Raw genomic sequence first — 134,808 nt, 5'->3', positions numbered from 1 at the left:
TAAATGTCCAAAATGTGTTTCCAAAACAGCAGGACCTATTAACAGAATATACATCTGTATGTCCTCCTTGTGTACATATGGTTTGTCTTTTCAATTTCTAAAGGAATCCAACATTTCTTCATCGTATTCCCCAATTTTTTTCCTTGTAACATATCTCTCAAAAGATTTTAAATTCATGGAAGTAATGGGAAATACGACGGGTCCAATTCTCGGGGAGCCGGAGGCGGATTTTAGGGGAGAGACATTTGCGCCGCCGCCAGGACAGGCAGGCACGGGTGATACTTTGGGGGGTGATGTAAATTGGATATATGATATGGCTTGGTATGGTGAAGCTGTAAGAAAAAGTGATGGATTTATATGCGAGGAGCATCCTGCCAAATTGTCTTCTGATGGTGTTTGGGAGAAAATCATTTATAAAGGTGAGGGTCTTCGCATTTGGCAATATCGTCTTCCGAATCTAGAGATTGTCATATTGTTTGTGTTCTTCCTTTGGCAATTCTTCAACATCTTGTTCAGGAAAATGGGTCTTAAGATTCCCAAGTTCACCTCTATGATGATTGTGAGTTCTACTTCTCCTCATTATTTTGTAAAATTTAATAATTATCTGCTCTTGAAAACATTCCTGACAATACAATTTATTCTGTTTGTGTTGAAGGCGGGGTTACTCTTGAACGTTATACTTACTGTTTCGGGCGATAAGTCGATTATTCAAGAGTTATTGTTCCCTAAAAATAAAATAGATGTTCCGGGATGCCTTGGATTATTTGGGTTCATGATATTTTGGTTCCTCAAGGGTGTTAAAATGAACTTCAAGAGAATCCTCAAGGCTGAATCAAAGGCAAGAGTAACTGGAGTGGCAGCGGTTACTTTCCCTATAATGGTTGGTCTCGTGATTTACATGTCAGTTGAGAAACGAACGCTCCTAGCCAAACCGTATGGTCCATTGTTGCTAATGGAGAGCCTCACGTCTTTTTCGGGAATCGCAAGGCTCTTGAGAGACCTTGACATGAACCACTCAGCTCTTGGTCGGGTGGCTTTATCCGCAGCCTTAATCTCAGATATGATCGGACTCTTCTACATGGTGATGCTGGTCCCTATTACTAATCCAACGTTTGTTAGCTTTGGTTTACTTATAGAAATTGGTTTCTATCTCGCCATTTGTTTCGCTGTTGTGAGGCCCATCATGTTTAAGATAATAAAAAGAAAACGTGAAGGGAGACCCATCGACGACAAGTACATCTACGGGATTATCATCATGGTTTGTCTAGCGTGTATGTATTGGTACGATCTTGACCAGTTTCCTGCACTTGGAGCCTTCTTGCTTGGTCTCGCCATCCCCAATGGACCTCCTATTGGTTCTGAACTGGTTGAACGTCTAGAGAGCTTCAACTTTGGTCTTATATTGCCTCTCTTCATTACATCCAGTATGCTCAGGACTGATATCAGCGCTTGGAAAGATTGTTTAACCGACCACACTAAATTCGCGGTTGCATCTCTCATCGTACTCATCTCCTTGTTGAAGTTCTCTATCTCAATGATCATACCTTACCTCTATAAAATGCCACTGAGAGACTCTGTCGTTCTTTCCCTTATCATGTCCCATAAGGGTATCATCGAACTGAGTTTCTACCTATTCTCTTACTCCGCCAAGGTTGGTCTCTCATCTTTTTAATTTCCATTTCTTGATCAACCTTTTCTTGTAAATGTTCTTCAAAACAAAATATTCATTTTCTTATAATTGGTTTGATACAGGTTTTCACTAGAGATACCTTCTCGATCCTAGTCTTGTCCATCGTCCTCAACTCGTTGATCATACCAATAGCGATCGGATTTATCTACGACCCCTCGAAGCAATTCTTGTGCTACCAAAAGAGAAACTTAGCAATTATGAAAAACTCTGGAGAGCTAAAGACTCTAGTATGCATCCATAGACCAGACCACATATCTTCCATGATCAACCTTCTAGAAGCTTCTTATCAATCCGAGGAGAGCCCTCTTACTTGCTACGTACTTCACCTCGTCGAGTTACAAGGTCAAGACGTTCCCACTTTGATCTCACACAAAGTCCAGAAACTTGGAGTCGGGTCGGGGAAAAAATATTCGGAAAACGTCATCCTCTCTTTCGAACATTTCCACCGTTACGTGTGCAGTTCCATTTCCATTGACACATTCACATGCATCGCGAACGCGAACCACATGCAAGATGATATTTGTTGGCTAGCTCTCGATAAAGCTGTCACGCTTATCATTCTCCCTTTCCACCGTACCTGGTCTCTCGACCGAACATCCATCGTCTCCGATAGTGAAATGATCCGGTTTCTCAATTTTAACGTCTTGAAACAAGCTCCTTGTTCTGTCGGCATCCTTATCGAACGACATCTCGTTAAGAAAAAACAAGAGTTCCAAGAAAACCTCAAGGTAAATACATTTTATCAAATTTTGTATTAAAACTAAATAGTAAATACAATAAAAGAAAAACAAAATTAATCTCATCCATTGTGATTTTTGTATGGGCAGGTTTGTGTTATATTCGTGGGAGGAAAAGACGACAGGGAAGCATTGGCCTTCGCGAAGAGAATGGCTCGTCAAGAGAACGTGACACTTACCGTTCTACGCCTTGTAGCATCTGGAAAGAGCAAAGAAACGACAGGATGGGACCAAATGCTCGACACCGTGGAACTAAGAGAGTGTATGCGAAGCAGTGAACCAAATGATCAACCAGGAACGCCGAAAGAGGAAGTTTCCACAATTTACTTGGAACAAGAGATAATAGATGGAGCAGATACGTCAATGCTTCTACGTTCCATGGCATTTGATTACGACCTTTTCATTGTTGGAAGGACATGCGGTGAGAACCACGAGGCGACAAGAGGGATAGAGAATTGGTGTGAGTTTGAGGAGCTTGGAGTCATTGGTGATTTCCTGGCCTCCCCGGATTTCCCGAGCAAAACATCCGTGTTAGTAGTTCAACAACAACGAACGGTCAGCCAATAACTAGAAAAAGCGCACTACTTTGTTCCATATCTCTCTTTTGTAACATTTACAATAAAGTTTGAAAATACGAAAAATCATATATGAGTACTTATCATTTGGTTTGTTCATTGTTACATGTCGATTATGATATTTTGCATTTTTTTTTAATTCGGTGAGACAGGAGCGGTCGTGGACACATGCACACCCTCTTTGTTTTAGATTGAATGTCCTAGGTAAACAAAATTTTAGATACGTCAGAATTTATGACTTAAACCAAAACAAGAATTGATCTATAAGCATATGAGGTAGCCAAGATGATCAAACCAGCTAGACAAATGTTTGATTGGAACTGAATGAAGGATTAGAAAGGGTTTCACTGCGTAAAAGTACAATGGATCTAAGTTAGAAAACTACTAAAGTAAAATCACTAGAAACGATCCAAAATAACTCTCGCCTCAAAGAGGAGAATTAAACTAATAAAAGTTTAAAGGTTCGACTACTAATTGACCTGAACGACAACGACCATAGTTTGGCCCCTGCAGTTTATTCCCTTTCGACTTTGACCCCAAGACTTTTATTTGTCACACATTTCTCTCCACTTTTGCCCCAAACTTTCTAATTTCACTCCATGGCTACCTGTATATGCAAATTGGGCAAATGCACTCCTAATAGAATCTAAATGCGAGCTTTGACCACCAAAAGAGACCATAATTTATGCCCAAAATCCGATAAAAACGCCATTAATCATAGTTTAGGAAGGAGGGTCAGAGTGTTTCAACATAAGTTAGTGTTGTGAATGCAAACAAAATCTCACGTGGGAAATCTAGACAAATAATGTCTAGTATATAAAAAGATGTTCAACTCTGGTTAATACGAGGCTTTTTGGAAAGGAGTCCAAAACCAAATCCATGCGGACTTTGCCTTCGGACCCAAAGTAAACAATATCGTACTAATCGGACAATGCAGAGTTGGACACAGACTTGAAATCAAGCCAACAGTTAGGTTCATAGAGTCGTCGAACTGCTTTATCTGTGTTAAGAAACCTTTATTCTTTATTAACCAAACAGAGAACATGATATTCACTCAAGATGTGACATCAGTGTTACGAATAGCCAATCTTCAAGAAATCACAAGGCAGTAATGCAGTGAACAAAAAACTTGAGTCTATACACAAAAGTGTAAAAAGTACTTCCATTTTAACTAAACATTTCTTCCCTGAATGAGATCTATAACAAGATGTCATCCCATATAGAATTAAATTTAGATCCCTGGTAGTTATAAAACATACAGAAAGCAAGACAACCAATGGATGCATAACGGAGGTTGAATTAGATTGGAACATCGCATTACACTCTGACAAAATCAAGTGAATGGTTCGAGGAATTCAAAGCCTTGGTTTAGAAGTGATCCAGTGATCCACAGCTTTAGGTTAGGCAAGTTCAAGCTCTGTTCGAAACATGTCCCCTGTAACCAGCAAACAAGCAAACTTGGTAATTAGTAAACGTATGTCTGGGACTTGCAGAAACCAGAAGAAAAAAAGAAGGTAGAAAGAGACAAGGCTGTTTTACATCTAAAGCATATGTTAAAAGGTATCTGTCAGGAGAAGGAGAACTTAGGTTGGAGTTTTGCACTTGGAAGCTTCTAAGAGACTCCAAAGACTTGTAGAGTGATGGTGCAACACCTACTCCTTTATTACACACCAACCTCACATAGAATCCTTTCTCTTCCACTTGAATAACATCCATCTAGCACACAAAATATAAATTTAACATAAAACTGGATCAGCAGAAAAGTCTCTTGGTAAATAATTTTCCTACTTTTGTTCTTGAAATTTATTGCTATGCCACTTTGTAAATAAGCTTTTGATATTTTTTTTAGAAAACTTGGGTTTAATACCTCAATGATATTCTTGGAAGGAGACTTAATACTCTGAAAAGTTTGAGTAGCGTCTGGTGCAGGTTCTTGGTACCCTCCAGTAGAGTTTAAAGAAGCTTCAAGGCCCGCGATATCGGCTTTCAGTTTCTTGGCTTGTGATTGCAATTCTTGAACATACAACACCGCATCTCCCACAATGGATGCTTTATCCATCTTATGCCAAAAACAAAATAAAATAAATACTAATCAGTTTCATAAGTCTAGGTCCGGCTCTGATATTTTTAGGAGTTTGAGGCGATTTAGTAAATATTTCAATTAAACAAAGGCAATGTTTCACTTGATTATGCATAAGACCGGCCATGTTCATAACTCATATTTGTGTTCTGAAAACAGATTCAGTCGATTCCATTTTACCTTAGTAATGTTGGGAACAAGAGATCTCAATGCGTAGAGCTTATCCTTCATACGACTTCTCCTCCTTCTCTCGGAGATCAAAGTCCTCGACCTATCCGTCTTCGTTTTACGGCTTCCATCATTATTCGTTGTGGTGGCCGAAGAATCATCTCCGTCGTTGTAGTCGTCGTCGTCACCGCAGGGTTTGACACTCTCGCCCTCGAAGCTATGGAACGACTCGGTGACATGGGAACCTAAGTCAGGCAGTTCGTTGAACAGGTCAACGACAGGTGTTGGGACAAACTGGTTCTGGTCGATGAAACATGAGTTGTTTTGTAAAGGACGACCACCAAGGTCGAAATCGAGAGGTGGGTTTTCGATGGCTTGATCATCTCCTCTGATGAAATTAATGAACTGATCGAAGTTTGGATCGACCAAGAAGTTGTATACTTCTAGGTCGTTTAGGTTTGAAAGAGCGTTGACTCTTCCGTCCATCGTCTTTTCGTCTGTTTCTTAGATTTTTTGTCAAACCGAAAAGGAAGGGAAAGACTTCGAAGTTTCTGACAACGAACTCGTTTATATATACACTAGCTAGTACAGCCTACAGTGACTTTTTTGTTTCCTTGTGCTTTTTAAATCACTGTACGACAATTATCTTGTATTAACAAGGAAATATACTTTAGCTAGGTTGGTACTTGATAATTGTTTTCTTTTAACAAACTTGTTAGTTTTATTTTAATTAAGTTTGGTTCGTTAGCGTGTTGATAATGTCATGCATGACGATCAAATTATATATAATCTTGCTAAATTGTCTCAAATGATTGGTTTGTCGTGTTGCATGACAGTTATATTTCTGACTATGAAATAGAAGCCAAATTCTGAAACGAAACAAAACAAAACAAGAAGAAAAGAACGTTGTTCAGTCAGTAGGTAGATATTTTTTTTCTCGTAATAAAGAGTGAGTAAGTAGTTCTAAAACTAAAACGAAAGTGGAGAGCAAAAAAAATATAAATTTAAATGAAATTCTCTTTTTTTTTGTTATGGACGTGTCTAAATATTATAAGTCTGTAAGCCAAGCTAGGCTGTATGCACTTGTTATGAAAAGAAGTTTTAAATGTTTGAGATATTCGATAACAAGTTTAAGTTATATATTCATTGACTTTTAAATTAAAACTTAATAGAATAGCCTTTCAATGTCAAAATAAAAAAATTAGAACTTATGATGGTGGACAATAATAGACAAGAGAAAATAATATATATTGAGCTTCTTTTCTTTTTGTCAACATATATTGAGCTTCTAATTGGAGCACAATCTAATTAAAACAGAAAACAAAATATTTAAACATATATAGGCGGTTTAGTTGGTAATCGGGGATCTAACCACATGAAAACAAATATTATACGTGACAAGTAGTAGTGTTTTAATATTTTCATATGGCTGTGGCCTGTGTGAAAGGAATCAGAAAGGAAGTTTATCCATTCGTTGTCATCAGTTACTTAATAAACTTATTGTATTGGTTTACCACATAATTATTATACGACACAGAAATAAAGTATTCGTAAGGATTTTTATATTAAAAGATCACCGTATTAAAGGAGGTGGTGCCAGTGTTAGTGTCTACTGACTTCAGATAAAACAAATTATACATACCATATAGTTTTCATTTTTTGGCTAAAAAAATTACAGATAAATTCTAATAAGACAATAAGTGGCTTGGGTATTTATAAAGATAGATTCACCTTGTCATTTTTGGGTTTACTCTATGAGGCTTTTGGGTTTTGGTATACGACCAGGGTGTTGGTCTGTTTATTAAGCAGCTTATTGTCCTGTATTAGGCTCACAGCAATCGTTGTCGTTCTCACTCTTTGATGCTAATATATATCATCCGGTTGACCAAAATAAATAGATTGTAATAGTATTTGGCAGATATCCACACAAGTTTTTCAAAAATTAAATTATTTTTTTATTTTTTTTTCTGTAATTTTCTTTCCAACCAATGAGAATATGACAAATTGTAGGTGATTCTCTCAAATTTTTTTTTGAAAACTGCCCTGGTTCTTTTAAAGTCTTTGAAAAATCTCTCATATCTATATTTCGTATGATAGATCTCTCTATTTCAACTTTATTTCATCTCTTTTTCATTTAAATTAAGCGATTTTTGTAGAGATTTGTATCATATATGCTAAAAGTTGTTTTCTCAAAATATAAAAAATATATTTAAAATTGAATCAGTTTCGAAATCAATGTAATTTTAATAGTATTTTCATATTTCAACTCATTTTCAGATAAGTTCCCCAACTAAATTTTAATTTATTTCATGAGGAAGCATGCTCAATACATTTTTTATTCATAATAATGAGACAGAGGAGACTAAAATAAGGTTAATATATATTTATGAACTTATTAAGGTGTATGATATTCATCACATATATACTATAAGAATAACGATAATGTTGGTCAACGAATATTCCAATGATTCATTTAGGTGTCAAAGTTATTTATTAACAAAAATAAAAGAGAAAATTGGCTTTTATGCCATAAACTAGGACGTATTAATGAGCTTATCATTTTCATTCAACCTTATAAACCGTTTCGATTTTAACCCTACTCCCCCCCTCCCCCACCCCACTCTATCTTAGATGTGTCATGTGGGTTGTGCCAGTAAGTCAGCCAGTCATGTGAGGCTCATTTTCCGAAACATGTAAGTTACTCTCTCTCCCTTTCTCCTCTCTCTCTCTCTCTCTCTCTCTCTCTCTCTCTCTCTCTCTCTCTCTCTCTCTCTCTCTCTCTCTCTCTCTCTCTCTCTCTCTCTCTCTCTCTCTCTCTCTCTCTCTCTCTCTTAGCCTTTGTATTTTTTTTCTTAGTTCTCTTTCATCTTCTTTTCTAAATATTTTCATTTCTCTCATGCTTTTGTTTCAACTCCTCTCACTTACGAACAATATTCTATGTCTCTTCTTACTAAAGGATTTAAATTAGGTTTTATTGTTTCCATTGAATTTATTCTCTGGATTTTGATTGATCTCTTTAAAAAAAATTTATCTTCTTGGGTTTGATTCTTTAGATTTGTGTGTGCAAATCGGAGTTGAGATGTGTTTTGCGGCGTAGGTGAAAGTTGTTTCGGATCTAGAGTTGGAGCAATTGATGAAGTCCTTTCCAAATTAAGAAGCTACTAAAGAGCGAAGCTTTTCAAGTTGGGTTATGATGAGTTCTTGAAGTTGTTGTTCAATGTGGATAACTTTTGTATTAGTTGCTATTATATCGATTATCTGATATTATTTAGATTTCAATGAATTTTATGTTTTATTTCAATTTTTTTATCAGTTGTTACAAACATGTACCAAAAATTGTAAATTATTAGTAAGTTGTCAAATGGTTATATACATAATTTGTTAGTTGATACATTGTTAGGGACATAATTTATTACTGGATATTTGATTTATTATTTGATACGTCTGTGTTAGAAGGTATACAACTTAGGACCAAAAAATGAGTATTCATGCACTAGTATGCATGTTATTGATTCTTTTAACATCTCAGATAAATAATTATAACATGTTAACAAAACATGTGGCTGTTACATGATTATTTAGATGTTTCATGGTTTGGATACATGACCTGTTAGATGATACATTGTTTTAGGTACATGGTTTGTTAGTTGATAAATTAGTTATTATCTAATACATGATTTTAAATCTGATATATGATTATTTCACCAAAAAGTGAACATTTACTATTATGTATATTATTGATTATTTTATCTCGGGCATTGTTGTGTTTCAGGTCGATTGTGAAGAGCATAAGAACGTTTGCACTATATATGATGTTAGTGGATATCCCACCTTTAAGTGGTTTCCAGGGCGTTTGGGCAATTCATAATTGTAAACCGAATGTTAGCTTTGAAGGTAATATATGATGTTAGCGGATATCCCACCCTTAAGTGGTTTTTAGGGCGTTTGGGCGTTATACGCTAATATTTTCTATAACAACTAACATTGTATATTAACTTTCACTACATCACCAACAATTCAAATATATTTTGTCATTTAACAACTGAAGTAGACATAAATATATTTAGATCACTTTACACAAACCATTAAAGTACATGATGTATATATCATATGATATCTAAAATTATGCTTTAACGGTTACGTATTACATTAGCTGAAACCACACATTATTTTCTTAGTGGGGATGTAAACATTATGTGGAGATGAGTTAACCGTATTCTTTATTATCATGGTGGAAAGAAATTTTCTATGGTTGTCTTGGAAAGAGGTAGTTTGTCCTAATAACTTTCATATTGTTAGTCTTGGAAAGAGGTAGTTTGTCCTAATAACTTTCATATTGTTAGCCATGTTGTTATTAATTTCTCTCATTTAGTTTTATTCCACAGCCTTTAATTTTTTTTAAATAATATGGCTGTAAATATCTGAAGAAATCGTGCGGCTATCAACATCCGTCTGAAGTATACAAAAAGCAACTGTCCTCTGCAGACCTACAATGTTACAACTAAGCTACAACTTATTTTTCAGCTTTCTACTGTCTGACGGCAATACACTAACTGTCTCTTGTACAATGGATTATGGGTAGTATCGTACTCTTACGCGACTAATGGTATTGTGTTCTTCAATTACGTCTTGCCGTATGTAGTTTCCCAATTTCCTTTCCTCATGAGGCTATTTTTCTTAATTGTCTCCAAATAAAACACTCGTGATTTTTTCAGATTTTTTTTTGGGATGTTTGAAAAAAAATATATGCAGTATATAAATGACCAAAAGCATATGAGTAAACAAGAACAATACATTTAAATCCTCGAAAGTGAGCATGGTATTAATATATGATGGTTTTTGGGCTCACGAAGGAAGCAGCCTCGAACCAAGGCATGACAGTGATGTGTTTCTACGCTGGTTCTTGGTTGGGAGCAATCTGTGTTTTCGTATGGTATGGTATATACTGATACTACTTTCTAACCTTCAATTTTTATGTTTTTCCAATTTTTTTTATATAGTTGATTTTTTGGTAGATTTTTCCGTGTATGGAAAACATCTTTCTCATTATGTAACTCTTTCATTTGATACACAAACCCAGTGTTAAAAACAAAAAGAGAACATGGTATTAATATTATGTTGCAGAAAACCACCAGCCATCAACATATTTATACTAATTCGTTCGAAATCACTCAGATTTCAACTAAGAGCTTTATACTGAATGGCACTTTCTTAGAAAATCTATCATAAAGAGACACTTCTAATTTGAGTGGCACTTTACCACTGAAAACATATGACAAAATGACATTATTACCCCTTATCTCTATTGTGCACATGAACCGCTGACAGGGACACGCACATGATCCACAATGTGGTAGACTCCGTCTCAATCCACAAACCTAACTCAAAACTGTACAATTTTCTCAAAAGAGTACACGAAAAGTATTGGCTTTTGACTCTCATCGCTTGGATGTCCAAATTAACACAAATACCTAAATTTGAATCGGCTCAAAAGATGTGAAAAGGTTTTCTAACTAAGCCCCGCACGCGTCACCCATAGTTGGTGAGAGTGAGACAGACGCGAAGTGCGAATATGACAGCTCCTACGATGTAACATTTACAACAACACGTGAACGTTCGTTTCGGTATGATTCCGGTTTTGCACTACCACATGATTACTATAACCTTTTGTAATATATTAAATGGACCATTAAAAAAAGGTAACCCTAATATGACAAAAAGGCTTCCACTATTTAAGCTTGACTATAGAATAACGACACAGCTCTCTACTAATAAAAATATATTCATCTATAATTCAACAGAATGATTAGAAAACAAATTAAACAAAGCTGTTGTGTTTCCTTATCAAGACTTTCTTGGATCAGAGACCAATACAGATTCAGATTCAGATCCAGGAGTCTCCCTAAACTTTTTGTAAATATCACCTTTGTAAAACTTTCTCGTCCTTATCGCTAGACCCAAAGACACAAGCGCTCCAAAGAAGGTCACTGAAGCCAAAATCACAAACGGCAATTTATAGCATTGACTTCCTAAGCAAGTCAAGTCTTTCACATCTTTTCTCGTTAGCCCTCGCGCTTTTAGCTGCTTCAAGGCCTCTCTATCGTAAAGCATGCCCGTCACGCGAACGTTCAAGATGTAAGACCCGAGCGGGCTAGCGAGCTGCCCGCAGTTAAACAATGTAGAGTAGTACTTGAGACCAAAAAGCTCCGAGATGATGGCAAAGAGGAGAGGGAGTTGCGCGCCGAAAGAGAATCCCATTAGAATGGACGCTACGTATACCGAGCCAGGCACCGGGAAGGCGATGAGAAGGTGTCCCGCGCAGCTCAATAAAAGGACGAACGTCATCATGAGCGGTCGGGGTAGTTTATACTTGGCGAGCAAGTATTCAGAGACGAACCCGGAGAAGACTCGGCCGAAGTAGTTCCATATGCTAACTAGAGACACAAATGAGCTAACCGTATGGTTCGGGTAGCCGAGGGACTCCCCTATCTGTCCTAGGTTGTCTACAGCCGTCAAGCTTGATCCTAAACCGCAGAAAGTCGCGACGAATAGGATGATCATGTCGAGGCTTAACAATGCTTGTAGTATTGTGTAATCTTCCCCTCTTGGTGGCGGATCAAAAACCGTCAAGAAACAAGATTTCATCTCCTTCTCTTCATGAACAAGATCAATTTCTTTCTTGGGGGCCTCAACTTTTTTTTCTAGGGGACTTCCCGGGAGGTCACTCATCCTAGAAAGGTTCTCAACCTTTACCTCACTGGGAGGCAACTTCTTCATGTTCCACACTTCGATCTCTTGCTTAACCGCAACCGTTAGAGGCACAAATAGCAAAACACAACAGATAGTAGCGCTCGCCGCGTAAGCGGCTTTGGTGAAATGAACTTGCTTCTCGGCGATGTTCATAGCCATTAGGAACAACGCCAAGAAGATGGAGAGATATAGAAAATTGTAAAACACATTCAGCTCGTTCCTCTGCCTCACGACCTTCTTCTCTCTAATGGAATACACAAACACAAGGGAGACCACAGCGGGTAGCCAAGCGATCAACAGAATCAAAGACTTGGAGTCGTTACCGTAAATAGCAAAGTAAAGCTGCGTCATGATCGCTCCACTTAACCCAACGTAGCCCTTGAGCAAACCGAGCATGACTCCTCTGCTCTCAGGGAAGTTCTTGACGCAAGTAACCAAAGCTCCCGTGTTTGCGAAGTTCTGAGAGTTGGCTCCGATGCAAATGTAGAGACACATCTGCCAGACTTTCGGTTTGGATACTTTCCCTGTAACGGTGAGCCAGATCATGAAGTAACCGACGAAGTTCATCGCGGAGCCGACGGTTAGAACGAACCAAGTGGGCGTGACTTCCGCTATGAGTCCGGACATGACTCCTACGTTTGCTCCGAGATCTTTAAAGAAACCTAACAGGTTCAACGTTGTCTGGTCGTAACCAAGTGTGGATTTGATGTCTTTGGAGTATGTCCCGAAGAGATAAGTGGCTCCAGCGCACGCCATGATGAGGAACGAAGCAAACACCATGAACCATCTTCCATTAAAGAGGTGAATCAAGAATCGTACGGTCTCTCCAGACTGATGCATCTTGGAAACAAGAGTTGAGTTTACAGAATCAAGATCTCTTGTGATTTGGATCTCTTTGAAGACTATTGAGAAAGGCTGAGCAAGAAAGAGAGATGTAATGATTAAAGTACAGAAAGAGAGTCTGGAAGGCTATAAAGTAAGAGCAAGATAATAGGGGATATTTTTTAGGTACATGTATGTATCAAAGAGAGAGCGGATTGTCTGAAAGATTTGAGGAAGATTTACCATTTTATTGATGTCAAGAAATAATAATAAACATTGACCATAGTATCTGTCTTTCCTAATGTTGTCGGTTAGACCATTCGTGTCTAAAAGGATAAGGATAAGAAGATGAAAATGTATAAATGTTACTCCATATCCTTGGATAGTAAAGAGAGGCCAAATTAGAAGAAAAAAAGAACAGATCAATTCTCATACAGTATATTGGTTTAAGCTGACCAGAATATCTTTTATACCTTTTGCTAGTTACATATGGATCATGGAGGCTGACAGAAACAGTAGTTATTATTAGTAAATAAACAGTAGTGTCAAAAAGTTGGTAGTGTCTATCTTAAAATAATTGAACAATAAGTGAAATCACATAAACAAACGAAAATTTTAATCTATCCAATAAATTTGTCTATTTTCGTTGTCTAAACGACTGTATACTTGCAACAACCACTTTACTTCTTTAAAACGATCCTATTTCTTTATTCTGTAAAACTTTTCGTTATCAATGTTTTCAAACTTTTCATATATATTTCATATCAAAAAACATTTCTCTAGTATGTCCAAATCATTTGGATCTGAAACACTAAATACATTTAATAATTCTATCTAGCACAGTTGGAAAAACACAAGGCTCTTGGACCCTGATGGCCGTTGTTAGGGTAAATTTAATTTATCCTAAACAGCCGTAGTTTTGAAGTCCACGGTGGGCGATTGTTCACGGAGAAGTGAGTATTAACAATAGAGAAAAAGACTAGGATAGCACCAAACCAAGTTTTTGTTCCCAAAGTAGCACTCAAGGTTTAAAGTCACAAAAATAGGTTTCATTAAAGAGGTAAATATACACTTATACCCCTTGGGTTAATTAATCCAAACCTTAGGGTTTAGAGTTAAGGGGTGGGGTTTTGGAATTAGGGTTTAAAATTTTATAAAAAATAAATACTAAAATAAAAAATAAAAATTTTAAAAACAGTTTCAAAACGTATTTTTAAATTATAAAAAAAAAATTTGAAAAAAAATATAAAAAAATTCGAAAAAAAAATTCAAAAAAAAAGTTATAAAAATTTCGAATCTGAAAACACATAATCTGAAACTATAAAAAAATTTATTTTTTTCATTTTTTTTATTTTTATTTTATTTATTTTTATTTATTTTTGTTTGTTTATTTAATTTTAAACCAAGGGTATTATTGATATTTTACTCTTTAATAAATGTCATTTTTGTGATTTTCTCCTTCTAGTGCTATTTTTGAGACATAAACTTCAAAAAGTGCTATTATTGACAATTGCCCTTAACAATATTTGACGTTTCTAGATAAACTTTTTTAATACAGGTCGAAAAACCAAACTTGGATTCTAGAAAAATACTAGAAAATTGAAAAGAAAAAATAAAAATAATAATATTATTGTGCCAAAAAAAATATTCAATTTGGATAGCCGTGTCCAGAATGTTGGTTATATTATATAATGGGCTCCGTTTACGTCTGCTAGTTTCAGGCTTTCAGGCCTATAACTATCTTAATCATGAGTCCGGTTGTCTCTTCCACATGCAAATTCTTCATAGTCGACCCTTTGGTCACTTGATTCACTTACTTGACTGAAACCGATACTAGTAAAGAGCAAAATCTGTCAAAAGTTTGAAAAATATTTCATTCAATATAACAGACAATACTGAAAAGTGCTATAGAGTAACCATGTAAATAACTTTATAGAATTAATGATCTCTCATTTAGTATACCGCCATTGCTTTGATATAGTTACATATTCATAATTTTATATTAAATAGGAGTATAATACATACCGCGAGCCTGATCATCTAGCCTACAATGAATTCTCATCTCCAATTCATTACTATTTTTGTTTCTGTAAAAGCATTTACAGTCAAAATTATTACAATTTAAATATCTATTTTTATTCTATATTCTGAAGAATGCTACTTTAGAAAAATACAATAGAACAAATTTTCCCTATTAGTGTTCATCTATTTTACAGAAAAAAGTAGCAAGAAAACATTGAAGGTGATCTTACAAGTTGGGGCTCTTCTTATGATACACAATAACCCAAAGAACGAGAGAATTAGAAAGAAAAAAAGTGATCATAAAAATGATAGAAAGTGAATGTGAACTTTTATGAATGTAATTCACACACAAGAATCTAGTCTACAGTTTTAGATTATTTGTTAGCTTCTGATGTACTTTTTTTTTTGTAACAAGCTTCTGATGTACTTACTATTTGAACACATATACAAGAAAACAATTCACAACTTGTAGTAGGACCAGTGAAGGAACATGGCTGAACGATAATGGTCGATTATTTTGTTTTTGTTGCTTAGTTGACACCCAATTATATATATACAAACAATGGATAGAACAGTTTCAGTTTATAAACAGGCTAATCGCTAACCAGTCATCAACTTCTACAAGACTACAACCTTTATGTTGGTATTTTGTTTCTGGATTATGTATTATATCATTCCCGCTTAACGAAGCAACCTACTGAAAGTGACTTCATACCTAATATTTGGTTTGTTATATAATATCTATCATACGATTGGACACTGATGCTAACATAAATCTATCTACATAATGTTCAATAAAAAAGAAAAACCATCTACACAAACAATATTTATATGCGGTCGGTTTGCAAAAACTGATAGTTTATGATAAGTTGATAACCGAACATTATATATTACTTCTTAATTTTTACTATAAACAAAAGGTGTAGAAAAGGCGTGGTTGGTAAACTTTTGCATTTCTTCTAACCTAGTGCTAAAGTTCAAGAAAACTCGTTACTTTACGTTGACGATTTCTAGCTCCAAATGCGTACTTTTATGGGTTAAGAATATATGCACAGTCAAAGTCGGCCCTGACCTTAAGTAGAGGAAATTATTTCAGGACTGATACAATAAGAATATGCAAATGAAAAAGTAAGGCACTAGTACTTTTTATAAAAAAAATATAGTGCTTTTTGAAAATTATCCTCAAATTAGTTAGAATTATTCTCCATCAAACTCGATCAGTATCAATAGTTATATTGATCCAAAATAAATTTTGTTTTAATAATTTCCATTAAACTCGATCTGTATGTCATAGAAAAAGCAGCATCATTACTTTTTATTTTATTGAAAAACTATTTTGTCAAACATTTCGAGTTTTGAACGGATTAATTCAGAATGGTTAATTTATGAGAGTTGTTTAGGTTAATATAGCCGCACTAGTTGTAGGAGGATCATGTGAAGTATAGTAACTTTACATAAACGCTCTAGCATCACCTGTATATTTCGTATAGTTATATTTTGTTGTGTTAAAAAACTTAATATTTTGTTATCGGAAAATCTTAACTCATTCTATATATGAACTCTGCCACTAGGATTTCTACACAATTTGGACAGACTCGTCGTAACCTCACCGCCTGGCAAATAAATAGTCAGCCCGTCAGCCCGTGATATGTTGTAACTTTTAAGAATAGCTCGGGAGCTGAAATAATTAATATTATCAAAATATTACATTAGTTGATTTTATTTTAGCAACTAAATTAGTTGATTTATAGAAGAGTATCTACGAAACACCAGCGTATAATTAACATGGAATCTAAGTGTGTTGTTCTAAGTAGCTTGTGCAATGTCTCAATATGTTTAATTTCCGTTCCTAATCTGATCGTAATTGAAATGGTTGTGCTATATGACATATGTTCATCTTATATGTAAAATATGTAAAAGCGGTCTCACTAAATTTATTAAGAAGATACATTCGTGTTAGTAAAAGAAAAATAATAAAGTTTGGTGGGTTCCCATTAGTTCCCTACTCGAATTGGGTCCATTATTCCTTGCCGTTTACGAAAATACTACATAACATAATCTTATCAAGAATAAATTTTAGGATTTAATTAAACAATACGAACCAAAATTTGCAGTAGTACATGAATCAATCTGCTTTAGTATAAGCTGATAAGATTCAATAGTTTGGGAAATCGTTTAAACTTTGTTGTCAGTTAATTGTCGTCCATTCTCTTTTTACAATATAGCCTTTTTGCAAAAGATATCTTAAAAACATTAATAGCCTACAAATATAAAAAGAGAAATCAAGAATTCAATAGGAAAATATGAATGTTTTTATTTCTGAAGAGTCAACAAATACATTAAAGATTTATTGAATTGTCTTGATAAAACTTCTCCACCTTTCACCATTCTTAATCTCTACTTTATCTCCCAAACCCAATTCCGAAAACCCCTCTTCACCAACTTAAACCCATATTAACTAATTCCAACAATCAGATGATTTCTATCAGGCAACCAGAGGCCTCAAAATCTATCCAAGAAAATCAAGAACCATGATTACACAGAAACAGAGAAGAACAGAGAAAGGTCTATGTTTCAAACGCTACTACAAATGGATCCTCTGTTTTTCACTTACTCTATATTTTGTTGCTTCCTTCTTTGTCGATCATGACCAAGAAGACCATCCTTCCTCTTCTTTGTCGCCATCAAACCCTCTCATAACTAACCCTAAACCCAAGCCTCTCCCTTCTCGTGCCATGTTTGAATCAAAAATCCATAATCAAAGACTTGGCTTCCCCCTTCAACGTCCCAACATCAGAACTGGTAACTATACATACATAATTTTATTTTTTAGTTCATGTTCTGGTTTCATGTTATAACAATATCTTGTTGTTGTTATTGTTTTAATTGTCTTCAGATGTATTCAACAATTTGAAGATCTACGTCTATGACTTGCCTTCCAAGTTCAACAAAGATTGGTTAGCCAACGAGAGATGCAGCAACCACCTCTTCGCTGCGGAGGTGGCTCTTCACAAAGCGTTGCTCAGCCTCCGCGGAGACGTGCGGACGGAAGATCCCTACGAGGCCGACTTTTTCTTCGTCCCTGTCTATGTTTCTTGCAATTTCAGCACAGTCAACGGCTTTCCAGCGATTGGTCACGCCCGATCACTCATCAATGAAGCGATAGACCTCGTCTCTGCTCAACACCCGTTCTGGAATCGTACTAGTGGCTCTGACCACGTCTTCGCTGCTACACACGACTTTGGCTCTTGCTTCCACACCATGGTTAGTTTCAAAAGAAACGTATTTTAAATTATTATGACAATTTTATTATTATTTTTATGAACTCATGATTTTTTTTTTTAATAATACTTATATATATATATATTTATTTATTTTTACTTGAAGGAGGATAGAGCAATCGCTGATGGGGTACCAAGGATGTTGAGAAACTCTATAGTTTTGCAAACTTTTGGTGTAACTTATAAGCATCCATGCCAAGAGGTAGAGAACGTTGTGATACCACCGTACATCTCGCCGGAGAGTTTGCATAAGACTCAAAAGAATATTCCGACAGCTAAAGAACGAGACATTAGAGTTTTCTTCCGCGGGAAGATGGAGATTCATCCCAAAAACATTAGTGGACGCTTCTACAGCAAGTAACAAACAAAATCTTTATACAAAACTGTTTTTTTTTTGTTAATTTTTTTTTATAATTTTTCTTGTCGAATTACACAACAACCATTTTAAATACTCAACTATAGTTAATTATAGTTTTTTCTGTTAAAATAAAAGTTAATTTATTTTGGTCTGTTTAAAAAGGAAGTTAATTATATTTGTTCTGTTGAGTTAACTTTCCTTTTTCTCTATTTAGGCGAATAAGGACGGAGATATGGAGGAGTTACGGGGGTGACCGGCGGTTTTATCTCCAACGACAAAGATTTGCCGGTTACCAGTCAGAAATAGCTCGTTCTGTTTTCTGTTTGTGTCCTCTAGGGTGGGCCCCATGGAGCCCGAGACTTGTTGAGTCGGTTGCACTTGGGTGCGTGCCGGTTATTATCGCCGACGGGATTCGTTTGCCGTTCCCATCCGCGGTGCGTTGGCCTGATATCTCGCTCACGGTGGCGGAGAGAGACGTCGGGAGACTCGGAGATATTTTAGACCACGTGGCGGCTACTAATTTGTCCGACATACAGCAGAACCTTGAGGATCCGTCTGTCAGGCGGGCCCTTCTGTTTAATGTTCCTCCGCGAGAGGGAGATGCCACGTGGCAAGTTCTGGAAGCTTTGTCAAAGAAAGTGAATAGGTCTGTTAGAAGAAAGTCAAATGATGTTCTGTAAACCAATAATATTTTGACACGTGTATATTACTGCTTTGAGAGTTTAAAACAAACACAGTGCAGGCTACCAGATTCGAACGGCGTCTGATAACAGTTCTCTTACGCTCTTACAAGTCCCTCTCTAAAACACTCCACAGAGGCTTCAAATCAAGTGTAAACAAGATATCAAACGACTTGCGGTTGTTGTAGCGTACATTACATATGTTCAACTCCAACATGAGAAAATGTGATTTCTAAAGTATAAACAAGATACCAAACGACTTGTGTTTTGCTGGTAGCATCTATATGTTTGACACCAAAACAAAAGAAACTGTGATTTGATGTACAATACCCCAAAGAAGCACTGTTTGTGCGTCAGAGATGTCTCAGTGTTACTATAGATGGCTGAAACCCTGATATTATTGGAACAACTTAAGTCACTCTAATGTGTTGAGCCTAAGGTTTCGAGGCTGAGTCAATTGCATCCGAAGTGTTTCTCCATTAAACACGTGATTAACCATAGATGCTGCAGATGGAAACAAACAACATTGAAAAACTTAAATCAGAGGTTTAAACAGCTTCTGCGTATATACAAAAAAAAAGCAAAGTGAGTGTGATTTTTTTAACAAGCTTTAGGATTGAGCTTAGTGAAGTGGAGGAACTCATCGGCTGAACAACCAAATATATAACCGTGGCAGCTCTATTAAAGCAAATCGACTGATGTATCTGTTGTCAACACATTAATCTGCTAGATTAATAAACAACACAAATTCATAAACACAAAACTGAAGTTTCAGTTTCTCAATTGCACAGCTCAGAGGAGGAGATTCAACACATTTACCAAAAGCCTATTTCTTGACCCAAATAAATACTCTCAAAGGTGAAACGGTGACTTACAAAAGAGAGACATTGATCATTTTATTTGCTTTAGATAGAAGCCACAATGGTAGTATACATTACATGATCACATAACACTTCCTCACAAAAATTATTTCTAGGAATCATTCAGTACAAGCTCCTCCTGAAGTGCCCTTGTGATTGTTATCTTTGACGAGTTCCTCCCCGAATCCGAAAACTTATCCATGTAGATTCCAATGTACGATATAAGCGGGTCGGCCCTCGCTTTCTCCACCACAAGCTTCAGAGACCGCGACTCGCATCTCGGAAACCTTAAAAGCCTCTTGAAACCAACCGTAGTGCCCCTCACAACTCTCTCCCACTTACCGCTCTCAACGTTCCGCATCTCCAGATGATACGACGCTACCCTCTGACCCATCTGGATCGGTTCTTGCACTTCCAACACGTTGAAACTAACCGGATCTCGAAACTCCAAGTACAGCTCCCATTCCTTCTGCTTCTCCTCCGGCGCCCAGTACTTATCCAACCCTTCTTCCAAAACATTCTCAGCACCAAACTGGCCGCCACGGACGCTGCTCGAGTTAATAAAACCTTTGAGGGCGAGGTTATTGGCGAAAATCGAATTTTTCAACTCACGGAACTCCTTAAGAACCTTGATGTCCTGCTCAGATATCAACCCTGAGGAGTTAGGAGGAACGTTGAGCAAGAACAGACAGTTCCTCCCCACCGAGTTATAGTATATATCCAGAAGCTTAGCCACCGGTTTAGGAGACTCCAACGCGTGCCAAAACCAACCCGGTCTGATCGATACATCACACTCCGCCGGCACCCAATCTTGTCCAAACCCATCACCTTGCTGAGAGTAGAGAGGATCAGTGTCCCCTATTTTCGCATTGGTTCGGTTAAAGAGCGACCAGCAAGTGGACCCAGCGACTCCAGCTTCGTCGCCGATCCACCGGACATCAGGCCCGGCGTCGGAAAATATAACGGCGCCGGGCTGAAGCTGGTGGATCAAACTAAACCAAGTGGTGAAGTAATACTCCATGTCTTTCTCTCCTTCCCCTTTGGCTCCATCTAACCACACTTCCTTAATCTCTCCATACCTAAAAAAACCAAAAAGATTCAATCTTTTTTTATTTTTTGGTAAAAAGATTCAATAAACGGAATCAAAACGTGGGTATGAGAGAGAAAGGACGTTACTTTGTCAGCAACTCGGTCATCTGACTCAGGTAAAACTCGTTGTACTCCAACGTCTTCCCGTAAGCTCCGTCGTGGCGGTCCCACGGAGAGAGGTAAAGGCCGAGTCCGATACCCGCCTCCGCCGCCGCCGAAGCTAGCTCCGCCACGACGTCGCCGGTGCCGTTTCTCCAGGGGGAGGATTTGACGGAGTAGTCGGTGTAGACGCTGGGCCAGAGGCAGAAGCCGTCGTGGTGCTTCGCCGTGAGGATGACGCGGGAGAAGCCGGAGTCTTTGGCGATTTGGACCCACTGGGTGGCGTTGAGGTGGGCCGGGTTGAAGACGGACGGGTCGGCTTTTCCGGTGCCCCATTCGGAGTCGGTGAAGGTGTTGGGGCCGAAGTGGAGGAACATGGACATGGATCCGAGCTGCCATTGGAGCTGTTGGGATGAAGGGAGGGGTAGGATCGGAAGAGGGTGTGGTTTCAGTGGGGTAGATTTGGATAGGGAGAGGAGTGAGGAGAAGAAGAGGAGAGTGAGTAGAGACATTTGATCTTCTTCAATTGTCAATGGAGAGGAGACTTGTTGTTGTCTCTTTAGTTTTATACTTGGCTGTGATTAGTTTAACTTGGTTATATTGAGTTTTGATTAATTGATTTTAGAAAGATGTCAACTTAATGCAAAAGCAATAATTATTACTCTGTTTTGTTATTACTATGAGACTTACTGTTTACATTTTAAATGAATGATGACCCTTTTTTGTTAAAATTTATAATGTTTAAAATTTAACTGTCATTAAACCCATAATGCTATTTATAAGAAATATTTTTTTTGTCTAATAATAATTAAATGGTTTGTGGAATCTTTGTTTAATCGTTTGATTTCATGAAATGTTGTTACTCTGGATTTTGGCGAAAAGTTGAAATCCAACATCTGTAATGTTCTTCTCCTATGTTTGACTTACGGTGCATGAGTTGAAACAGTGAGAGAGCAGATCTTGTTTCGAACAAGCTGACTTTAATTGGATTTATGGACCCAGTGAAGGCTGCAGAGAAACTGTATGAAGAAAATCAAATTGGATGAATGGTTACACTGTAGCTCTAAAAAATTTCATACAACAATTTTTTGTTTGTTTTAGAAACATAATTAAAAATAAAGACATTTGATATAGTCTAACCAATTATTCCCAATGATTCAAAGACTGATAACAAGAATTTTAGCATAATTGGAGCCGAATCCGAATCCAATCTTGATATTCGCAATGTTAGAAGCAATGAAAAGTTTTTAGCCTTACTAAAAGATAACATGTATGCGATTATTTGTGCTAAAAGATTTTTGTTCAAAGATTTGTCTATCGCTTCTCGTCTTTAAATTTTTTTTTTTGTTGTCTTTCTTTTTCTTTTCCGCCTCGTTTCTCTCATCCAATTCTTCCTCATTTTCCTTGATCATCTTACTACAATTTTTTCTACGATTTTTCCGATATGGCTAATCAAGTAAAAATTTTGAATCAGAAGTTTTAAACTTTTTCGGATTTGCAAGATTATGATTTTTCTTGTTTTTTTGTATGAGTTCTTGGTTTTTAAAAGTTAGTTACAAGTTATTTTTCGAATGTAACTCAACCTAAAGCATACCAATCTGAATCCAACCTAGTTATGAGAATTACCCGAGCCAGTAACAAAACCCTAAACTATAGTATCCGAAAATCTGAACCGATCCGTATTCGAACAATATCTAAGTATGATTATATTGTATATTCGTCACTCTGCATTTGCTCAATAAACCATTAAAATTTCTGTACTTTATAATATATAGAAACACAAAAATTGAGAGGAACCAATTTCTTAAGAGAGAGATTTCTATTGAATATTCTTCACTCTGATTCTATTGATTCTATAAAAAAAAATTGTATATATAATATTTTGAGAGAGACAAATTTCCATTTGTTAATAAAATTTACTCTTGGCTGCTTTCCATAAATTAATAAAAAAAATTATTTTTTTTTTTATCAATAGAAATTTATAAAATAATATTCAGTAAGTTTATAAATATAACATAACTAAAAGTATTTTAAATTAAGTTAGTTTTAAAAATTAACATATTTAAAAGAGGAGCACAATAGCTATACACACAAGGCCTTAGCACTATAACGACTAAGCCCAATAATAATGAAAACAAGGCCCAATTCCACTCATAGACTGATCAGATCTCTCGTCAGTTACTGTCAGATCTGAAATCACTCACAGTAGAGCTTTTAGCTTCCCATTACAAAAAAACAGATCAAAACTTCGTTCTTGTCGGAAAAACAAATCAATGGCAAACGCCTGGAAAAGAGACAAGAATCAGAAGCTATTAGCACCAAAGACCTTAATAATCACTCTTCTTGTTCTCTCCATCATCTTCCTCTCCTCACTCTTCTTCTTCTTCTCATCGTCCTCTTCCTCCTCATATCTCCAAAACTCAAATCCAAATCCGACCATCTCCACCAAGTTCCCAATCCCTCCCTTCGACTGCTTCAAATGCCCCCAATCCAAACCCGTGATCGCCAACGTCGTCGAGAATCTCAAATACCCTTTCCTCTACTCCCTCGCCGATCTCGGGAACCTCCCTGAGAAGCCGCACAAGAACATCGTCAGGCTGCTCAAAGGGAAGCCCTTTCGGAAACCGGACATCTCCGCGACGATCCAAGAAGTTCTTGAGAGGATGAGGGCTGATGGCAAAAGAGATGGGTTTGTCGTTGATGTGGGAGCTAATGTCGGTATGGCTAGCTTCGCCGCCGCGGCCATGGGGTTTAAAGTGCTGGCTTTTGAGCCTGTTTTCGAGAATTTGCAGAGGATCTGTGATGGGATTTGGTTCAATAGAGTTGCCTCTTTGGTCACTGTGTTTGAAGCTGTTGCTTCTGATAGAAATGGGGATATTACCTTCCATAAGGTAATCACATTTCTACTGTCTCAGATTAGTTTAGTTAGAAAAATAGCATTATTGTTTCTGTTTATTAGATTTATATTAGTTTAGTCAAATTTGGAGTGGAGAGGTTTAAAATAGTGTTTTAGAATTGGGTTGGAGATGAATTTATTTTTAATATTGAAATAGTTTTGACACTAAAATAGTGTTATGAGTTGGAGACGGTTCTTATTATGCATAAGAGGTGAAACTGAGTGCTAACTAGTTATCAATGTAACCATATAATTGGTTTATTCTGTGTTGTTGATACAGTTGGTTGGAAGGCTTGACAACAGCGCGGTTTCGGAGGTGGGGGCAAGACTTGCATTCAAGTCCAACAAAGAAATAGCGGTCCAAGTGAAATCCATACCTCTTGATGAACTCATCCCGCCTTCTCAACCGATCCTTTTAATCAAGATCGATGTTCAAGGCTGGGAGAAGCATGTTTTAAACGGTGCAAAGAAGCTGCTCTCCAGGAAACCGGCGGAAGCTCCTTATCTAATCTATGAGGAAGATGAAAGATTGCTCAAGGCAAGCAATAGTAGCTCCAAAGAGATACGCGATTTCCTTAAAAGCGTTGGATATAGCAAGTGTGTCCAGCATGGCACAGATGCGCATTGCACTAAGGAGTAATTGACATTGGAACTTTGCGAGAAGGGCTAATAAGTTGTTGCCATGCGAGTTGAGGAACATAAGAAAATTGAGGCCATGGGTATTTGCTGATAAAGAAAGTTGCTAATTGTGGTCAGTCATATTTGTTTCTCCTTGTAATATTTACTCATTTTTGTGATACCAGTTCTAACTAGTAAAGATAATGTTATTGTTGATGTACACTGATGTAGCCTATTTGAGCCATAAATGGCACAAGACTTGAGGGCCGATATATGTTTCAAACACAATTAAAAATTGTCTCGATGATTGGGTCTACGACGATCTTGACGTTGATTTTCAATGGTTGTAAATGTTGTTGGAATGTTTTAGTTATGGGTTCTCGAGTTTACAAAATGGTCTATATGATCTAATATAAAGAGTGTGGATTGCAGGTTTTTGAGTATGGTTTTATCCGACCAGAGTACTTTAAAAAAAAGCCGACCAGAGTATTTTACGACTTTTCATATTGGCAAAATATAAGAGAAAAAGACTAGGATAGCACCAAACCAAGTTTATGTTCCCAAAGTAGCTCTCAAGGTTCAAAGTCACAAAAATAGGTTTCATTAAAGAGGTAAATATACACTTATACCCCTTGGGTTAATTAATCCAAACCTTAGGGTTTAGAGTTAAGGGGTGGGGTTTTGGAATTAGGGTTTAAAATTTTATAAAAAAAAATATTAAAATAAAAAATAAAAATTTTAAAAACAGTTTTAAAAAGTATTTTTAAATTATAAAAAGAAAATTTGAAAAAAAAAATAAAAAAAAAAAAATTTTGAAAAAAAAAAATTATAAAAATTTCGAATCTGAAAACATATAATCTGAAACTATAAAAAAAAAAATCTTTTTTTCATTTTTTTAATTTTTATTTTATTTATTTTTATTTATTTTTGTTTGTTTATTTAATTTTAAACCAAGGGTATTAGGGATATTTTACCTTTTAATGAATGTCATTTTTGTGACTTTCTTCTTCTAGTGCTATTTTTGAGACATAAACTTCAAAAGATGCTATTATTGACAATTGCCCAAAATATAATTAGAAGATGCTATTATTTATTATTTTATTAATCGGAACCCTTATTTCACTAATGCTTTGATTATTGATATTGGTGTAATTCTGGACAGATAAGGATTTTACGTTGCAAAGATTATTGGTTACAAGCTAACATGATCTTACAAGATATTTTATCAGCTACACATTATAATATTTACTAGTCGGACAAAGAAAAGATGCTTCTGTCAAAAAGCTAAATTTGGTATAAGATATTAACATTTATGCCAAAAAAAAATAAAAGTTAAAAGATGCAATAGTAGCAAATTAAATGACTACTTCTCTAAGCGCATATATTTTTATATGCATTCAAGTTTGTAGATGGCACGTAAGTTTCAAGCCTTCAATAAAATTAAGATTATGTAGTGGCCGCCATTTTAGGAGATTCAAATTATATATTTTTATTTACTATATATTAACTTTTTATCAAAATAAAATATTTTTTAATTTTTAGTTGTGAATGTTAGGAGATTCAAATTTGAATCATATAGTTATTATATGTCCTATCATTTCGGTCTACTTATATCCCGTTTTCATTTGTTTATTATTTTGTAAGTTTTTTTTTTTGATAAAAGATTATTTTGTAAGTTTTTACATATAAACAACTCTTATAACAGATTTAAATTAAAGAGAAAATAAATTTTTTTATCTATTTTCTTCTACCTTAACTTTTTCTCTGGTTCAACCTTCATATTTTAGCTCCCAGACTTTACTGTTTCTCTCTGATACTTCACATTCTCTGTAAACTGATTACTATGTTCTTCATCAATTTCATTAGCTTTTCGTTCTACATTCTTATTGCTCCTAAATTCTAACATATGTGGCTCCATACATAACACTCATAAGTGGTTTAATATATCGATCCAAGAAAATGATTACCCGGTATTCAAACATACTAAAGATAAAAAAAATATCACACAAAGCAGACTTATAAACAACAAACCACATGTAAGATTATCCAATTGCAAGACGAAACTCGATGAACTCTATTCTAAATAGAATACTTTAGCACCATAATCCACTAAATCTTATAAACAACAAACCACATGTAAGATTATCCAATTGCTTTCATTTTTGCTCAAATCAACTCTTTCTTACTTAAACATCAAAGATTCATCAGAAAAAAATACACCTAAATTTACAATGACCACGAGCATCGTTCTATAATGCATATCCCCTCCACCACCACTTAAGGAAGCTTTCTCATAGATATTCGTTTTAATCTTCTTCGAACATAATAGATGCTGGCAAATAATACAAGGGAATTTGCATAAACTTTAGATGTATATAATGGGCCAAGCAAAAAAGAAACATATTTTCTTCTTATATATAAATGGTACATCAGCTCTTTTTTTTCCCTCGTTGCGAAAAGGAGAATATTTTTGACAAATAAACTACTTTGAATCGGCAACTTTAAAAACTTTTCAATCCTAATCTTATGGTCATTACCTTTACTAGGAACTAGATTTTAGCCATGGTATCTTACTTGATTTGCTTAACAATATCTTTTAAGAAAACAAGTCATTAATCCCAAAATTGTATTTATATATACTAAAAACCAAAGAGGAGAAAATGCATAGAAATGCCACTAACCATCCACTTCCATGGACGTTTCCGCGAATCAATGCAAAGTCATTCAATTATTCCCAACTTGCCCCATTTACTTTCTTTTTCTTAATCACAGATTCTTCCTTTTTATTTTATTTTAATTAACAAAAAAATATAACCTTTAAATTTCTCTCGTTCTTGGTTTCTCCTCATTATATCTAAAGCTCCCAAAGAAATAAGATCCCAATTTTAATGGCGGACGTTAAAAACCCTAACAAACACCATAAACATCATCGTCTTCATGCTCTCTTGATCCCATACCCATTCCAAGGACATGTAAACCCGTTCGTACACTTAGCCATCAAGCTCGCGTCGCAGGGGATCACCGTCACATTCGTCAACACTCATTACAACCACCACCAGATCAACTCGGGGGATATTTTCGCCGGAGTTAGATCGGAGTCTGGTCTTGACATACGTTACGCTACGGTTTCCGACGGACTTCCTCTCGGGTTTGACCGGTCTTTGAACCATGACCAGTACCAATCTGCGTTGCTGCACGTGTTCTCGGCTCACGTGGAGGAGCTTGTGGAGAGTCTTGTCGGAGAAGGTGTGAATGTGATGATCGCAGACACGTTTTTTGTTTGGCCGTCGGTGGTTGCGAGGAAGTTCGGTTTGGTTTGTGTCTCGTTTTGGACCGAAGCTGCTTTGGTTTTTTCTCTCTATTACCATATGGATCTGCTTCGGATTCATGGTCATTTTGGTGCTCAAGGTAAATTTAATTATCCTCTTAATCTTCTTCTTTAGTTTAGTTAATTATTTTAATTCAATTCTCAAATTTTATATTTAAAACTAATAATACCGCTAGATCATCCTAGTAAACTTTTGTCTTGGTCAACGTCTATATTATTTTGAAATGAAAGTAAAAGATTAAGAGGTCATGTTTACCGATCCAGGAGATCCGAATATTCTGTTATTTATATGTACACTTATATGATATGCTAGTTGTGAATCTTGTGATAGAAACATTAATACTGGTGAGCATTTTCAGGAAATATGCATTACACAGTCAAAATTTGCTTTTATATTTATAAAAACACAATGGATGACAAACTTCCAGGTTGTTTATAAATTGGGTTTTAATACATGTTGAAATCACGTAATAGGAAAATATCATTTAGTTATGGTTTCTCCGTTTTGCCATATTTTAAATAAGCCTGAAAGAGTGAAAGTGATACCTACCTAAGGGATAGAGATATTTTTGTATGGTTTATGTTTCTTACAGAAACATTATTTACTAGTTTTGTTTTTTCTTAAAAGTAAGCGTTACGAATTGCCGACCAAAAAGGAAGAAAAAAAAAAAGTAAAGGTAAAAGACATAAAATTGGGAAATAATGAAGGCAGCGCTTTAAGATAACTTTTGTCACTAATAATGGCGCATGTGAATAATGTCAGGTGTAGTTGGGTAACTTGGGTCCATAAATTCATTTTCTTGTAGGGTCTGTTAAAAAAATTGTTACTAATATCAACTCCATACATTTTATCAAACGCATCCTTACATTTTCTGATTTATCTAAACTCTGACACTTTCTCTTCAAATGCAATCAGAAACCCGAAGAGATCTAATCGATTACATCCCCGGGGTCGAAGCAATAAACCCGAAAGACACAGCATCATATCTCCAAGAAACCGACATCTCCTCCGTGGTCCACCAAATCATCTTCAAAGCATTCGAAGACGTGAAGAAAGTCGACTTCGTCCTCTGCAACACCATCCACCAATTCGAATCCAAAACCATCCACGCCCTAAACTCCAAAATCCCTTTCTACGCGATCGGACCGATAATCCCATTCAATCTCAAAACCGGTTCTTCGGTCACCACCAGCCTCTGGTCAGAATCCGATTGCACGCAATGGCTCAACACTAAACCGGCCGGTTCAGTTTTATACATTTCCTTCGGAAGCTACGCGCACGTGACCAAGAAAGACTTAGTCGAGATCGCTCACGGGATCTCGTTAAGCAGAGTGAACTTCGTGTGGGTGGTTCGTCCCGATATCGTCAGCTCCGACGAGACCAACCCCTTGCCGGCGGGGTTCGAATCGGAGGCCGGAGACCGCGGGATCGTGATTCCGTGGTGCTGTCAGATGACGGTGCTCTCGCATCCGAGCATCGGAGGGTTTTTGACGCACTGTGGGTGGAACTCGATCTTGGAGAGCATATGGTGTGAGGTTCCGTTGCTTTGCTTCCCGTTGTTGACGGATCAGGTTACGAATCGGAAGCTTGTGGTTGATGATTGGAAGATTGGGATGAATCTGTGTGAGGATCGGGGGTTTGTTGGGAGGGATGAGGTGAAGATGAGTATTGGCCGTTTGATGCGTGGGGAATCGAGAGAGGGAGTTAGGGGAGCGATCGGACGGGTGAAAATGAGTTTGGAAGGTGCGCTGAAATGCAGAGGATCGTCTGGGGAGAATTTGGGTTTGTTTGTTGATGGACTTGTGGCTAAGGTTGGGTTATCTAATGGGAAAGCTTAATTGCTCAAAAAATGGGAAATGTTATATTGTTATAGAAGATGACTGTATCGTTTTTGTTATCGGGAATAATATTGTTTTATTTTACCTTTTTAATTATAAAAGTTGGTGGTAAGATGGAACTATCGTTATAAGAAACTAGATGCAAGTATTTATGCGACAATGAGTTGGAGATGTGTGAGAATAAATACGAAAATTTATTGATTAATTATCTTTTCGATTTGTTAAACAATCAAACATTAGTATTGATTTTTGTTTTCTTTTAACATCTTCCGTCATAGATAATTAAATTAGACACAGAAGCATGAATTCATTTTGTTCACACATGAAAACATAGAAACCAAAATAGAATTACTGATGTTGAGGATAAGTTTTTTTTTTTATTTTGCATTGAGTTGAATATGTTATGTACTGCTGAAGACATGAATAAGAAACCTTTCTTTCATATTCCAAGTTTAATATCAAACATTATTTTGTCTAGTACAAATCAATGTAAAAAAATTCAAACCAAAACTTTTAACAGTTTCTTTTTAAACTACCAAAAAAGACTAAAATATTATCTAAAATCATCAACCATCTGCCTAGAACTAACTGTTATTCTTCCTATGAGAAAGCAGTAAACGACTAGACACATTCTTGTTTAGGCCAAAACGCAGTAAAACATAAACAATAAGACGGTAGCCAAAAGCCATAGCCAACAACACAAGCATGTTCCTCCATTTAGAGTTCGCGTCTGCAGCTATCTGGTAATATCCTCCTATCGCCTCGTAACCTGATATACTTCTCACTTCTCCAACAGCAAACACTTCCCCAATGTACTCGTTCTCCAAAAGACCCTGCAACACATTCAATCAAACAAACAAGAACGTTTTTAGAGTTTTCTTCAAAAAGAAGCAAAGATTAATGTTTTTCTTACCTGAATGGAGTAAGTGTGGAACGAGATGTAAGCCAACGGGTAAGTCCATAAGGGTTTCGGCAAAGCGTTACGGATTCTGAAGTGACCTGCAGCAAGCATCATGATCACGTGCACGGAGATGAGAGACAAAGTGGTCCAGTAAACATCTCGCCAAACGCAAGCGATGGAGAGCATCAATCCTTCGTTCACCAAAAGGCACATGAAGAAGTTGAGCACAAAGTACATCAACAAACCGATATCGTCTCTTAATCCGACCATGAAGTAGAAGACAAGACTTGAGGAGATGGAGATGAGAAACAAGAACGGTATGCTTCCCAGAAACTGTCCTAGTATGAAGACAAAAGCACCCGAATGCTGGTTCGATGCTTCACTTCTATATATCTATCAAACAAACAAACAAAAAAGTGTAAACTTACAAAGCTCAAAGGAAGATGTGATCAAATAGGTTACCTTGATTTCTTTTAAGAGCGATGGTATTCCAGCAATCCCTAATAGTGAGGCAAAGGAGACAAAAACAAACACAGCAGCAACTCTTGCTGCAACAGAAGACAAAGAGTGTCCCAAGCCAGAATACAATGTTCCAATAAAAAGTGTAAGAATCAGGTAGAGAATAAGACGGAGCCAATAGTATTTCCATTCTCTAGACATGACTAAAAGCGATCTCCAAGTGAGCACTGCAACACGTGTAGCAGCACCAGCTTTTCCCTTGGATTTAAGCTGTGATCCCTCCTGCAAAAGAAAAAGAAAAAGAAAAAAACTTAGATATTGACATTATATACTAACGATACAATTAACCAAATAAGCAATTGTTTTACCCTTTCGGTAAGTTTGAAGATCATAGTCTCAACAGAAGCAGCATCTGCAGATGATTTATATGTAGCCTCGAGGGTGCGAATAGCAACAGCAGTATCCATATTCACTGCTGAAAAGTCACCATTATCGTCCTGTTGTTTCACATTTTAAGCTCATATCAGTATAAACAATGTTACAATAAAGATACAGCCATCTTTTAGCATGTGCAAATGGAGCAGTCGAACTGAAGTATAATCTAAAAATGTGCAAACCTTTTTTTTAAATATATATAAATTAAGGTATAGAATTTTAAGTTTTTAAATTTAATGCTTATAACTTCAAAAGAAACGTTAAACATATAAAGACCGAACTGTTAGCTTTTAAAATTACATCATTACTTAATTAAATATACAGTTAAATTTTTTTTCCGAAAATGGTCTACAATTGTTTGAGACGACCCTGCACAATGCTATATTCTCTCTGTAGTTGGTGTACGTACCTGCCAGTTCTTGCACATTGCGATAATCCTATCGAAATCTGTGTTTATAGCCCTCAAGAAATGATCTGAAGGACTTTGCATAATCGGGCATGGGAATCCAGCATTTGAAAAGTGCTATAATGAAGACACATCACAAAGTCAACAATGGTCTTTTTGAGCTTTGATATGAAAAAAAAAAAAACATAATTATATTTCACCTGTAAGCAAGCTAGTGTCTCCCCAAAGAAGAGTGTGTTGCCATTTGATAAAAGGCAGATTCTATCAAACAAACCAAACACTTCTGTACTGCTCTGATAAATCGTGAACACAAGTGTGCATCCCATGCTCGCAAGCTTTTTGAGTGTCACCATCATAAGCAGAGTCGAAACACTAATTAAAAAAAAAGAGCAGAAAAGGACCAGCTTAATAAGAATGCAAAGATTCTACCACCTAGACATAAATCAAGAAATGGTTTTACCTGTCAAGATGATAAAGAGGCTCGTCAATAAACAAGATATGAGGTCGCATCACAAGCTCACGAGCAATAGAGACACGTCTTCTTTCACCGCTCCGGAGACCCTTCATGTAACAGTGACCACCACCAATCAGTTTGTTTGAGTAATCGCTGAGAGACATGGCCTGAATCGCATCTTCCACAACGCTCCTTTTCTGACAGAGGAAACCTGGAAGCTGAAGCAGCGCTGAGTAGTACAGAAACTCACGTACTGTTAGAGATCCAATCAGTTGTGTTTCTCTCTCAACATATCCCTGCAAAAGAAAATCACAGTTTCACAAACTTAAAGAAAAAGATCAAGAACACTAAAAACCAGTGTTCAAAAAATAGGTAGGCACTATGTAGGCGTCAACTAAAATTGATTTACTTTATATATATTTTACAATTACATAAGATATTTAAGTTTTTAGCTTTAATTATAAAAATACTTTTGATGAATTACCAAAATCAGATATACAAAACTGCGGATTTATACTAATATTGTTTTTTTTTAATTTACCATATTTTTAACTAATTTAGATCGATTTAAAATGATTTAAACCGATTTTGAATGTTTTAAACCAATGTAGAATGGTTTAAAGCGATTTAAAATAGTTTAAACCGATTTGAATCGTATAAATCAAATTTTATCATTTCGGCTATGACTGATTTGCCTCCTAGACGGGAGCCTACACGTTGCTTAGGCTGATTTGTAGAACCATGCTAAAAACAATAGGTGACTCACATAGGATCCGTAAGGCACATGTGATTTTGAACCATTCACAAACACTTCCCCATACATTTTTGCTGAAGGAGGCAATCCTACTATATAAAAGAGACTAAATTAAAGCTCCCTAAACACTGCCACATAGGCAAAAAAAATCATCACCAATCATTCAGCCATGTCATTTCGGATTGGGTTTGAAATTAAAAAAATTTAGTCACCTTTGCAGCCCATTTGACACATCTCGCAGCCCATTTAAACCATTCTCACCAGCCTACTAAAACATCTGGAGTTCTCTGATTCCTATCAGTTTTTATCTATTTGAAGCGTGGATTTAATAACGTTATCGATTGATTTTGATCAAAGGCCCTAAAGCCCCATTCTCAGCCCAAAATAGTAAAAATCAATTTTTGGTATTTTATATAAACGTGTATTCCGTGTAGTTGAATAAGAAAGCCTAACCAATAGTAGTTGACACATGGTATAGTTTTCCATCAGTACCCACAGTCAAAATAACAAAATATTTTTCTTTCTAATATCAGAGTCATCAAATGCGAACAAGGTGACACGAAAACGTGGACGGGCCGCTAGAGATACGGAATAAAGTGAAAGGTATACACAAAATTTAATAGAGACATGTCTCGCACTAATTGATCAAACAATTACAATTATTCATTTATTTAATCAACTTTTTTGCGGACAGCTCCATCTGCGGAAATTATGCAACAACATTTCGCCCCTCAATTCTTTGACTGTGAGTTATCCATCTATTATTCACAAGAAACTAATACTATATAAATATATTATATATATATAATTAATTGATAATTTCGTACATATATTTTACTAATAATGCTTTTATGGGAAAAAATGTTCCCTCCGTAAGTGGCTGTGAAGTATGTGCGTGTATTTATTGACTAGATGAATATTAACACACATTTAAAATTTAAATCCATGCAGTGTCAAGAAAAAATACACGTGGCATGCGAAGGACAATATTGCTATCTAAAAGTCAATGTTTTTAAATCCGACCCGGACACTGAACCGGACGATTTACCGGGTTGCTGGGTTACTGGGTCGACCGCGGGTGAACTGCGGGTTAATAAATAAATAAATTTTATTATATAATAATATATCAACTATGTACAATAAAAAAAATAGAAACTAAAGTTTTAATTTTCTAATTTTTTTTAAAAAACATAAAATAATAGTTTGGATATGTATATGTTTTATGTTTAAAAACTTTTAGAAAATACTTTACTTTTATTTTTATATTTTTATTTTCATTTGACATACAAAATATCAAAAAGTAGTTTAGACTATCTAAAATTTTCTCCAACAAAGTAAGATTTACGACATCTCAAAAATCAAGACATAAAATTTATAAATATTTAAATGTCTAATTGAATAATAAATTAAACTTCAAATACAAAATAAACCAAAAATAAAAAATTATTGTAATAAAATGTCGATAACGGAAATAAACTAACACCAAATCACATCAACTAATTTTAGTTATCTCTACAATCGTTCACTTCATTTTCTTCAGGTGGCATAGTGAAACTGAAATCTTCATCAAAATCTAAAAATCACAAATATAAAACTGAAAAAGAAAAACCTAACTTTTTTTGTCAGCATCTAACTTCTTAATTGTAAATTTAGAATATAAAATATAATCTAAAAACTTAATCAAAAACTTTAAAAAATGAAGTAAAAGTTATTTATTAGTTCGACCGGTGGTTCAACCGGTATCGGATTCCGGGTTTTACTGGATTTTTACGAGTTTTTACGGGTTTTTAAATATTGGGTTTTTCATAAAATCCAAGATTTTTTCTGAATCATCGGGTTTACCGATTCAACCGCGGGTCCGGGTCGGGTTTCAAGAAGGATGGAAGGCAAGCACCAAATAGTACAACTACAGCTTCACATTAAAATAAATTAATTATGTAGACTAACCAACAACCAGTTTGATTACAGGACCTAACACATCTACGTCCGCAAGAAATAGACAAATCGATAGAGCTCAAGGAAAAGGTACATACTTTCTTACTTTATATGCATTATATATATATTCACATTAAACCATTAATACAACTTGCATCATCATAAGTTCTTAGTGTTCAATATATTTAAATTAAAATTAGAGGAACTTAAAATCGTTAATATAATCAGTATATTAACATATTTCTTAAATTCAATTAGTTATCTATTTATAAAAAAATGTTGTACACGAAAAAAAATAAGTTTTTAGATCGGGTCAACTAACCATTTACCTGATAATGGAGTTACCACTGGTTCCAAATACCTATTAAATCATCATCTTATAGTCGTCTCTTGACTATTTAATGTTTTCAACCCCTTCAGATGTATCATCCTCCTCTAAAGCGAGAACAAACCCAATTTTATAATGTCCATCATGTGGTGCTTTGGTTTGAGAATCTGAGAGCACCGGAAGAGACCCTAAAACAAAAGAATTACACTTCAGCATTTGTTGCAACCAAGGACTGATAAAACTTCCGCCTCTGAGACAACCTCCCCCATTGTTAGAAAAGCTACTGCAATATATACAATTTTGCGAGACAATCCGAGTCTACAATGCCCTCCTAGCTTTTACATCTATTGGAGCGAAATTAGATTACAGTGTTGTTTTTGGCAGAGGGTCATTCACATTCCGTATTCAAGGGCAGACTTACCACCATATCGGATCCCTCATTCCTAAGCCAAGTTTACCACCCAAGTACTTACAAATCTATATTTTTGATACGGCAAACGAAATTAAAAATCGGCTGGAAGCTTTAGGTCAAATAACCTCTGAAGGAAAAGCAGACGAAGCCACATTAAAAGTCCTTATAGAAATGATGGATGCCAACAATTGCCTTGCAAAGGTTTTTAGACGGGTTCGAGAACGCTATGAGGCAAACTCTGAACAAGATTTTACAGTCTCATATCTGATAAAGGGAATGGCAAACAATATGACTTACCTCAATCAAATGAGGTAGCTGGACTTATTGTTGGCGACATGTCAGACACTATCTGTGAGAGAGATATAGTCGACCAGAAATCCAGTTCCCACTTTTGTTCTCTTATGGTGATTATGGTTTCAATACCGAAATCCTTTTGCATTTAGAGGAAGGAAGCTCGAGGACAAGAAAATTTCTCAGTATCCGGTAATTTTATGCTTCCCAAATACAAACGCGGTTAAAAGAAAGAATAACATTCATTAAATCTGGATAATTTTGTTACTTAATTAAACATGTTATCCGCGCGAAGCGCGGACACCGACTCTAGTCTTCCTATAAAAAGACTAGATTAGTAAAAAAAAATGAAAACATGATAAACAAGAATCCTTAGTGAAGTAATACTTATGGCATTATTACCAGCAAGTGCTCTCAATAGAGTAGACTTCCCGGACTTGGCAGGACCCATAATAACTGTCATAGTACCGGGAAGCACATAGCCGTTAGAGCTCTTTACCACTTTATCAGAATATCTTTTCTTCCCTTTCATAGTAACAGTCAAATTTTTCCAAGCAATGGAAGCACCTGCGATTTTCCTAACCGCATTCCCCCCTCCTCCTTCAGGCACTACTGGAGGAGAAGTCATCGAACCGCTGTTGATTTTCGACAAAGAAGGAGAAATGGGAGTAGCTGTGGCATCGTTAATAGAGTCCCCACCACCACCAATATTAGCTTCTTCATCCATTCTTACATCAGCGTCATCAGTGTCTTCCCACTCAGGAGAGTCTTCAAAGGATATAGGTTGTGTGAGAGAGCCAGGTTTTCTTACGTAGAAGAAGTGGCTAGATGGGACTCTACTAGTAGGACTACTTGCAGAAGATGAAGATGAACGGTAGAGATCTGACTGAGACTGTATGTCTTCCATTATTTTCTCTCAAGAACACAAAATTTTAAACAAAAGCTTCTAACTTTCCTTGGCACCCTACAATCAGAAAATGTTAAAGATTACATAATCAGTGACAACAAAACAGAATAAAGTGCTTACTTGATTTAGAGTGAATCAGTAAAGCATTAAAGTGAAAAATTACCGTTTAATTAAAGTCTAACGCTCATGTTCTGTTTTTTTTTCCCATAAGCTGACTAAGTTACAGTTTAATGTCTAAACAAAGAACCTAGTGACAAGTCATTCCTACTTTAGTAACTCCAGAAAAGATTACAGCGAAGGAATCACATAAACCCTATTCTCTTTTCGTTAGGTTAGAGAAGATATCTTCAAGCTCATAACTTTTGAGAGTTTATCAGGAAGGAGTTCAGGACCTAAGCGAAGAGTAGCAGAAGAAGGAGAAACCCTTTTTTGGAGGAACATAACTTATGATGATACTAAGGACGGGGAGAAGACAGACCTGGATCTGAAAGAAGTATATCCACCTGAGATTCTATTCTTGAGAAGAGAGAGAGTTGCGTTGTTGAAGAGAGAGCCAGGGAGTGAGTGAGCTCTCAGGTTCAACTCTTCGGTATTCTGCAAATATATTTAAAAAAACAACAACAAAACAGAAATACAATGGATTGGGAAATTTTTGTCTGAACCAAAAGTTTTTGAGTTTTTAAAATAATACTTTAATTAAATTACTCATTATTAGTCTTTTCGCTAAATTTTTAAAGAAAAATACAATCAATTATTATTTCTACTGACTAGAGATATATGGACAATATCAACGGATAGTACAGTTCTGAGTTTTCAAATAAAGCTTAAAGAATCACTACATATCGTCTGACCAAGTGACACTGTGACAACAGTTTTGTTCTTAACAGAAATCGAAATCAGGATCGAAAAGTTTACGTCAACTCCAAATCAAAATCCTTATCACTCAACTAGCATGCTAAACGTAATCAATTGTAACATATATATTTTATCATTCGGATTTGAATTTCTTTTGGTGTTTACAAAAATAAAAGTTCGGGTATAGTATTAACTTCAACTTTTTTTTTTTTTTTTTTTGGTAAAATGTTAAGATTTATACCATTTTTTAGAGTTTTACAATGTTGTGTAAACACAACTTATTCAAGAAGACAGAGGAGAAGGAACAAAAGAGAAGAGAGGGAACTAGCAAAAGGAAAGGAAACAGAAAATAGGAAAAAGGAGAGAAGCAAAAAACCTTAACTAAAAGGTGAAAGGAACCAAAAATACAACTCAAGAAGAGAAGGAACAGAAACAACAGCTGGAGGTCTCGAAAGGGAAAGCAGACGATCACGCATTGCACGGTCCACCACACGGAAGAAAGCTTCTGGAGTTGCTGATACGCTTGTGAAGATACGAGCATTCCTCTCACGCCAGAGAGAGTAAATGATGACTTGATTCAGTAGCTTGAGCACCACCGTCGCCCGGGAAGCATGAGGGCCTTGAAGATGCTGGCACAACTCGATCATAGACGATAAAGAGGATGGGGGAGACGCCATGTACCTGCCACAAAAACGAGACCAAGTAGCAACTGCAAAGGAACATTGAAAGAAAATATGACTTATAGTCTCATCAGCCGTGGAACAGAGAGCACAACCTGGCGGGACAGAGAGACCCCATGAGATCAACCGGTCTCTTGTCGGTAACCTTCCTAGAAAAGCAGTCCAAGCTATAAACGAACAACGAGGGATTTCCTCTTTGAACCATACAATCGAATGCCAATTTACCAAGGGGCTGCGAGTTCGACTCCTTTCCCATGTTACACGGGTCGAGAACGACGAACCAAAACCCCCAGAGTGATTTCTCCATAAGTAAGTATCTCCACCACTATCAGCAGACGGAATCGGCAAAGTCGAAAGAATGATCTGCAAGGTCACAGCATTTTCAGAGCGCGCTGGTGGGAGATTCCAATTTCCATCTCTAACTGCTTGAGAGACAGTCACTGCTATAGGAATTCTCAAAGACCCTGGTCCACCGGGACCAAACATTAGATGAAGAGGACCCAAATCTGTCCAATAGTCATACCAAAATGAGGCTGTGTTCCCATCTCCTATATTACATCTAAGGAAGAGCAGAAGATCCTGCTTCAGCTGAAGCATGCTTCTCACAGTCCAAGAAAATCTAGGCGAATCATTTGTTAGCCAAACGCTTGTTCCTCCAAAACGATTATTGCACAGCCAAGGAACCCATAAGGAACCTGATCCGTAGAAGAACAACCAGACCCGCTTTAACCTGAATACCATCTCGAAATCTTCAAGACGCCTTATTCCAAGCCCACCCGCAGCCTTAGGTTTGCAAATGTTTTCCCAAGAAACCCTAGCCCCTGCTGCAGATGTCGTGCTATTCTTCCAAAGAAAGCCAGAGCACAAAGAGTCTACTTTGGCATAGAACCATTTAGGCAACACAAACACTGAGCTCCAGAAGTTAACTTGATCCAAGGTTTGGTCTAGTTACTTGATCCAAGGTTTGGTCTAGTACGTACTTTGTTTATAAATTAGAATCCTTCCAGAATACTGAACTTCAGTTAAAATACTACATTTAATATTGAAAATCCTATTTTTCATACTAAGCAAGTATCCCGACCTATCTAAGGTCAGTAGTCTAATTAGTATTTTTAAGAAGAGAATGAAAAGTTCCAAGCCATTGACCAAAAGGCCTTTATAGTTCCAACATCGGCATAGTTGATTTGCTTTGTTTATCTTATCTTGAATTTTTTGATTTTGTCAATTTATTCAAATTTGGTGAAGTTCTTGATAATAAAAAAAACACACATACACTTGCATTACATACTCTCCATACAATATTGACACAAAGAATCAAAACATCGTATTATTATTATTTTCACAACTAAATATATTTTGGTAGAGAAAAAAACTAACTAAGGCGAAATTTTGGACCGGGAAGTAACTTTGGATGAGGAACACTTGACAGAAACAAGAGGCTGATAATTTACAAACCGGCTCGGAGCTGATCTCGGTCGGAACCCCTTAGGCTTACAACTCTTTACTTCTGCCCCACGGAAAATCTGTTTCTTCGGATTCAAGTTGATTGTATCATCGACTGATAAAGACTTCATCAAAGTGCTTGGAACGCTACCCGGTGGTATTAAACGTCCTCCGGCATATACGAGTACAAGGTTTAGAGTGATAATGACAACATGAAACTTTGTGTTGAACATTGGACTCAGTTTTTGCTTCTTGAGAGAGTTTTGGTATAATGACATGTGAGGTAATATATAAGTGGCGGGAGATATGTATGTATTTAGGATTATGGTTCATAAATGGACTCGTGATAGATGGCTGGGAAACGAAAGAGAAGAGAGTAAGTAGGAGATGACAGAGGCAAAATGGCTGGCACTTTGGAGATGTTTTTTTAGTTGGGAAGAAAAAAAAAGTGTGATGGGGTGGGCAAAATCAGAAGAAGTAGGGAAGTCCGTGAGTTTCTGAAATTGCAATCAAAGTCGAACGTTTGTCTTTGCATTTATGAGTTATGACACACTCACACATTCCTGTCTACATTTCAAACTATTTTTTAAATGATCTGGAGATCCACCATTTTTTTATACATATATATATATGTACACGGTTGCATGATTTATAACTGGTTACTGTTAGACTCACATTTTTGGATTTTTTTTTTTTTTTTTTGTTAAACCACATTTTTGGATCATAGAACCACAATAAATCTCTTTTTTGTACGTATATGAATCCTTTGTAGGATTTATTCCAAGAGTACGATCATATAGCATTAGATGTCTTACTAACTATGATCACATTCTATATATCCTCGAATTAATATTACAGTTTGAATTTCCCTGAAATACAAGTTCCACACTTATATCTTCCTGCAAATAAAGTTCGAAATCCCATAACCCAAAATAAAAGTTCATGTCTTCAGTTGTTGGCTTTGAACGAGCTACTCTTAGAAATCCTTTATACAAATATTGGGATAAATAGAACGTCGTCATAGCTTAGAAGACATTTGATACTATATTATAGGTCTTGTCGACAAATAACTCATCGACTCGGTTACATTCATGGTTAAAAGCGGCATCAAACGAAAATCTTGTTTTGACATAAAAGTGATAAAAGAAGAGTTAACCAAAATCTTGTTTTCACATAAAAGTGATAAAAAAAGAGTTAACCAAAATCTTGTTTTGACATAAAAGTGATAAAAGAAGAGTTAACCAAAATCTTGTTTTGACATAAACTGATAAAAGAAGAGTTAAACTTATCTATTGTCTCATTACCTGAAGACTTCTCTCCTTTGGATATGGTAATCTGGCTAACTAGTTGTGTATTCAGGTGTTAGACAGGAGAGAGTCCACACATTGATTACATACTAAAGATGCAGCAACTGTGCTATACGTTGTTGAGAAGATTAATGGCTTCGGATATAGAAGAAACATGATTACATGAAAAGAGGGTAGCGCACATCGGCACATGCATGGACACATTAGACTAAATACTATTAGCTGTCCAAGGGTGTGACATATGTCCATAACACATTAGAGTTGGATAACAAAACCTAAAAAAGATGATGATGGAGGGAATCATGCTAAACAAGGTTTACTAGATATTGAATATAAACTTTTATTCTGCAAATCATAAATCAAAAAGATGATTATTTCTCATGACCGTTAAACAAACTACTCATTTCCCCAGAGAAAAAAAATTGCAGATAATTGGGGACAACAAATATAGCCATATGATAAAGTGATTTCATTACACCATGAGACCTTGAGGAGCAGCAGCAGCAGGAGCCTTAGGTTTCGGTTTGTCAACAACAATAGCCTGAGTTGTCAGCACCATCCCCGCAACCGAAGCAGCGTTCTGAAGCGCACATCTCGTCACTTTAGCTGGATCAATCACTCCAGCTTCCAACAGATTCTCATATGTATCAGTCATGGCATTGTACCCTATCTCCCACTCACTGAACATAATCTTCTCCACAACAACTTCTCCTTCTATTCCAGCGTTCTGAGCAATAAGCGCAGCTGGTGCCACCAAAGCCTGTATTCAAAAACATAAGATTAATCCATATAAAAGCCGAATGTTAAAAACTGATGAATCTCTTTACCTTCTGTACTATGTCAGCTCCCAAACGCTCATCAGCATCCTCCAGCTTCTCCTTAATAGCAGGAATCACAGTTGAGAGATGCACCAGCGTGGCGCCGCCGCCAGGAACTATCCCTTCTTCGATAGCAGCAAATGTAGCGTTCTTCGCGTCCTCAATACGAAGCTTACGGTCCTCGAGCTCAGTCTCAGTCGCTGCTCCGACTTTAATAACAGCAACACCACCAGAGAGCTTGGCGATTCTCTCAGCGAGCTTCTCAGAGTCATACACAGAGTCGGTCTCGGAGAGTTCCTTCTTCAGCTGGGAGATACGCGCTTGCAACTCGTCCTTGGAAGCTGCATCAGCTATAAGCGTGGTCGAGTCTTTACTAATAGTGACTTTTCTAGCGATCCCCAACTGTTCTATGGTCGTGTTCTCCACCAGAAGACCCATGTCGAGGGCCTGGTACTCGGCCCCCGTCAAGATGGCAATGTCCTGAAGCATAGCTTTCCTTCTTTCACCAAACCCTGGAGCTTTGACTGCCACCACGTTGAGCACGCCGCGGAGTTTGTTCACGACGAGGGTCGCTAGGGCCTCGCCGGTGACATCCTCCGCGATGATGAGCAACGGAGCTCGAAGCTGAGTGGTTTTCTCTAAGATAGGGATGATGTCTTTGATGGCAGTGATCTTCTGATCGGTGATCAGCACCCTAGCGTTCTCGAACTCGACTAGGAGCTTCTCAGGGTTTGTAACAAACTGTGGTGAGATGTAACCTCTATCAATCTGTAATTCACAAACACATTGGCAAAGCAATGTTAGGCGGTGGTTACGCACTTTATAGAGGATAATTGTTTAGGCGGGAGATAAACCGATTTTTTTTAAAAAAAATCGGTTTCGTTTAGATTAAATTTGCCGACTAGACGGGCGCCTAGATGCTACCTAGGCCGATTTTTAGAACACTGATAAATGCTAAGCAAAATTAATACCTCCATTCCTTCTTCGACTTCGACGGTAGTCTCAAAGGAGGAAGAAGATTCAATGGACAAAACACCATCAGGTCCAACTTTATCAATGGCATCAGCAATCATTGTTCCCACAAGCTCATCATTTCCAGCAGAGATTGTAGCCACGGCTGAACAAAGAAAAACCATGGTTTTAGTATTAGCAATCAACATTGGAATTTAACAAGAAGGATAGAGTACAGTACCTTTGATGTCACTACCGCCTTTGACAGGTCTAGCTCTCTTCTCGAGCTCTTCGATCAAAGCTTGAACAGTCTTATCGATTCCTCTCTTGAGGGAGACTGGATTGGCACCGGAAGTGACGCTTAGTAAGCCGTGTTTGATTATCTCACGAGCGAGGACGGAGGCAGTGGTTGTGCCGTCACCAGCTGAGTCGTTAGTCTTACTAGCAACCTTTCATAGAAAAGGACCAAATCAATAACTATTGTCAGATGTAATAATTGATGTAAAGATAACTAACCTCACGGATGAGAGCTGCACCAGCATTCTCCATAGCGTCAGGTAACTCAATGGCCCTAGCAATGGTGACTCCATCATTCACGACCTTGGGACTTCCAAACTCATCCAACACGACATTTCTCCCTTGAGACCATCACATGAAAAATAAAATAATAATAAACAACATTAAGACAAAAAAGAGAGATACAATTTTGGAACAAACGGCATGGAGATTGTAATGATACCTCTAGGGCCAAGAGTGAGGCCAACGGCATCAGCAAGCTTGTCAATACCAGCTTGAAGAGCAGCTCTTGAGCTCTGGTCGAAAGAGATCTCTTTTACATTTGCTCTAACGCTGAAACGTCTATTTGCTTTTTTGTAGCTTACTCTTTCACCTTTCTGCTGAGTTCCACCACTGAGCTTTCTCTGCAACCACAAAAAGTAACCATTTTTCACCAACACAGAAACCAACTGAAGAAACAAGAATCCAAGTTGATTGAGATGGAATGAAGCTCGGCACCTGGCGTGAAGAGCAGAGGACGGAGGCGGAGGAGAGAGCGTTTGCGGAGGCCATTTTTTTTGTGAGACGAGGAGGTTCTGGATTTTGGTTGGTGGATAAGGGAAATGGTTTTTTGAAACGAGAGTGAGTGAGTGAGTGAGAGGGTTTAGATATAATAATTGGAGAAGAAAAGGGTCTAGAAGACTCTTTGCATTTCGTAAAGACAAAACCGTTGGTTTTTTAAAAAGGCTTCACCTGCTTCTTCTTTTTTCATGGGCTTGTTTTGTTTCTCTATGCGTGGCCCAAAACGGAAAGCACTCTTTTTTTCTGTTTATAAATTATTATTACATAAAGCATCTATATAGAGAGTATAACTATGTAATAACTACATGGGAAGTGTGTGACTTTTACACAAATTTTAACCAATTCGATATTTTTTTTTATAATATTGGTACTTATTTATAATATTTCATTTTAGTATTCCATCAAATGGTGCATGTAGTCCTTAATGGTATTCAACATTGCATAGCAAACCCGTGTACACCCCCAACAGAACGACTTAGCAGAATGAAAGTGTAACACCCCGAGTTATGATATTTAAAAAAGGTTTAAGAGAATTGATTTGGCTACCTATGTCATCAAAGTTGACTTAACTTTTCCGTTACACATCTGTTTAGAACTCCAGAGTTAAGCGTGCTTGGGCTGGAGTAGTGAAATGATGGATGACCTATCGGGAAGTAATTTACGATACCGTGCAAGTGAGGCCAAAGGACAGGAAAATGTCGGATGGTGATTGCAGGGTCAGTAAACAATGATTCCGAGCTTTGGAAAATTAATCGACCGACCGTCAGACGGGATGGAGTCACGGGTCGAAAGAGCGGACGTGGGTGGAGTATACGTCACTACGTGTTGGGTCTGGAAATGGCTCCAAGTTATAAGATCCAACTAGACTTTGACTCGCACGTCAGTACAGATAAATTTTTATTTTATAAATATATAATTTTGATATTACCACAAACATTAAATATATGATTTAAATTTTAATGTTATAAATTGTGTAAAATTATATTTGAATAAAATATCACTGAATATGTTCTGTTATTATTATGGTTTTCAAACTTGAAATGATAATATATTAGAATACAATGACCAACTTGATGATTAAAATATTAAAATAAGTATGTGATTTTTTAACTTATACAAATTTTGGTAAATTGCATCAAAAAGATAAATTTATTAAATACTATTTTGGCAATCTTTGAAGGTTTCTCTATGATAATAATTGTTTAAAAGTTGCAATTAACTGATATTCCTAAAATATAGGTGCAATTGTTTTTGAAACATATTTAATATAACCGATATTCTATTTAAATGTTATATTAAAATTTAAAATGATTAATGTAAATTAGAAAATATGACATGTTAAAAAAACTAATTAAATAGTCCTATAGTAACTTCTAAATAGTAGACAAAAATTAGAATTCTAAATTAATAGATTAGATGCGTTGTAGGAGAAGCGTTGACATCGGACTTTAGCTGTTAAACTTATGAGCGTTTGAAATTATTTTTTCACCAATTTAATTTGGATAGTTCTTAGTGTTACTTTAGCTGTTAGAGTTTGCATTGTATGTTTTTCTTGGTTGAATTTTGGTGTTGCTTTTCTGAATTTTTGTTTTCTTCTACCGATTTATATATTTTAATTTGATCAGTAATATTTTAGATAGAAAGACAAAACAATTGAATCTAAAGTCTTCAAGTAAAAGAAAAGTAAATCCCTAGAAATTTATGCCATGCTTATTTGATGATTTTGAGCGTTTGAGATTGATTTTTTAACAATTTAACTTGGATAGATCTTAGTGTTACTTTATCTATCAAAATTTATTATTGAATTTTTCTTGATTGAGTTTGCGTGTTCTTTTCTGAATTTCAGTTTTTGAAAATGCTATGTTTGCTACCGAGTTATATATTTTATCTTTATAGTTTAATTTGATCAGTAATACTTTAGATAAAAAAAGGAAATAAATTTTGAGCCTTTCAACATGTTAAAGAGAGGCAAATCCCTAGAAACACATGCCATGCTTATTTGATAACTTTGACCGTTTAAGATTAAATTTTTTATGTTTAGTTAAGTCAACATGGATAGTTCTTAATTAATGTTACGTAAACTATTAATGTTTCATTATAGTGTGCTTTTCTTGTTTGAGTTTGCGTGTTCAGTTTCTGAGTTTCTGTGTGTTTCAAAATGTCTCATGTTTTCTACAGATTTATATATAGATTATCTTTATATTTTAATTTTTATCAGTAATACTTGAGATAAAAAGGACAAAAAGTTTGAACCTGAAATCTACAGGCAAAAGAGAAGCGAATCCCTAGAAACATATGCCATGCTCATTCGATGATGATGTACCCGGCGGCATAGGTTAAATGATGAAAATGGAACTTTGTTATATAAATGCATTCCTTTTCGGTCGCATGTGATCAAACTATCATCATTAGCCCCACTTCCAACAACTCCTTAAACACCTCTCCAGGATCCACCCAAACCATCTCTCTGTAGATTTTTCATACGTAGCATATAACCAAAGTATATAACCTAGAGACAATAAGTGCATATTATTACTATTGGAAGCCTTGTGGTTATCAGACTCGCCACATTTTTCTTTCTAATTCGAGGAACCTATTCCGTATATGGTTTGCTACTTGACATAGCCAATCAATTCAAGCCGCCGTACTATAGGCTTTTCACTTCTGCATGATTTTTTCAAGAAATCAAGGTTTTATGCATCATATATCGACTATTATTACAAAAACAAGTTGACAAATAAATTTATTGAACACAATAAATAACTGACTACGTGTATTTTTCAACTTAACGTTTAAATTACGAAATCGGTTTGGTTTTCTGTTTTGGGGATAAGAGTATAAAAAACTAACCCACGACGACATACTTTATTAAGCACTCAAAGCTAAACACTTAGTCCAATAATTTAATCAGTGAAGAATTAAGAAATTAGGATTACATAATGATTCGTACGTGTTTACAGAACTAAGGGGGGTTATTGGAACATGAATTTCTGTGGAATTTGATGATTTTAATAGTTGAGAGAATTTTACAAGTTAACTAGATTTAACAAATTTTATTAAATACTTTTACATAGATTTTCATTACTTGTGTATAAAATTCTATTGATTGTTATTGACTTTTAAAGTAAAAAGTTAATGGTAATAGAAAAAAAAATCATTTCAATTAAGGCAATTCTTAAACAACTTTTAAAAAAAATTTGTCACAAAAAAGATTTCAAGAAAGAAAATGACCAAAAAAATTAATTTCTACTTCTTACTTTATAGATATATAAATAATAATAAAAAATATTTTTTATATAATTTCGAAATATATGTTTAAATTTGAATTTTTGTAAAAAAATTTTGAATTATTATTTTTGAAATGTTTTTTTAATTCAAAAGTGCTTTTAAAACTATTTTTACAATTTTTATTTTTATTTTTTAATATTTTTTCTATTTTTTTAAGTTGTGAATTGTATTATGTTAAAGTTTTGATTTGTATATTATTTCATTATTCAATTTGAGTTTTTGTATGTGAGTGTATTTTGTTACATTGATTTCAAAAAATTTATGGGTGTAGATGATATTCTCAAAGTTAAGTACTATGAGTAAAAACAAAGAAAATTTCCATCCCAATAACAATAGATTTTAATAGAAAGAACGTAATCAATGAAAAGATTGCAGAAGTTGGATTCAGAGTCGGATCTCATCGCTTCATTAACATGGTATGGTATTCAATTTCTGGAGAGTCTCCTCCACATATGGCTTTAACATTGATCTAATATTTTATATTGTTTGGACACAAAATTAAATATAGTGTTATTTGAAACATAGATATTTTTTTAACGCTGATTTATTATGATATAGATATTAATATATAAAAAGAAGTATATTGTTTGAAAACATGTATAGTGGTATAAAGGAATTAATATTAGTGATTTAATATAGGTTTAACAATAAAGTAGAAATATGTATTTAATTTAAAAACTTAAAAAAATAAAGGTTAGGTCCAATATTTTGGATCTATTGGACCTGGTTGGTAATGGCTATAGCTTTAAAAAATTTGCCGTAGAAAAATGTGGTTTAAATTTTATTCATGTAGAATTTTATGGAAAGTTCCCAAAATATTGTTGTGGATATTTGGATCTGCAGAGCACTTATACAGTTATAGGTTATTTTAAATTTTTTTATTAAAATTTAACTGTTGTGAATTTAGTACTCTATAAATAAATGGGACAATACCTACCGGTACTACCAATCACACCCGTTGATTTTGTTTTAATAAGATAGATAGATCGGCTACTATTGTCATTTGGTGGACTCAAATTAAGAGAACTATATAAGATAATGAATATCAGGGATGATGTATTCTTTTAGTAGATAACAGAAGTAGGTACACCGTACACATGACACATATGCAAGCCCACTCACAATATGTTATGTCACACGGTCGATGGGTTGGTGTTTGAAGAGGTTTTCAATTTCTGAAAGCTAAATATATACATATATCTCTTCGAAATTTTTATTTTTTTCCCCGATTTTTTAATTTTTTTTTTCTCTACCCGAAAGGGTGAATATCAATATGCAAAAATATAATAAAAACTATGTGGGCCAGGTCATAGTTATAGTGGATCATTCTTGCACATAGATATGCTAAATATGCAAAAGGAAAATTAGTTCACAGTTGAACTGAGTGGAAACTTAGCCAATAAATTTTCGCTATTGATACTAAAATGTCAGAACCCATATATTTGGATTATTTTCCAATTACCAATAAAAATAAAAACATTCATGATAAATCATTATGTAAAGATGACTGCTTCTAAAAATGTCATATTATGTGGGTAACATTTCAGCCGCCGCACAGAAGAAAAAAGAAGAGAACTCCATAGCCTCCGATCTCCTTTTGTGGTGGGCCGTGCTCCTTACCGCCGCTACATGAGGGAAGATCTTCTCTTCCTCTTTAGTTTAATTGTATGGTTTCATATCTTTTGGCGTTTCTTAGTATCCTTCGTGATTGAGATCTTTCGTTGATAAGCTTGCATGGCTGTGGAGTCTTTTGGGGTTGAATCAGTGCTTGGGTCCCTTGAGAATTGACGATTGGGTGAAGCGTTGTAGAGGAGACTTCTGTGGGGGTAGTTGGTGCTTAATCGTTCTGTTTTTTGTTGCTCCCCTTTGTGTTTTTTCTAGACTGTGTTCTGCACTTGGAGTGTGGTTCCAGCTTTTTTGTTTGGTTCAGGTGAAGTTTTGGTTCGGAGAGTTGGGTTCAGTGACGAGTCTGGCGCTATATGTCAGGTCGAGGACCTGTTGACGGTGCGGTGTAGCTGTTGGGAGCAGTGCAGGTGCTTTCGCTGACGTCGTCTTTGGACTTTCTTCAACTTTAGTCCTTTTGCTGCTCATCGTATCTGCATAGAATTTAGTTCTCGGTGAGTTGTTGTGTCGACTGGGTATTTCTGTGTGCACCTTAAAGTGCCTATATCCCGAGATTGGGTTCATGTCTCAAGTGTTGGTTAATCAGTTAGTGCATTCAAGATTGTGGTTTTTTCTAATTGGTTCTGGTTTGGTGAGAAGTTGTATGTTTCCTTGGACTTTTTTTTACAACGGTGAAGCGTCCCGAAGATCTTTGGTTTGCTATTGGCTTCTCTCTAGTGAAAAGGTCTGATTTGAGGTTTGTTGTTCCTCGCTCTGCTGTATGGTCCGGCGGATTGGCCTTTTTTTGTTCTTCGGTTTGGCTGTCAAGCATTTCAAGTGTTGGGGGTCTGTTCTCATTAGAGGCCCATTCTCGGTTCGTCTGGTTGTCTCCTTGTAAATTTCTGGTGGTTCTAAGTTTTATGGATCCTATCTCATTCTTCCTCTCTCATGAACTTTCAGTAACTTGGAGTTTTCAGTTTTGAATTTCAACTTGTTTCGGTTGCTTATGTGCCATGTGGATGAGCTTTAGTTTTCCTTCTTATGAGATTTAATTTCTCTTCTTATGGGATTTAGTTGCTGAGGATATTTTTCTTTTCCTCTAGTTTATGTATTAGATTTTGTATTCGGCCTTGTTTGTTCTAATATAATCCAATTTGACGGGAAAAAAAGATGACTGCTTCTCTATGGGAATAAAATGGTGAAATGTAAAAAGCAGAAGTAAGAGAAAAAATTAAGGTAGAAAAAAAGAGAAAAAGAAATATTGTTGCTTGTTTGACCAAAAAAAGAAAAGAAATATTGGTGCTCTAGTTAATTGTGGAGTAGAACTGAGTCTATACTTTAGAGTAACAAGAGTAGAGTAGATGAGAATACATATATTACTTGATTTCGCAATCTTTACAGTAACTTAAGAGTAATATTTTTTTCCACCACTATAATTTATGTTAGATGTGCAAACTAGTGAATGCCTTTATACGCGAGATAGTTACTGCACTGTTATAGCGAATCCGTAGACAAAACTTTGTCGTCTTTGTACTGAAGTGTTCGTTTGCAAGTACTCTTGTGAATTCTCTTTATCTGTTGGATGATATTTAATCCACAATAATTATATTAAATACTTTGACATAAAAGTTGATTTCTTGAATATATATATATTGTTTGAAAAGAAACAAAAGGGAAATGGATAGTTTCTCTGAAAGTTGATGCTTAGAAACTATTACAAAATTTAAATTTTAAAATTTTAATACCTAGACTTTAAAATTTTATTATTTTCAAGGGCAAAATATAGTTTATCTGTTTAATACGCTGTAAATTGAACCAAAATCGATTCAAATTTCACAAATACAAGTTTTTTACTAATCAATTTTTTCTTACTGCTAAATATTTTGTTTACCAATCAAACATTAATAAATACCATTTTTCTATAAAAACGCAGTTAGCTAGAATTACGTACGAATCACTGTTGATGTACTGGATTTTAGTTCCGTTCTATCAATTAAATAAGGTGTCATTATTCGGACCTTTAATGATGGAAATGGTTTTAACTTTAAAAAAAAAAAAATCTGAAATGCTTGCTTTAATTTGATAAGTTTGTAAGCCGAAACGAGTTCGAAAAGCAAATAGGACTTGACCCCGACAGACGGAATTTTGTTCATTTAAATTTTGTTATTTAAGTGCATTCCTTTTCGGTTTCCATGTGATCACACTCTCTCATCATTATCCCCACTCTCGACAAAAGAAAAAACAAGTTATATTCTGTGAGCTAGTGAGATATAAATATTTTCATATAGAATTATGATTCTATTTATTCATGTTGACTGATTTTTCCTGCAATATTGTAAACTAAAAAAAAAACTTAAATATATTTTCAATGGTTTAATTTTTTTTTTTTGGATTTTAAAATTGGTGAGCAGAGAAGAGCCGATAATGTTATTTTATAATATTTTTTCTGTAATAAAAATGCCAACCAACAAAATGAGGGACGGAGCAAAGACATTTCTTGGCCAGAACCGGAGCGTCGGTTTGAATCCAATATTATGCACTTTTTTTTTCTCAAAAATACGGACTTCACGACTAATAATATTTTCTGCATTATAAATTAATTACATTTTTTTGCATTCAGCATGCACCTCCATTTAATGCATACATTGTGTTTCTAAACTAAAATAGTATATTATTTTAGTTGTTGAAGAAAAATATATATAAAAAATATGAGAGAAGTTATATTTGTTTTTTTTTATTAAAGGGTTCAAGAGAAATTGTATATGTACTAGAGCTAGAGTGTTGATCATGCAACTATAGATGAATACGTACAAACAAAAATATGTGAATATGCATGTGTACCAAAGAAGATGATAAGAAAAACCATAGAATACCCTACTACAATTATAAACTAGATACGAACCCGCCCTGTACACAAATATTATTTTTGTTATATCTTCATAATTTTTTAATATATAATATTATATGATGAAATATTTGGTTTATACTTTTAAAAATATATTTATTTGGAATATAATTTACTTTCTACTTGTATAATCTTGGTGTGTCTTTTAATTTTATAGATAGATTATTCATCGTGTTAATTTGAATGTGTAATGTTCATATATGTAGTAATTTAGTGGTTTGACTTGGTTTTTAATTGTGAAATGATCTTACTTAAACTAAGGAATTGTTTTTTTAATATATATCTTTTAATTTAATTTATTTAAAATAATTTATTTTAATTTTTTTGTATATTTAATAATACTAACCAATTTTTTATCTAATTTGTTAATAATTCGGTTATACATAGGTTTTTTTAAATATTTTAATTATTTAGGTACGTTTTAAAAATACAAAAAAATATTTGATAAATTGGTAAGATCCATAAATATTCAATCTAAATTAAATTTATGTGTTTATGGTTCAGTCCAATATAATCATATTTTGATTTGTCCAAAAAGACTTTAAAGCCCAGTAGTATAAAATATTAATTATAAGAAGATTTGTGTATTATATTGTTCTTCTAATAATAAATACATAACAGAAGTAGAAGTATTGATGGGAGATAGAGAATATGCTTCAACATTCGACATACCAGATCTTTGGAACAGGCTATAAGGAGCTGATTGCAAATATGCTTCCTAAATTTCAAGATCATTTATGTTCCACGAGTACAAAATTAGATTTATGATTCTTTAGCTAGGACCACAAAGTCTTTCTATAGAGAGCTTTGTTTTATAGATTGTTTTATTTCGGTCTAGTTACTTAGACCACCTCAAATTTAAATAATATAATATTCGTTCGTTTAAAAAAATACTAACCGAATGTTTAGTATAAATCTTCATAAAAATATATTATATGCGTTGTATAAATCTTCATAAAACAACATACCGGTTAAATTTAATTATATGGGTTGTCATCAATTATTATATAAAAAGAGTGTGTATATTAAAGGGACCGTATATTAAGTGATAACATGTTGAATAAGTCTAAAATTAATATCACATGGTCTATTTCAATTAAGATTCTATTTTAATAGAGTAGATAGACAAAAAATAGTATAATGTAAAAGAAATATGATGTGTTTCAAAAAAAAATGTTTCAAACAAAAAGCAAAAGAAATATGGTGAAAATTCTTTAGAAATATAAGTCTGGAAATACAATTAGATACGTCCAAGACTATACACAAAGAAAAAGCAATACTGTTCTACAACGCAATTGGTATAGGATGCACAAACACAATATTTTTCCCCAACACAACCTTGATATTCTATTTTTGCAGACTTTAGACTGATCTTGAATAATTATCCGTTTTTTTTTACTTTATCGCGCTGCCGACCTCCGGTTACAACATCGAAGCCCTGATTCTCAGAAACATTTGATCAAATCTTCCTCACAAATACTAGATTTAATCTCGCAAGTATCTTTGTATACAACTATCTTTTTACACATCGATTAATTCTTCTTATTTTTTATGCATGAATGTTGGTTTTCGTTTTTTGAAAGAGGCCTGTGTATGGAGTATGGAGTATTTAGTTTATTACAATGACGAAATGATCTCTTTATCATAGCATTTACATGATATGGTTAGTTTGTGAAATATAATTTTGTATAGTTATAGGAGCTAATTTTCCTACAAATAAATAGGACATGATAGGTTTTTTAAAGTAAAATTGTATCAGATATACACAACTTTTTCCTTAATTAAATCAATATCCCGAATTTCACACCATGATATCTTTGTCTATAGATACAAAACTTTTCATATCATAGATATTTATCTAATTTTCAATTTTTGGTGATTTTTTTAGCTAATTGACTCGTTTTAAAAAAAGAAAATGACAGCTTTCAAAACATACACAGTATATCTATATATAAATAACATAAAAACACGCTTCACATAGTTGTTCTAAAGCACCTCCAACAATGGTTTTAGGAAAACTCCTAAAATTTTAAGGAAAAAAAATTAAGAGAGAAAGTGTGTAAAAATCTTAAATTTATAGGTTTTAAAAAACTATTAGTATATTCAAAGAACATTTGTTAATCTATTAAAAAGGATAAGTGATTTAATTGATTTTAAGAAAATAAATAAATTAATATTTATAGTATTAATATTTTTTTTTATTTTAGAAACTTACATTGTTTTTTTACTGATGGAGGTGTTCTAAACAACTATAAAAACCTCTTCATCGTTCTCCTTTCTTTCTCTCTCTCCATTTAAATCCGGAAACAGATCATTTTGCACATCCTTTCTCTTCCACGCTCGCTCTCATGAGTTCCTGAGAATTATCATAACAACTTCTCCTCTTCGCTTTCTCTGTGAAAAACGAAATCAATACCGGCCAAGAAAACATGAAGATTCCTTCGTATCTTCTTCTTCTCCTGGAAAGTCCTCTCTCTCTCTCCAATTTTTCTATTTTTCGGAAAATACAAATTGTTTTCATTTTCTTTTGAGTTTCTCTGAAATTCTTTTCTTTTGTTGAATTTTCCTATGCAGATTCTGTTTGTTCTTTGTAGAGTGGAAGGAAGACAGTCAGCAGGATACTGTGCAATGTATGATATCTGTGGAGCACGGAGCGATGGGAAACTACTGAATTGCCCCTTTAACATCCCTGCCGTCAAGGTGACCTGAGTCTAGTCTATTTTTATTTTCTTTGGAGAAAATGGTAATGATTTATTGTATTTTATGTTTGTAGCCGGATGATTTATTATCTTCAAAGATACAAAGCTTGTGCCCAACCATCACTGGCGACGTTTGTTGCACTGAAACTCAGTTCGACACGTTACGTTCCCAAGTTCAACAGGTAACACACAACACAACTAACTAACCCTTTTTGTCTTTTTATGAATTGTAATAATATTTTAACGATCACCGTGAAGGCATTTACATCCCCACTCTATTATCCCCTCTAAAATAGAGTCTAAAGTAAAAATGATCCAATGTACTCTATTTCCTATTCTATAATAGTGTAAACCTATTTTTTATTCTATATATATAATAATTTTTTTTATTTTTTGTTTATCACTTTATTTTTTACTCTATTTTAGAGAAAAAAATAAAGTAAACTATTAGAGATAGTCTAAGCGTATAATTAGTGACCCACTTAAAACGTTTTAATAGCTTGGGTATTTGACTATTCTGATAGTGATAACTAAACCTCCTCTTTGATCTTATTAGTGATAGTCATTACTACTAACCCTTTTTTTTGGATGGTAATGTTTAACTGTCAAAAAGAAAAGTTAAATTGTCACAATCTTTTAGTGACCCACTAAAACGTTTCAGTAGCTTGGTTTTGACTATATTGATAGTGACAGTGATAGCTATGGTTAAAAAACAGAACCTTAAACCTCTTTTGATCTTGGTGATAGTGAGTACAGCTAACCATTTTTATTTTTTTTGGATGGTAATGTTTAACTATCCCAATCTTTTAGCGAGCCACTAAAACGTTTCAAGCGTTTGATTGTGACTATATTGACCGTGATAGCTATGGCTGAATATAACTTTTTCATCTTATTGATTGTGATTACAAATATTATTAGGAATGTGATTATGTGAAAAAAAGAGTTTCTATTTTTTTTTCTTGTCAGGCTATTCCCTTTATTGTAGGCTGTCCAGCATGCTTGAGGAACTTTCTGAATCTTTTCTGTGAACTTACTTGCTCTCCTGATCAAAGTCTATTTATCAACGTTACTTCTACTACAAAGGTATATAAAAATAATATTCTTTACAGAGACTCTGATTTGCCTCGAACAACATCATCAACTAGCTTATGTCCAAGTGCAGATCAAGAATAATTCGACCGTTGATGGGATTGAGTACTACATAACCGATTCTTTTGGAGAAGGGTTGTATGAGTCTTGCAAGAATGTGAAGTTCGGTAGCTCCAACAGCCGAGCTTTAGATTTTCTCGGAGCTGGTGCAAAGAATTTTAAAGGTAGGCTTTTATTGTGTCAGCTTGCATTATTTACTTTTCTTATGATAAGTTCGATTTATGGGATTCAAATCTGTTTAAACTGATCTAAATTGGTTACAGTCTGTTTAAATAGATCTAAATTAGTCTAAAACCGTTAAATTAAGCACTAATGTTAGTACATCCACAAATTTATCTAATTTCTTCTGTTTTGTATATCTAATTTTGATAAATCATCAAAATAATTTTTTAATTAAATTCAAAAACTTAAATATCTAATATAAATGTGAAATTAACTACCTAGCTATTTCTTGAACACCCTTATCTTAGGATATAACTTAGATTGCTCTGTTCTGCCATGCAGAGTGGTTTGCATTTATCGGCCAGAAAGCTGGTGTCAATTTGCCAGGCTCACCTTATGGGATCAAGTTTTCACCGTCACCACCAGTGTCATCTGGAATGAAGCCTATGAATGTGTCTACTTATTCATGCAGTGACGATACTCTTGGATGTTCTTGTGGTGATTGTCCTTCTGCAGCTGCTTGCTCTAGTACAGCAGCACCTCCTACTCAGAAAAGGCATGCTTGCTCAATCAAGATTGGATCACTTGAGGTGAATATGGATTTTGTATTATTTGCTAATGCGTTGTAATGATAACAAAGTGTTGCTTAACATGTTTCCTGGCTGGGTTGGTTTAATAATGCAGGCCAAGCGTGTTGATTTTGTGCTAGCCATTCTGTATATTGTCTTGGTTTCATTGTTTCTTGGAGGTGGTTTATTTCACAGAATAAAGGGTAAGAAAAATAGCTCACCATTGTCCGAAGCTAGCAGAGATAGAAGTTCTGTTAATCCGCAAAAAGCAGACACTATTCATGCGCAGGTACTTTGTGTTTTAGTCTTTTAAGTATTATAACAGTTGAACTGTTGAAGTTTGACCTGCTGATTAGTAATACGGATGCTCGTTGCTTTTATTATATTCTCTTAGATGCTACAAAACACTCCACAGAGAAACTGGGCTCAGCTGTCAGCAGTACAAGGATTCTTGGCCAATTTTTACAGGTTTTGTCACATTCCTACCTTTAGCTCTAGAATAGGGTTGTTGACATTTGTAGTGTTATCTATTTCTCCAGGAAGTATGGGATCTGGGTAGCAAGAAACCCAACTCTAGTTTTGTGTTTGTCAGTCTCTGCAGTTCTTCTACTTTGTGTGGGTCTGGTCCAGTTCAAAGTTGAGACAAAGCCTGATAAGGTAGAGATTTCAAACTTTTCTTTTTTTTCACAAGCTATGTTTTATCTTCAACTTGTGTTCATAAAAAGTGTTATCTTACTACATGTTTCAGCTATGGGTAGGTAAAGGGAGTAGAGCTGCTGAAGAAAAACAATTCTTTGACACCCATCTTGCTCCTTTCTACAGAATTGAACAGGTTTCACATTTCTATCAATTTTCTCTCTGTTACAAATAGTTTTAAGGGCCTTAAATTACCAAGTATTTTTTTCACATTTAAAACATGTAAAATTTTCTGTTTATCAGTTGTCTTTTCCACTTTGCTATGGAAATTTATGCAGTTAATTATAGCAACAGTTCCTAAATCTCCTCACGGTAAGGCGCCAGAAATTTTGACAGATGACAATATTAAGTTACTTTTTGACATACAAAAGAAGGTATCTGCTTTCTCGTTTTCACTGCTTTCTGATTCCATCTGATCCACCCACATAATGTTTTTCATGTAATAAGTTCCTTTGATTATGGTAGGTTGATGGACTGAGAGCAAACCACTCAGGTTCAATGGTTTCTCTAACAGACATTTGCTTGAAACCACTTGGAGAGGATTGTGCCACACAGAGTGTTCTGCAGGTTGCACTCCTTCCTTTTCTTTCTATAGTACTTGAGTTTAGCTTTACTAGTCTTTAACATATCTGGTTGATTCTCTTGCTTCTGGAGGCAGTATTTCAAGATGAAACCAGGAAATTATGATGACTTTGGAGGCGTCGATCATGTTAAATATTGCTTTGAGGTACCTCGTGAATTTTTGAATTATTTTCATTTTTTTTCTCCATGGTTAACAGAATCACACTTGCATTGAATATGTTTGGTAACATTTCAATAACTCTGTCTTATGTGCACACCACTTTTCTTCCAGCATTTCACCTCGACAGAGTCATGTTTGAGTGCATTTAAGGGTCCCCTTGATCCAACAACAGCACTGGGAGGTTTCTCAGGGAACAGTTATAGTGAGGTCAGCTTGTTAAGAGTAACCACATAGAGACTATGTATCAATTTATATAAGTATCTAATTAAATGACATGCTTAAGACAGGCTTCTGCTTTTATTGTGACTTATCCTGTGGACAATGCTGTTGACAACGAAGGTAACAAAACTGAGAAAGCAGTGGCTTGGGAGAAAACCTTTATCCAACTTGCCAAGGTTGGGAGTTTTTCAATACGCCAACAAATGATATCTTAATGCTATTTTATTTTATAGTTTTTGTGACGTACTTGTTCAATGTTATTGTACTTGTTCATCTATTAAACGTCAGCACTTTTATATGGCAGGATGAATTGTTGCCAATGGTTAAATCAAAAGGTTTAACTCTTTCTTTCTCTTCGGAAAGCTCTATTGAAGAAGAGCTGAAAAGAGAAAGCACAGCAGATGTTATAACTATTGCCGTTAGTTTCCTTATATTATTTTATCTTCTTTTTATTTTGTTTATTTTCATCTTCTAATGGCTTGTACTTGTTCTGTTTCTTTTGTTCAGATAAGTTATCTTGTCATGTTTGCATATATATCACTGGCACTTGGGGATGCACCTCGCTTGAGTTCCTTTTACATTACATCCAAGGTATGATAATGACTCATGGTCAGAAAATTCAAATGACTTATTTGGTTATACCTTATTCTGAAACGTAACCTTCTTGTTTTCAGGTTCTGCTTGGTCTATCTGGTGTTCTTCTCGTCATGCTTTCTGTCCTCGGCTCCGTAGGATTTTTCAGTGCCGTTGGGATGAAATCCACTCTGATCATAATGGAAGTTATACCTTTTCTTGTTTTGGCTGTAAGTTGTCCATTGTTCTAATACTGCTTGCAACTACAACAATATGTACCTGATGTTGTGGCCAGCGTTCTTAATATGTGCATGACAATATCAGGTCGGTGTTGATAATATGTGCATACTGGTTCATGCTGTCAAGAGGCAAGAGCAGGATCTACTTCTGGAAAGACGAATAAGCAATGCTCTTATGGAAGTTGGACCATCGATCACACTTGCAAGTCTAGCAGAGATTTTAGCTTTTGCTGTTGGTGCTTACATCAAAATGCCAGCTGTTCGAGTGTTCTCCATGTTTGCTGGTCAGTAAAACTTTTCAGCCTATTCAGTTTTAATGTTTTCATTTCTTCCTTCCGAGTTCTGACTGGTCTAGCTTGCAGCATTGGCCGTCCTTTTGGACTTCATTCTCCAGGTTACTGCTTTTGTTGCCTTGATAGTATTTGACTTCAAAAGGACGGAGGATAAGCGGGTTGATTGCTTCCCATGTATTAAAAAACCTCAACCATCAGATAGTTCTGACAAATGTAATATGATTTTTGGGGTTGATATATCAGTGCAGACTATTGTGAAATCAAATTTTGATTGGAGTTGTATTGTATCACTTCAGGTGTTAGTCAGGAGAAAGCTGGCCTTTTGACTAGATATATGAAGGTATTCTATTAATCAACTTATAAACAGTAGTAATATCTTATAACTAACTCATTTTCATGTATCGTTAGTCTAAGGAATTTTTCAATCTATTATAAGTATTTTGAATTTGGTGCTTCATTTCTACACTTTTCAGGACGTCCATGCACCCATTCTCAGCCATTGGGTAGTCAAAATATTGGTTATTGCTTTCTTCTTTGGCTTAGCAATGGCTGGAATTGTGAGTTGATACATTTTCCTACCTATAAGAGTAAAGTTTAAAGTTTTCACTAGAGGTTAAAATTATATCATCTCTAACCATTATTGTGTGTTGTGGACCATGTAGGCATTGTCCACCCGGATCGAGCCTGGTTTGGAGCAACAGATTGTTCTTCCTCAGGACTCGTATCTTCAGGGTTACTTCAACAATATATCGACATATCTTCGAATTGGTCCACCTCTATACTTTGTTGTGAAGAATTATAACTATAGGTAAATCACCTTCTGATGTTTTTTAGATGTGATAGTTTGGTTGAACTGGTTATCATCTGTTTGCCTCATGTCTCAGCTCAGAATCAAGACAGACAAATCAACTGTGTTCCATTAACAAGTGTGATTCTAATTCTCTTTTGAATGAGGTAAACACTGCTATCACTCTATATATGCTTTTCAGTATTTGGAGGTTCTTCTTCTTGAGGATCTAAAATTCATTTTTGATCCATAGATTGCAAAGGCTTCTTTGAGTCCAGAAGTAAGCTACATAGCGAAGCCAGCTGCTTCATGGCTCGATGACTTTCTTGTGTGGTTATCTCCCGAGGCATTTGGATGTTGTCGAAAGTTTACGAATGGTACATTTTGTCCCCCTGATGACCAGGTATATATTACACGTGTGCTTTAGAGTTCATATAATACTCTAGAGCATAAAGTTTTAAAATAGCATATGTTTAGAGCAGTTAATGACTTACTGATGGCTAATTCCCGTGTACTTGCGTTGCATGTTTAGCCTCCTTGTTGCCCTTCTGATCAAGGAAGCTGTGGTCTAAGTGAAGTATGCAAAGATTGCACCACGGTAATGTTACTCATGATGATCTAATAAAAATGTGTTTGTTACCCTACACAATATCTGTAATGATGACTGATTATTTTTTTCTTGGGGTTTGCAGTGCTTTCGGCATGCAGATTTAAGTAGTGACCGCCCATCAACAATACAATTCAAAGAGAAACTTCCTTGGTTCCTCAACGCACTTCCTTCAGCTGATTGTGCTAAAGGTGGCCATGGTGCTTATTCTACTAGTGTTGATTTGCAAGGTTGGTTTTTCCACACTGTCCCCTCTTTCTTTCTTATTTCACTTTTTTCAGTCATCGTTTCTGTCCAATACCCAAATCTGTGATATATGCCCCAGGCTATGAAAATGGTATTATTCAAGCTTCTTCATTCCGGACTTATCACACACCTCTTAACAAGCAGGTACTTTATTATCTCATAATTATGTAGAGAAACTTTGCACGTTTGTTAGAATCTCTGTTATCCTGTAATTTTATTTTTCAGGCTGACTTTGTTAATTCAATGAGAGCAGCTCAAGAGTTTAGCTCAAAAGTTTCTCGTTCTTTAAAGGTAAAGAAAATTACCGAACTATATTTTGGTATCTTCTTGATCAATAGAAGCTCAAAAAGTATTATATCATCTTCCTTCATTTTTCCTAATACTTCTTCTTAGTGACTTCAGTGACTAACTTGTGATTTATTCTCTTTCAGATGGAGATATATCCATATTCAGTGTTTTATATGTTCTTTGAGCAATACCTTGACATATGGAAAACGGCGTTAATCAACCTCTCAATAGCCATTGGTTTGTTAAATCTTCCAATCCTACATCTTATTCTTGATTTTACATTTTTCAAACTAAACATATGAATTGACTTCGAATGTTTCATTCATTTTGCAGCTGCAGTCTTTGCCGTGTGTTTAATCATTACATGCAGGTATCACTTTAAGCTCATTTCCAATGAAATTTACTACAAGTCTAGATATGGTTAAAACTTAATTCTCCAACTATTTTTCCTCTGTCTGCTTTCTAACTCAGCTTTTGGAGCTCTGCAATTATTTTGCTGGTGATTGCAATGATCATTATTGATCTCCTGGTAAATTAACACTCAAAGAAACTGATTACTGAATTTTCATACACTCAGGTTACTGATGTTATATACTCTCTGAACTCTTGATTTGAAACATGCTAGGGAGTAATGGCAGTCTTTCATATTCAGCTAAACGCACTATCGGTTGTAAACCTAATCATGTCGGTGGGAATAGCCGTTGAGTTTTGTGTACACATAACACACGCTTTCTCGGTCAGCTCCCTCCTCTGGCTTTATAGCAGTATTCATTACATGCTATTTTTTTATGCTGACAAGACTTTCTCAAATTGCTCAGATAAGCTCTGGGGACAGAAACCAACGGATGAAAGAGTCTCTCGGTGGAATGGGAGCTTCAGTTTTCAGGTATTAATTAGTCTCTCTTCAGCTCGACTCATGAACTTGAAAGTATATGCCAAAAGATATAACGAACCAAGTCTCAAGTAACACATGTTTTATTAATGTTTGCAGTGGAATTACATTGACGAAGCTAGTTGGGGTGATTGTACTCGGCTTCGCAAGATCGGAAGTATTTGTGGTATGTTCTTGTCATCTCTTGAAACATCAAGATGTATACATAACATTTATATATATTTGGTCTATGAATTTTCTTTTCTTTTGGCCAGGTCTACTACTTCAAGATGTATTTGGCACTAGTCCTCCTCGGTTTCTTGCATGGCCTTGTATTCTTACCGGTAAGTGATGATCGTTTAAACATTTCCATCAATGTTAATTTGTTGTTGTTGTGACAATGAGAGAATATTGGTTTGATTGGAATATGAAGGTGTTCTTGAGCATGTTTGGTCCAGCTCCAAGACATGTAGAAGGTGATAGGCAAGATCATCGACCTTCGGTTTCATCTCTGCCGTAGCTCAGTTAGGTTTTATTCTTTCATTTAAATTATATTACATCCATTTGTAAGTGGTTAAAAAAATTGTTCCACCCATAGCCACAGAGAAAAGCTAAGTTCAGACTTAAGCAGAAAAAAGAGAATCACGTACGTCGAGAGTGGAAAATTTGCAAATATCAGAATGCTAAAAAGTTGATGAATGAAAAATGTGTATAAAAGTACATACATAAACGAAGCAACACAAAAACTTAGACCCGGAAATGAATTGGAGAAGAAGAAGAAACCCTAGTCTTAACGAGAAGTAACTAAAGGAATTTCAAAACAAAATCCTCTTATCTTTGGCGAAATATTGAGTAACATTTTTTTGCCACAAAATCTCAAAGTGTAAACTGGATTACATTTTGAGCGGATGCATTTTGGGTGCAACTCGAATAATTTTTTTTTTTGAAATGGAATGATTTTTTTTTTAAAAAAGGTTTTCAAATTAAAATGCAAGAAAATACATGTATGAGTTTTCACTCATAAGTTTGATAAAGTTTGCAACAAATAAAAGGATTTGAAGCTCTAGATAAAGATTCACATTTGAATCTTAGAAAGCAAGACAAAAGAAGACATTAACTAGTAATTGTAGTTCTCTCGGGCTCGACGACTTTGTTTACCTCTTCCACTAACTCTTGTCCATCCCATATCTTGAACCTTTTGTGTTGGTTTTATTATACAACCTTCATAGAAATTATAGAAACACATTTTTACACATATGCTGGAATGACTTGGAATGACTTGGAATGGTTGATTCCATTAATTCCATATTGTTTTTGTTACCATTTACTATAAAGGGAATGAAATGATCATTTAGATAAATAGAATGAATTACATTCTATCTTTTTGCTTTATTTCATTCCTATTATATTAGTTTACTAGTTGGAGACATTTTTAGATGTTCAATAATACTTTCTGACTTTATGTACATTGTGCTTTTTTTTTTCTAGCATTTTTCAAATTGTTGTGCTCGACAAGTTGTTGGACACAACACTTCACGCCACTTCATTTTTTTTTTCATTTCATGTCTATTGGCATTCCAGTACAAGTATTCAAGGAAATGAATGTAATCAGTATTTGGATCTTTGTTTTTGTTTGACCTGTGCGAGACGAAATTTTCATATGCAGTCTAACAGCAAACCAGATCTTATTAGTCTTATTTCCAAACATTCTTTACCAATTGAATTATACAATCTTCATAGAAATTACAGAAACAAATTTTTACACATATATGCTGGAGAGAAAAGTAAACGAATTGTCGATGTTTTTATTAGTCTCATTTGCAAACGACTTATTAGTATGTTGCAAACTTTGCTAGTAATTGATCTTTTATGCGAAGATTGTGGTTGATTATTTTCTATGTGGAGACTTCTAGAGAAACTCTGTGGAATATAGACAAAATGATATCAATCATTACGTATCAGTGTCAATTGAATAAAGTAAACTATGACTTTGAGTATCGTTCACTTTTTTAGGGTGAGAACACCTCGCTGAATAGTTCATACAAGTGGAAGCTCCGTAGCCTATTGGTTAAGGTTTAAAGGCTTTTACACCCAGGTCTGGAGTTCGAATCCCAGACTATGCAATTTATTTCAGATTACAGGAAATCTAGGTTTCAAGTCCCGGAGAGAGCGGTTTATTAAACAATTATGCAGACTACAGAGGAAAAGCTTGCAAGGGATCTTCAACATGGTGCAAGTAAATCTGGCCAGGCGTGGATCTTCATAGGACGGCTCAGGTGATGCAGTTAGGCGTAGGTCTTCATAAGGCAGGTAGTATTGTCGGTTGTCGAATCGTCTATGTAATATTTCCTATATCATAATTGTAAGATCGTAATAAATCAGCGTTAAAAAAAAAGAATAGTTCATACAATTGCCTCCATGTTTGACTTTCCACAAGGTTATTCCCAAATTTAACTCATGTAACTCCGTTACGAAGAAAAAAAACTTTTAACTTAATTTTTTTTAAACACTATTTTCTAATGTGATTAAATTAAAGGAAGTAAATATTGGGAGGACTTGAAAACCAATCTGTCCAAAGACATCTCACCTAAGTGAAAAAGACCAACAACACAGATGAAAGGTTTTATTGGATTTTGCTCAACGTGTATTTACTCTTGTTTAAAAGATCTTGTACAAAACGATAAGATCTGAACCAACTAAAACTCTCAAAATCGCCAATAAATCCACCTCTTGATCTCCTCATACTAAACTACAGATCCAATAACTACTCTTGTTCTTTCTTAAAAAAAACTTCTCTTGTTTAAAAGATCTTTACAAAATCTTATAAAGAAATTTTACTTATTAAAAAAAAAGGATCTGTACAAAACGATTAGATCGTCTCTTCTTGTGCCTGGAACGTCACTTGAATAGGTCACTAAACAAGACCAAAATGGAAGTGTCACTCGTGTGGACATTCCAAGCTTCTCAAAAGTGGTGTTGTTTGAAACTAACTAAAAGAAGAAAAAAAAGTTTCAGTTACATTGCCGTCTAAATTTTTTTGGGCTTATTTGTTAAATAACCAAACAAAAAAAGGAAATTAGTTTTGTAGAAAGAAGTTAGAGAGAGATAGGAAGAAAAAATAGGAGAGAAGGTGTTATTTTGGTTAGTTTGTCTTTAAGTTACTGAGTGCAATTTTCCAATTTTTTTTGGGTCTAAAGCAAATCGTAGTTGAGGTTGAAAAAAAAAAGCAAACCGTAGTTGATAGTGAAGACAAAAAAAAAGACATCCAAAGATTTTTCAAAAAGAAAAAAAAACACACAATTGAACAATGTTACCGCAGAAAGGGTTGCAAGTTACAGAATATACTATCCATGGAACTGAATCTCGAAAACAACTGGAAACGATGATAAATAAATAAAGAATAATCAAATAAAATACATTGGATTTCGACAAAAAACATAAAAATAGAAACAAAACAAGTCTTTAATCTCGAGGCTCCTTTGCCAGAACGAAAACCACTCAATCAATACACACACAGCTTCCCACCTTCTCCCTCCCCTCCCCTCTCTCAACCCTAATTTTCGAAATTGATCCTCTTCTTATGAACCCACCACCACTAGATCCAATCCCTCTTTAGGCTTCCCTTTGATTCCCCCACATTGAATCTCGCGAGCGACTCGAAATCAATTCAAAAAATCGATGGCGAAAGGCACATCCACGGGAGAGACGATGGTCCGCACAGGCTGCAAGAGGGAACTGCAATTCATGCTGAAATCTCGGTCCGAGATCTGTGGAGGCGAGTCGCTAGGCCGCACCCGCGGAAGCAAAACCGCCGCCAAGAGACCGCCGCCCACCCGCTGCCTCCGCTCGGCGTCCTTGAAGAAGATTCGTCTCGCGAAGGAGGACGAGGAGGACGTTGATGATGCCGTGGTGTCTGGTTCCGCGGAGGAGGAGAAGAGCGACGTTGTTGATGATTATGTTGATGATGACGAAGGGAAGGGGGTGGTGTTTAGTGAGGAGACTGAGTCGGAGAAGAAGATTGAGAGTAATGGGTGTGGTGACGTGGCGATGAGTGAGGAGGAGGAGGAGAAGGTTGAGAAGGGGGTAACGGAAGTTGAAGAGGCTGAGAAGGAGTGTTCGAGTGTGGTTCGAAGAGAGATTGTTATGGCGTGTCCTTCTGGTTTTAGTGAGTTTGCGAAACTTACTTCGAGGTCTTGTCAGGTTAAGTTGGAGAGTGGTTTGGGTTATGGAAAGCCTGGCAGGAGGTTGACTCGGTCTATGTTGAAGTCTGAGGCTAATGATGATGATGAAGGTCATGTGAATCCGGGAAAGGATGAAGGTAGCAAATCTGAGGCTAATGGTGGTGAAGATCATATTAATGTAGAAGCTACAGCTGAAGGTAGCAAATCTGAGGCTAATGGTGATAAAGATCATGTAAATCAAGAAAGGGAAGCTAAAGATAGTTGTGTTGCTGATAGTGGCAAATCTGAGCTTAATGGTGAGGAAGATCATATAGATCAAGAAAGGGAAGGTAAAGATAGTGAAGATAATTGTGTTGATGCTTCTACTTTAGTGGGATGTGGGAAAGAGGAGGAGCTTCCTGAGAAAAAAAGTGTGCAACCATGCCATGTTGATAAGAACGCAATGAGTGATGTAGTGGATGATAATCCTTTGAGGAGGTTAACTAGGTCATTAGGCAAACAAACAAGTGATTTAGACGATCCTGATTTGGAGAATGTCGAACCATCAGACTTGGGAAAGGTAGCTGTGCATGCTAATGATGTCGGAATGGATGATTTTCAAAGCCCTCCGGTTACAACTCCCAACAAGCGTGGACGGCCCAAGAAGTTTATAAGGGATTTCCCGAAAAAGCTGAAGGATCTTCTCGATTCTGGAATACTTGAGGGACTAACTGTGTACTATGTTCGAGGGGCAAAGGTATATATGATATGATGGCTTTCTTTTTGTTTCCACTCGTGTATAAAAGGGGATTGTATATAGCTAATGTGTATTTTCACCATGGTAGATGAGAGAGGCAGGGACTAGAGGGCTTAAAGGTGTAATAACAGGATCTGGCATTATGTGCTTCTGTGGTGACTGCAAAGGAACTCAGGTTAGTAGTGACATCTACTGTTCTTAAAGGTCTTGTGATTGGACATGCACAATGCCTAGCAGGTTTGATGTAATATATTTTAATTTTCATTTCCGTAGGTGGTAAGTCCCGCCGTGTTCGAGCAGCATGCTTCTAGCACAAACAAGCGCCCACCTGAGTATATCTTACTGGAGTCTGGATGCACACTTCGTGATGTCATGAATGCTTTCAAGGAAACTTCGTATGATACACTAGAAGAAAGACTTCGTTTGTTAGTTGGACCAGATTTCAAGAAATCTAGCGTGTGTTTCGGTTGCCAAGGTTTGCTGATTGGATCATTGGTTTGTGCAATATTAGAAAGACTGTTTAGTTAAAGAATTCAGACTGGTTATATCTAATTGGTTGCAGGTCCAATGGTTGAGCCTTGTGAAACAAAGTCATTATTTGCGTGCAAATCGTGTTTGGAGAGAAAGGAGCCAGAACCCCATACCAGTCCGTCTAAAGCAAATCCTCTTAATGGGTATGACTTATATTTCCTTATTTTCTCGTAACAGTCTTTTCCTTCCCGCTGAATCATATGAAAGTAAGATGAACACACACGTATAATGTTAAGTTAGTATTTTAAGTCTGGGTGGAAGGTGAAATGCAAAGTTAGTATATTTATTTCGAAAAAGGATATTCTAATAATGCAAAGGGATTTAGGAGCTGTATATTCCTCTATTATATGGTTGCTTATGTAGAATTCTGTAAGTACGAATATGCATAACTTTTATTTTTGGGTATATCTAATACACCATTAACAATTGAGACCTTTATCTATTTGATTGATTCTAAATTTTCCCTCGATTTCCTACAGATTTTCTAGCCCAGATGTGGCTAAAAAGACCATTCCCAGAAGGCCAATATCCACTCCTCGCCAAAGTAACAGGCGAGAACAACCAACCAAAAAGTGAGTGTTGTTGTTATTTGTGTGGCGCCAACTATGCAATGTTTCTGCGCTCTTTTAGTATTTATTACATTTTGTGCTTAGGCTAAGATACATAGCTTTCTTCTGGGTTTGCATATTGTAGGCGGCCTGTTATATTATAATTAGTTCGCGATCTGTCATTCATCATTCTGGAAAATGATTATATGAGATGTTATGTTAGAAATTTACTTATGCTCTTCTTTTAATTGGTGGCCTGAGCAAAGAGAACTCTGTCAGGACTAAGATCCATACCCATTCTTCTGGGTTTGCATATATCGATTACGTCAACATATTTGTTGACCTTACTTTGTTAGCCAGGCTAAATTTATCTTGGATTCTACAGGTCACCTGAGCCAGGTGTGCTTTCAAGAACTACTCCGAGTGAGTCAAAATCCAGCTCAATCAAAAGCAACAGCCAAGGGAAACTGACCAGAAAGTGAGTAGTGTTGTTAGCATTTAACCTACGTATCTATGTCTAGTGCTAGACTGCTAGATTGTTTTCTCTTTTTCCTGTCATACGTTTTTTGGTTCTCAGTCCATCTTTTGTCATTTTGAAAGGGATGTACGGCTGCACAAACTTGTTTTTGAGGATGATATACTGCCAGATGGGACCGAAGTGGGATATTTTCTCGCTGGAAAGGTTAGTTCTACATGACTAATGGCTTTTCTTCATCCTGTTTGTGTAACTTTATTTACTCCAACCATTTTGTTAATGACGCAGAAAATGCTTGTTGGCTATAAGAAGGGATTTGGAATACTCTGTTCTTGTTGTGACAAAGTGGTACGCTCTCGTTAATGTCGTCAAATTTTCTTTCCTGGCATTAAGTATATGGCTCTGAATTAGCCTTTATATTTTTTATGGGATCAGGTCAGTCCTTCAACGTTTGAGGCGCATGCTGGCTGTGGAAGTCGTCGGAAACCGTAAGTTTTTTCTTGCATCCATTTCCATATTCATGCTCTAGTAGTGAAGCTACGACCAGTCTCCTTGGAAACCAATTATCAAGAACTATTCTTCCTTATCTGTCCGTGTACTGTATAGACAAAGTGCATTAACACTTTTACCCATATGTTACAAAACTGTAAATACATTAAACCTGGATACTTGAAAGCCGTTGATCCTTAAGATCGCTGATTGTGTGATTCACAGAAAAGGTTTAGAACTAACTAGTTGGTCTTCTATTGATGTTCAGGTTTCATCAAATTTATACAACCAATGGCGTATCTCTTCATGAGCTCTCAGTAGCACTAACAATGGACCAGAAGTTTTCCGTCGGTGAAAATGATGATCTTTGCAGTATCTGTAAGGATGGGGGTGAACTCTTGTGTTGTGATACCTGTCCAAGATCATATCATATAGGTTCGGAGCTTGCACTTTTCCAGTTTTCCTTATTGGGTTTCTTCTGTTGCTATATTAAAAGAGTTTTTGGAGCGTGTCAACTTGATTGATGTAGCCTACTTTTCTCTTTTGGTATTTTATCTAGTATGTGCTTATTTACCAAGCCTTCCGAGTGAGAGGTGGTCCTGCAAATATTGTGTGAATATGATGGAGAGAGAGAAGTGCGTGGAGAGCAATCCCAATGCCGTTGCAGCTGGTAGAGTTCGTGGAGTTGATGCAATAGCTCAGATAACCACAAGATGCATTCGAATTGTCAGCTCCCTTACGAGTGAGCTCCCAAGCGTATGCGTGTTATGCAGGTGAAGATCGAGCTTTTTCTATTTATATCAAGTATATGGTGGTTACCTTTTTGTAGTTTAATGAGGTCTTATTGTTTTATTTCATATTTCTCATTCATATGGCTTATAGTTTTTTATTTAGGAACTTGAATTTGTTAAGTTCAGAAGATGATTTTCTGCTAACTGAAACCATTTCCTTCTGAGCTTGATCTTTACTTAATTGTTTTTGCTTTTGCAGAGGCCATAGTTTTTGCAGGTTGGGCTTTAATGCTCGCACTGTGATAATATGTGATCAGGTATCTTGTTAATCATTGCTGTATTGTGACATCTGTCTCTTAAATCTGCATTTGGTTTTCACCATTTTCAATTTCTATGATTCCTTCTCAGTGTGAAAAGGAGTTCCATGTTGGCTGTTTGAAAGAACATAATATTGCTGATCTCAAGGTGCTCTACCTCTTTGGCTCTTTCTTTCTCTCTCTCTGGTGATAGCTCATTAGCCTTATCTTTCATCATGTTTATGTCTTAACAGGAGCTACCTGAAGATAAATGGTTCTGTTCCCTCGGGTGCGAAAATATCAACACTTCATTAGACAGTTTGGTAGTTCGAGGAGAAGAGAAGCTTAGTTACAACTCTTTAAGGAAGAGGCAAAATCCTAATGAAGAAAGCTGTCCAGAGGACAATACCACTCCAGACATAAGATGGAGGGTCCTTAGTGGGAGGTTGACCTCTTCGGATGATACAGATACAAAAGCGTTACTTGGGAAGGCACTCTCCATTCTTCATGTAACTCGGCCACATTTCAAACTCGTCCATACTTTGTGCTGTTTGTCCCTTCTCTTCTCTATATAAAAGGTTTTAACTCTTTTTGTCCCTTGTAACCATGGTATGCTATAGGAGCGGTTTGATCCCATCAGTGAATCTGGGAGCAGGGGAGACCTCATTCCAGCCATGCTTTATGGGTAAGTGCAAATTTAGTAAGGTCAACCACTTTAGTGGATTATTCTGCATGCTCACTATACCAATTAGCTGATGAACCACTTTGGGTGTGGAACAGAAGGAAGTCAAAAGGCCAAGATTTCAGCGGCATGTACTGCACCATGTTGACTGTGGAGTAAGATTCTGATTTCTGGGCAGTCTATATTTTTGTGAAGCCTATTTCATATTTGTTAATTTGTGTGTTGTATTTGTCTTTCGCTGGTGCAGTGGGGTGATTGTTTCCGTGGGAATCTTTAGGGTATTTGGGTCTGAACTTGCGGAACTCCCTCTGGTTGCGACCAGCCGAGATTGTCAAGGGCAGGTAATTAGCTTTGTCGTTGAACCACGTATTCCTGTGCCTTGTGTTTGCTTTAAATGGGTTAAGAAAGTGGGAATGATGATTATGTATTATGATCTCACTGGTTAGCACTTAACAGATATCCGCGCATTATGATCTGATATGTTTTTTTCTTTGGTTTGCTCACTGTAGGGCTACTTCCAATGTCTGTTTGATTGCATCGAGAGGCTACTTGGGTCCCTGAACGTGAAACATCTCGTGCTACCAGCAGCAGATGAAGCCAAATCCATATGGACTGACAAATTCGGGTTCACCAAGATGACCGAAGAGGAGGTATATCTCTAATAATAAAGCTGTATATAACTCTTTAACTGAATCACGTCTCTGATAAACTGTGTGTTTGTTTAGATGAAAGAATACAGAAGAGACTTCTCGGTGATGGTCTTTCATGGAACATCTATGCTGAGAAAGACAGTACCTGCCATGAATAAACCTGAGGAGGACAGTATGGAGCAGTAAATCACTCTCAAGGGTGTCTTTTTTTTCTTTTCTTTTCTTTTTGAAAGCCTTTGGATCGGTTTGATGCCTTTTTTTATATTCTAGTAATTGATAAAATGCAGTAATTCGGTTAGTATTCGTGTACAGGTATTTATCCTAATGTGTTGTCTTTCTCAACAATTGAAAGAGACAACACAAAAGGTTTTTTTTAAGAGGATTTGGTTTTTGGTAGAAGAGTAGAGGAGAAAACAAGTGTGGGAAGTAAGTCTATTGGGTATATTCTTTTGGGGTTTCTTATGAATCTAATTTTTTTTTGTATATAATGCCAAGAACAATAAATATGATGAAAACGAATGTTATCACTTGAAGTCAGTCTCTTGTATCTCCCAATATAAAATCTTTGCTAGGGAGGATGGAGACAGCAACTAAAACAAGCAAACATAACAAGACAAAGAAAAGCCGAACCAGAAGTCCGTTAACCGTGGTTTAAATTCTAAGAATCAAAAACCAAATGGAAACTAAATCAAATGTAATCAAAGATTCTAGCCATGATTGGAGTTTTTGATTTGTAGATGCAAAGTTTTTTAAAGGAATGGTGCAAATAAAAGCAAGTTCTAGAAATAGAAAGGGGAAAGTAGTGGATAGACAGAACCAGGAGAATGAACCGGTTTGGTTAACAATAAAAACCGTGGAATCACATTGTAGGGCATCATCAACTTAGTGAGCGGGAAGGAGCGGCTCCAAAGAAATTCAAAACTCAAAAGAACACAACACAGCCGTTGCTCAAAATTGCATATATTCTCTCATTAATTACATCTCTGCCCCCAATCCTTTATATTCCCTTTCGCCCCCATTCTCCTTCAGAGTTCAGATTCATCTTTTCTTCTCTATTGCTCAGTTTTTTTTTTAAAGAGGATGGCTCGGATCGAATACTCTGACAAGTACTTCGATGATACTTACGAGTACAGGTAATATCAATCATCATCACTTTTGATTCTGATTCTTCAGTTTCTAATCGCGTTTAGGGCTTGATGATCTTTGTTGAATCTGGCAGGCACGTCGTACTTCCTCCAGAGGTTGCTAAGCTTCTCCCTAAGAATCGTATCCTCGCCGAAGTGAGTTACGGCTTCCTCTCTATTCCTTCTTGTTTCTTTTGTTCCTCTGCGAATTGTGATTGATTGTGATCATTTAGTTTAGTTTAGTCAGTGTGAATCATAGACTTGTTTATAGGATAGTTTCTCAGTTCCTGATTATTTGGCAGAGTGAATGGAGAGCAATAGGAGTGCAGCAAAGCCGAGGATGGGTCCATTACGCTATTCATCGCCCTGAGCCACACATCATGCTCTTCCGGAGGACTCTCAACTACCAGCCTCCAAATCCCATTCCTAAGTAGATTTTATTTGGTTTATATGTCTCGCTCGCGTAAACACACACTCTCTGTTTCATCTCTTTTTATTTTATTTGTGTTCTTGAATTCTCTCTTCGGTGGAGAATTGTTTTTTGAGTTGTAGACGAACCACTTTATCATGTTTGGCATCTTCAACTTCTACATGTGTTTAATCAGACTATCTTATTCATTAATCAGTGTGTTCATCAGACTATCTTCTTCGTTCATGCTCCTTGTTGTTTCTCATCACATTTACTAAATTTATTGAAATATACAAAAATATCCCAAAATTATTGAAAATAAGGATTAGGCACTAAACGTGCCTAAACTATACTATAACTAATATATCATGGGTTGATCTCACTAGATGTTAAACAAATGACAATTTTTTTTTCCACCAGCTCCAATTGGTAGAAAAAAAAACCATAACTCCCTGGAGTTTTCCTATGCTTGGAAGAAGAACTAGAAAAAAAAAATATAGTAAGACTTTAATTCTTCGTCGCCGTAGTAAATAAGAGAAAAAATATAATTTTTTTCTTCGTCTTAAAAAAAAAGAGTTAATTAACTGTGACATGTTTACTAAAAAAAATTCTTTTGTAGCAAAGCACTTATTAAGAAAAATAAAGAAGCTTAATACAAAGGCGAAAAAAAAAATCATAATAACTTAGTCTGGGGCATCTACTATTATACCCACAATGATTGGCCATACTATCACTATACATAATGGAAGAGAACACTATATTTTTTCTTTCTTGAAAAAAATGAACAGTATTGTTTTCACAGTTGAATTATTTTGATTTTTATCTTTTATATGGTTTTGAAAGGTTTCACATCAGCCATCGAATTGATACATGTCATTTTAATGTTTTTAGTCGTATGATTAAGAAAAACTTATATTTTTGTAATTTAAAGTCATTTAAAAAATTCAAAATATAACATATAAAAAAAATATAACTTATAAGGTTTCCTCATTTTTGTAATTTAAAGTCGTTTAAAAAAATTAAGTATAACATATAAGGTTACCTCATTTTGTAATTTAAAGTCATTTTAAAAAATTCAAAATATAACCTATAAGAAAAAAATATATTTTTTATTATATGGTTAATGTGATTGTTTATTTTTTTAATAATATAAAATTAAACAAAAATTAAGAAGGATGCAAAAATTATTTTCAAATCTTTATTATTCATAATCATTAATTGTTATATATATATATGTTAATCATATTAGGTACTTTCGTAGCTTTTATTAAAGAAAAAATACATGATTCTTATATTTTAGATTAATATAATGTTTCCTAATAATTGGATTTGATTCAATATTTTTTTAATTAATTCTTAAGCTGACACGTAAGTTAAATTGACATCCTAATTAAGTGACATCTAAACAGAGTCTCTTTTTAATTAATACAAACTTAAAGTTACAACTTTTAAAATGATACTCAATTAATATATAGAGGATTGTTATAGTGGAGAAGAAAAAATATCATCTAAATAAGTAAAGGTTTGATTTCTTTTTCAAGTAACTCTCTACCTTTCGAATACCTAACGCCTACAACAAACTATGTCAATCATATATCAGCTTAAACATTAAAGTTCGAAAACAAGCAGAGAAACATTTCATGTGTCTATACAAAACATGTACACATTCATGTCCCTCCAACAAATATTTAAATATTTTCTTTTAAAAACAAATATTTAAATACACAATTATTGAGCCCTAAACCCCACAAATACTAACTCTTATATTAAACATATACTCCCTCCGTCTCCGTATGTTTAAGGATTTTGATTTTGTTTCGAAATAAGCGATGTTTTCACAATTCTAAATGGAATTTAATGTTATTTTAAATTTTTGACCAATTATAAAATACTGCATATTTTTTTATTGATTGAATTAGTTTTATTTAATGTTATTTTATGTAACCAAAACAAATTACATAAAACTTTATATTTTTTTAATGTTTGTGCAAAAACTATAAACACCTCTTAAAATGACAAAAAAGAGAGAGTACATAGTAACTCAACAAAATTTCAGGCTTGAGTAAAATATTCAGTAGCTAGCCGTCTAGTGACAGGTAACTTCAAACCACCACATAGATTAATAATTTGATTATCATTACAAGAATATAAATGTACAGATATCTCCACCGACATATCGTCTATAGCTAAGTCGTCTTACCTAATTTTCATGGTTTTCCTTCCTTTACCAAATTTTGTATAAAATGCTTTAAAATGAAATATGGAGTGCACAAAAAGGTATTAAAAGAAAAATGTTCACACAAAGGTGAATTTACGATTTTGTTCTATACAAATTGCTGTTTCCATGTGAGATGATTGTGAGAAGTGAGCTGGACATTGTACAAATAGAGAATATATAAACACTCACCCAATACGCATATTAAATACTTCATCTGTTTCATAATATTTGATGTTTTGCTTTAGTGCACAAAGATTAAGAAAACTACATTTTTCTAAAAAAAATATTTTAAAGATATAATTTTAAAATTAGTTAACCAATTATAAAAAGACTGTAAAATCTAATTGGTTGAACAGTTTCCAATAAAATTAAAGCTAAACTTAAAATCTCAAAACTTCATGTAAATTCAAACAAAATAATCTTTCTAAAACATCATCTGTATTGAAACGGAGGAAGTAAACTAAAGTAATGTTTTTTTTTTTTCTTAAAAAATATTGATTAAATTAGGAGGCAAAAGGAGCTCTATGAGGAATGCCTTTTCGTCGCCTAGAATTTGAGGTCCTATGAGTTGGAGGATGCGTGCCTTTGTGCGTTTCTTGTTGTCTTTCTTTACGCAATCTCTCTTCTTCATCTTCCTTATTCTTCCTCATTCCTTCAACCTGACATTTCTTATGAGATCACATTTTATATATTCCTTATTCAAAATGTAGTATATACATAAACAAAAATAAAGTAACATATATATACATATAAATAACTACGTGTAGACATTTTTATTTGACTATATATGCTTGAAATTCTAATATAGCCCATCAATTTACCATACAATTAATTAAACGTTATATCATAGCTCATTTTGACGAAAAATATATTTCAAAAGATTAGATTATCCAAAATTGTGCTATAACTGAAGAGTATCCATTACATTGGTTGAATCTTTATTGATAATTATTCATCCGGGTTTTCTATACACAATAGATGTGACCATTGATAGTTGTTTTTGTCCACGATTTACCAGGCCGGTGATTAAAAAAATGCTCATGTAGAATAAAAGTGTAGGTGACATACCTTGCAACCCAAGGAACAGAAGCGAAAGGGATCAAGAAGCGTTCTGCAACAAGTCTCGCAGAAGTAGGAAATGGTTTTGGTTGTGGTGGAGGACGCGGCGCCATGAGAGGAATTCTTAGGCTGAGGTCTCTCGTTTATGAAGAGAACCCTCGCGCTATTAATGACATAAGTCTGCACTTCTCTTATGTCCAATACCTTCTCTATCTCCGATACTCTAACCACATCATGATACGACGATCTTCTTATCTGTATAATTCATCGTAAAGTTAATGTTAGAAGGATTGAAGTTAGCCAATGGTGAAGAGTGAATATATGTAATGTGGTGAAACCTGAAGGATGGGATGATCAATGTGGAGGGAGGAGCGGCAGTAGATACAAAACGGAGCGTTTTGACAAGAGAGACAGAACATGTTGCATTCATTGCGCGATGTCTCGCGGTGACGAGGGCAAATGTTGAAGAACTTTGTTCTTAAGAGACCTTCCAACCATTTCGGCTCCTCCATTTATCTCTCCTATTTATTTATTTTTTTCGTAAAAAAAGCAATGTAACATATGAAAAATGGGAAGATTGAGAGAACATTTTATGAGCAATGTAATAACTAACGAAGAGCATTGATTAGTCTTGCCATTTGAATTACCTTTGTGAAGACGATCAGGAGACCAGAGAAGAGTGCGAGAAGAGAGAGAGAGAAAGAGATGTTAAATTGTTTAATTCTAGAGAGAAAGAGAGTAGGAAATCAGATTTTAAGGCTAATAGAGAAAAATATTATTTTTTTGCTTTTTTGTTGGTAAATGAAGATTTTATTTTATTTATTCTTATTTAGGCGTGGTAGATATTCTGTATCTTTTCTATTATTTATTTTTATATTTAAAAGGAATAGTTTTTTCGGGGGAAAGGAGATAAAGGCTGTAGACAACGATATATTAGGTTAAGGTTGATTTCAAAATGTTGGATGGAGACATTGTGAAATGAGTTTGATGACATGCTTAGAAGGGCTGGGAAAATATCCAGATTCAAAAATCTAACCGAACCCAACCTCTTTTCCATCTTTAAATCTCATACAAATACTCATTCATTTCTTCCTTAAACTTTAAATTAAACTCTAAACGTAATTTTTGAATAGACCCCGTAGTCCATCAGTTTGCTTAATCACTTTGCTTGCCCTTGCAGGAGACAGAACACCTTTGTTGGATATTCAAGTGAATAATTGCAACTATTAAAGTGAAGCATTATAATTGTTTAGATGAACACATGCAACTGTTTGTGAATATAACTATTAGTGATGTACCGTTGCAACTTTTGGTGACAAACTATTGCAACTTTTGGTGACAAATCATTGCAACCGTAGATGATTAAAGCCTTTGGCGATGAACCATTGTGACTTTTGGCTAACCAATGCAACTATTGGTATTAATGATTGTAACTCTTTGTTAAATATTGAAAATATTGGTGCTAACCATTGCAATTGTTGACACTAACCATTGCAACCTATAGTACTTTATATAAGGAGTTGAGTGCATTGGCAAATCATATCTTCCTAACTTGAATCACATGAAAATCTGAAACTAATTAGTCGATAGAGAAAGAGATTCATTGTTCAATGATTATCAAAGATCTTTGAAAAAACACATATAAGCATTAAAACTCTATTTGTTATTCTTGTATCTTAGTCTAGAACAAGAATGAAACTTTGTGTGTCTTATCCTACAAAGGGATTTCGTGTAACTCAAGAGCTTGGAATATGGTCGAAATACTCTTTAAAGAAAGTGACCTCGTGCGCGATATGATTCAATCATTATCCAAGTAAATAGTTCACACCCATTCGGATTACTAATTACCACAAATTTTTAACCAACCTATAGTACTTTATATAAGGAGTTGAGTGCATTGGCAAATCATAACTTCATAACTTGAATCACATGAAAATCTGAAACTAGTTAGTCGATAGAGAAAGAGATTCATTGTTCAATGATCATCAAAGATCTTTGAAGAAACACATATAAGCATTGTTCAATGATCATCAAAGAACTATTAAAGTGAAGCATTATAATTGTTTAGATGAACACATGCAACTGTTTGTGAATATAACTATTAGTGATGTACCGTTGCAACTTTTGGTGACAAACTATTGCAACTTTTGGTGACAAATCATTGCAACCGTAGATGATTAAAGCCTTTGGCGATGAACCATTGTGACTTTTGGCTAACCAATGCAACTATTGGTATTAATGATTGTAACTCTTTGTTAAATATTGAAAATATTGGTGCTAACCATTGCAATTGTTGACACTAACCATTGCAACCTATAGTACTTTATATAAGGAGTTGAGTGCATTGGCAAATCATATCTTCCTAACTTGAATCACATGAAAATCTGAAACTAATTAGTCGATAGAGAAAGAGATTCATTGTTCAATGATTATCAAAGATCTTTGAAAAAACACATATAAGCATTAAAACTCTATTTGTTATTCTTGTATCTTAGTCTAGAACAAGAATGAAACTTTGTGTGTCTTATCCTACAAAGGGATTTCGTGTAACTCAAGAGCTTGGAATATGGTCGAAATACTCTTTAAAGAAAGTGACCTCGTGCGCGATATGATTCAATCATTATCCAAGTAAATAGTTCACACCCATTCGGATTACTAATTACCACAAATTTTTAACCAACCTATAGTACTTTATATAAGGAGTTGAGTGCATTGGCAAATCATAACTTCATAACTTGAATCACATGAAAATCTGAAACTAGTTAGTCGATAGAGAAAGAGATTCATTGTTCAATGATCATCAAAGATCTTTGAAGAAACACATATAAGCATTAAAACTCTATTTGTTATCCTTGTATCTTAGCCTAAAACAAGAATGAGACTTTGATTGTCTTATCTTACATAGGGATTTCGTGTAATCCAAGGGTTTGAAATAGGGTCGAAATATTCTTTAAGGAAAGTGACCTCGTACGCGATTCAATCATTATCCAAGTAAATAGTTCACACCCATTCGGGTTACTAACCACAAATTTTTAACCAACACCTTTGTACAAGACAAGACAGCTGAAGAACAACCTGTTTCATAAGTTTTTTCTTTTAGGAAAAAACAACCAGTTTCCCGCTAAGGCTACTTTACTATTCATTTTAAAGTATGTCTTTTTTTTTGATAATCCAGGTATCCGGACCTCTCACTTAGTCCGACTATCCCACCGCGTCCAACCGGAACTGGCGAGGAAGGTCCTGAAGGCCAAACGGAAACCATGTTAAATCCGCTGTGGCCGTGTTCGAACTCGTGATGGCGGGCACCTCAGCCAAGGTTCCTTTACCACCATGCCATGAAACCCGGTTAAGTATGTTTTCTCGTTAATATGCTTCATTAGTTTAACAACCAAACGATTGAAAATTACAACATAATAAGCAAATCACACACACTTGCACGCAAAACCAAAATTACTCCACATAACATAAACCAAGAATGAAAACAATCTCACTGAATAGGGAAGGGATTCATATGGCCTGATTATGTTGTGGCAGAACTGTGTTGTGGACCATCGTGATCCAAATATACCATATCTGATCAGCGAGGAGGGGATTTGTCACTGAAAAACTGAGCAATAACTCTGTCTTCAATAATTGCTAAACCTTGCATAAGGGTGTTTTGTACTGATGCGCAAAAGCACCCTGGGAGATGAAATATTCCATGAGAGAATCAAACGTTCCTTGCTGCATCACCCTTATCTCTAGAGGTCCAATGGTCCCATACTTTCTCCTATGTCTTCTATAAAGAGCATTAAATGATTCCTCCATCACACAGCAACACTTCACCATTACATTGTTATCAAGCTTAACAATGCAATCAATTTTTTTGGCTTTAAACTCCCAGTAAAAAACATAATGACCCGGGAAAGTGGACATATCAGATTTGCATGTGAACCCCATCAACATTAAACCTGCAGACTCAAGAACGGTTGTCACACGATTTACCGCATTTACTATGTCTTCTTCAGTTGTTTTCTCTATATGGACGCTTATAACCGTATCTTTTCTGCGTACAAATCTAAACTGAGGTGTTTTATTGTAAAATCCAGTCACCTGTAGAATATCTCCCATTCTATATCTGTATAACCCTAGAAACAATAATAACTGAAAATTATTAGTGTTTGATAATAATAGCTGAGAGATGATATTATTAAAGCATTTATATCATCAAAGTGATTTGTGACCACGGGGTCATATAAGTGCCCTAACTTGACGTCCACGAGATCAACTACTTGAGCATTGTTTCCTTCATCAACAGGAAGGAACTCAAAGTAGGACGTGTTGGGCACACATGTATAGGAAACGTCTTGTGGTTTGCACAGGGGATTCACATTGACCCCAAACAACGTTTCAGAAGCAGAATAATTCATGGAGACGAGAGGCAATTTGCTGGAGTAGAACTCCAATATTGGAATGCATTGACTCATCTGTCCAGTAACTACGCTTTGAATGAATTTGATGTTAGGCCAAAGACGTGCGATGATACCTTCCCATGATGTCTGACAGCATTCACGTTCAATCTTATCTGCCAGCTCAGCATTTGGTACTCCAAGTATGTTGGAGACAGAGTCTCTGCAACCAAGGTCGGTGATCCACTCGCTAACGTGACCAGATCGAATATCATTACACAACTCTTTCCAGTGAGTTTCAAGAAATTTGATTGCGTCGATTAACGAACAAGCAAATGGAACAAAAATACTCACAACCTCCTCTCTCTGGACAAGAGAACAAAGAAAATGACAGTAAGTACTTTGTTTGTTGTCACAACATAATAGAACTTGGTCGGGACTGGTGTAACGTTTGGATGACCAGTTCTTAAAATAATTGCTCATTAGGAAGCTTGTAATCACAGGAGCAACAGTCAGACCCGAGGGAGTTCTGGATATTGCTCTAGTGTTAAGAAACGTCATCACCTTTCCATCCTCGACGCCTTTGATATGCCTATAAATCCGAAAAAAAAGCTCATTATGATTCCTTGGGATGGAATGAACAAATTAAATGAAGAATTATTTTATGTGAAAGAGTTGCGTAGATTTTCGATAAATATCCTCTTCTGAAAGTACTTATTGTTCAAAGCGTAGATCTTTTGTTTTCCTCCGGAAGTTCCAGAACTACACACCAAAAAGTCACAAATGTCAATGTTTTTCTATTGTTTAAGAACTATTTGTATCATAAAGTAATAAAAAACTAATGTTCGTAATTTGCTTGTAGGTTTACAACGTGTATACCTTATGAAGAACTGAGTGATAGGTTCGCCCGAAATGACATTTGAGGGTTCTCCATTGGCCACACGTTCCATATAAGGCTTAACATCTTCATAGGTAACCACCGGTACGTTCTTCTTGAAAAGCTCTTTATCAGAACTCCCATGGAGAAAGCGTCTAAGATACTCTGTGTTTGCGCTACTTCTGAGTATCTCTTCCAGCATATCTTCTTGTATTTGCTTCGCATTTGAGCTCAATTTCTCTAGAGCCTTCAGCTCGGAGTTTTGATTCATGTTTGGTTTAAAGCTCTTGATGCCCCTCAAGTCAGGGTTTTATATGTAGAGCAACATATTATAAATAAACTCACTCAACTTGTTTATAAAGAAAGTATATCTAATGAGAGAAGGACGTGTTGATTTTATTTTTATAAAATAATTACACAAGTCAATGCTTAGGAAATCGTTTGAATAATTTGATAGGATCATCTTGCTGGCAAAAATATATTCAAAATATATTCATGCGAGAGAAACGAGTTGATTTTTATTTGTACAGAAGAATAACACTAGTCATTATATTCATGTATTTGTATCTAAAGAAACTGGGAGACAATGAAACGCGGGGACAATTTTGCATTATATTATCCAGTCCCATGATGCCATGTTACTATTCGTTCTTTGATTATGGAACATCTGACAGTATAATTAATAGACGAAGCTGTTTTAGGTGATTTAATCCAGTATAGATGGATGTGTTTATTTGAGAGATACATTTACTATATTACAGAGGCGAACGTAGAAAAATATCTTATATGAAGCACAATATATTTATATATAATTTATTTAAAATATTTTTATAATTTTAATACAAAAATAAAATAAATATTTAACTAATTAAATACTCTTTCCAGCTAGATTTAATCAATACAAAACAAATTAAATAAAAAGTGAGAGAAAAGTATGGTCTAACGTGAAAGTGTGTGACAACATTAACTTAATTCCAAATATGCTAGATTTACATGTTCCAAATTATCATTATAAACTTAGTATGGAGCACATGCCCCATCCTCGATACAAATAGATCCGCCCCTCCATATTACAAAGAAAGTTAAAAACAAGACACAGATTGCGAATTTCATTATTGCACAGTTAGTAAAGAAATTTCAAATGCTTCCGAAAATTACTTTGGGAATCCAAAAATTACAGCACAAGTTTTATTTCCAAGAACAATTCTGTTCATATATCAATATCCAGATATGTTTTGTGGCTAACCGATGATGATTACACCGTTTTCCAAACATTAGTTGGTAAATCATGCTCCGCCTCAGACAGAACAGTCGCTTGGAATCTCCAAAAATCATCAGTTTCTTCTATGGATTTTTAGATGTTAATCCATCAAATATGATGGAATGATGACATTTCTATGATATTTATAACATACAACTGAAATTAAAGAACTTTTATGTTTTGTGTGCATATCTTCTGGCATGAAAGTTAAGTTGGCCATAAGACATCTTTTATAAATGGTCCCATCCTGGGCCTCAAAATCCAGTCAGCTTTATATTTCAATCATTGTAATATAAGCTCTTGCCGCATTCAATTTTTCAATGCTCCAAATGTTAAGCAAAAAAAGAAAAAAAAAATAAGTTGGCCATATATGTCTGCAGTGCCGGTCCGGTAAGTATTAGGACCAGAAGCCCAAATAAAATTATGGGCTGATAATAAATATGTTTAAAATATTCAAGGTGATTTGTAGAGTAGTACTCTCAAACTCATTACTTCACAGACACCAACTATGCTACTCTTACCACCAGGCTATTAAGGCTTTTTGAAAAATAAAGGCCAAATAAAAACTGATATTATTCTGGGCCAGAAGCTGAAGCTTCTAATGCTTGGTATCAGAGCAGCTACTGTACGTCTGAGTATAGATACTAAATTGCCTGAATATTCAGATGTTCTTTTTGAAAACTTTATTTTATTTTTTCTGTTTTTAGCTCGAGAAAGTGACAATAATGTAGCCAAACAGTGTGGAGTGGTTGCATCTACCTTACGTCAATACCCCAAATGGCTAAATTACATCGCTTTATCAAATAATTATATATGGTAGGCCGATTGAATTCAGTTACGCTATTTATTAAAAGCATAATATGTTGCGCATGACACTACTCATATCCAATGTTGAAACCATTTTGTTGACGTGATACATGATGAAGATATCAAAAATTGGATCACCAACAATATGTACGTAAACCGTTTCTTCGCTTTCAGAAAACAAGTTTTCTTTTGCGAAAAAATAAATGTTCCCCTTCAACATGATTCCAGAATCGTTCTTCGATTAAAAAATCAAAGGAACGCAGCTCTGATACCAACTGATATAGCACAAACTATATATAGCGCAAGTAATCTATTGATTTTGAGAATACCTAAAATAATTGCCTTCTTGAGATCGTTGAGAGTCGAGACTCTATCCAAGAACAAGGTTTAGAGTTCTTAAAAGCTCTGTATATTAATCAAATAAGTCATGTCTTTTACAACACCTCAGGCAACGATATGTATAGCAAACAATAAGCAAAAGCCCTAAAGAATAAGGATTATAGGTTTCTTATTCTTGTTAACAATACGATAAAAATAAGTAAACTCTTAAGAAAAGGAAATAAAGCAAAACCAAAGCCAAGAAGAAGTAGGATGACGCTACATCAATTTAATATCAATTTTAGTTTTATAATTTTTATTTTAAAAATTTTTATTTGTTGAAATTTGTTTGATGATATTGTACCAATCATTTATTTTGTTTTATCTAAAAATTTAATTTGATAATTTAAAAAGAATTAGGCTATACTATTTAATTTCAAATTAGTTACTGAAATATATAAAATATAATCTATATTAAATATTATAAACAGTCAAATGATAATTACCTAATGATAATATATTTATCTTTTCTTAGAAATGTTATTGTTTAGATGTATATTTTTTTGTTAAAAGAATATTATATATAAGTAATTTTAGGATGCTTAATTAAATTTCTAATGAATGGTTTGACATAAACTTGTGTATGGTAGATAAAAAATAGGACTCTATTTTAATAGAGTAGATAGAGTACATAGTTGGTTTATTGTAATTGTATATAACACTGGTTCATGATTTAAATTAAATCCTATGGTTATATTGGTTTACATTTAATAGAGGAGATGTTGGGTTCACGATTCACGATTTAAACTAAATCATATGGTTATATTGGTTTACATTTAATAGAGTAGATGTTGGGTTAATAGATGTAGTCGGTTTAATAGGAGATAAATGCGTGTGATATATCTAATAATAATAAAGTAGTTAACTTGTTATGGTCCATAAATTAAGTAGCTTCCTAACAAACTTCAAACATGCTAAAACTTAAATGAAAACTTTTATGGTAGATAAATTTAGGACTCTATTTTAATAGAGTAGATTACTGGAGAAATTGAGATATTGTCAATACAGTGAAAAAATAATAAAAAGAAACAAAAGGAGAAAAAAAAGAAGATTGTTACATTCTTGTTCGCATAGCTTGACGTAATGTGTCACTGAAACGATTCTGCGGAGGATCAAGAAGAGAAGAGTCCTCCTGCATCTTGAGCAGGGATGAAAGAAACAACACCAAAGGTGAGACGAATAAAGATGGACAAATAAGAAGCAAGGATGTATCCGTTTTTTATAGGTTTGATGTCTTTCCTCTTCAGGAGAAGAGACCAGTCTGGTACGGATGATGAATACAAAGAGTCTATGTCAGAGACGTACGATGATCATACGATGATGGAGATAGAGACCAGTCTTTGCGGATCCACGCGGGTCCCGCGGGATACACTGAACCCATCCCGCTTATGGCCCAATCCCGCACAAGCTCATCCCGCGAAGCCGCAAAAAATTCGGGCCTGGATCTTAGTAACCAATCCCGCCCCGCAATAGGTCCAAACGGGCTGGACCCGCAGGCAGGTTCAAATTTTGCCATCTCTAATTTTGAACTATTGATCGCTTATTTATAATGTCTTGGTTTTCAATTTACTACATTTACTTTTCTAAAAGATTTTGTATCCGAGTGATTTTGAAGTTAAAGACGGAGTGGTAATAGTCACTCTCTTCTTTTTTTTTTGAAACACTGTCACTCTCTTCTTACACCACCGGATTTAGCTGCAAACTATGAGGCCATGATCAACCTAAACACCACTTGGCTTTTGAAAGTCTTACATCCTCGAGCTCCGATATTTCGGGGCTTATCTTTTACTAAAGGTAGTATTTTACACTTAGAAGAAAAAAATACTGTAATTTAAACAAGCCCAAAACCTAAATGAACAAGCACAACATGATGATTATGGATAAGTTACTTTTTCGTCGACTTCTTTTTTTTGTCGACAAGAATATGTTATTATTATTATATTATTATTATTATTTAAAAATTTAGACCCAAAAAAGAAATAAACATGTTAATCACAATAATTTCTAACTTATTTTATTTATCAATTTTCAGATTTATTTTCCAACTACTTTTAGTCCATCTATTATTTCATAACTAAATTTTATAGCAAAAATATATTGTCAACAACATGTACTATAAAGTTTATGAGATGGTGACCTAGCAACTATGATATCTCCAACCATGACACTAAATTTGGTGTTGAAATTACATCAAGTTTAGTGTTTTGGTGTCATATTTTTTTGTCATTTCCAACCATAGCATCAAATATTACACAGAAGTAATATTATAAATTTTTTAGTATTTTCAGTTTTAATAATATTTTTATTTTTATTATTTATAATTGATAAATAATTATTTTATCACACTTAATTATTACGTTTGTTAAATTTATGTAGTTTTTTAATAATTTTTTTAATTTTATATTTTTCGTTTAACAATATAATATTGTTCATGTATTTATTTTGTATAAAATAATATATTAAAAATTACAAACTATTAATTATGAAAAACACATAACAAATGTATTTCAAGTTTAATGTCATTTTAATATTGTCCAGCTTATATTATTAGTTTCTTTATTTTATAAAATACTAAATAAAATTTTATACTATTAAAAATAAAATATAAAAGCTCTATGATGTTTTATTTTGTTTACAATATAATGTTAATAAAAATAAAATAAAAAGATATTTTAATTTTTTAAAAATAATTTAAAAATACAAATAATACAATATATTTATGTTTAGTTATAAATTTGAACTAATTAATAATAATAACTATATTATTAAATGAAACACAATAGAATATGTAAATTAAATATTTGGTGTGATGAATAGTATTATAATAAATTTGGTCAGATTGTGTAATTTTTAGTGTTCCATTTATGATAAAATTACATCAAATTTGATGTTTTGGTTTTCCATTGGAGTTTGCCTATTACAAACCAGTGGACTATATATATGATCGCCATGTTATATAAAATATTTTTAGTTTATAAGTGCTAGTTTTTGAGCCAATAGCTCTAAGTTTGAATTAAATATTTTTGACTAACCATTTTTCATCTATATTTGAAATATAATTCTAAAAAATATTTTTTCATTAGAAAATATATTTCATAAAAGAAATGTGTTAATAATCATTTAATATTTCTGGTTAATGATTATAAAGAAAAAAATCTTGGTAACTGTCTATATCTCTTAAATCTATTGTTTTGTATATGTATATATATATGCCATATAAGGTGAACCAATAGCATTGACTTAGTGTGCCATGACATTCTGAAATATATGTCCCCATCTCTCTCTGTATTTCAACTATTTTTCTCTCTCTATCTTTACAATCAAGACAAGATAGAAAAATTGATCCACAAACAGTCATCTAAAATGAAGAGATCAGTTGCACAAATGGTGATTCTGTGTCTCATTGTGTCATGTACCATTGGAGAAATCAAAGCTGTTAGAAGCAACTCTGATGGATCCGAAGCTTGGGGATACGTCGAAGTTAGACCAAGTACGATATTTATCTCATTCCAATTTCAAGCAGTTAATAATGTGTATTGTTGGTTATATGTAACTAAATGGTTTTTTTTTCCAAAATCAAAATCGAAAAATATAGAAGCACACATGTTTTGGTGGCATTACAAAAGTCCATATAGAGTTGAAGATCCTTCTAAGCCATGGCCTATTATCCTCTGGCTCCAAGGTGGACCTGTAAGTTTTCTATGTATATGTTTGTGTATGTGTGGTTGTATCTACTTTTATTTAACATGTTGTTCTTATCTCATTCGTCTTTTATACATTTGTTTTTTGTCTTTGGAATATTTTGATCATTGTTAAAATAAAATTATTTGATTCGGTGAAACAGGGAGCTTCAGGAGTTGGAATAGGGAACTTTCAAGAGGTTGGTCCATTAGATACATTTCTCAAGCCCAGAAATTCTACTTGGTTGAAGAAAGCTGATCTGTTATTTGTGGTATTATTTTCTACTTTATTATTTTCTTACAGTATTTTTTTATATAAAGTAATATATAATTTATGAGGTTGCGTAGTATCTAGTTTGATGAGTCTTTAAGACTCGGATACGTTGAGTTTTAATATTATTCTTTTTTATTGATGAATACAAAAAATGGGGAAAAGGATAGTCCAGTTGGGGCAGGGTACAGTTTCGTAGAAGAGAAGGAATTGTATGTGAAAAGTGATGAAGAAGCAGCCAAGGACTTGACCACACTCTTGCAACAACTCTTCAACAAAAATCAGATTCTGAACCATAGCCCTCTATACATTGTTGCTGAATCTTATGGAGGTAAAATCGCGGTTAAGCTCGGTTTATCCGTTATCAACGCGGTTCAATCTGGCAAACTGAAGCTTCATCTTGGAGGTAAGAGATGCTTTTTCTTCTATTTTTCTTTTGAGAAAGTGAAACTAATAATGTAGGGAACTATAAATGATTCATTATCTTGTGCGTGAATAGGAGTGGTTTTGGGAGATAGTTGGATATCCCCTGAAGACTTTGTGGTGAGTTTCACCAATGTTTCTTCTAGCTTGATGTTTGTTACAAGCAAAACTACATTCTTTTAAAAGTTTTGCATAGATTTCTGTTTGTTACAAGCAAAAAACTACATAGATTTTTCATACATATTAAAAACAAAAACAAAAACAAAAATTATATATAGAATAATCATAGTTTAGTAAATGTATAGTTTTATTTATATATCATAAGTTTAAAATTGCATTAAAATAAAAACTAAAACAATAGGTTTATATAAATATACATATTAGAATTATTCTATGCTGACTAATTTCCAAAACTTATAATAATTCGGATATTTTTGTTACTTAAAACGTCTATATTGATAGCCAAGCCATAAAAATGTATTAGTAGTTAAAAATGTATTAGTATTAAATATATAAAATATTTCTATTATAAAACAAAAGTTTGTAGAAGTGATATGGTTATGATGTTGACTAATTGATGGTTACAGTTTTCATGGGGACCTCTTCTCAACTATGTGTCAAGACTTGATTATAACGGGATGGATCTCTCTAATAGGTCTTTCTTATTAATTTAAATTCATTTACCTAATTAATACATAATTAATTATCTCCCTAATCCATATATAACTATTGTTGGAGCAGCTTAGCTGAGAAGATTAGAAAACAACTCAAGAATGGTGAATACGTTGAAGCCACGGAAACGTGGATGGAACTCGAATCCATTATTAGCCTCCACTCCAATTCCGTCGTAATTCTTACTCTTTTTATCTTTCTCATTTATAATTATAACATTTATTTACATATATACAATTATTTATGTGAGAATTTATACTGATAAAGTGGTTGTTTTGATGTAGGATTTTTACAATTTTATGTTGGATTCTGGCATGGACCCTCTCTCGCTTACAACGAGCGAAGAAACAAAAAAAGAAAATAGAATATTAAAGAAGTATTCGAGATATTTAAATGATTTGAGAAGTGCGAATAACGTTGATGAAGGTGACCTTGATACATTGATGAATGGTGTTATCAAAAAGAAGCTCAAGATTATTCCTAAAGACCTCGTGTAAGCAACTTTCTTAACCGTTTATAATATAACACTTAATTAATACAGTTAATTTTAGTTGTTTAGTGTATAGCGTAACTTGTTAATATTTGTTTTGTCTTGTAAATTTAACAGATGGGGGAACAATTCGGGTAATGTGTTTTCAGCGATGCAAGCTGATTTTATGAGACCCACAATCGAAGGCGTAATAATTCTTTCATCAATCTAAAATAAATTTTAAGTAGTTGAAACGTTATATCTGATATTTTAATAATAAATTAAATAATGTATATATTGGCAGGTCGATGAGCTTCTTGCCAAGGGAATAGATGTGACCATCTATAATGGACAAGTAAGACCATCCAGCAACGATAAATTTTATATTCTCTTTAAGTATATGAAATATAAAAAAAAAACTCATTTGCAACGCGAACATTTCGTTTATTGAAATAATATTATAGAAGAATGAGATAAAATGACATGTGGTTTATATTATACGCAGCTTGATGTTATCTGCTCAACAAGTGGAACTGAAGCATGGGTTCGCAAGCTCAAGTAAGACCTATCCATTTGACATCTTATGCATTCTATAATGAAGAATCTAAGAAAATGAAATCCAAACTGTATAAATGGAAAAAACCTCGATGAATTATTAGACTGTCTATGTTCCACAAATATTAATAGCAACAGCGATAGAAAATGATGATACATAAGGAATAATATTGAAAGTCAGCTAAGGTTGTTGGTATTAATTATATATAGAAAAAGAAAGGTTGTTTGGTATTTATTATTACATGATCATGATGATGATGTGTAAGGTGGGAGGGGCTACAAGAGTTTAAGAAGATAGAAAGAGAGCCTCTATACTGTGAAAATGATAGAACAAGAACAAGAGGATTCACCAAATCATTCAAAAATCTCCACTTCTATTGGATTCTTGGAGCTGGTCATTTTGTACGTACTCTTCTCTATTTTTTTCATTAATAAGTATATATGATTATTCAACACATTTATATTCTGTGGAATCTGTACTACAGTAGCCAGTAGGTTATATATGTCATAACTATTTCTTGCGAAACTAAGCTGGTCAGTACATATTATGCATGTGGACTGAGAATAGGGAACTATATTTATTTCATCCGTATTTATTGAGTATTGTTGAATAACGTGAGAGATACATATACGTGATGCATCTACTAAACGAAAGCACAAGTCTCTTTTGTGTTATGTCTCTCATGTTTTCTTTATCTTCCTGCTGCAGTTTCTTTATTTTTCTATTATTTATTACAACAGATAGCAAACTGTCGACTGTCTCTTTAATACTTTTTAAAGACATCTCTTTAATACTTCACACGACAGTATCTGGATCTCTGTGATTTTTTCTTTTTATAAAAGAGATCATTTTTTTTAGATAATTACTAAATTAATTTTAAAAAGCTACCTAATATCAATTCTTAAAAACATCTCTACTGTTATAAAAACGTAATGCATATTTTTTAAAGGTCTTTTAACATTAACATGAAAAAATAATAATAAATCTTATTTTATATAAAAATAATTATTTATAAAACAATTTACTTCTTAGTAAATCTCCTTCATAAATTTTACTTCTCTGATTTTTTTCTCTCTTTCACATCAACAGTTTGAAAATAAGAAGTCGGTTTACATTGACACGCAACATATGAAATTGAAGGCTTTTAGTGAAGATTTGTAAAATAACATGTTTTTGAATGTTTTATTGTGCAACAGGTACCAGTAGATGAACCATGCGTTGCATTAAAAATGGTTGGAGATACAACTAAATCACCACAGCTTTGAAGTCTTTTGACTAGTCTTTCTTCCAGCCTCTCATCGCAAACATGACAGTACACAAGAGATGAGACACCTTTTATTCTGATTGATTTCAATATCATTAAAACGTTAAAAACAAAAGATGTTTCATCTGTAGTTAACAGTGAAACTTACAAATGATTTGTTTTTTTTCTCGAATAATGATTAGAAAATTTTTAAAATACACTTTTTGATATATTTATCATGATTACTGTTTTATCATTATTATGGTCAACAGGATAAGAAAAGGAATTATTCATCTATCATTATGACATTAAAAAAAATTGAAGTTGATGAGTGTTAATTAGTATCCAAAAGCATAAAGTGGTACAACATGATGACTAAAAGGTTTTGTGCACTATAAAATAAGGTTCAAGGAACTGATAATACAAATACTGAGACATTAATTAAGTATTTAAATGTAGGAAACCGTGTGTTACAATCTCTTCAAGACTGTACAACTTGAGGAGGATCTTTTACACAAACCCCATTAAGCAAAAGAAAGATGATAACTAAGAAGGGCTTATCCTCAAATTTACACACTCGGTTCAAAACGCAAAAGTAAGAGCCAAAAGCAAAGACAGAACAAGACCAGAGAAAAGAAGTAAAAAAAATTACTTTGTTGTTGCTTTTAGATTTGATCTATGCAGCAGCTGATTCAATCTTATCCACAACTTCTAGACGCGTTTTCCTCTTCCAGCTTTTCATGGTGGCTACTAAATTCACAAGTCCAATGACCTGTGCTTTCGTATATTCCTGTATGTTTACACATTTTAATCATATTAGTCTTCTATCCCATCGATTTAATTTACGCAAAACATTATAAAGATTAAGAAAGATTAAGAAAGATTTGTTTGTTTACCGGATGAGCTCTTGCCCAGTGGACATATTCCGTCTCTGGCAGATAGTATGCCTGCAAAAAAAATGAGTGATGATTCCGATTTTTAAGTGTGTATCACCAGCATATTATGATCTCAAGTCTGCTATACTTTCATATGAGTTTCTGGTTTGCTTACCTTGATAAATGTTTCGACTATCTGTAACTTTGGCTTCACCTTTGTTGGCACAAAGTGCTGTAGCCCGTTTATTAGGACCTACAAAAAAAGATAGATAACGTCCGCCAGAATCATTCCCGTGCATATTAAGTATACCGCAAACGCATGTTCAAATGACGCATCTAGTGGAAAGGAAAATAACAGTGGTAAACAGAGGGGAAAGGTACCTGAATATCTAATGACATGAGAGCACGTCCTTCATCAGTACATCTCTTTATTCGAGAGAACCCTTCGACCAGCATCTCTGCAAATATTTCAACTCCATATTGCAGAAGGAGGTTTTGGACCTATATATGAAAAAAAGAGTTCAAGATGAATACAGCTTTCCCAATAGTTTCAGAAGAAATATCCCCATTAATCTGATATCTTAATCAAATTGAGTTCGGGCAGTCTGTTGATTATTTATGAAGCAGAATGTGTTAGGGTTTGACTGTGACACACAAAAAGCAGAAGGAAAAAGCTAAACAGGTGCCAACTACTGGTGAGGTCAGAGAGTCACTTACCTCCTGTGAAATGCCTCCATGAGCAAGCCTTGTTTTGTAGTGTTTGAATTCCCCGAGCATCAAATCAACATACCTGTTTAATTCAAAGAGTTTTAGCCCGATAGGCCAAGTAAACTGGTCAGAATATAGTTTAAGAGCATCAACCGCACTGAATATCTTAATGTTAACTTAGTAAATGAGTAGGCAGCTTGCCAATGATGACAAACTATGAACATCTAAATAGTTCAATATTTCATGATTAAATTGAAGTTGCAGGTACAAGTATAGAACAGCAAATGGAGTAACTGAATGAAGTATTTTACCCATTATGCTCCACACCAAGCTCCTTGACTTCCCATTTAGAATTAGCAATCCGGTCGACATATCTACAAAATCAGTAAAAGGTCAATTCGTGAATGGACATACATACCCACCCCAATGACAATTAATAATATAGAAACCAGGGTTCGACTTTACCATAGTGATTGCATTCATAGTATATAAATTTACGTACAGTTTTAAAAATTCAGAGGTCAGTAAGAATAAGAATTGAAGGCACAAGCGAGGAGAAAGATGCAATCCATCTAAAACAATTCTTGAGTAAATAAGCAATTTACCCATTAACATGCAGCAGTATCCTTGCAGTTGTCCTATGTAAATGCTCTGTCAGATCAGGTACGGAACCAACCTGAAGATTCATTCCACTTAATGCAACTCCAGATATATTTGCTACCACATAATAGAATATAACTAATTTTGATAATATATATATTCGAGAAATTAATATAACATAGGAATACAATGAAACTACTTATGAATCATGATCATCCTGCATAAGCATTTTTTTTAAGAGGCGGAAGTTATTGGATGCTACATAGGTCTAGTATAATAAGACTGTATTATTGTTGTCAACCAAATAAGGCAATATATTTCCGCTCAAGCCAGATTTTATAAGAAATCAGAACTGAGAGAGACACATACCAGTTGACCAAAGAAGTCTTCAACCAGAGAGCCATTTCTTGACATAAGCATAGACTGGAGATGAGCTTTTGATTTATGCAGTATTCGAGACACAAGAGAAACAGTGTCCACTGCAGCACATCTTTCCTATAAGTGATTATCATGTGTTACAGAAACCTTTTATTATAGCTGCTCTTCTCTTCTCATACTTGATATATGAAATAAGTGAAAGTAAATGAGTAGGAATAGTTTATCTTAAGGTCTACTAGACAAAACAATATTAATTGAAGTTATCAGATTGACAAAAACTTAGCCCCAAGTTATACCTTGAGACTAAAAGATGTGCCTGATACGTGACCAGATGTTTTTATGGGACTCGCTGGAGTCACATCCGCAAGACTAGGGACTGTGTTGGGGAAGGAAAGTGAAGAAGATGGTGATGATGACAATTGAGGCTTTATCCATTGCTCACACTCTTGTGATATCCGGGATAAGCAGCTTTTCAAACGATCTGCATTTCAAAATTTTGAAATATATTCTATGTTGAGCAAAATGGTTTTTCAAGGACATTGTAGCTTTAAAAGCTATAGCATATATATTGAAGCAGGTCGGGAGCAACAATACAAACAGAGAGGAACGTCAACGGAAACGAATCAGTTACTCACGGTTGGAAGAGTCGGCACCTCCTTTTCCACCTGAATTCGTATTTTCTTGACCAAATACTTGATACACGAAATAGAAAAAGACCCCAAACGATTGGCATATTCCCTACAGAATTCCAAACATGTGTAAAAGATACTTTAGAAGAGAAATCCAGGAAGAATAGTAAAGAAGCCTGCAGAGTTCATACAATTAGATTGGTACCTTAAAGAATTCCACATTAACAATTTCTAGTTTCTGCATAAGCCTCGCGTACTTATCCATCGACCTAAGATAAACACAGTTATCACAATTCCGTATCACAAAGGGAAAATATGTGATCATTCTAATTTCAAGCATTTGCTAAACCGCATATTACCTTAGAAGACAAAGCGAGGATCCTGTTTGAGCCGTCAAATCATCATTAGTACTGATATGTGAAGAAGCACTCCTTGATACACTACGTGTAAAGCTCCGTCTTGGAAGCTGACTATCCTCGTCAATATAGTCGGCATGAAGGTCTTCGTTTTCATCTCCTGAAACGGGACTACCTCCGTTAATGCGTTTTGCATCTCTTATCTTAGGATTTACAACATCCTCGTGAATACTATCATTCCCTTCAGAATCTCCAGAGGCAGCTCCATTGACAGAGGAGTAGTCTTGGTCTTCTCTATAGTAATTTAACTTTGCTGAGAAAGGGTTTCCACTTTTCAACCAATATGAGAATCCACTCCTGTTCCCACTAGGATCAATCGAGTCATTTGACTTACTCGAGTGAGCGAATCTGGAAGAACCAGTGGCATTTCGGGAAGACATAATTAGGGGAGCCCCATCCCCCACAAGACCGGCAAAATTAATAGCTTGCACAGTACCAGGTGGCAGTTTCGTCCACGTCTCCTTCTCCAGGACCATTTTGAGCGCCTGTTAGGGAGAAAAACCAAACATTTTTTTACCTTCAAGATATAAAGTAGGAGAGGTGATGCATGAAAGTAACAAGGTATGTGGTATTGGCAATGTCAGTCCAATTGGAATTATGAAACTGCACTTACATGCATGCTTTGCCTATGAAATGCAGTAAAATAGTTTTCGCATACACCCTTCAGCTTCTCCCTAAAATCAAGAACTTCAAAACCACAGAACGCTTCCCCAGCAAGGATAAAGACGCTCAGGTCTTCATAGTTTTTTAGGAACTGATGCATACTTGTTGAAGAAGCAGTTGGGGACGAGAGCAAAACTGACACACGGCTTGTTGTAAGTTGCCAGAGATTTCTGCGTCCTCTTTGCAGAGTTTCTGAAACAAGAGCAGCACTCTCTTTTCGTAGATAGTACCATGGTGACTCGCCACTAGATTCTGTTTCTCCAAAATCCCTAGAGTCGTCTATTGCATTATTAGACGCTTGCTTTACGGGAATGGAGGTTTCTCTTTCACTAGTCTCTTCAGCAGAAATGTTGGGTACGCCTGCTGAACTCATGGATGAAGAGAGACCACCATCCTGTGGGTCGCAAGAAGTATCTGAAACTGAATCAATCCTTGGAGTTGATGCAAAACTTGTTGAGCTATAGCTTTCAACCTGTTCCAGTTCAGAAGCTTTGCCCTTAGAAAATATTAATGATATTAAAACGAGATTGACGCTGACAAAATACAGAAAAGAACCTAAAGGAAATTGGCAATGGTTAAGATACCGAGCACATAAGCCATCAAAAACATGATATTACGACCCATTATCTTTCGAGACAAAAGGGAGTAAAATAAAAGTATATCGTACTAAAATCAAAGAACTTATCAAAATTCTTGAACGACCACTTCCTTGACATGGAGTGCTTAAAGAGAGGTAAAAATAACCCACATAGTTGTATGTTAACAAAGAAATCAAACTAAAGTAGGGAATGGAACCAACCTTCTTTTCTGGAGCGAAACTCATTATCTCATGGTACGAATATATTAACTGAAATAGCACAGCTAGTGTTCTCAAAAGACATTGCCTAAACTTGGATTCTGGTGTCTGAAGACATAGATCGCTGTATGTAAGTCTGAAATCAATGTAAATATATCAGCAAGAATTCTTTTTTTTTTTGGAACAAACCATATCAGCAAGAATATTAAAAGTGATTGTTCGGTACTGTAATAGCCTAATAGGTACCAGATAACTCCGGAACATAGAGCATACCTACTAAATTGGGTGGCAGCAGTGTTATCCTACAAAAAAAAAGGGAATCATTCACAAGATCAATAATCTGATTGATTTTGACATTTTGACCTTTATAAACTAATGTAAGTGCTCAGTAGAATGAGGTGAAAAGCATTGACGCATATGGCAAAGATTGCATGCAGAATGAACCGGAGATAGATTATAACGTGTAAAATCAATTGTAACCATCCTTATATTTCAAAATATGAGTGATCTCATCTTTTCAGAAAACCACACTTGCTAAGCATTCAATAATTTATCTAAACATATATTACTATTTTCAAATGTTGGCATCTAAGCAACAAGGAAAAACGCTTGCGCTATACACCAGAAATTTTTTTAGATAAATAAATAATTGCAATACACAGCAGCAGGCTCAATACATCCAACCATCCAAGTACGGCTACATCCACTACCTAAACATCGTCTATAGGAGCCACCCACAATTGAATATCTAGCTCACATACCTCCCCAACAACGGTCTTTAGGACTGAGTGTGTTTCTGAGATAACTTCTTGCATAAAGAAGCTCTGTATCTTCTCGGCGAGACCAGAGACATCACCGATCAGTGCGTAAGCGTCAAGGACCTAAAAGTATGAGCACATTAAAAAGTTAACTATTGCCACTGAATCATATTTCTAGTTCTCCAACTAAATTTAGGGCCAAGAATCCAATCTTTTTTTCATTAAATCTTGAAGGAGAGAGATAAACAAGAGAATGACTTAGATTACTAACCATTACATAACTATCTTCTTTGAACTCTTGGCAAACGCCCAACAAAAGTGAATCCAGCTTATGAAGAGTTCTTCCTAACCAAACCTTGAAAAGAGTATGAGAAACTTAAACGACTGACAAATAAAATTACGAGGACAACAGCTGGTCATGGATAAGTTCTAACTACCTCAACACCACGGGTCATCTCTTGGATTGCTGAAAACTCAGATAGACTGTCAAGAAGCTGCAAGTACTCAGATAAAACTTGAAATGCCTACATAAACGGAATACATTTCCTGGTAATTTGTTAGTTCCTAGCATAATATCACCACAATTCTTATACCAAAAAACAACTAAATATACCTTGCAATAGTTTCCTTCGTCAACAAGGTCTTCAAGACTTGACTGCATTACTCTTGCATGGCGAAGATCGGTTAATATAGGAAGCATATCCTGCAAGTAGAGTTCTAATTACAAGGTAACATAATAGCAAGAAAGAGTCTTCACAATATTTATAAGATAATCAGACGCTTGGGTCCTTGTCCTAACAGTATTAGCCACTTGCTCATAGGCAATATTGCAGAATAAATTTGTACATAAACTTCTGATCATGCTAGCGGAGTTTCAGCAGGAAACTATAAAGCATGGACAAAATTTCAAGAAATAGATTGCAGAAACGATCAGTGAAGGCTAGATGTCTAAAATAAATAGGGGGAGCATACCAGAAGAGCTTGTTTCTTCTTGGAATGGGTGTGTACAATAAGATCTCTTGAAGCCTCATTCATGGAAGAAGTCAAATTCCGTCTTCCATTCTGGCAATAACACAACAAAAACCGTCAAAAGCAAGGCGAAACCAACAACATGCAAAACAGAAAATGAAACCATTGCTTTGGCTTTTTGTAAACTTAGAATAATTCCTTACCTTGCAGATGACATTAGCAATCTTCAAATCTTTCTCCAACTCTCTAACCAAATTCATCCCCTTCACTAACCAAAAGTGAATATTAGTATTCACAAAAACAGAATACGTATGGTCTTCCCAGTTAACATCAGTTCCTCCTAAGAGAGAAAAAAAGAAGACGAATCTTTACAAATTTAGGTACTCACCCATTACTTCATGATGCTCCATAACATGATGAGACAGATCTTCCGCCACTCTATCTAGCTGCACCAACCTCAGGGTGGCCTATACAGTAGACAAACCTTTTAATCTGTTAAACAAACAGAAAATAATTTTACACAAACACCAATTACTTGAGAAGGAGCTGGTACCTGCTTCTCAAAATAAGCAAGTTCGCTTTGATCATCTGGAATATTCTCCAGTATATGCCTTACTGGATCAAAGTCCTACACGAGAACACAGATAGTGATGAGATGATGTCTCTCACAATAACCAAAAAATAGAAATAAAGTGATGGAATGCCACCACACACACACACCTCTTGATAGAAGCCTTGTTCAAGCTCGTCAACTTCTTGAGGAGGAGGTCTGTGACTGTTACCATATATAGAGCTAAGCTCAGTAGCAGCAGACGATATACTCAGTCTCTGATCAGGATGAAGTCCAGCCAGAGCACGAGCAACAGCAGCTGCGGCCGTAGCACGTGCCGGAATCTACACAGCAATTTAATTTTTTCAATTAAATTCAATTAAAAGTTTAAAACCAATAGAGAGTGAAACAAGTAAGCTCAACCTCAGGGCGATCAGAGAAGGAGGAAGAAGAGGGTAGGAGTCCGAGGGATTTAGCGGACTTGACAGAGCTGAGGAACTTTTCGCCGACTTTGGAGAAATCCATGCCTCCTCAACGTCGTTTAGATCGCCGCTGGGAACAGGATAGGCTGCATCTCATTTCCAGATCATCGTCAGTAGATCGGAACGGGAAGGCGTTGTACAGATTCTTGAAACTAAGATCGAGGCGCGGAGATGAAGAGGATCTAGAGAGGTCTGAGGAGGTTGAAATTTGATCTTTTGTTTTGTGTTCTAGTGCCTTTGGTTTGCCCAACAGAATGGTATTTGATTAACGCCCACTTCTTTTACTTTCTTCCAAATTTATGTATTGATGCTCCAATTCATCTCTTACTCGAACTAAATCAGAATTGAACTGAGAAAATGGTGGGTATTTTGGATAAAAAAAGAAAAAAAATAGATACATTTATCAGATTTAAAATGTGAAATTATGTTTTCCTATGGTGGTTAATGAAAAGTTGATTATGAGCTAAAAAAAGAAATAAAAGTTCTAATTATACCTCAAATTTGTTATTACTTTCAAATTTAATTATTTTCATAAATATTTTAGGTTTATTATAAGAAAAATCATTCTAAATCTTTTATAAATATTTAAAAATTATTTATAACTTTATAAACTAAATCCCACTTTTTAAGTAATAAATCCTAAATGGTAATTACTAGACCTTAGAATTTAAAATATAAATTTAGGATATTTTAAGCAATTTTTATATCTATATTATTAAAGTTGAAGTACTTAAAAGTATCATATATATTTTGGATGTTTATATATATATAAAATCTAAAAATAATTAATATATATAAGTATATAAATATATTTTGGATATCCAAAATACTTCGGTTCGGATCGGATTAGATTTCAGTTCTTCAAATACCAAAATTTTTAATAATTCGGATATTTAATCAATTTCGGTTCAGATTTAGTACTACTTATTCGGATTGGGATCGGTTCAATTTTTTGAATTCGAGTTTTTTGCCCAATCCTAAATAGTGACATAAAAATCAAATAGCATCATATTTTCTTAAAAAAATACACCCGCACAGGCGTGCGGGTCAAAACCTAGTATATATTAGAGAAAAATACTAGGATAACACCAAATCAAGTTTTTAAATTTACAAATATTTAGGATAACACTCAAGGCTTAAAGTCACAAAAATAAGTTTCAATAAAGAGGTAAATATACACTTATACCCATTGGGTTAATTAATCCAAATTTTAGGGTTTAAAGTTAAGGGAGGTGGGATTTTGGAATTAAGGTTTAAAATTTTATAAAATAAAAAATAAATATTAAAAAATGAAAAATAAAAATTTTAAAAACAGTTTCAAAAATTATTTTTGAATTATAAAAAGAAAATTTCAAAAAAAAAATTTCAAAAAAAGAATTATAAAAAATTTCGAATATGAAAACATATAATCTGAAATTATAAAAAAAAATTTGGGGTTTTGGAATTAGGGTTTAAAATTTTATAAAATAAAAAATAAATACTAAAAAATTTAAAATAAAAATTTAAAAAAACAGTTTCAAAAATTATTTTTGAATTATAAAAAGAAAATTTGAAAAAAAAATTCAAAAAAAAAAATTCAAAAAAACAATTTCAAAAAAAGAATTATAAAAAATTTCGAATCTGAAAACATATAATCTGAAATTATAAAAAAAAATTCTTTTTTTCATTTTCCTTATTTTTATTTTATTTGTTTTTATTTATTTTTATTTGTTTATTTAATTTTAAACCAAGGGTATTAGAGATATTTTACCCTTTAATGAATGTCATTTTTGTGACTTTTTCCTTCTAGTGTCATTTTTGAGACAAAAACTCAAAAGGTGCTATTATTGACAATTACCCTATATATTGTTAGTTAATATAAATTGGTAATTTTAATAAAATTAACTGACTTTATGAATATTAGTTATTAAATTTGTTGATAACAGAAATGATGTATTTTTAATTATATATTTGCAATGAAGGCAGAGTAGACGTGAATGCAGTTTGAGGACATGGACCGGGTAACACCAGATACATGGTTTTTAAAACCCAATTGTGTCGCCAAACTCTATGTTGCATCAACAAAACAATGTGGTTATGTGGGCAAGGGAATGAGTTGGGAAGACTTACTAGTGGTGATCAGGAGAGAGAGAGAGGACTTGAGCTCTTGAGCATTCTGCCATGCGCGAGCTTCCTTGACTGCGAAGGTAACAACTTTGTGTTCAGAGAGTAGGGTATTTTTGAAAACCAGTTTATTTCTTGCCGTCTACAGGTACCATAACACCCAAGAAAACAAAAACAGCATCATCAAGCCCCATAAGAGGTAAACTAATCATCTTCATGTTTTGATGAAGAGAGTCGAGTCAATGTGCTGAGCTGGTAGAGTATAAAGAACTGGGACTAAATTCCATACATGGTTAGCAAAAGGACATTGAAGAAAGAGATGAAGGTCTGTTTTCTGTTGACCACAGCGCTTGCATCGGAAATCACCATACAGACCTTTCATAGCAAGGTTGGATCCAACTGGAATAGCTCTATTTTTGAGTTTCCATAGAAAGTTTTCAGCGTTGAAATTTTTTTAACATTTCAGATGCAAACTTTCAATTAAACTCCAGATTAGGTGATTCAAAGTTGATTTTCAGGAGAGCATAACCTGATTTAGTAGAGTATGTTTCAGATTTTAAGGCTAGCCAGACTAGTTCATCCTGCATGTTGAATGAATTCAGGATGATGAATCTAATTTGATCCTCATACTAGGCAAGTGGAGTTTGGCGGCCGTGAGATTCCAAAAGTTAGAAATAAGATCAGTAAGGTCAGAGACTCTCACATTCTTGTTAGTCAATGTACGAGGTGTAGGGCGGAGAGGTGAGTTGGGAGACAATCAAGGATCATTCTATATGTTAATCATATCGTATGAGCCTATGATATATCCCATACATTTTAGCAAAACATCTCGTCCTACCAAAATACCTCTCAAGCTGTGCGATCCAGTGGTTGGGTAACTATTTTCATAAACTAAATCTCCACCTCATATTAAATCATAAACAAAAATTAGTAGATCCTAAGTTTAAAGGTTAATATATTTTTGATTAAGTGTATTTCTGAAAAGTGAAAATTAGTTTAAAATATTTAAAGCAATTTTTTATATTTTACGTGTTAATATAAATTGATAATTTAATAAAATTAACTGAGTTTATGAATATTATTTATTAACTTTGTTGGCAACAAAAGTTATGTATTTATAATTATATATATATATATATATATATATATATATATATTTTAATATGTATGCAAAGTTTGAAAATATACTAACTCAAAATGGATATATAACTTTTACAACAAATAAACACTTGAAAATGTGAATCATGTAAACAAATAGTTTTAAAAAAAAACTTTAATTTTTAATAGAATCATAACATCATTTCCAGTAAAAACATAATAAATTTAAAACCTAAAGAAAAAAAAAGTAGATCTTCCAAAAAAACTTAAAAAGAGTATTTTTTACCAAAAAATATGTAAAAGAAGAAAGTGACCGAAACAAATCTCATTAAAAAGGTTAAAAAATCTTATAGATTCACTTTTTATATATAAAAATAGAAATAAATATTTAAATAAATACTTAAAATAATTAAAAAAATACGAAGATTTTATCATTTTTAAAGTTTTTTTATAGACGCGCCAGTGCAGAGAGAGTGAGATTTGGATATTTTGACGAACATTTGCCTCCGTTCACATGCTTCCCTCTCTCCCCTCATAAATATCTCCACCGTCACCACTCTCTCTCTCTCTCTACTCTTTACAGCCAATTCGTAGAGAGAGAAAGCGCGGGATTCTCGTTTTCTGATCTCAAACTTACAAATGGCGAACGGAGCCGGTAGAGTGGATCTGGACGGCAAACCGATAAAGCCGATGACGATATGCATGATCGGCGCGGGAGGTTTCATCGGCTCGCACCTCTGCGAGAAGCTCCTGACGGAGACTCCGCACAAGGTGCTCGCGCTCGACGTGTACAACGACAAGATCAAGCACTTGCTGGAGCCGGATACTGCCGAGTGGAAAGATCGGATCCAGTTCCATCGCATCAACATCAAGCATGATTCCAGGCTCGAAGGACTCGTCAAGATGGCGGATCTGGTACGTATCGCCATTAAAAAATGAATTGATGATTGAAAGAGTCAGATCTGAATCCGTTTCTCTTAGTTTTGATGTGCTTTTGTTGCTTTGCAGACTATTAATCTTGCGGCGATCTGTACTCCGGCTGATTACAATACGCGTCCTCTTGATACCATCTACAGCAACTTCATTGACGCGCTTCCAGTTGTATGTGTTTTCTTGCTTTTAGCTTTTGTTTGTGGAGAATAGTGGAGAATAGAGCTTATTATTAATTGTAATTTGATTGGTTAATGTGTTTGGCTATGTTAGGTTAAGTACTGCTCTGAGAACAACAAGCGTCTCATTCACTTTTCTACCTGTGAAATTTATGGTAAAACCGTTGGAAGCTTTCTTCCCAAGGATCATCCTCTACGCGAGGTCAGGCCTCGCTTTCTACTTTTTTATTGTCACTGTTAGATGACTATGAATGACTCAGTAGATCTTGTTAAAAGGGACAAAAGAATTGTATTCAGTTGAGAGTTTTGCGAACTAGTTTTATCAGTTACACATGGAAGTCTGTTTATTATTATATGTGATCTTGAGTATGTAGAAAAGCAGTTGCTTACAAATACTTGCTACGTTGATTATAAAAAATTGATTTGTGGTTCTTTTTACAGGATCCTTCTTTCTATGTTCTTAAAGAAGATGTTTCTCCTTGCATATTTGGTTCAATTGAGAAGCAAAGGTGGTCATACGCGTGTGCAAAGCAGTTGATTGAGAGACTCGTTTACGGTACGCATTTTTCTCAAAAGACGATATGTGAATTTATATAATGTGGTGAGGACAAAAAGGTTTCACTTCACTTGTTTCTTGTGACAGCTGAGGGTGCTGAGAATGGACTTGAGTTCACCATTGTGAGACCTTTTAACTGGATTGGACCTAGGATGGATTTCATCCCCGGCATTGATGGTCCTAGCGAAGGTGTCCCTCGTGTTCTCGCCTGCTTTAGTAATGTAAGTACAAATCCGTGTCTTTATCAAATTTTAGATTAATGCAAGCTTTTGAGCTCATGTGTTGCTATCTTCCAGAATCTTCTTCGCCGTGAGCCTCTGAAGCTTGTGGACGGTGGAGAATCACAGAGGACTTTTATCTACATCAAGGATGCTATCGAAGCTGTTCTTTTGATGATCGTGAGTGTTCTATTGGCTAATACCATCCTTTGTGCTTTTCGTTTACAAACTGTTAACATGCAATGACATTGTGTGTTTGTGGTTCAGGAAAACCCCGAGAGGGCCAATGGGCATATATTCAATGTAGGCAACCCGAACAACGAAGTCACAGTACGACAGCTTGCGGAAATGATGACCAAGGTGAGGAAGATTAGTTTAGTTTAAGTTACATTTTTCTCTTTATTGGTTCTGAAAATGAAACAATGTTTCAGGTATACGCAAAAGTGAGTGGAGAGGGAGCAATAGAGAGCCCGACGGTGGATGTAAGCTCAAAAGAGTTTTACGGGGAAGGTTATGACGACAGTGACAAGAGAATCCCAGACATGACCATCATCAACCGCCAACTTGGATGGAACCCGAAGACATCTCTGTGGGACTTGCTGGAATCGACCTTAACCTATCAGCACAGGACTTACGCAGAAGCTGTGAAGAAGGCAACATCCAAACCAGTAGCTTCCTAAAATGTTACAAGTCCCCCAGTTATCAACACAGACGCCCTGATTTGGCATTTTTAAGAACTCTATTCGATTCTTTGTTTTTTCTACATCTCATTGTCTCTTTTTTTTTACATTTCTTGTTAAGAAAACAATATTATTACATTACGCTAGTTCGCCGTTTCAAGTATACCGTCTATTTTTTGTTCTCCTCTCAGCTGGTGTCTTTGGCCATGTATGTTGCGTCGTCTATCGGAAAGCACATTGTTAATCATTTGTAGCGAATGAAATTAGACAGAAATGTTGTGTTAGTATTTTAAGGGGAATTTTTATAACTTATAAATTATAATTAAAAAATGATGAGATAGGTTTGTTTTTCTTTCTTGTTTTAATGTATATGAAAGGAACATAACAAACGTAATAGCGTCTGTAGTCCAACGGTTAGGATAATTGCCTTCCAAGCAATAGACCCGGGTTCGACTTCCGGCAGACGCAATAAAAGCTTTTTTTTGTTGTAGAATTTGTTTGTTTCTCTGTTTGGTCGCATAACTGACAAGGTTATTAACACTTAAATAAAAGAAACTAAGTATCTAATTTGTATTCTGAAGTAAATGTCGTTTTCTTCTAAAAAGTAACCTTTTTTTTTAGTTTTGAGAAATGTTATTTTATGATACGTTTGAAAGAAAAGTTGAACATGAACACTTTATAAAAAAAATATTTTATAATTTCTTTTGTCGAAATGGGAATATTATCATTTCACAATCAAGTTTCTTCCCAGTTGGACCCTCGTCCTATTGATTCCACTAGGTGAACTTAATAAGGCGAACATAAAAACCAGGTCAGTAAGCTCATAGTCCAAAATTAAGGTTTGAGACATCTACATGCATGACTGATTACTCGAAGCCTTTCCACAAGAGTGTTCATCTAATACCCAATATTTGGTTGAAATTACCCAATACAATCCAAGGAACACTGCCACTACCAGCATTAAAACTATCCTTCAATGATCTGATTTCTTCCCAAAGCAAAGTTCTATCTCTTTTAAAATTGGAAGTATAGATGCACGAAACCATGAACTCTTCACCTGAAGTAAAGGAGATAAAAAAATAAAAGAAGTAAAGGAGGTAAAAGTCGTTATAAGCTGAGGGTACTCATACTTCGTCTCAAAATTCCACCCACTAAAAGTGTATTGAATTATTGACTTTGAGAACTCTTATCTCAGCGAAGACGACCAAAAATAGGATTAGTTTCCCGTAACCAAGATCGTATAGCATTGTGTTTGCGCATTCTATTGAAGCCGTAAGAGTTCCATGCAAAAAAAAAAAATCGCATAATCATTATAACCTCTGAGGAAGTCTTCTTGGTAATGGTATGATGTAGTGTGATGAGCTTTCTTTGGAGCATTAGTCTTTTTTGACTTTTGTTCTTACCTTTCTGATTAGACTTGAGCTTTTTTGTGGTAATCACTTTCTGGGGCACTCCTCCTGCTGATCTTCACCTTCCTTAAAGATATTGGCAAGGACATCAAATCTGGTAATGGAAACTGTACTAGTAAACTGATCCTTCAATGCATGTCCGGAACTGCAGAAATTTATACGTAAATTCTAAAACAACAAACCGATGGTGTTTTTAGCCTAAATAATTATTCTTTGTCTAGTATTGCATCAAGTTCCGAGTCCACATTGTACCCGTTTTGGCAAATTCACCAAGGCAAAGAGCATATCATAACCATTCATTTGAAATCAGTAAATAACAAAAAAAACATACTTCATTTAAAACCAGTGACATCGCAGACAACAACATAAAATATATTTGAATGATTTAACAAAATCCAAAATCCTCACAAGTAACTCAACCATTCACCAACAAGGAAAATACTATCAAAACTTCATATGAAAAAACTGAGACTTGCTCTCTCTAATTTCTTTTTGGAGGATGAACACCACCGCACTTGTGCCCCTTATGCCCTCCTACACCAAATAAGTTTAAACCAACAATTAATCCAATCTTCACATTCAGACTTATGAGCTTTTACTTCTCTATCTCGAGTTTTAGTTACCTTGCTGATTTGCAACTTTGGCTTTCTTTGATGCAACTGTGTTGTTGTTCATTGCTCCACCATTTGGTCTTTTCTTGCTCGGAGGCTCAACCTATTTTTGATTCAATAAATTCATTAAAATGTTCGCTATCTCTAATTGCAAAGAGATAGTTTGTAAGAAAAAAACACCTTTACAGGTGTATCCTCTTCTTCTTCTGAGTCATCCTCATCCGAACCCATCTAATCCAAATAAACAGAAGAAAACATGCGTTACATTACAGAAAATCAAAGATCATAGCTTCCAACTTATTTATTGACTCACAACTCATAAGATATTAAAATTTGCACTATTTATAAGTAAAAAGGTAAAATCTACCTCATCAGAGTCAGATTCATCATCTTCAAGGTTGGCCTTTTGACCATTCAACCCATTAGCCTTTGATTTCTCCAATTCTGAATAACAAATGACAAAGTTAAGATTCATAACAAATCCACAAAGTAAACTTCAAGACAGTGGCAATAGTAAAGTAAACTCACCACTTTGAAACATATCCATGGGGATATCCTCATCCTCTGAATCAAAATCTGCAAAAGTTAAAGATTAGCTTCCAGCTTTCAATACATTCATTAAAAAAACCATTATAGTATCGAAACCTTAGACCTCACCAGAGTTGAGCTCACCATCCAAAGGATCAACGGTCTTGTAACCAAGAAGATAGACACTGGAGCTTTTGCACTCATGCGAGATCTCAAAATCTTGCTCAAACAAGAGATCAAGCAAAACTTGAGGAACCTTCTGAGAGAGGTTTCCGATGAGAAGCTTTTGCTTATCATCACCACCAACCTTCACAAAGACCTGAACAGTCTTATCTCCCACCTTGTTGAACTCACCAATTGCAATCTGAAACACAGAACAACCCACAAAACAATCAAAACACTAACAGAAGAATCTTTCAAGAAAAGACATTAGATTAATATTGATAACAGACCTGAGAGACATGGATCATGTAACCATCTTCTTGCTCCACCTTGGTGGGCTTTCCAGGCTTAATCTCAATACCTACAACATAAGCACACATATGTTCAGACAAAAGCTCACAGGAAGATAAATGTTTTGAAACAGAACACACTATTATTCACTTTATCCCCAAACTAAAACCCAAAATGATACCACAAGACAATGTACAGACATAAGCAATAAGGACAAAACAAGTTCCTACCCCAAAACTCCATAGCTGGCGAAAGAGGTGGCTGCTTGAAGATGATGAAGAGATTAGGGTTCAAGAGTTCGTTTGAAAAAATGATTAGAGCGGAGCCGCTTATTTTATAAGGTTGCAGGTAGGGTTTTGAATGCAACTTTTTTTGGGGTTTAGCTATTTAATGGGCTTTTCTTTGTAATGGCCTATTTAGGACCAGCCTTGTTTGATGGATTTTATCTCCGAGGTCATTTTTCGCATTCGAACTTTCATGTTAAAAATTAGAACGGTTAAATTCTATAAATAATATACTTAATAAATTTGTATATATAATTGGAGGTTTTACCGTGCTATGTGCAGTTTGTTTGTCTATAAAATTTACATAATTTTAATGTTAAATATAACTCAAACTTCAAAGTTTAAAATAAATTAATTATATTTTATGTTTATATTATAAATTTTATTTGTTTTGATATAATATTTGATAAATTAGAGTGAAATGTTTTGAAAAATTAATTATTTTTGTTAGGAATATCATTAATTTATATTTTTATATATATTTTATATGTAAATATAGCCGAAGTTCTATTAATCTTATAGTTATTAATCATGTTAAAAATTATTAAAAGTTCAAATGATTTATATTAATAAAATAATAATATTTTCTATAATTTTATGTATATCACATATTTTTGTATACATCATCTGATTGAATTTTTAAATTATTATTTGAAGAATATGTAAATAACATTCATTTCATATAAATATATATATTTTTCATAAATGTTAAATCTGTAAATTTTGTAGACCAATAAAAACAATTCAATAAATCTTTAAATTTGAAGCTATAATTCATTTTCAATATTAAAATTTGTTTGGTATATATTATTTTGCAAATAATTATTTATTAAAAAAATGTGAATTTCCAAGAGATTTCAATATGAACGATTCCATGTTTAGATACTACATTAAACTACTTTGGATAGATTACATTACACATATGCAAATATATTAGTCATCGGTATTCTCGAAATTTTCGGTTTATATTTGAAAATGTTTTATGAAACATTTTAAAAAAATTATTTTCAAAATTTTATTATTTATTTAGTAAAAAAAATTTTAAATCTCACCCCCAAAAACGCCATCCCTTAACGTACCCCTCGGCAAAAAAATTGGAACCGAAAAACCAAACTGAAACCTAACCTAATTACCCGAAATCAAAACCGGACAAAAAACCCTCAAATACCCGAATGGTTCCTATATTTATATATCCGAATAACCGAACCAAAACAAGAACTGAACCGAGAATCGAACGAATACCCAAATATCCGAAAAAGAAGATTTGACTATTGGATATAAGGTAAATTGTCATCAACCCACTCGAACCCGGCCTGGATAGAAAAAGTAAAAACATTGTTACCACTAGACAATATTATCTTTTATGTACTCTCTTATATTATACATATATATTTGCTATTTCTATATTAAAATATAGTAAATACTTACAAAACTAACTCTTTAGTCACTCGAACTCTTGTTGGGTTAACGGATATGCAAGTGTGTAACCAATATACCACTTAGATTAACATGTTAACTAATATATTATATATATCTATATATATATATATATTTGATCATATATTAAACGGGTACCAGAAACCGAACCAAAACCAAACTGAAACCGAACCGAAATCTCATAAGTACCTATTGAGTATAAGAATGATTTACCTCATACACCTGGAACTGAATAGTTCCTACCCGAAACCAAATCGAATACCCGAATGCCTAGGGCTACCTTAACTCAAAACCCTAAGTATAAATTAGTTAACCCTATGTGTATATTCACCCTTTAATGAAACACTAGATTTTGACCCACACTTTGGAAAGTGTATACATTATTTTTGTTAACAAATTTTGTAACATGTATGTTTGTTCATTAATATGCTTAAGCATAGATGTTCAGCTTTTGGTTTGATTCCAAATTGTATTTTTGGTATTTGGTTTGGTTCTTCTTTGGTTGTGATTTTTGGTTTTTGGTTTAAGAAATATAAGAATCGTTCGACTATTTATAAAATTGGATTTAGTTTGGTTTAGTTATTTTGCCTTTTGGTTTGGTTTGGCTTTTGAAAGCGTCAAATTATAACTCATTATCAATATTAAAATTTGTTTGGTATTTATTATTTTGTAAATAATTATTTATTATAAAAATGTGAATTTTCAGGAGATTTGAATATGAACGATTCCATGTTTAGATTTTACATTACACTACTTCCGATAGATTATATTACACATATGCAGATATATTAGTCATCGGTATTGTGTAGAAAATGTATAACCTCACAATATTATTTGTATGTTAAGTGTAGAAACATATTTCCATTATTCGTAAGTTAATTATTAAACAGTTTAAAATGGAATTGGAATAGCGAGAAGCAAATTAGATTTTTTTGAAAAATTTATAAAAAATTCTCACAATGCATTGATTAGTGATGCTTTAACCTAAATTGTTTTTTACACAAACTTATTTTTGTATAACATTATAGTAAAAAATGGAAAAATCTTACGGTATATTGATAGACTGGATGTAACAATTAAGAAAATCTTTGTAATGCAATTTATTGACCGTAATCAAAAACTGTAAGCGACTTATTAAATTCATAATTTTTCATCTTATAATATATATTTATGCTGATTTGTATTTTTTATTAACATATATGATTTTTTAAAAATTTTAAAGATTTAATTTATTTCTTCATGTTAGTGAAACTTTTATGTTTATTTACATAATATCATTCTAATTATTAATTTAGTACCTTTTAAATAGTTTTAAATTTTATTCTTTAGATATTTATTACCATTTTGTTTCAAATGATATAGAATTTTACTATTTCTAATATTTAACAAAAAATATTTTTGATGTTAAATTCTTAAAGAAGTAGCATAAATATTAATCTAATTTAGGTCAGTTCTATCTTGTTAGTCTTTTGTACTAATTTATATTTTATTTTGACAAATAAGATTGCTTAGAAGATTTATATCTTTCTAAGACATCATCTTATCTTGTAGTAAGAAATCTTAAATCAATTTTATTTAGATGGAAATTTATAATATTTTAATATTTAGTTACAATTATATATGTTAATTTTTCAAGTAAATAACCTAGATATTAAGTTAATTTCTTGCAGGTACTTTTTGTTAGTCGTTTTATAAATATTTTAACTTACTTTTTTCTGAAAAATGATTTAAACTTTATTTTGACATAATATTTTTTTTTTGAAAGTTTCACAATCAAGACATATTTTATGTTATTTGGAGTATGTGTGTGAGAGAAGTTTCAAAGTCGAGAAAGATATTTTTGCATAAATTTGTATAGATTTGAATGGGAGATAGTCATAAAACCAAAAAGCAGATATTTTTCGAATCTAAGAATATGTAATGAACGAAAATATAGTGGTTAAGACGTTTCTATGATAAAAAAAAGTGAATTATACTATATTTTCTAGAAAATCATAAAATTACATAGGGGAGGACACATTAACAAAATTTGGGACCGTAAGCCCATCAAGTGTAAATTATAGGGGAGGAAATGACATGTTCTCAGAACACGTGTCAAGGCGGGGGCTAACTTCCTCCGCCAGAGCCAGAAAAGATGATCATCAAAACTCCGCTATCAGCGGAGGCCATTCAAGCCAAGCAGCCGTCAAAGAAATTTAACTCCAGAAACTTAGTCTGACGAATCGTCATTTCTAAAAGGATAAGCATCATCATCAATCGATCAAAAAAACTTTGATCTTCCAGCAAAAATAAGCAATCTTCATTGTAGATAAAGTTTAGGTTGAAGATGAAATGACCTTAAAGAAAGGGGAGGAAGAAAAAGAGGATCATATCGAAACTCGGTGAAACAGGTGAAACGAGAAGCGGTGATCAAACCAAAGTCGGCGAAATTGGTGCTTTATGAGCCACTGTTTCCCGGAAACAAAGCTCACGATGAGGTGGTATGGAAGTCACTCCAACCGAGAGTCAAAAACTCGATAATCAAGAGTGGAGGCCGGAGAGGATCGGCAAACCAACAAAAACGAAAGCTCTCTCTCTGTTCTTTGTATTAGAAAGGGAATAGAGATGAGAGAAAAAGCTCTAAAGGATAATTGTGGTACGGAGTATGTATATTCACTCCTCTTCGAAAAATCTCTCAACTTGGCCGATTACTCACCGGAAAGTCGACCGTGGTGATTTGCTTCGAAACGTATAGTTATCGAATTTTTTTAAAAAAAATCTTCTTGTTGTAGACTTTAAGTTCTAAGTCGCATGTTAGATCATAGATTTATAGTATCTTATATATTAAAAGAGAAGTCACAACTTTGACTCATGTGTGATTTTTTAAAAAATGGACCTAATAGACCTATTACTAGAAAGTCATGTTACATTTAATTTAAAATCTTACATTATTATAGATCTAAATAACTTACTTTCTAAATTATAGGAACTAAATAATATGTTTACTACATTGTAGGAATTAAATAATTATCAATCTTTTCCAAGCCAAAAACGTGATCTGAAAACAACCAATTCAATAAAAAATTATATACAATAAAATTATTATGTTTTAAAAATGATAGACACACCTCATATATATTATACTAATATATACCAATGTAAAATTAAAAATAAAATATTTATATAAAAATAAATGAAAATAAACACCCACGCGGTTGCGCGGGTCGAGATCTAGTTTAGACTTAAAACACAAGATTAACAAAGAAAAATAAAGAAATGAGCTTTGAACCATGTTGTTCTTTTAAGAAGCGATGTACCACTACGCCACACAAGAATTACGAAATGAGAGAATATATTTAATATATAACACTTAAAATAACATAAAATTCAAAAAATAACTATTTGATTAATTTCCGATTAATTGATTCGGCACTACATCTACCTAACCGAACATTGATATTCTTTTTTATTTGAATTAATAATCACAGTGTCCAGCGAACAAGGTCAACCGACTGAATAGTCTCAGAAATGCAATGTTAAATTATCAACAAGGATGGAACTACAGATTCACGGTATTGAAGTTATCCTTCAAGTGTCACTATCACTAACGGAGTATTTCTTTATCCACGTCTGCACTCCTCAAAACAAAGATCCATCATCAATCAACCATTAAAGTGAAAAAAAAATGACAAGTTACTACAATGAGCTAAACAAAAAGTATCAAAAAACAAAACACCCAAAAACTTATTGAAATTTTCTTTAAACTTTACTCCCAATGATTTTACGTGGTATGATAACATAGTGTTACAATGATAATGTAGATGAAGACGAAGAAGGCGGCGATGGTGACCAAGAAGTCATATCCATCGGATAACTCCCCAAGACACGTAAGAAGGACGTGAACTCCTGAACCTCAGAGAGCGCGTTTTGCGCACGCGCCTCCGCCATGGAAGCCTCGAAGTCAACGTAAAACATATACTCGAAATGCTTAGCCGTCCCGACGTTAGCCTCGTCGACGAGCCTGATCGGGACATTGTGGTTAGGCCTCGACTCGATCTTGGTCAAGCTAATGTTCCTAAAGGCGAAAGCCGAGAGCACCTTGAAGAGAACGCACGTGCCTTTCTCGTGCGCGAACACAATACTCGTCTTGAACGGCCTATCCGTCCTCGGTATGATCGGCTCACGCGCCAGCATCACAAACCGCGTGACGTTACTCGCGTCGTCCTGGATCCCGTCCGCGAGTATCTCCAGCCCGTAGATCTCCGCGGCGCGTGCGCTCGCTATCGCCGCGGTGTCGCGGACGTTGTTCGCGGCGATGAACTCCGCGGCCCCGGCGGTATCGTCGACGGCCTCACGCGCGACGTTGAGGCCGAGTTTGGTGAGCGTGTGCTCGCACTGAGCGAGTCCCTGAGGGTGAGAGATGACGCGCGTGAGGAACTCTTTCCGCACGCCGGGGAGAGCCAAGAGGCAGTGGTGAACAGGAAGCTGAACTTCTCCGACGATGTGGAGACGGTGACGGAGGAGAAGATCGTAGTTCCGATGAATCGAACCTCCGAGAGAGTTCTCCACAGGCAAAACCGCGCGATCCGCGATCCAGAGCTCAACCGCTTGAAACGCGACTTCGAATTGATCGCACGGAATCGCTTGACAGTTAGGGTAAGCTTTACCGGCGGCGGCTTCGGAGTACGCGCCGGGGACGCCTTGATACGCGACTCGGAGGTTAGATCCGTGCATCGGAGCGGGAGATAGATCGGTAATGCTGAGAGGCGTCGTCTTCTTGGATTGCTGATTCGGAGCCAACGAGTTGTTATCGAACGGTACGAGATTCAGAGAGCCGTTGCTGTGACCGTTAACGGAGGAGAGTAGAGATTCGGATTGTTCCTGAGAAACGACTTTGCTAGAGAGAATGGCCCAAGAGCTTTGCCAATCTGATCGGCTTGAGCCAACGGCGGAAGAGTCGGATCTCTTGCCGCAATGAATGAAGCGTCTCCGTGAGGGGGTTACCGTCGCCGGAGATTGGGAATATCGGAGCATTGGAGAGGAAGGTAGAAGAGTTCTCATTGTTGAATTGAGAGTGTGAGAATGATGTTCAAAAGCTTTGTTAAAGGAGGAAGACAAGTTGAGTGTGTTATAGGAGAAGAGAAGAAGAGCGTGGAGTGCTCTCCTGCCTCTCACGATCCTTCACCTACCACCATATATACAACACATTTGTTTTTTTTTGCTTTGTTGTTGTTGTGTGTTTAGTTTGGTTAAACAACACTTGGACTTGGTGGTGGGCCAAACCCTCCCCCCCCCCACCCCCCCCCCCCCACCCCAAAAAAATCCCAAAAGATGTATAGGTTTTGCAAAATCTCAAAAATCATGATTTTTCTATAATTAATAAAATATCATTTTGGAGTTTTTTATAAACATTAATTTCTATAAATTAGTTTATAACTTTTTATATATTTGTTTCGAATTTTTTTAAATCTGCTTTCATATCCATTGCTACTTTATTAAATTTTATATATATGCTAGAAAATTTAGAAAATTATCAAACATTTGATTATGTCTCTAAAAACAAATGTCACATTAAAATGTGATTAAGATCTAGATTTTTAATTAACAAATAATATATTAGTTTTCTCCAGTTTTAGAAATCTTCTCAATTCAAATTTATAAGAAAACTAGAGATTTTTTCCGCGCTTCGCGCGGATTGTGTCTTATAAATTTATTTTATTTATAATATTATTTGTCGGTTTTTTTTCTTTTATATTAATTTCTTGTTTTTCCAATGTTAGTTTTTCTTAATTTAAATTTATATGTTTATAATTTTTCATTTTTCTTGTTGTAATTATATCTTTTATTGATGGTTTTTTGTATGTGACGTAAACTTTTTGAAATTTTAAAATAATGTTATATATAGTACAATTAACACATTAAAGAAGAGAAACATATTCAAGCACATTTTACACTGGTTTTATATGCATAATTTTAAACATTATATATGTATATATTATAAGTTTGAAACATATAAATGCTTTCTAAAGCTAAATACTTGTTCAGAGTTTACATAACTTATCGAAAGTTTTATCTCTTTTTAAATTCAAATCACAGAAAAAAAATATCAAAAAGTCAGTATAGATGGGTCTTTTGGGCTTTTAAATCAACACTGAAAAAATTACATGAATGAGATAACAACAGTTTTATAAACAACTGGATAAAATTTGACTGAGCCAAAGATTTTAACACAATATGTTCTTTCTTCTTCAAATTGCGAAGAGCCTATAGACACAAGAAAAAAAATCATAATTTTTGTTTTCACTTATATAACATTTTTTCTCCTTTACACACGGAGTTTATTACACTGCTATAAGCAATGGAGAACTCTATTCATATAAAATTCACATCTATGCATTTTGACAAAGAAGAATTTTAGCCATCTTTAGTTTCGGAATAGACCAACTTCAGTCATATACACTATATTTTCTCTATGATTCATATCTTACAATTTTAATATATGTGCAGATTTCCATGTGAAAAAGCACGTACGCCATTTGTCATTCAACCTATTACTCTTTCCAAAGTAAACATTATAATCCTCGTTTGGTTAGCTCCACAAACTAATCTCTTTGGATCAGTTTACTAAAAAATATGGATACTAATGTCAGAAAAGAATATAAACACTATCAACAACAAATATTGACACAAGACTATTTGGTTCAAGGAACATATTCCACGTAATGCGTTTATATCATGGATGGCTTTGCAGAGAAGACTGCCAACCAAGGATCGCTTGAGGCGTTGGAGGTTAATGTCTCAGGAACGTGCGTCCTTTGTAATCTGGAAATAGAGGCTCACTATCATCTCTTCTTTGAGTGCTCTTTCTCTCGCTTGATATGTGAGCCTTTTGCTGCTGAAGTTTGGATTTTTCCTCCGGCTGATCTACACTATGTTGCAGCCTGGATTAGGGCTGGGCAAATAAACCGAACCCGAAAACCCGAACCGAATCCGATCCGATAAAAATGAATCCGAACCGATCCGAACCCGACGTAAATACCGAATGGATCTTGTTTTGTGGTATTTCGGGTTATGGGTATTATCCGAACCGAACCCGAATCTAAATGGATATCCGATAGAACCCGAAACATTCAAAACCTCGAAAAGATCTTGTACCAAACATGATCTCAATTCCTAATATGTATCCAAAATACACTAAGAAATATTGAACATCTAAAATACTTATCTATTACATGAAGGTTGGTGGTTCTATTACACGAAGGTTGATGGTTGAAGATGGCCGTTGAATCTTGAAGTATTTAGATTTTGATTTTGTTTTCATTAAACAATGTTTTTCATTTCATGAGAACTTTGTTTTCATTTTATGCTTTTATTTATTTGGTTTTCTTTTTATCAGTAAATATGTTTACTTTTCGTTTGATTTTGAATGATCACGGTTGATGTTCCTTATTTTTGAATCGATTTTTACTTAAGTTTTGGTTACAAAATAGGTACAAATCAGGTATTTTAAAACTGAAAAACAAAGTTTACTCATGTTTCGGTTATAAAATAGGTAAAAAATCAGGTACTTTTAAACCGAAAAACCGATTGGGACCCGAACCCGAAAGTATATTGGGTTGTACCGGTTCTTTGAAGATTTACTAACCCCGACCCGAACCCGATAGAACCCGAACCGGTCCCGAACCGAACTTTCATATAATCCGAATGGGGCTGATTTTGATAAACCCGAAAAACCGAAACCCGATTGGATAAAACCGAAACCCGTTTGGGACCCCGAATGCCCAGGCCTAGCCTGGATCAATCAACCTCGCGTCAACGCAGATGCACATGCTACTTCAGTCATCAAGCTCTATTTTCAGTCAGCCATCTACCTGCTGTGGAAAGAGCGTAATGCTCGTGTGTTCACACCTGTCTCTTCACCTTCATCAGTCATCCTTGCCTCTCTCGACCGTATGATGCGTGACCGTCTCCTCTCTTACCCGGCAAGTTCTTCTTTCTCCTCTTCTCTACTTCTTTTTTATATTTCTTGTATAAGATCTCTTTAAGGCTTTTCTTACCTTGAGTTGTTGGTGGTTGTTTTTGTTTCCTTACTGTAATAAGTTGTTTAAAAACAACAATGTAACCTTTCAGAAAATGATAATCTTAGTATCTTACAAAAAAAAAAACAAATATTGATTTATTTATGTGAATATATATTTTATTTTAAATCATTTTAGTGGACGAAGAAAACATCATAATTTGTACAATCAATTTTCTTAGATTCATCTCATCATACTCACCATTTTACCATTTTAATTACATAATTTTACATGAGATTTTTCACCCTCCCCGGTTATTTTCTCTTTATTTATAACTACAATATAAAGTTATAAACTATATATATATATTATAAATTAATATTTTATTTACCTTTGAAATCTAATGATTAAAAATAGAACATAATTCAATATAAATATATGATTCTATTAATAAATTAGCAGTTACAAATTTGAAATTTCTAGAAATATCAAAAGTCATATATTAGTTAATTATCTTTCAAATGACATCTATTTCTAATATTTTATTGATGAGAATATTTTGGCTGAGGTGGATAGTCTCAAAAGCCTTGAATTTAGTCCCTTTTATATAGTAGGATGATTGATATTTTTTACTTTAAGACTTATATGGATCAAACAAAACAAACAAAATTTTCTAAACATGTATAGTTGATAGATTTAATATTCAAATATTATGTGCACAATTCCTTTTTAAACTAATACAAAATTAGAAATAAAATAATTTAATCTGAACCAAATCCATGTGTTTTTTTGTTTATGCTGTAACTATAACTATTTTATTCTTAATTTTGTGCAACCAACAATTTGTTGGAATATAATTTATGCAATCAATATATCAGTTTTAAATGCAACTATTACAAATAGTTTACTCTCTTTTTGTTTACAAATTAGGACATATACTCTTAGCCGCTTACTTATTATGGACTTTTAGCTAATTATTGTTTTTTGTTGATTATATGTCCTAATATCCCTGGATTTATTTGACACTTATCATTATCTAACTATATTTGAATATCTACCCATTTATATTTTATAGTACATATTTATGCTCTTGCTTAATATAATAGTGGTCAGGGCCGAAAAGTTTATATCAATCTACTTTTTTTGGTTAACATATCCACCTACCTTTTGTTTTGTATCAAGTACCAAACCTTTCCAAATTATTGCATATTTTGTATACCATTTGTAACCAACTCTTCAAAGTCCATACCAATACATTACAAATGTACTTAAAAAGTCCCCACAATTTTCTTGATTAAAAATCCATTTTCAGACTTTTTTTGAGTGAAACGTTAAAACCCACCATAACTACCACGGTTGTGAGAAATTGGTTCGAGATTCAGCTTGTAGTCTGAGTCCGGTTTGATGGTGATAAACTGAAGATGAGCCTTTGGACTAAAGATTGGGCTAAGGCACTCATAAGCCTAAAACGCAAAGTAACAGAAGAAGATACTTTGGTTAAGTGATGCCATGGACGATGTTCATCAATAAGTAAGTTAAAAGAAAGAGAAGCCCACAAGGGTATCGAAGGAGAATGATTCAGGCTGATGTGCTAAGGCCCAAATCAGGTGAATTAGCTAGTTTGATGATTTGATCCAAGGTTTTGAACATAAATAGTCTTGGAGCTCTTCGTCTTTTCTAGGTTGTTCTATTTCTCTTGTTTCTTGTCTCGGTAAAACCTTTAATAGAACGTGAGAAAGTTTACATGTGCTAGAGAGATAGAGCCTTCATTGTTGTACTAAACCCTTTAGTGAATCTTTAACAGGACACGGGAGAGCTCTCTCCAGTTCGGTAGTAAACTTAGGTTATTATGGCCATTGGCCAACATTAGTGAGTTGCCTGAAGAATTGCTGCTATTAAAGAAATTATCGTTTCTTCCAACAAGCGTTACTGTCCAAACAATGGAGGTTTCTTTGGATGTACTCACCTAAAATCGAGTACATTATTGATCTATCATCTTCAGTATTTCTTTCTAAATATACTCGTCGTTTGAAGATTGCATCGATCTTTTAAATTTCAGCTGATCAAGTCGCCTTTGATTCTTGATTTTACGTTTGTTTTATTGTCAAGTCTATAAAACTTACAACAAATATCAACTTACATGTTCTCTGTTTTAACCCAAAACGCTTCAATAAACAAAATTTGACCAAGCATGCGGCGACGGCAATAGCTTCTTAGAGAATTCAGTGATCTTTGTTATCTCAGGCGGGGTCATTAATGACAATTTGAAAACACGAGTCTTGATCTCATCGAGAAGTTTATGAATCTAAACAAATCCAAGAAGCTTAGCTCCCCCAGGGTAATGTTTAAGGACGCTTTCTCCAAGAGGTTAATTAGTCTGTATGAACATGTGTTTGACAACGTTAAATCGTTGGTTGTTATGGTACCATCATCCTTGTAGAGGTTATTTATACTTGCGGGTAGATAGTGGATGTTCTTCTGATGGGTGTTAAATAATTACATTTATTTAAACATGCAATAAATTACCCAAACGAAGAGGTTGTTACATCTTACTATATAAAATGGACTAAATTCAAGGCTTTTGGGATTATCCACCTCAGTCAAAATATTCTCATCCAAAAAAAATTAAAAATAAATATCATTTAGAAGATAATTAACTAACATACGATTTTTGATATTTCTAAAAATTTCAAATTTGTAACTGCTAATTTATTAATAGAATCATATATCTATATTGAATTATGTTCTATTTTAATCGTTAGACTTCAAGGGTAAATAAATTATTAATTTATAATATCTATAGTTTATAACTTTATATTATAGTTATAAATAAATAGAAAATAACCGGGGAGGGTGAAGAAGCTCATGTAAAATTATATAATTAAAATGGTGAAATAGTAAGTATGATGAGGTGAATCTAAGAAAATTTGTTGTATAAATTATGGTGCTTTCTTCGTCCACTATAATGATTTAAAATAAAATATATATTCATATTCACATAAATAAGTCAATATTTGTTTTTTTTTTCTGGTAAGATGTTAAGATTATCATTTTCTGAAAGGTTACACTGTTGTTTTTAAACAACTTATTACAGCAAGGAAACAAAAACAACTAACAACAACTCAAGGTAAAAAAAGCCTTAAGAAGGTTTTATACAAGAAAGATAAAAAGAAGTAGAGAAGAGGTGAAAGAAGAACTTGCTGGGTAAGAGAAGAGACGGTCACACATCATACAGTCGAGAGAGGCAAGGATGACTGATGAAGGTGAGGAGACAACTGTGAACACACGAATATTACGCTCTTTCCACAGCATGTAGATGACTGACTGAAGGTAGAGCTTGATGACTGGAGTAGCATGCGCATCTGCGTCGACGCGAGGTTGATTGATCCAGGCTGCAACAGAGTGTAGATGAACCGGAGGAGAAATCCAAACTTCAGCAGCAAAAGGCTCCCATATCAAGCGAGAGAAAGAGCACTCAAAGAAGAGATGATGGTGAGTCTCTATTTCCAGATTACAAAGGACGTACGTTCCTGAGACATTTAACCCCCAACGCCTCAAGCGATCCTTGGTTAGCAGTCTTCTCCGCAAAACCAGCCATGATATAAACGCATTACGTGGAATATGTTCTTTGAACCAAATAGTCTTGTGCCAATATTTATTGTTGATAGTGTTTATATTCTTTTCTGACATTAGTATCATATTTTTTAGTAAACTGATCCAAAGAGATTAGTTTGTGGAGCTAACCAAATGAGGATTATAGTGTTTACTTTGGAAAAAGTAATAGGTTGAATGATAGATGGCGTGCGTGTTTTTCACATGGAAATCTGTACATATATTAAAATTGTAAGATTTGAATCATAGAGAAAATATAGTGTATATGACTGAAGTTGGTCCATTCCGAAACTAAAGATGGCTAAAATTCTTCTTTGTCAAAATGCATAGATGTGAATCTTATATGAATAGAGTTCTCCATTGCTTATAACAGTGTAATAAACTCCGTGTGTAAAGAAAAAAAAATGTTATATAAGCGAAAACAAAAATTATGATTTTTTTTCTTGTGCCTATAGGCTCTTCGCAATTTGAAGAAGAAAGAACATATTGTGTGAAAATCTTTGGTTCAGTTAAATTTTATCCAGTTGTTTATAAAACTGTTGTTATCTGATTCATGTAATTTTTGAGTGTTGATTTAAAAGCCTAAAAAACCCATCTATACTAACTTTTTAATATTTTTTTTCTGTGATTTGAATTTAAAAAGAGATAAAACTGTTGATAAGTTATGTAAACTCAGAATAAGTATTTAGCTTTAGAAAGCATTTACATGTTTCAAACTTATAATATATACATATATAATGTTTTAAATTATGCATATAAAACCTGTGTAAAATGTGCATGAATATGTTTATCTTCTTTAATGTGTTTATCGTACTATATATAACATTATTTTAAAATTTCAAAAAGTTTATGTCACATACAAAAAACCATCAATAAAAAATATAATTCCCCATCTACAACAAGAAAAATGAAAAATTATAAACATATAAATTTAAATTAAGAAAAACTAACATTAAAAAAACAAGAAATTAATGTAAAAGAAAAAAACCGACAAATAATATTATAAATAATATAATTTTATAAGACACAATCCGCACGAAGCACGGAAAAAATCTCTAGTATTTAGTAAAAGTGAAAGAAATAACTAAATATAGTTATAAAAGGATTGCTCATAATAGTCCATATAACTTACAACAACAACAACATCCAATTCCACGTGCTCTGTTCAACAAACAAACTTGCGATCCAAGAAAACTCCAAGGTGTTTTATAAAACTGAGAGACTAAAAAAACAGAGGAAAAGAAAACAAAAAGAAAATCTAATTATTTACCACTTTGCCATTGAGTTTTTTTCATTCAAATGCCAACCCATTTGACCCATCTGAAAAACCTTCCCACTCTAAACGGCAGCTCATAGTCTTTAGCAAGTGCTGGTTCTCTCGTCACAGTCTCACTATCAGACCAAACATAAACACCACGTTCTTGCCTACTCCCAGGTACAGTATTGTCCAAAACCACTGCCATGATGAACGCAATCACCATGTTCATCGATAACAGCGTGTTCATCACATAGTTCACCTGCACAAAACTCTTACACAAGTTTACTAATACTCTCCTGAGATTTACATTTTGAAAAAGGCAAAAGCGTAAACGTACCCCTTTATATTGGCTGTTGAAGGGTCCATGAGAAGCAACAATGTAAGGCTGGTAATAACTTGGAACAGAGAGGTTCGAGTTTGGAGAAACGCCATATTGCTGGAAGTAAGCAGGGACAGATAGAGAAAAGAATAGCGATAACCCAACGATTATGATGTTCCTCGAGCTTCCAGCTTCACTGTAACGTAGGTTTGAAAGACCTAAGGCCGTAAACATTGCCCACATAAAGCATAGAAGAGAAGCAACCATCACTTGAGGTATCGATGCTATAAACCCTCCAACTTTACCTGAGGATATTATCAAAAAACTTACATCAGATCTCTATAATGATGAACCGAACCAAACTTTAGGTTAGTTCAGTTAGGAGTTTGGTTTGATTCGGTAGTTTTTTTTTTTAAGTTTAGTTTTCGGTTTGGCAATCGGTTACTTTGGTTTTCTTAATATATGTATAACCAAACCATAACCCAACCCGAACTAATTGAATTTAACCGAAAGTAACCGGAATTTTAACAAAATTAAGCCAAAATATAACCAAAATCAAAAACTTCGGTAAAATTTTCAAAGACCGAACCTAACTTTATTTTGGGATAATTCGGTAAGATTTATGTTGAACCGAACTAACCGAACTAACCAAACTACCAGAACCAGCAGGCCTAGTATAGTTACATGAATTTGTTAAATATTCAGTGAACCACTTACTTACCAACAAGGGATAGTATAACCAAAACACATGCGCCTAGCTCAACGACTCTGCGGCTTCCCATCTTGGTCACAGCGATCGTGTGAACGTTTTCGGTTAAGGTGGTTGAGCCAGTACCTGTACCCCATAAACCGGCTAGGAGACTCGTGACCCCTTCAAGACCTATTGCCCGGCTCACAACACCGGGCGTAGGAGGCATCGATGCTACTAACAGAGAAGATGCATGGTACGAACCAACCTAATAAACATAAACCAATTAGTAAAAAAATGCGACACATTTGACTTCAAAATTTGTTGATAGAGAAACAACACTAACCGAATCTACTGAAGCGATTATGGAGACCACACACATGACGAGAGACATTTTCCAGGTGAATATCGGCACGCCCCATTGCAAGGGGTAAGGAAACCTAAACCAAGGGGCAGATCTAAGGGCGTGAGAAGTGTCAACGCGACAGTACTTCATTCTGGTCATGTACTTTCTGCAGTGGTTTGATACAACGTTTGAGACGGGTACGTTGGGGTCACAGCCTTTGTAGGTGTAAGCTCCTGCTTCGGTTAAGAGGAATGCAGCAGCCCAGGTTATTGCAAGACTCAATGGAACCTGTTAGAGTAAGAAGTTAAGAAAATGAGATGTAGAGTGTGACATGTCAGATGAATACCATATGACCTTACCGCATAAATAAGGAAAATCCGATGGCTTAAAATTGAGATTTTTCGGAGATACTGCAGCAAAAAAATGTAAAGTATCAAATTATTTATTACTTTTCAAAAGCGGTTAATAGTAACTTTAACAAACTTACAAGAGCAAAGATGACCACAAGTAGTATCTGCACTACACCGATCTCAAGACATTTACCAACAAGCGGAAAACCGTAGCTGTAAAACGAAAGTCCAACTGCAGCTATTGTCGGAGCAACAACTACTGGATTGATCAACCTATTTAAAAAGGGTCAAAAGATATTACAGAACCACAAAAAGTCACAAGAACAATTTGTAAACAACATAACAAATAGGAAACGATATCTAATGCTTGATTTTTATATTTGGAAGAGGCAAAGATGTATACCTCAAAATCAGGGACATTAGGCCACTGTATCCAAGCACTGCTTGAAAAGCTGAACCAATTATGATTGCACCTTGCAGCTCTCTCATGATATGCTTGAAGTTCTACAGAGTATTAACCGTAACACAATATTTAATGCCAATAAAACTGATTTCACTAGGATTGTAGACATTAATGCCACAGACAAACTGATTCATAAGTCTTTTATAATGACATTAGATAGCAAAAGAGGTTTTGTGTTGTTTTTACTTACATTATTTCCATTCAAACCTTGAAACTCTGGAGAGTTTATGATGGCCAGAGCCGGAGCGAGAAAAACAAAAGAAGGGCCTTGAATCAAAGGAAGCCTCGACCCAAATGAAGTATGCAACAATGTAGTGATTCCACAGACAAAAAGTACAGTTGAGACAACATTTGCAATATCCTCCTATAATCCACACAAAAAGATGAAATTAAATGCAATCCACAATTAATCAAAGTGGAGGGAGACTAAAAGGAGCACTTACGTGGGAACCTCCCATTGCAGGAACAATAACGAGTGGGACAAGAATCAGTGAACCTAACATGGAGAGGTAATGCTGCAAACCATAGAACCCAATTGGAACTGAAACAAAGAAGATTAAATAAAAACAATTAATCTTAAACACAAACAATTAAAGTAAGAAACTTCACAGATGTATATTCTGACATATAAATCTTCAAATGAATCTAATATTAATTATAATTAAACAAATGATTGGTTGTGTCACTGACCAAGTCCAGGAGTATCTCTGAGTCCATACTTCATATGGAGATTTCTAGCGACTAAATCATCATCAGCCATGCTCTGTGGCAGAACCTCCACTGTCTCTTCGATACGGTTCTGTCTCCTAACCGACCCGTTTGCTCCTCCACCATCTGGTCCGTTTGATCTTCCCCCATCAGAATCTCTCCGTCTCTTAACCGGAGCTGCAGCACTCGGAGGTTGTGGTTGTGGCTTGTCATTCTTAGCCTTATCTTGCTCACCGGCGGAGACAGGAGGAGGACGGAGGGGAGGCTGGCCGGCTTCGAGATCCGGGTGGGTTTCTGACGGTGTGGCTCTGGCGGAAGCAGGCAATGAGAGCTGGCCGGAATGGGAGGCGGTGGTCTCGCCGGAGAATTTGGGACGGAAGCCGGTTCGTTTGGCCCATGTAGAGGGTGGCATTGGGGAGGATTCCGGAGCTGGAGGCCATGGACCGGGTTTAGGTCCGGGTTTCGGGTCGGAGCTTGACATTATTTGAAGATTTCTTAGCACTTCATAGTGAACTTATTCTAGATCTACAACAACAAAAAAAAATCTCTATCGCTGGAGAAGAAAGAATGGGAACTAGGGTTTTTTAGAAAAAAAACAGCAGAAGAAAGAGAAGAGAAGAGAGAAGTACAGTTGTGTTGTGTCTGAGAGAGAGAGAGAGAGTGAGAAGTTCTAACAAGTAACAGTGAATGTGATATTTTAGAAAGAGAGAGAGACAGAGAAAGGTAATGGATGATTTTCAGTAAATCTAACATTAAAGATTTTGATTTTAACATTTCATCTTCTTTTTTTTCTTGTTTACGTAACTGCGTGATGTCATAAATCCACTGCTGATTATTTTTCTGAAATTTTGAAAAGGAAAGTACTACTTATATATGTTTATGTTGTCATAAAAGTAAAACCAAGTTGGTTAAAAAAAAAAGAAGTAAAACCAAGTAAACTTTATCTGAATTTGTTTTTTATGATCTAATAAAAATCCACTGTTGATGAACAACAAAATCTGAAGCAACTACTATTTTCTGCGTAAATTTTAGCGAGCATTTATATTTTATTATTAGTATAAGCTAATTTAAAAAGGACCTTAAACGGGCCGGACCAGGGCTTAACGCTGAGAATGTCAATAACCCGGCTTGGTTTATTAATCTAACTTCTTATATAGGAAAAAATCAAAAACAATACACCGGTTATCTAACTGAACCGGGTTTAGTAATTTAAATCTCACTGAATTGAACCCTTCTTCTATTTGAAAGACGTACAGTATGGGTTTGGGGGTTCCAATCTTCAGAATCGCTCAAATTTTGATCTCACCAGAAGCTTGAGAGTCTTCTCCCTCATCAACCCTGATACCACTTTGTAACGCCTTTGATTACCTCTCAGAATTGAACAAGGAAAGATGGGTGCGGTTAGGGTGTATACAGTTTGCGATGAATCACGGTCTAAGAAGGAGTTATTATTCTACTAATCGATTTGTTTCTCTGGTAGATGTAAACCAATGGATGCAGAAGACTGTGAGGAGTTTACTGATGTCTTCTGGCTCAAGTTTCGTCTCATCCCTAATGCCAGGCAGGTCGTTTTTACTATTTTTCTTATTTCTAATTTGATGACCATTTGGCTTTTTATTTATTTTATTCCAAATTAATGTATTGTGAACATCATCAAGCTGTTCTGTCATTAGACTAAAGCTATTGAAATTTCGGTTTATGATGTTTGATAGATTTGCAAAGAGGAAGTTGGATGAATCTGTTTTCTTAGGGAATTCGAGAGTCTCAGTGACACAAAGGACAAGTTAGAGACAAGGAGGAAAGATGTACTTTCAAGATCCAACCGTAGGCTTTTCTTGTTTCTAACTTATTGCAACAAATAAAGTTTGTGTCTCCTTCTTATAGAGGATCTAAAAAGGTCAAGTTAGATTATCAACTTAAGAAGCTCTCAACTTAGAGTCACTATTTCGTCCAAATTATAGAGGATCTAAAAAAAAGTCAATTGGGTGAGTTCATTACCGTTGCTGCGTAGTTGAATTGTATTTATCGTACTTGAAGTTTTTACTTATCAAACTTTAATCATAACATGTTGCAAAGCAAATCTCGGGTTTTATTTTGGGTTCAGGAAAAGCATAATAGATGGGATAACAATATGAACTTGACAACTCTATCTATATGTTTCATCTTGTGACAATTTCTCCTCACAAAGGAAGATGGAGTACCAATTCCATAGAAGAAACGCTCCCATTACTCGAGTTTCATCTGACCAGGTCTGTGTTTTGAATTCTGCTAATTAGACTTTTGGCTTCTGTTTGTATGTAATAATAAAAACTTGGATTGGTGTAGGAGTATTTTGGGGTCATCTTCAATGAATCAAACGGTTAAAACTGTCAGGGAGAAACTCGACAAGGTAAAGAGAACTTTGTATATTTACGTCTTAGATCATACACAAAACATTTTTCTAATTGGCTTGTGACATTGTAGATTCAAGAAAGTGGTAACCAAAAGAGAATAATACAACCAATCAGCCAGAATCTGCAAATAGAACCGGACTTTGAAGAAAATCCGAGTAGTCGATAGCCGAAGAAGAATCTTACTCATCCATGCTAAAACGCTAATCCTAAAAAGAAAAAATTAGTGATATTAATAGTGTTGTTTGATAATTGTGAACATGACATCATTTTTTAGTTTTTGTTACATAAATAGCCATCAAAAAAAGAAAATGACCAAAATAGTTTTTTTTTTATTTTAAAATTTTTTAATATTTTATTTTTATTTTTAAGAACCGCTACCAGAAAAATTTTGATTAGTTAATCCTTTAATAAAATTTATTTTAATCATTTTCTTCATATAATATTATTTTTTGTGACAAAAAATAAAAAAATGATATCATAAAGAATTTCTCTAGTGTGAATATTGAAATTGCTTGTATAAAAAACTTCATTTTTCTATTCAATTCCAATTATTCAAAAGAAAAAAAAAATCATGTCCTCATTTGGTACCAATTCGATTACTAAACCGGAATTGAAACCAGATGTTATTCAAGTCAAGATTACTAGTTTTTCCGCAAACCGAATGATTCCGGTTTAATAAATACGGTTATCGAACCGGCATATCCAATCTCTAGCGAGCGAGGGTTTACCGAAGATTTTGCAGGAGGAGGAGAAAGAGAAGGGAGAAATGAGTGCAACGAGCATCGCTTCGAGGTCTACCTCCATCATAAGAGCCGCCACCAGAAGAAGCTTGATCTCACCTAGACCTAGAATCTCCTCCCCAAACCCTAATTCCTCATCTCCGCCTCTTCGTCAGACTCGAATCGAAGCTTCTTCTGCTCCCAGGTTAACAAATATTCCTCTGCAATTCGATAGCATTTTTTTTTAAAATTAAATCTTTGTGATTTTGAATCTGAAAGGTTTATGCTGCGGCGAGAACTAAGCACGCATCAACCATTTCATAGCGTAGTTGCTGCAGCTTGCCTCGTTTCCAAGCTCCCTTCTGATCTCACCTCTTATGAAGGTAATAATACCCCCCCAAAACCTGCTTGCGTTCGGTTTAATTTGTGTTCTTTTGTGTTTGGATTAATCTTAATTACATAGACAACATAACAATTAGCTACTCTTTCTTGGGGGTTATGGTTAATTTCCTGCAAATCAAATCTATGTACTTGTGTTTCCTTGAGAAACATGCAACATTTGGCTCTGTTAGGTCCTTTGAGCTTCTATTCACTTGAAAAAGATGCAACATTTGACTGTGTTAGAGCTTTCTTTAGGATGTGATTTATATTTCAGAGAGAGAGAGAGAAAAATCAAAAGATAATTCATGTTTAAGATTCTAACAACTTTGCATTGCATCTTTCCATGGCAGGTAGATTTGCTAACTATGTCAGTCCTATCTAAGAGGCAGCACCTCAAGTAAGCTTGATGGAAGGATGGCTTTTTGCTCTATGATTGTTTTTTTTTCTCCTCAAGAAATTTTCAGGTTCTTTAAGTTAAATTTGCAATCTTTCAGTTTAGATGGAACCCTGATACATGTATTGGTAGATGTCATCACTTCCTTTTCTTTGGGTTCTTATCTTTTTAATCAAATGGTTATTTGTCAGAATGTAAGATCATTTCTCCTCGATACAACTATGTTTTGTTACATTATTTAGCCTTGGTTTTTGAGACTCAAATAAAAGATGTATTAAGCCCTCAGTGCAGTTATGCCTAGGCACGGGCATTCGGGGTCCCAATCGGGTTTCGGTTTTATCCATTCTGGTTTCGGTTTTTCGGGTTTATCAAAATCAACCCCATTCGGGTTATATAAAAGTTCGGTTCGGGACCGGTTCGGGTTCTATCGGGTTCGGGTCGGGGTTAGTAAATCTTCAAAGAACCGGTATAACCCATTGTACTTTCGGGCTCGGGTCCCAATCGGTTATTCGGATTAAAAATACCTGATTTGTACTTATTTTGTAACTAAAACATAAATGAAATCGGTTCTTCGGATTTAAAATACATGATTTGTACATATTTTAAAAGCCAAAACATAAGTAAAATCGATTCAAAAATAAGAAAAAACATCAAACGTGATCATTCAAAATCAAGTGAAAGATAAACATAGTTAGTGATAGAAAGAAAACCATATAAATGAAATCATAAAACAAAAAATAAGTGCTCATGAAATGAGAAACATTATTCAATAAAAACAAAACCAAAATCTAAAAACTTTAGGCATCAACCGCCACATTCCACCATCAACCTTCATGTAACAGATAATTATTTTAGAAGTTCAATAATATCTTAAAGTATTTTAGATACATATTAAGAATTAAGATCATATTTGGTAGAAGTTCTTTTTGTGATTTTAAATGTTTCGGGTTCTATCGGATATCCATTTAAGTTCGGGTTCGGTTCGGATAATACCCATAACCCAAAATACCAAAAAACAGGATCCATTCGGTATTTATATCGGGTTCGGATCGGTTCGGATTCATTTTTATCGGATCGGGTTCGGTTCAGATTTTCGGGTTCGGTTGATTTGCCCAGCCCTAGTTATGCCTTTTGCTTGTTATAAGTTTCTGCATAGAGACTCCTAGTAGATTTCATGTATCCATGAGATTTGTGGTCTTGTCTTCATATGTCCTGTTTTGAAAATAGCTCCACTTGGGTTGCTACTAATTTTCTCATATAGTTTCCAACCCCATGAACCTATTCAGAATATAAATGAGTTAGTCACTCTTGTTGAAGGAAAACTATTTAAACACAATACAGTTGTTCTTTGTTTATTTTTTCTGGAATATCTCTTGAGATTTTGGTTCTCCAATCTTTCATTTGGTGAGATTTGGTGAGAGCTCCATATATTCTTGGCTTCATCTCTCTTCAAGTAGGCATGCGTAGAAATCAATACCAGGTAGAGATCTCTGCAGATACTTAATTGAGAGAGACTTGAAACCAGCTATAACCACACAAAAACCTTTTTTAAGACACGAAAGTGGGTACGTTCGAATGGGTTTGTTTCAGAAAGTTACAAACTATATACAATGATGAATTCTGCAGGCTCTAGTTTTGGTCTGCGTCCTCCACAAAATTAATATGGAAGTTTTCTTTTGGGACCCGTTTTGATGCCAAAACAAGAAGAACAGTCTTTATAATCATTATCGAATAGTCATTGTTTGGCTTTGTGCCACCCATGTGGTTTCAATAAAGCACTTAAGTTCGTTCCCACATACCAAGCCAAGCTATACTTCTGTTTTCTAATTTTCCACTTTGGTTAAGGGTCGTCAAAACCAAATCTGATTATTTTGTGCTTCTTAGTGGAAAGTGGTTTATGTCTAGTTATTGATTATTTCAGTCACTAATTGCAAATGTGAACCAAAAAAAAACATTATTTCTTTTGTATTTAGTGTGTGAATTTTCTTCCTATTTTTCTTATCTAAAACATGTTGGATAGTGTTTTTCTAATACTGATATCGAAAAGAAAACACCTAAAATGATTGATATTGATGCTAGATTGTTTTTCTTTTGAATGTTCAGAATATTTTACGAGTGTGTGTTAATAGAAACAAAACTGTTCAAGACATCATGAAAGAAGTTGAAGTTTTGGGCTGTACAAGTTTAGAAATTGAAATGAAAACTAAAGGCTGAGATAAATATAAGCATTTGATTAAACAAATTATGGATATGACTTAGTAAATCTTGTCGAGAGATTCAAAAATAAATATTATAAATTCATGTCAAGGATTTTCCACCAAACTTCGTGTTTCTGACCTAAATATTTATATACTAATTTTGTCAAAACAACTTTTTATTTTAACTTTGCAATAATGTCAACTTTGTCTCATGAGAAAGTGATTAGCTAACAAACTTTCAAGAAACCTACAAATCTACTCTCATATGCACACACATGTCTGGCAAATGATAAATCACCAATCTAATGTTTACTTAAAACTTTAAAAGTCAAATTGGAGTTATTATAATTAACAACAAAGCAAAACATAACAAATCAAGTTCTCACATTTTGTACCTCTTTTTTTTTTTTTTTTTTTTTTTTTGATCAAACACATTTTGTACCTCAAAATCAGCACTTTAAACCAAATTTGCTTTTGATATTCTCCCTAAACGACGCCATTGATTAAGGTCATGGTTCCCTGGTCCTTAATAATCTTTCTCTCTCTCTCTCTCTGGCTCTCTTAGTAAAAAAAATTCACAGTAAGTAACATATAACCAGGCCCAAACTTAATTTCTTATTAAAGATGTCGTGCTCTCCTGACTCAAGTTCTTGAATGAGAATCAAGATTCTGAATCTTAATTGTTAGAGACCCTAATTGTTATTCATTAGTGTAAGTATTTAAGTTTGTGGTCTTGCGTCCAAGCTCTAGATAGATTTGGGATCTTTATTTCGAGAGAGAGAGAAAAAAAACTGTCTGTCAGGAAATTAAGTCTGCCGAATTGCGGCAGTTTGCAATCATATCATACAGAACGACTCACAAGTCTAATCTTTGGGTTATCTTGTCACTACAAGAAAACATCGGGATACTGAGGGAAAAAATCGTCGGTATGTCGTCGGAATAACGTTATTCCGAGGACATACCGACGAAAAAAGTCCTCGGAAATAACTCCTCGGAAATTCATAATTCCTCGGAATTCCGTCGGAATTTTCCGACGGAATTCCGAGGAAACAAAATTCCGAGGAAACTCCGAGGACACAATGTTCGTCGGAAGGTTCCTCGGAAAATACCGAAGGAATTCCGATGGTCCAATCCTCGGAAGTTTCGACGAAATATTTCTCGGAATATTTATCGGAAAATTCCGAGGGAAGAAAGTTCCTCGGAAAATTCCGAGGAACATTTGTTCCTCGGAAAATTCCGAGGAACATTTGTTCCTCGGAAAATTCCGAGGAACTTTCTTCCCTCGGAATTTTCCGAGGGAATTGAGTTTCTCGGAAAATTCCGAGGAATCTTTTCCCTCAGACAATTCCGAGGAACTTAATGTTCGTCGGAATTTACCGAGGGATAAAGGTTCCTCGGAATTATCCGAGGACCTCCATTCCCTCGGAATTTTGAAAAAAATTATTTTTTTAAAAAATTTATTTTTTTTAAAATTATTTTTTTTTGGAAAAAAATTAAAATTTTTAAAATTTAAAATTAAAATTGAATAAAACATAAAATAAAACATAGTAGATAATATTCAAATTTAAATAAAACATTCAGAGTTTTTGGAAAAAAAAAAACTACGGGTCTTGAATGTTCGGGAACGTCTCGTTCGGGTACATCCTCTTCATCATGTCCATCATCTGCTCGTTCAGCCTCTTCTGGGTCTCATAGCCCGCCTGTTGAGCTGCCATCTGAGCCTCCAACGCAGATATCCGATCATCCTTGTCCTTCAGCTGAGCCGTAAGAACTTCTGGATCAACATACGCATGTGGTGCAGAAGAAGGAGCAGCCGACCGGGAGCGACGACCCAAACCGACCAAACGTCCCTTTTTCTTTGGAACCGACTGAAATATAAATAAAACGAAGTTAAGATAATTTAAATTGATGATAAAATAAAAATCAAGAAATAATTAAATTGAACTTTTAAAAAAAAAACTTACCGATTCAACGATTTCGTTGATTCGAACCCGAGACAAGTTGGTCGAGGCCGTCGAATCGTCATCATCGGTTTGAAGCTGAGACACTTCGTCATACACCTGAGTCTGGACCAGGTCGACCACGTCCCTCACAAGACCATCATCAATCTGGCCGGTCTTCTTGTTGGTATACGCCCTTTTCATAAGGGCGAGATCATCAACTGGGTGGCCTTCATTTTCTTCCGCCTTGAAAAAAAATAAATTAGACAAACATTAGAGATTTGAAAATGCAAAAAAAATAAAATTCTGAAACTTAAATAATTGAAGAAAAAGCGGTTGAGCTTACCATGCGATCCGCCAGAGTGGCAATAGATTGAGCACCCAAGTTATGCTTGTAGATGCCCTTTCCTTTACGGTCGCTCCTGCGGTTGTTGGAGTTGGTGGAAGAAGTTTCTTTCGTCTCTTCTTTATCCCAATGCGCACACAACTCCTTCCAGACCGTGCCGTTCATCGACTTTGGGACCTTTTAATTTAAAAAAAAAAGTTTAATAATTTTAAAAATAGTTTAATAAATTAAAAATTGTTAATAAATTAAAAACTACCTTGTTTACTTCCCACTTCTTCTTCCACTCGTACATCTGCTTCCCATAGTTGTCCATAACTTTATGGACAAAATGGTGATAGATAGAGAGCGTATCATCGGCATTCCAGTTGAATTCTTGCTGAAATAGTTTAAAAATAGTTTTTAAGCACAAAAATATAATAGTTTAAAAATTACAAAAATCGTCGTTTTAAATAAAAAATAGTTTAATAATTAAAAAAATAATTTAATAATTACAAAAATAAGTTTTAATAATATTTAAAATGTCTAATAAATATATAAATTAGTTTAATAATTACAAAAATAAGTTTTAATAATATTTAAAATGTCTAATAAATATAGAAAATAGTTTAATAATTACAAAAAATAGTTTTAATAATATAAAAAATATAATTTAAAAATTAGAATACTTACCGCAAACTGCTGAAACCACAGATGCTGCTTCTCGACAGGGAAGTGAGTGAAAGGTCGAGGCTAGTCTTCTTCCGAGTCGTCATCACCAGATGAATCTGAATCTGGATCTTGGTGAAACTCTCCAATCACTGGTTCATCCTCTTCGTGAACGGCGGCTTCTTCTCCGAAGTCAGTTAAATCGACTACAAGGCCAACTCCACCTAAATCTTCTGCTGCACTTAAGTTGCCGGATGTGCTTGGTTGTAGTGGGTCTTCCAGCTCAGAACTTCCCTGAACTCGGCCTCTCGGGTTGAGTCTTGTAACAGTAACCCATGGATCATCTC

At 34.7% G+C, this 134,808-nt stretch overlaps 22 protein-coding genes, 2 long non-coding RNA genes, 1 other non-coding gene and 1 pseudogene across 31 annotated transcripts in view; 13 read left to right on the top strand and 13 right to left on the bottom strand.

Moving 5' to 3' along the window:
* Positions 1–3,107, top strand: part of LOC106448642 (cation/H(+) antiporter 8-like) — a 3,529-nt gene extending 422 nt beyond the window's left edge. Inside the window, exons 1-4 of one of the 2 annotated variants that reach the window (XM_013890499.3) lie at positions 1–559; positions 656–1,651; positions 1,753–2,418; positions 2,518–3,107. The exon at positions 1–559 is cut by the window's left edge and continues 419 nt beyond it. In XM_013890499.3, the coding sequence (XP_013745953.2) occupies positions 59–559; positions 656–1,651; positions 1,753–2,418; positions 2,518–2,994 (2,640 nt within the window). In that variant the 5' untranslated portion in view covers positions 1–58 and the 3' untranslated portion in view covers positions 2,995–3,107. Of the gene's footprint in view, positions 1,652–1,752; positions 2,419–2,517 lie in introns of both variants that reach the window. The other variant, XM_048777801.1, reaches the window with a different exon arrangement.
* An 898-nt stretch (positions 3,108–4,005) lies between these two features.
* On the bottom strand, positions 4,006–6,047 carry LOC106449953 (transcription factor FER-LIKE IRON DEFICIENCY-INDUCED TRANSCRIPTION FACTOR). 2 transcript variants are annotated; one of them, XM_013891610.3, is made up of 4 exons: positions 5,263–6,040; positions 4,870–5,061; positions 4,542–4,718; positions 4,006–4,437 (listed from the first exon to the last, which is right to left on the bottom strand). In XM_013891610.3, the coding sequence occupies exons 1-4, from the start codon at positions 5,734–5,736 to the stop codon at positions 4,336–4,338; spliced, it is 945 nt and encodes a 314-aa protein (XP_013747064.1). In that variant the 5' UTR covers positions 5,737–6,040; the 3' UTR covers positions 4,006–4,335. The 2 variants fall into 2 exon arrangements, with proteins under 2 accessions (XP_013747064.1, XP_048633757.1); XM_048777800.1 differs by having other exon boundaries at positions 4,006–4,718; positions 5,263–6,047.
* A 1,070-nt stretch (positions 6,048–7,117) lies between these two features.
* Positions 7,118–8,639, top strand: LOC111215370. The gene is made up of 2 exons (XR_002664359.2): positions 7,118–7,943; positions 8,304–8,639. It is a non-coding gene; the product is annotated as an uncharacterized LOC111215370 (long non-coding RNA).
* A 2,377-nt stretch (positions 8,640–11,016) lies between these two features.
* On the bottom strand, positions 11,017–13,157 carry LOC106446719 (protein NUCLEAR FUSION DEFECTIVE 4-like). The gene has a single exon (XM_013888494.3). It carries the CDS (start codon positions 12,838–12,840, stop codon positions 11,095–11,097), a length of 1,746 nt encoding a protein of 581 aa, XP_013743948.2. The 5' UTR covers positions 12,841–13,157; the 3' UTR covers positions 11,017–11,094.
* Positions 13,158–17,194: 4,037 nt separating this feature from the next.
* On the top strand, positions 17,195–19,215 carry LOC106446720 (probable glucuronoxylan glucuronosyltransferase IRX7). Its single transcript, XM_013888495.3, has 4 exons — positions 17,195–17,646; positions 17,741–18,108; positions 18,232–18,482; positions 18,698–19,215. Exons 1-4 carry the CDS (start codon positions 17,376–17,378, stop codon positions 19,161–19,163), a joined length of 1,356 nt encoding a protein of 451 aa, XP_013743949.2. The 5' UTR covers positions 17,195–17,375; the 3' UTR covers positions 19,164–19,215.
* A 762-nt stretch (positions 19,216–19,977) lies between these two features.
* LOC125608044 (alpha-L-fucosidase 1-like) lies at positions 19,978–21,789 on the bottom strand. The gene is made up of 2 exons (XM_048777799.1): positions 21,200–21,789; positions 19,978–21,102 (listed from the first exon to the last, which is right to left on the bottom strand). The coding sequence occupies exons 1-2, from the start codon at positions 21,721–21,723 to the stop codon at positions 20,136–20,138; spliced, it is 1,491 nt and encodes a 496-aa protein (XP_048633756.1). The 5' UTR covers positions 21,724–21,789; the 3' UTR covers positions 19,978–20,135.
* Positions 21,790–23,397: 1,608 nt separating this feature from the next.
* LOC106446724 lies at positions 23,398–25,059 on the top strand. The gene is made up of 2 exons (XM_013888497.3): positions 23,398–24,102; positions 24,388–25,059. The coding sequence occupies exons 1-2, from the start codon at positions 23,485–23,487 to the stop codon at positions 24,745–24,747; spliced, it is 978 nt and encodes a 325-aa protein (XP_013743951.2). The 5' UTR covers positions 23,398–23,484; the 3' UTR covers positions 24,748–25,059.
* A 2,333-nt stretch (positions 25,060–27,392) lies between these two features.
* LOC106446725 (UDP-glycosyltransferase 86A2-like) lies at positions 27,393–29,976 on the top strand. The gene is made up of 2 exons (XM_013888498.3): positions 27,393–28,133; positions 28,970–29,976. The coding sequence occupies exons 1-2, from the start codon at positions 27,614–27,616 to the stop codon at positions 29,890–29,892; spliced, it is 1,443 nt and encodes a 480-aa protein (XP_013743952.2). The 5' UTR covers positions 27,393–27,613; the 3' UTR covers positions 29,893–29,976.
* A 393-nt stretch (positions 29,977–30,369) lies between these two features.
* Positions 30,370–35,855, bottom strand: LOC106448643 (ABC transporter G family member 3-like). Its single transcript, XM_048777797.1, has 8 exons — positions 33,314–35,855; positions 32,554–32,843; positions 32,294–32,465; positions 32,097–32,210; positions 31,621–31,749; positions 31,256–31,534; positions 30,806–31,186; positions 30,370–30,725 (listed from the first exon to the last, which is right to left on the bottom strand). The coding sequence occupies exons 1-8, from the start codon at positions 33,368–33,370 to the stop codon at positions 30,477–30,479; spliced, it is 1,671 nt and encodes a 556-aa protein (XP_048633754.1). The 5' UTR covers positions 33,371–35,855; the 3' UTR covers positions 30,370–30,476.
* A 657-nt stretch (positions 35,856–36,512) lies between these two features.
* On the bottom strand, positions 36,513–37,790 carry LOC106446726 (ABC transporter G family member 3-like). The gene is made up of 2 exons (XM_048777798.1): positions 37,653–37,790; positions 36,513–37,231 (listed from the first exon to the last, which is right to left on the bottom strand). Exon 2 carries the CDS (start codon positions 37,172–37,174, stop codon positions 36,602–36,604), a length of 573 nt encoding a protein of 190 aa, XP_048633755.1. The 5' UTR covers positions 37,175–37,231; positions 37,653–37,790; the 3' UTR covers positions 36,513–36,601.
* On the bottom strand, positions 37,502–39,450 carry LOC125608212. Its single transcript, XM_048778188.1, has 4 exons — positions 38,855–39,450; positions 38,458–38,710; positions 37,653–37,768; positions 37,502–37,598 (listed from the first exon to the last, which is right to left on the bottom strand). Exons 1-4 carry the CDS (start codon positions 39,448–39,450, stop codon positions 37,502–37,504), a joined length of 1,062 nt encoding a protein of 353 aa, XP_048634145.1.
* Positions 39,451–41,783: 2,333 nt separating this feature from the next.
* On the bottom strand, positions 41,784–44,440 carry LOC106446727 (ruBisCO large subunit-binding protein subunit alpha, chloroplastic-like). Its single transcript, XM_013888501.3, has 7 exons — positions 44,243–44,440; positions 43,968–44,148; positions 43,745–43,866; positions 43,470–43,677; positions 43,249–43,394; positions 42,287–43,045; positions 41,784–42,219 (listed from the first exon to the last, which is right to left on the bottom strand). The coding sequence occupies exons 1-7, from the start codon at positions 44,294–44,296 to the stop codon at positions 41,932–41,934; spliced, it is 1,758 nt and encodes a 585-aa protein (XP_013743955.2). The 5' UTR covers positions 44,297–44,440; the 3' UTR covers positions 41,784–41,931.
* A 4,108-nt stretch (positions 44,441–48,548) lies between these two features.
* LOC111215071 lies at positions 48,549–50,279 on the top strand. Its single transcript, XR_002664219.2, has 2 exons — positions 48,549–49,710; positions 49,894–50,279. It is a non-coding gene; the product is annotated as an uncharacterized LOC111215071 (long non-coding RNA).
* Positions 50,280–54,103: 3,824 nt separating this feature from the next.
* LOC106446729 (NPC intracellular cholesterol transporter 1-like) lies at positions 54,104–62,897 on the top strand. The gene is made up of 37 exons (XM_013888503.3): positions 54,104–54,562; positions 54,675–54,800; positions 54,874–54,981; positions 55,766–55,882; positions 55,962–56,112; positions 56,453–56,700; positions 56,795–56,968; positions 57,074–57,147; positions 57,219–57,336; positions 57,428–57,511; positions 57,654–57,749; positions 57,841–57,942; positions 58,034–58,102; positions 58,229–58,324; positions 58,405–58,512; positions 58,641–58,754; positions 58,844–58,927; positions 59,011–59,139; positions 59,234–59,432; positions 59,511–59,654; positions 59,738–59,781; positions 59,915–59,998; positions 60,104–60,249; positions 60,326–60,395; positions 60,482–60,631; positions 60,761–60,826; positions 60,921–61,065; positions 61,161–61,225; positions 61,307–61,372; positions 61,513–61,606; positions 61,703–61,739; positions 61,841–61,898; positions 61,995–62,105; positions 62,188–62,255; positions 62,361–62,427; positions 62,516–62,584; positions 62,674–62,897. The coding sequence occupies exons 1-37, from the start codon at positions 54,530–54,532 to the stop codon at positions 62,758–62,760; spliced, it is 3,801 nt and encodes a 1,266-aa protein (XP_013743957.2). The 5' UTR covers positions 54,104–54,529; the 3' UTR covers positions 62,761–62,897.
* Positions 62,898–65,675: 2,778 nt separating this feature from the next.
* Positions 65,676–72,092, top strand: LOC106446730. The gene is made up of 19 exons (XM_013888504.3): positions 65,676–67,157; positions 67,246–67,332; positions 67,431–67,632; positions 67,720–67,831; positions 68,168–68,260; positions 68,622–68,714; positions 68,837–68,918; positions 69,000–69,059; positions 69,147–69,199; positions 69,469–69,635; positions 69,760–69,973; positions 70,191–70,248; positions 70,340–70,396; positions 70,482–70,736; positions 70,848–70,912; positions 71,008–71,064; positions 71,157–71,250; positions 71,419–71,559; positions 71,635–72,092. The coding sequence occupies exons 1-19, from the start codon at positions 65,919–65,921 to the stop codon at positions 71,743–71,745; spliced, it is 3,240 nt and encodes a 1,079-aa protein (XP_013743958.2). The 5' UTR covers positions 65,676–65,918; the 3' UTR covers positions 71,746–72,092.
* A 376-nt stretch (positions 72,093–72,468) lies between these two features.
* On the top strand, positions 72,469–73,305 carry LOC106449954 (cyclin-dependent kinases regulatory subunit 2). Its single transcript, XM_013891611.3, has 3 exons — positions 72,469–72,692; positions 72,779–72,839; positions 72,986–73,305. Exons 1-3 carry the CDS (start codon positions 72,640–72,642, stop codon positions 73,115–73,117), a joined length of 246 nt encoding a protein of 81 aa, XP_013747065.1. The 5' UTR covers positions 72,469–72,639; the 3' UTR covers positions 73,118–73,305.
* Positions 73,306–74,337: 1,032 nt separating this feature from the next.
* On the bottom strand, positions 74,338–79,167 carry LOC106449955 (protein RGF1 INDUCIBLE TRANSCRIPTION FACTOR 1-like). Its single transcript, XM_013891613.3, has 4 exons — positions 77,017–79,167; positions 76,708–76,890; positions 76,379–76,624; positions 74,338–75,969 (listed from the first exon to the last, which is right to left on the bottom strand). The coding sequence occupies exons 2-4, from the start codon at positions 76,879–76,881 to the stop codon at positions 75,814–75,816; spliced, it is 576 nt and encodes a 191-aa protein (XP_013747067.1). The 5' UTR covers positions 76,882–76,890; positions 77,017–79,167; the 3' UTR covers positions 74,338–75,813.
* A 779-nt stretch (positions 79,168–79,946) lies between these two features.
* Positions 79,947–82,986, bottom strand: LOC106449956 (annotated as a pseudogene).
* Positions 82,987–87,307: 4,321 nt separating this feature from the next.
* LOC106446736 (serine carboxypeptidase-like 51) lies at positions 87,308–91,614 on the top strand. Its single transcript, XM_013888516.3, has 13 exons — positions 87,308–87,570; positions 87,676–87,770; positions 87,925–88,032; positions 88,197–88,437; positions 88,531–88,574; positions 89,042–89,109; positions 89,196–89,301; positions 89,411–89,619; positions 89,734–89,803; positions 89,900–89,950; positions 90,101–90,153; positions 90,417–90,552; positions 91,348–91,614. The coding sequence occupies exons 1-13, from the start codon at positions 87,348–87,350 to the stop codon at positions 91,414–91,416; spliced, it is 1,473 nt and encodes a 490-aa protein (XP_013743970.1). The 5' UTR covers positions 87,308–87,347; the 3' UTR covers positions 91,417–91,614.
* A 198-nt stretch (positions 91,615–91,812) lies between these two features.
* LOC106446735 (syndetin) lies at positions 91,813–99,616 on the bottom strand. 3 transcript variants are annotated; one of them, XM_022718216.2, is made up of 25 exons: positions 99,160–99,616; positions 98,907–99,080; positions 98,740–98,814; positions 98,575–98,653; positions 98,390–98,454; positions 98,190–98,279; positions 97,831–97,920; positions 97,655–97,741; positions 97,489–97,572; positions 97,221–97,340; positions 96,733–96,761; positions 96,463–96,595; positions 95,614–96,135; positions 94,944–95,485; positions 94,790–94,853; positions 94,591–94,693; positions 94,252–94,436; positions 93,947–94,072; positions 93,583–93,653; positions 93,289–93,351; positions 92,987–93,059; positions 92,651–92,770; positions 92,445–92,522; positions 92,291–92,341; positions 91,813–92,184 (listed from the first exon to the last, which is right to left on the bottom strand). In XM_022718216.2, exons 1-25 carry the CDS (start codon positions 99,259–99,261, stop codon positions 92,071–92,073), a joined length of 3,240 nt encoding a protein of 1,079 aa, XP_022573937.2. In that variant the 5' UTR covers positions 99,262–99,616; the 3' UTR covers positions 91,813–92,070. The 3 variants fall into 3 exon arrangements, 2 of the variants coding, with proteins under 2 accessions (XP_022573937.2, XP_013743968.2); XM_013888514.3 differs by lacking the exons at positions 98,907–99,080; positions 99,160–99,616 and having other exon boundaries at positions 98,390–98,449; XR_007339065.1 differs by lacking the exons at positions 91,813–92,184; positions 92,291–92,341; positions 92,445–92,522; positions 92,651–92,770 and having other exon boundaries at positions 92,998–93,059; positions 93,583–93,694.
* Positions 99,617–102,899: 3,283 nt separating this feature from the next.
* Positions 102,900–105,168, top strand: LOC106422390 (UDP-D-apiose/UDP-D-xylose synthase 1). The gene is made up of 8 exons (XM_013863187.3): positions 102,900–103,334; positions 103,428–103,520; positions 103,623–103,730; positions 103,970–104,084; positions 104,172–104,305; positions 104,381–104,482; positions 104,570–104,662; positions 104,734–105,168. The coding sequence occupies exons 1-8, from the start codon at positions 103,059–103,061 to the stop codon at positions 104,980–104,982; spliced, it is 1,170 nt and encodes a 389-aa protein (XP_013718641.2). The 5' UTR covers positions 102,900–103,058; the 3' UTR covers positions 104,983–105,168.
* Positions 105,169–105,378: 210 nt separating this feature from the next.
* TRNAG-UCC lies at positions 105,379–105,450 on the top strand. Its single transcript has one exon. It is a non-coding gene; the product is annotated as a tRNA-Gly (tRNA).
* Positions 105,451–106,679: 1,229 nt separating this feature from the next.
* On the bottom strand, positions 106,680–108,349 carry LOC106449957 (histone deacetylase HDT4-like). Of its 2 annotated transcripts, none has more exons than XM_022718840.2 (8): positions 108,214–108,349; positions 107,983–108,053; positions 107,675–107,894; positions 107,531–107,578; positions 107,370–107,446; positions 107,183–107,233; positions 107,015–107,105; positions 106,680–106,925 (listed from the first exon to the last, which is right to left on the bottom strand). In XM_022718840.2, the coding sequence occupies exons 1-8, from the start codon at positions 108,224–108,226 to the stop codon at positions 106,873–106,875; spliced, it is 624 nt and encodes a 207-aa protein (XP_022574561.2). In that variant the 5' UTR covers positions 108,227–108,349; the 3' UTR covers positions 106,680–106,872. The 2 variants fall into 2 exon arrangements, with proteins under 2 accessions (XP_022574561.2, XP_013747071.2); XM_013891617.3 differs by having other exon boundaries at positions 107,660–107,894; positions 108,214–108,348.
* A 4,978-nt stretch (positions 108,350–113,327) lies between these two features.
* On the bottom strand, positions 113,328–114,908 carry LOC106446738 (arogenate dehydratase 3, chloroplastic-like). The gene has a single exon (XM_013888518.3). It carries the CDS (start codon positions 114,742–114,744, stop codon positions 113,488–113,490), a length of 1,257 nt encoding a protein of 418 aa, XP_013743972.2. The 5' UTR covers positions 114,745–114,908; the 3' UTR covers positions 113,328–113,487.
* A 7,494-nt stretch (positions 114,909–122,402) lies between these two features.
* LOC106446739 (nucleobase-ascorbate transporter 12) lies at positions 122,403–126,161 on the bottom strand. 2 transcript variants are annotated; one of them, XM_013888521.3, is made up of 10 exons: positions 125,428–126,157; positions 125,181–125,278; positions 124,928–125,101; positions 124,678–124,778; positions 124,412–124,547; positions 124,284–124,334; positions 123,925–124,212; positions 123,612–123,846; positions 122,909–123,195; positions 122,403–122,830 (listed from the first exon to the last, which is right to left on the bottom strand). In XM_013888521.3, exons 1-10 carry the CDS (start codon positions 125,924–125,926, stop codon positions 122,609–122,611), a joined length of 2,091 nt encoding a protein of 696 aa, XP_013743975.2. In that variant the 5' UTR covers positions 125,927–126,157; the 3' UTR covers positions 122,403–122,608. The 2 variants fall into 2 exon arrangements, with proteins under 2 accessions (XP_013743975.2, XP_022573935.2); XM_022718214.2 differs by having other exon boundaries at positions 122,403–123,195; positions 125,428–126,161.
* Positions 126,162–128,521: 2,360 nt separating this feature from the next.
* BNAA04G16030D (pentatricopeptide repeat-containing protein At2g27800, mitochondrial) lies at positions 128,522–129,617 on the top strand. Its single transcript, XM_013891618.3, has 3 exons — positions 128,522–128,762; positions 128,837–128,940; positions 129,289–129,617. Exons 1-3 carry the CDS (start codon positions 128,605–128,607, stop codon positions 129,318–129,320), a joined length of 294 nt encoding a protein of 97 aa, XP_013747072.1. The 5' UTR covers positions 128,522–128,604; the 3' UTR covers positions 129,321–129,617.
* The last annotated feature ends 5,191 nt before the right edge of the window (positions 129,618–134,808 follow it).

The sequence above is a fragment of the Brassica napus genome, chromosome A4 (genome assembly GCF_020379485.1).
Source record: "Brassica napus cultivar Da-Ae chromosome A4, Da-Ae, whole genome shotgun sequence".
Classification (NCBI taxonomy): domain Eukaryota; kingdom Viridiplantae; phylum Streptophyta; class Magnoliopsida; order Brassicales; family Brassicaceae; genus Brassica; species Brassica napus.
Note: the sequence above shows the minus strand (reverse complement) of the source record. Positions and strands in the feature narration are given on the sequence as shown.

What these genes read in the sequence shown, in the direction of transcription:
- LOC106449953 (XM_048777800.1), bottom strand. Translation starts at nt 5,736, where the DNA reads ATGGACGGAAGAGTCAACGCTCTTTCAAACCTAAACGACCTAGAAGTA. An exon ending in TTGTTCCCAACATTACTAAG is followed by an intron (nt 5,062 to 5,262) that starts GTAAAATGGAAT and finishes TTTTGGCATAAG; the next exon opens with ATGGATAAAGCATCCATTGT. An exon ending in CTTCCAAGAATATCATTGAG is followed by an intron (nt 4,719 to 4,869) that starts GTATTAAACCCA and finishes TTTGTGTGCTAG; the next exon opens with ATGGATGTTATTCAAGTGGA.
- LOC106446719 (XM_013888494.3), bottom strand. Translation starts at nt 12,840, where the DNA reads ATGCATCAGTCTGGAGAGACCGTACGATTCTTGATTCACCTCTTTAAT.
- LOC106446720 (XM_013888495.3), top strand. Translation starts at nt 17,376, where the DNA reads ATGATTACACAGAAACAGAGAAGAACAGAGAAAGGTCTATGTTTCAAA. An exon ending in ACGTCCCAACATCAGAACTG is followed by an intron (nt 17,647 to 17,740) that starts GTAACTATACAT and finishes AATTGTCTTCAG; the next exon opens with ATGTATTCAACAATTTGAAG. An exon ending in GCTCTTGCTTCCACACCATG is followed by an intron (nt 18,109 to 18,231) that starts GTTAGTTTCAAA and finishes TTTTACTTGAAG; the next exon opens with GAGGATAGAGCAATCGCTGA.
- LOC125608044 (XM_048777799.1), bottom strand. Translation starts at nt 21,723, where the DNA reads ATGTCTCTACTCACTCTCCTCTTCTTCTCCTCACTCCTCTCCCTATCC. An exon ending in ATGACCGAGTTGCTGACAAA is followed by an intron (nt 21,103 to 21,199) that starts GTAACGTCCTTT and finishes TGGTTTTTTTAG; the next exon opens with GTATGGAGAGATTAAGGAAG.
- LOC106446724 (XM_013888497.3), top strand. Translation starts at nt 23,485, where the DNA reads ATGGCAAACGCCTGGAAAAGAGACAAGAATCAGAAGCTATTAGCACCA. An exon ending in GGGATATTACCTTCCATAAG is followed by an intron (nt 24,103 to 24,387) that starts GTAATCACATTT and finishes TTGTTGATACAG; the next exon opens with TTGGTTGGAAGGCTTGACAA.
- LOC106446725 (XM_013888498.3), top strand. Translation starts at nt 27,614, where the DNA reads ATGGCGGACGTTAAAAACCCTAACAAACACCATAAACATCATCGTCTT. An exon ending in TGGTCATTTTGGTGCTCAAG is followed by an intron (nt 28,134 to 28,969) that starts GTAAATTTAATT and finishes AAATGCAATCAG; the next exon opens with AAACCCGAAGAGATCTAATC.
- LOC106448643 (XM_048777797.1), bottom strand. Translation starts at nt 33,370, where the DNA reads ATGTATGGGGAAGTGTTTGTGAATGGTTCAAAATCACATGTGCCTTAC. An exon ending in ATGTGCCTTACGGATCCTAT is followed by an intron (nt 32,844 to 33,313) that starts GTGAGTCACCTA and finishes TTTCTTTTGCAG; the next exon opens with GGATATGTTGAGAGAGAAAC. An exon ending in AGACACTAGCTTGCTTACAG is followed by an intron (nt 32,211 to 32,293) that starts GTGAAATATAAT and finishes TCTTCATTATAG; the next exon opens with CACTTTTCAAATGCTGGATT.
- LOC106446726 (XM_048777798.1), bottom strand. Translation starts at nt 37,174, where the DNA reads ATGGAAGACATACAGTCTCAGTCAGATCTCTACCGTTCATCTTCATCT.
- LOC125608212 (XM_048778188.1), bottom strand. Translation starts at nt 39,450, where the DNA reads ATGGTATTCAGGTTAAAGCGGGTCTGGTTGTTCTTCTACGGATCAGGT. An exon ending in TGGACTGCTTTTCTAGGAAG is followed by an intron (nt 38,711 to 38,854) that starts GTTACCGACAAG and finishes TTTTTGTGGCAG; the next exon opens with GTACATGGCGTCTCCCCCAT. An exon ending in GACCTCCAGCTGTTGTTTCT is followed by an intron (nt 37,769 to 38,457) that starts GTTCCTTCTCTT and finishes ATATATTTGCAG; the next exon opens with AATACCGAAGAGTTGAACCT.
- LOC106446727 (XM_013888501.3), bottom strand. Translation starts at nt 44,296, where the DNA reads ATGGCCTCCGCAAACGCTCTCTCCTCCGCCTCCGTCCTCTGCTCTTCA. An exon ending in CCTCACTCTTGGCCCTAGAG is followed by an intron (nt 43,867 to 43,967) that starts GTATCATTACAA and finishes GATGGTCTCAAG; the next exon opens with GGAGAAATGTCGTGTTGGAT. An exon ending in GTGCAGCTCTCATCCGTGAG is followed by an intron (nt 43,678 to 43,744) that starts GTTAGTTATCTT and finishes TTTCTATGAAAG; the next exon opens with GTTGCTAGTAAGACTAACGA.
- LOC106446729 (XM_013888503.3), top strand. Translation starts at nt 54,530, where the DNA reads ATGAAGATTCCTTCGTATCTTCTTCTTCTCCTG. An exon ending in ATGTTAAATATTGCTTTGAG is followed by an intron (nt 58,103 to 58,228) that starts GTACCTCGTGAA and finishes CTTTTCTTCCAG; the next exon opens with CATTTCACCTCGACAGAGTC. An exon ending in CAAGATCGGAAGTATTTGTG is followed by an intron (nt 62,428 to 62,515) that starts GTATGTTCTTGT and finishes TCTTTTGGCCAG; the next exon opens with GTCTACTACTTCAAGATGTA.
- LOC106446730 (XM_013888504.3), top strand. Translation starts at nt 65,919, where the DNA reads ATGGCGAAAGGCACATCCACGGGAGAGACGATGGTCCGCACAGGCTGC. An exon ending in TGTGGAAGTCGTCGGAAACC is followed by an intron (nt 69,200 to 69,468) that starts GTAAGTTTTTTC and finishes ATTGATGTTCAG; the next exon opens with GTTTCATCAAATTTATACAA. An exon ending in AGGCACTCTCCATTCTTCAT is followed by an intron (nt 70,737 to 70,847) that starts GTAACTCGGCCA and finishes GGTATGCTATAG; the next exon opens with GAGCGGTTTGATCCCATCAG.
- LOC106449954 (XM_013891611.3), top strand. Translation starts at nt 72,640, where the DNA reads ATGGCTCGGATCGAATACTCTGACAAGTACTTCGATGATACTTACGAG. An exon ending in GATGATACTTACGAGTACAG is followed by an intron (nt 72,693 to 72,778) that starts GTAATATCAATC and finishes TGAATCTGGCAG; the next exon opens with GCACGTCGTACTTCCTCCAG. An exon ending in AGAATCGTATCCTCGCCGAA is followed by an intron (nt 72,840 to 72,985) that starts GTGAGTTACGGC and finishes ATTATTTGGCAG; the next exon opens with AGTGAATGGAGAGCAATAGG.
- LOC106449955 (XM_013891613.3), bottom strand. Translation starts at nt 76,881, where the DNA reads ATGGAGGAGCCGAAATGGTTGGAAGGTCTCTTAAGAACAAAGTTCTTC. An exon ending in TTGATCATCCCATCCTTCAG is followed by an intron (nt 76,625 to 76,707) that starts GTTTCACCACAT and finishes TGAATTATACAG; the next exon opens with ATAAGAAGATCGTCGTATCA. An exon ending in TCTGTTCCTTGGGTTGCAAG is followed by an intron (nt 75,970 to 76,378) that starts GTATGTCACCTA and finishes AAGAAATGTCAG; the next exon opens with GTTGAAGGAATGAGGAAGAA.
- LOC106446736 (XM_013888516.3), top strand. Translation starts at nt 87,348, where the DNA reads ATGTCCCCATCTCTCTCTGTATTTCAACTATTTTTCTCTCTCTATCTT. An exon ending in GCCTCCACTCCAATTCCGTC is followed by an intron (nt 89,302 to 89,410) that starts GTAATTCTTACT and finishes GTTTTGATGTAG; the next exon opens with GATTTTTACAATTTTATGTT. An exon ending in GCATGGGTTCGCAAGCTCAA is followed by an intron (nt 90,154 to 90,416) that starts GTAAGACCTATC and finishes ATGATGTGTAAG; the next exon opens with GTGGGAGGGGCTACAAGAGT.
- LOC106446735 (XM_022718216.2), bottom strand. Translation starts at nt 99,261, where the DNA reads ATGGATTTCTCCAAAGTCGGCGAAAAGTTCCTCAGCTCTGTCAAGTCC. An exon ending in AGATGACCCGTGGTGTTGAG is followed by an intron (nt 97,573 to 97,654) that starts GTAGTTAGAACT and finishes ACTCTTTTCAAG; the next exon opens with GTTTGGTTAGGAAGAACTCT. An exon ending in TTAATGTGGAATTCTTTAAG is followed by an intron (nt 94,694 to 94,789) that starts GTACCAATCTAA and finishes GGAATTCTGTAG; the next exon opens with GGAATATGCCAATCGTTTGG.
- LOC106422390 (XM_013863187.3), top strand. Translation starts at nt 103,059, where the DNA reads ATGGCGAACGGAGCCGGTAGAGTGGATCTGGACGGCAAACCGATAAAG. An exon ending in AGGATCATCCTCTACGCGAG is followed by an intron (nt 103,731 to 103,969) that starts GTCAGGCCTCGC and finishes TTCTTTTTACAG; the next exon opens with GATCCTTCTTTCTATGTTCT. An exon ending in TTGCGGAAATGATGACCAAG is followed by an intron (nt 104,663 to 104,733) that starts GTGAGGAAGATT and finishes ACAATGTTTCAG; the next exon opens with GTATACGCAAAAGTGAGTGG.
- LOC106449957 (XM_013891617.3), bottom strand. An exon ending in CATGGATATGTTTCAAAGTG is followed by an intron (nt 107,447 to 107,530) that starts GTGAGTTTACTT and finishes TTTGTTATTCAG; the next exon opens with AATTGGAGAAATCAAAGGCT. An exon ending in ATGAATCTGACTCTGATGAG is followed by an intron (nt 107,234 to 107,369) that starts GTAGATTTTACC and finishes TATTTGGATTAG; the next exon opens with ATGGGTTCGGATGAGGATGA.
- LOC106446738 (XM_013888518.3), bottom strand. Translation starts at nt 114,744, where the DNA reads ATGAGAACTCTTCTACCTTCCTCTCCAATGCTCCGATATTCCCAATCT.
- LOC106446739 (XM_022718214.2), bottom strand. Translation starts at nt 125,926, where the DNA reads ATGTCAAGCTCCGACCCGAAACCCGGACCTAAACCCGGTCCATGGCCT. An exon ending in CTGCAATGGGAGGTTCCCAC is followed by an intron (nt 125,102 to 125,180) that starts GTAAGTGCTCCT and finishes TGTGGATTATAG; the next exon opens with GAGGATATTGCAAATGTTGT. An exon ending in GGATTTTCCTTATTTATGCG is followed by an intron (nt 124,213 to 124,283) that starts GTAAGGTCATAT and finishes TTACTCTAACAG; the next exon opens with GTTCCATTGAGTCTTGCAAT.
- BNAA04G16030D (XM_013891618.3), top strand. Translation starts at nt 128,605, where the DNA reads ATGAGTGCAACGAGCATCGCTTCGAGGTCTACCTCCATCATAAGAGCC. An exon ending in GAAGCTTCTTCTGCTCCCAG is followed by an intron (nt 128,763 to 128,836) that starts GTTAACAAATAT and finishes TGAATCTGAAAG; the next exon opens with GTTTATGCTGCGGCGAGAAC. An exon ending in TGATCTCACCTCTTATGAAG is followed by an intron (nt 128,941 to 129,288) that starts GTAATAATACCC and finishes TTTCCATGGCAG; the next exon opens with GTAGATTTGCTAACTATGTC.